At 43.6% G+C, this 144,179-nt stretch overlaps 1 protein-coding gene and 1 long non-coding RNA gene across 2 annotated transcripts; one reads left to right on the top strand and one right to left on the bottom strand.

The window, feature by feature from the left end:
- Nucleotides 1-39,980: 39,980 nt before the first annotated feature.
- On the top strand, nucleotides 39,981-113,799 carry LOC120395588. Its single transcript, XR_005592711.1, has 3 exons — nucleotides 39,981-40,442; nucleotides 105,290-105,353; nucleotides 113,401-113,799. It is a non-coding gene; the product is annotated as an uncharacterized LOC120395588 (long non-coding RNA).
- Nucleotides 81,923-113,022, bottom strand: OLFM4 (olfactomedin 4). The gene is made up of 6 exons (XM_039520099.1): nucleotides 112,870-113,022; nucleotides 110,706-110,783; nucleotides 107,732-107,884; nucleotides 95,820-96,032; nucleotides 94,830-94,983; nucleotides 81,923-83,730 (listed from the first exon to the last, which is right to left on the bottom strand). Exons 1-6 carry the CDS (start codon nucleotides 112,954-112,956, stop codon nucleotides 82,928-82,930), a joined length of 1,488 nt encoding a protein of 495 aa, XP_039376033.1. The 5' UTR covers nucleotides 112,957-113,022; the 3' UTR covers nucleotides 81,923-82,927.
- Nucleotides 113,800-144,179: the final 30,380 nt, after the last annotated feature.

Raw genomic sequence — 144,179 nt, 5'->3', positions numbered from 1 at the left:
GCCCATTACTTCTTGTGCTGTCCTCAGGGATAAGAACAATTTATCACTGTCCTCTTCATAACAAGCTTTTACGTACTTGAAGATTATCATGTCCCTCCTCAGTCTTCTCTTCTCCAGACTAAACAAACCCAATTTTTTTTCAATTTTTCCTCCTATGTCATGTTTTCTAAACCTTTAATCATTTTTCTTGCCCTCCTCTGGACTTTCTCCAATTTGCCCACTTCCTTCCCAAAGTGTGGTGCCCAGAACTGGCCACAATACATCCAGTTGAGGCCTTATCAATGCTGAGTAGAATGGAAGAATTATTTCTCATGTCTTGCTTACAACACTCCTGCTAATACCTCCCAGAATGGTGTTCATTTTTTTGCAATAGTATTACTACTGTTGATTCATATTTCGTTTGTGATCCACTGTAACCTCCAGATCCTTTTCTGCACTATTCCTACCTAGACAGTCATTTTCCATTTTATATTTGTGCAATTCATTGTTCCTTCCTAAGTGGAGGTTTTTGCATTGGTCCTTATTGGATTTCATTCTATTTATTTTAGATTATTTCTCCAGTTTGTCAAGATCATTTTGAATTTTAATCATAAAGCACTTGCAACCCCTCCCAGCTTGGTATCATTCACAAACTTAATAAATGTACTTTCTATGCCAGGGGTCAGCAACTTCTGGCACGTGGCTCGCCAGGGTAAGCACCCTGGCGGGCCGGGCCAGTTTGTTTACCTGCTGCATCCGCAGGTTCGGCCGATCGTGGCTCCCACTGGCCACAGTTCGCCGCTCCAGGCCAATGGGGGCGGCAGGAAGTGGCGCGGGCCGAGGGATGCCATTTATGGTGCAATTGTGATTATTTACTAGTATTTCTAGTTCTTCCTGTTTATTCGCCATACTTCTTGCATTAGTATATAGACATCTAAGATGTTCATTAGCTTTCCTCTCTCTATTCCCTCTTGTCTCTCCTTTCTCCCTGCTATGATTGTATATGTTCCCCTCAGCTTCTGACCCTTCACCCAGGTCTCCATGTTCTGGACTTACTTGTGGACTTTTGTCTGCTGACCCCATCAAACCTCATTTAAAGTCTGCCCCAGTAGGTTAACCAGTGCAAGTAATGAGTCATCCCTGAACTAGAGGCTAATTAAGCCATATGCACTGATGAGTCATTCATGTCCTAGGCTCCAACCAATCCAAAAGGAACTGGACTTGTGACTCTCAGGGCAGAGCCTCAAGAGGAACAGCAGCTCAATCTGTTCAATGGCATTACAGTGTTGGAACTCTCTCCTGCCTGATAGTGGCAACCAGTTCCCCAAGCCCTAGTTTGCCCTTGCCACTGCTCCAGCCCTGTTGCTAGTCCTGATCTAGGCTTGCTCTCACTCCAGCCTTGCTCCAACCTTGTTTTGCACTCCTGATTCCAGCTCTTATCGCCATGGCGCTGACCACTAGGCCTGGCCCTCCCCATCATAGTTTCTGACAGCCAGTCTGTAACCAAAGACACTCTTTCCCTTCTTTGATAGGTGGACCCCATCTCTGATGAGCAATCCATCTTCTTGGAACAGTAACCCATAGTCAAGGAAGTCAAAGCCCTCCTTGTGACCCCATCCACACAGCCACGTGTTCACCTCTAGGATGTCTGTCTCCCGGGGTGAAAGTAACTTAAAGGACTTACCGGTATGCCGGAGTCCTGAGCAGAGGCTCAACCAGAAGAGGCAGGGCCTTTGGAGCCCCAGGACCTTTAAATCGCCAGCCTGGGGAAGCTGCCCTCTGCTGGTATGGTCGGCGGAGTACCAGCTCTTGCTGGTACGCCGTACTGGACCGTACCGGCTTACTTTCACTTGTAGCCCTGAGGATTAATCTGTTGGTCTGTATAAAATGTCTTTTTGATAAAAATGTGTAGGCTGCATAGATTAACAGAATTATTTACAATAAGCTGTACTGCAAGATACCTAGAAGCTTCTAGGCCAGACATCCTGGCCAATTTCCTCTGTGACGCTGACAGCAACCTTTAAGACCCTTACTCAGAAAAGTAATAATAGGATACAAACCTACGCAAAATGTCTAGGGACCTTTTGAATATCTGCTAACCTTTCACCTAGATAGGGTGAAAAGTGGGGTTTTTCTGCCCACAAATTTCACACATATACCCGCAGATATGTACATATCTGTCATCCATACGCACATAAAAGGTCAACCTATGAAAACAGGTATCCTCACCTTTCCATGGGGGAAAGACAAATTTGGGCATAGGAGGAAGGATTTCTCCCTATAAAAAGGGTGACAATCCTCCATTAGGTGGGCGATATACCTCTCTGTTTCCTTATCATCTCAACCTACAGCGAGGCCTCTCTCTCCTATGAAAGCTGTCAATACTAAGTCGTAGTATTAATTCTTTTCAAAGTTGTAAGTATGAACCAATTCTTATTTCTGCTAAAGCATCTATGCTAAGAAGGGTTTAACTCATAACCAGTTTCTTTATAAACTTCCTCTATCATAGGTGTGAACAACACCCTATTTGCTTCAGAGTGCATTTAGACCTGTATATTATCATAGATTCATATCTCTTAAAGAACTGTGATATTTTGTAACTTTGTAATCTCAAACTGCTTTTAACATTTTATATTTACTTATTGCTTCATTGATTTTAAATAAAAGGTCTTGATTGACTAGTTCTGTCTCAGTGTAAGTTTCCTGTTATATACCCCAATCTCCTTGTATAAATTCTGTGAAGCCTGATTCAAGACGAACTTTATCTTCTGATCACACATATTGGCGAGCCATACCCATATTATTAATATCTATTAATTATTATTAATATTAATTAATTAGAAAATTAATTATTAAATAAAACTAAATTAAGTGGATAAATTCCACTGTCCCTACTAACCCTCCCCAAATCAGGCTACACACTTCTGTCTGTCTCTGCCCTGGACCTCAAGAATCGAAGAGAACACCACCTGCTCTCCCAACTCCCTCACCGTCATTCCCAGAGTCCTGCAGTCACTTCTGATCTGCTCAGTATCATACCCTGCAGGATCATTAGTGTCCCCATGGATGAGCAGTGTGGAGTAGTAGTCAGAGGTCCAGATGATTTTTGGCATTCCTTCCATAATGTCTCAGGTCTGGGCTTTTGGTGGGCAGCACCCCTCCTGGGATGCCATGCCATGTCAGGCAGATGGATGACTCCATCCTCTTAGAAGTGAGTCACTGACCACCACCACCCTTCATTTCCTCTAGGGAGTGGTGGCTGTGATCGTCCCAGCCTGGGAGTTGCATGGCTTCCCCTTCGTCTTTGGGGGAGTGTAGAGAAGAGGTGTGGCCACCCTCGGTGATTGACAGTGAGGGGCGGCCAGATGCCCCCTTATGGGTGGAACCTGGAAGGCCACGCTCTCCATGCCAGAAGCAGAGGGGTGAGACAGGAACAGGAAGTATAAAAGGCGGGCCCTGTGGCTCAGCTGGAGAGGATTTGCCAGATGTGTTCTCCCTGCTGTGGATGCAGGAGCCAGCAGAAGCCTTCTGCTGTCCCGTGGAGAGCCCCAAGCTACCCAGATAGCCAGACACACTGGATGCTGAAGAGTTGCTGGGACTGCCACCCGCAGTGTACCCTGGGGAGACAGAGGATGACCCTTGGATGATTCCACCCGTGGGGAAGTATAGGAAGCAGCCCAGGGGAACTAGACTACCATCTGGCTGCGGTGCCACTGGAGACACAGTCAGCGTTGGCGGGTGGATTCCCCGCTGACCCAATGGCAGACCACTCTGCCACTGTTAGGGCCCTGGGCTGGGACGTGGTGGAGTTGGGCAGGCCCATGTCCCCCCCTGCCAACCCTCCCCTCGGGTGACTGTACTCACCCCCCTCCTTAGGTCAAGAGACCTGTGCTTGGTGAGGCACTCACCCTGTGCCGGAGCCCCCTAGACAGTGTTGGGGTGCTCACCCTTTGCTGGAACCCCCTAGACTATGTTGGGCTCACCTCTGCCTGAAGGCTGGGCTCCTAGACCCTTACCTGTTCTACCTGGCTTAAGGGCTGGAGTTCTAGACTGCTTGGTGCCCCGCCCTGCCTAAGGGCCTGGGCCCCTGAACTGTTCACTGCTCAACCCTGCTTGAGGGTTTGAGTCCTAGACACAGCTAATTTCCTCCTGTACATACTGTCGTTCCAGGTGTGTGACAGTGAAGAGGCGTGGCCAACCTCAGAGATTGACAGTGAGGGCGGCCACGCAAGCCTACATGCCTACAGGGACTTTCCTCATCCCTTGTTACCAAGGCAGCACCAGTTTCTATCTCTATGGATGGTGGGTTGGAAGCAGGTGGTGCTGCTGCAGTCCTCTTCAGCTGGATGGCTTTCTCAACCTTGTAGATCTCTATATGCATATTGTCAATGAATTCCTATAGCAGGGGTCGGCAACCTCTGGCACGTGGCTCACCAGGGTAAGCACCCTGGCGGGCCGGGCCAGGCTGTTTACCTGCCACGTCGGCAGGTTTGGCCGACCACAGCTCCCACTGACCGCGGTTCGCCATCCCAAGCCAATGCGGGCTGCGAGAAGTGGTGCGGGCTGAGGTATGTGCTGGCCATGGCTTCCCGCCGCTCCCATTGGCCTGGGATGGTGAACCATGGCCAGTGGGAGCCGCGATTGGCCGAACCTGCCAACGCAGCAGGTAAACAAACTGGCCCGGCCTGCCAGGGTGCTTACCCTGGCGAGCTGCGTGCCAGAGGTTGCCAACCCCTGTCCTATAGTGATACGCACCATACAAAAGCCCATGGGGAAATTAAGAATCCTGTCTTCAGAGCAGGATGAGAAAAGTATGCAGTAAATGCAGCATTGTGCCACACATGGAACAATAAGAAGAAATTAAATATTCAATAAATGTTCATTAAGTGAGAACCATCCATCCTGTGCACTGAATGAGGCACAATGCATATGCACAAGGGGGCCAAATTAAGGCAACATGAATTCTCGCATTTCCTAATTTTTGAGTGCTTGACTTTGGAATCTTAATGTGCTTTTAACAAAGATGCGGGGCGGGGGAGGGTTGTGTTTGTAAGGTAAATACAGTGTATATATTCTATGTTCATACCCTATTTTGTGTGTGTGTGTATATGGTAATATATTTTATTGGTGGAAGAGACAAGCTTTTGAGCTACACAGAGTTCTTCATCAGGTCTGTAAAATGTAACCAGAGTGTCACAGCTAATTACAAGAGAGGACAGTCCACTATCCTCTCCCCGTTTTTCTTAGTGGCGGGGAGGGGGGATATTTTTGTGTCACTTGTGAATATTAGGGTGTTACCAATAGCAAAGCTACAAATGTGAGCTCCAGAAAGGATATTAAATATATCATTCCAGTTATGAATGAACCTGAACCCCTGGATCCAAATCCTCCTGAACTGGGACTTTGGGGAAGTTTGGGTACTGCTTGAGATTCAAATTGTGCTGCTGATATTCACCTCTCACCATATGTCAGCACAGAACTCTCATGCTTTGGATCAGATACTATCAAGCCAGTTTGTTTCTGTGAAGTAAGAATAAACCCAAACACATCCATTTGGACTGAGCCAGGACGTTTGCCACATTGACCCTAGCCAGTCATTGTCATTAGAAGCATCCTGCAGCTTATACAGCATTTGGTCTCCTCCTGCCTCTTTGCTTCTGAGCAAATGGAAGGGCGTTTGGGTGAGTGAAGCAAATGGCGAGGGGATTCGTGTCCGCTTTAGCACCTCCATGAAAACACCGTGCAGCCTTTCTGCACCCTCAGCTTAAAGCAGTGAAAATGTCACACCACCCACCCCCGATGATTTAATAGGTTGAAGCAGTGACATGGGACTAGAAATGGTTGTCTGCATGGCACTACAGCCATGCCCAGCTGCTCTCCCCTCAGCCTTATCAGCTCTTTCTGACTGGCATGCTCTGGCCATTGCTTGCAACTTCAGCATGTTTGTGTTTCAAAATTGACAGACTTAAACCACCAACAAATAGTTGGAAAGAGACTGCTGCTGCCCTTAGGAGAACACCTGTGAGCTGCTGCTGCATCTCTGGACCAGTCCCAGGCTGGCAGGTGAGAGCTGGAATCTAAGTACCATTGTCGTTAGGACAAGAAAAGTGGAAAAGATTTAAATAAATCCACAGGATCAAGAACTATCCTGCAGGCTGCCATGCAGCCGCTCATTTTAATGCGCCAAGCTTTCTATGGTACTATTTTCTTCTATTTATAGATTTCCAGATTGTGGTCTATAGCTGCTACCTTGTTCTTGGTGAGTTTGGCATGAAATGCCTAGAGTGACGCTACCAACCTTCCCTCTACACTATGTCTAAAGCAAGTGGCCATCCCAATTCAAGGCCTCCATCCCAATCCAGCAAAATAAAACAATCATATCCTACCATCCCTTCACTGCATAATGTTGGTGGGAGGTAAGGAGGAGAAAATCCAGATCAGTGGCCCTAAACCATCAAGGGGAGGGGAACAAAGCCAAAAAGATGTTGTCTACTTTCCCACCAGGAACACAGAAGTCTTTCCACAAGCTGGGACTCTGCAGAGGTTCAGGGGAGGAGGATAGACCTGTTTAGTCATAATAAGCAGGACCCGGTGGCAACCTGTGGGGTACAGTAGAAGCCAGTGGCAGCAGCTCTTGGGAGCGAGCCATGCTGTCCATGTGAAAGAGGATATGGACAGGGGGAGGTCATCCATGAACTGAGGGGTCATGGAGAGGGATGGTGAACTTTTAAGTGTGAAATTTAGCAAAAAGAACATTATCACCAGTTTACCTGGTGTGGCTTTTGGAGCTTAAAATATTATTTTCTGCAAAATTCCCAGGACCCCCAAGTTCCCCACTGTTTTCACAGATCTGATTGTAAAAATCCATGCTAACCTGAAATGTCATAATTTCACACGATTTCTCTTAGGAGAGCTGGATTCAATTCCCTCCTCTACCATACACTTCCTGTGTGATCCCTAGCATGTCATTTAACCCCCCGGTGTCTCAGGTCCCCACCTGTAAGATGGGATAAAGCACTACTTGACCTCACAGGGGTATGTTGAGGATACATACATCATGGTATGTGAGTTGCTCAGATAACTGGTAAAGCAGGGCATATAAGTATATTAGGCTCTGCCTATACCCCCCTGTCTGACATAAGTTTCACCGACAAAAGCGCTGGTGTGGTGGTCTCCTACTGACATAGCTACCACTGCTCGTATGCCAGCGGGAGAGCTCTTTCCCATCAGCACAGAGCAGCTACACAGAAGACATTACAGCGATGCAGCCGCAAAGGTACAGCTGTGCTGCTGTAAGGTCGGTACTGTAGATGTAGTCTTACATACTAATTACTAAATAGACTAAAGGAGAAGAGAGAGGGACCTGGCCAGGACAGGCTGAAAAGAAGAGACAACTCTTGAGTCCCATTGCTGGAATTCACTGAAAGCACAATTCTTGCCATCTTTTTTTTTCCCAAATGGGAGAGAGAAACCAGGTGAGTGGGGTCTAGGACCAGCTCAGGTTTCTCAATTTCCCATTGTACTACAGAAAGTTCTGAGCTGAAGGCGAGTGAGCTACTAAGTACTCTGGAAAGGGCTGCGAGGGCAGGTGTAACAAAGCGGCCTCTGGAGGGACACTGCTGAGCATATCAGTTCAGGACAAATTGCTTAGAGCAGGGTAGTTACAGCCCAAAGCTGGAGTTCCTGTACTATTAAGGCAAACCAAACCAGCCAAACAGAGAGCACTTCAGTCTCACCCCCCTGGCTAACCAGGACATACAAGCAATTCCCTCATACACTCCAGTTTCCCAGTATCACCACCAGGGCCACTCCTTATGGGGATGAATGGTTATGAAAACCAATACCCCAGTAAAAGAAAAACGTTCTCCCTATCCCAAAGGACCAAGCCCCAGACCCAGGTCAGATCTTACCCACGAATTATGCTGTTGACAATCCTTTAGAATCTAAAATCTAAAGATTTATTAATAAAAAGAAAGAAATATAGATAAGAGCTAAAATTGGTTAAATGGAATCAATTACATACAGTAATGGCAAAGTTCTTGGGTCAGACTTGTAGCAGTGATGGAATAAACTGCAGGTTCAAATGAAGTCTCTGGAACACATCCTCCGCTGGGATGGGTCATTCAGTCCTTTGTTCAGAGCTCCAGTTTGTAGCAAAGTTCCTCCAGAGGTAAGAAGCAGGATTGAAGACAAAATGGAGGGGTTTCCAGGGCCTTTTATATTCTCTGCTATGTGGAAGGACCCCTTTGTTCTTACTGAGGAAAATCTCAGCTGCAAGGTGGAGTCTGGAGTCACATGGGCAAGTCACATGTCTGTGCATGATTCAGTTCTTTACAGGTAGAGCAGCCATTGCTCACATGCTACCTTGAACATCCCCAGGGAGGCTCCTCATATGTGGATTGGAGTCTCCCAAGGTCCATTGTCAGCTAAGTGTTTCTTGATTGGGCACTTAATCTGAAGAGTCCCTTCTCAATAAGATGGCCAAGTGCTTCACTGGTGCTCCTTAGAATCAAACACATTGAGATACAAGTCCATAGCCAATATTCATAACTTCAAATACAAAAATGATACACACATACCGACAGCATAATCATAACCAGCAAATTAGAACCTTTTAATAGGTACCTTCTTGACCTCCTTTGTACAAGATTTGGTGAAACTATAGGACCTTGGTTGCAACAATGATGTATATGGTCACAGTTCATGTCAATTATGTCACAGCAGGTAAAGCCCCCATTCAGAAAACATGCAGAGTCTCTGGTCCCACTCGGGGGTTTAAAATGTTCCACTCCTTATAGAGCTACTGCAGAAATCAGGAAGAAGGAGCTTCCCTCCCAAAAACTCAAGTTTCACATGGTCCATGGCCAAGGTTGTAATGAGAGCTTTAGTGGTTACATTGATACATCTTATTATTGACATGGTGATGCAGAAGAGGATTGCCACATTGGTCAAGGAATCAGCCCCTCAGGAAAACCCTGGGCTAGAGAATGCTGAAAGATGGCAAAAGACAAGCAGATAAAAGAAAGGAAAAGGGGAAAAAAGGTCAAGTATAGAAACAAAGAAAAAGAAAGAAAATAGCCAGTCCAGAGTCAGCAAAGACAAATGGGAGAGTTACGGCTAAAGTTAAAGCAAAGAAGTAAATAAAGAAACCCAGTGTGTTAATAGAGATGGCTGGATAGGAAGTATAATGCTTCTAGCAAGCTCAGAGATTCAGGTATTATACGTGAGCTGGTTAAAGTTAACATATAACATTAACTCAGTGGGCATTTTGACAATTAGCCTTGTTTAGAATCAGATTTTGATTTATATCAGTGTTTCTCAGCCCTCTCAGGTTGGCAACCCTTATTCAACGTCAACATTTTTCATGACCCCCTACATTTAGTATACAAGTCAGAGTAAAAACATGTATCAATGATAAGAATGATCAGCCTGAATTTAATTCCTGTGTGTATTTCAAGAGGTTGACAAAGAATACATGATTTAATCAGGGATGGGCACAGGAATTTAAATGTGACCACTCTTGGAGGGACACGTTAAACACACACATATTATACACATCAAACAATATCAACACACATGCATACATCATATGCATAGAAATAAACAGCAGTACACTCATCATTTCAACGAAAATCCATACGCTGTGGAGCCATCTGAACAAGCGTATATACAATTACTTGGTTGCAGAGGGTTCACAGAGCTCCTTTAGCCTCGGTGCTGATGCGGGGAGAACGAGCACCTCCAGCCTCGGGGCTGACATGGGGAGAACAAGCACGTCCAGCCTCACAGCCGTGGTGGGGAGAGGCAGAGAGCTCCTCCAGCCCAACCAGAGAAGACCCAGGGCTGGAGGAGCTGTCAGCTCCAACTGTGGCCCTGGGGCTGGAGAAGCTCGCTCTCCCCTCTTCAGCCCAGGGGCCAGAGAAGTTTCTGCCACCGCAATTTATTGGGGGGGCCATGCCCCTGCTTGCCCCCTCCTTGTACACGCCCCTGCCTTGAAGAGTAAGGGTGTGTGTGAAGCAAGAGAGCAAGATTTTATTTTCTTTAGATTGTAATATATTTTTCAGTGCTGTGTGTCACACACGCGCACACACACCCACACATACCACTTGCCTTTCACAAGCCCCGCAGGTGGAGAAAAACTGTGAAAGAATGAAGTCATAAAGACACCAGAAAGGATGTTCCTATGCAAGATATGCTTGTAGGCATTTAGAGTTAACAAGGTAAGTCTCACTGCAGCAGAAGTACTCCTGATTCTTCTGTGTCATTTCATAATAAAGCTCTCCTCTGCTGTAATCTTACGTGCCTCTCTGGGCCCCTTAAACTTGTCCAAAACACAATATGACAAGGGAAATGTGTGTTGTGATGTCTGTGGCTAACAATGCCCAAATGCCAATGTTGGGGAGAGATCGATAAAAAAAACCACACTGCTGGCACTTTTGCACTCCACTTACTCAGATTTCACTCTACTATTTCCTGTGTAAAAGGTCTGAGCAAAATATATAATACAGGAACCTTAGAGGTACACACTAGTATTACATCTCCTAAAGAAGGACAGAATTCCCAATGGATCTTTGAGCTCCACATGGCTAGGAAGCCAGGCCTCTAACCCATTCTTTAGCCTGTCCCTTCACACACACGAGGATGATTGGTAACTGACACAAATGGCTGCAGGAAACTAGCTAGGAATCTCTGCAGTGAGATTTTCCAGTAAATTCTCTACTCCCACACATTTTCCTATGGGAATGTATGGTCATGCTCAGAGAAATTGTATATGGAAAATATCTAGCAGCTCATCTATCCCCTTGCCACTGCAGGATACAGTAGATCTGTTCCAACTCCCTCAACGGCATATTTTTACTGCAGTTTTTAAAGTATCTCACTGAAACATGAAGGATTTTGTTACAGATGTTTCACTGAGAGATTGAAAACCTCATACACATTTTCTCCTCAGTGTGACAGCCCTTCATACGTATGCCCAGTCTCCTGCAATCCAGTGCTCAAGAGGTTCTTTTGATAGCCATCCTATTTCCTAGGCATCCATCCTATATTTCATTACTGTGACTACTGAAAATACATCAAGTCAACAGGAAAAAGAAAGAGGCTTACGGCATATGCATGAGATTTAAACGTGAAGAAAAAGTTAAGTTAATGAAGGTAGTTTTCAGTTTTAAATGAATTATTTTTGCATGTTTTTGTTCTCAAGGTTTCCTCTTCAATATTCCAAATATAAATGGTGGTGGGATTATTTAGAAGCAGAGTACATTATAACTAAAGCCTATAGCAACCTCATTCAGCAGTGAAATTGTTGTCTCCCTCTGATCCTGAGATTATGGAGATGAGGGGATGAATGTACATCAGTAAGATTCCCTACTGAGATAGCTTTTCACTCTTTTCAGTAAGAAAAAGATCAAAGAGAAAATGGCTAATTAACATACCAAAGGAGACAAAACCCCTAGAGCTTTATCGTTGTTGCAATCCAATAATAAACAGCCAAGTACAAAAAAGATTATTTGATAATGACACACAGAACTGAAAGCCTTTGAAATGTCAGCATCTTAAAAAAATATTTTTGGAGGAAAAAATATCCATAATTATAAAGAATAATGCTTAAGCATTGGGGAATAGCTCTTCAATCCTGAGAGAGTTTCCTCATAAAACTACTTTGCCTAAGAACAGCAGTGTGGTTTTCCTTTATCTAAAAGAAAAAAAATCATAAAACAAAAAGCACACAAAAGGCCCCAAATTCCTTCTTGAGTAAACATTCGGTTCTTTTATATATGAAAAATTAAACACAGTTGTTCTTGTTTTTAAAAAGTCACCAGTCCCCTTTCCTAGACCAGCTTCCAGCTCATGCCTCTAACTCAAAATGGAGAGATATGGGCATCCGGAGACTCCATGTCCCTTCAAGTTGGATAACCACTGTGCAATATTAGAAACTGTGCCTATTTATAATGGCAGAGGCAAAAGAATATAATCTAGGGGTAGAAACAATGCAAAGCCCTGTTCCAGGAAAAGTGAATGGCTCAGGTGTTTATGGTGTAAGAGGGCTAAGTATTTGTCTCTAGGTTATCAGTTCAAATCCAGCGTATACTAAGAGGAATGGCAGGTAGACACCATTGCCGTTAGATGAATCCCCAATAACTAGGGGAAGTTATTTGATTATTTCAGCCTATTTCCTAGCAGATAGGGGCCCATGTGAATTGAAACCAGCAAAATTGGTCTAATTGGCATCCTTGTGCTCAGTTTTAACATACATGCCGGAGCTTGAATGGACATGGAAAGACACTAACCCTTCATCATGGACTAGAACTCATGAGACCTGGATTCTATTCTTGGTTCTGCTGTTGAGTGACCTTAAGCAAAACACTTCATAGATTCCAAAGCCAGAATGGACCAGTATAATTATCTAGTCTGACCTCTTGCATAATACAGATCATAGAACTTCCTCAAAACAATTCTTGTTTCAACTAAAGTAATTTTTTTTTTTAGAAAAAACATCCAGTCTTGATTTAAAAATTGCCAGTAACCCCCCACCACCCTGGTAAATTGTTCCAATGATTAATTATCCTCACTGTAAATGTACACCATATTTCTAGTCTGAATTTGTCTAGCTTCAACTTCCAGCCATTGGATCTTGTTACACCTTCCTATTCTACACGGAAAAGCCCATTATTAAATATTTGTTCCCAATGTAGGTTCTTATAAACTAAGATCAATTCGCTCCTTAATTTTCTCTTTTTTAAAGTAAATTAGATTGAGCTCCTTGAGTCCATCACTATAAAGGCATATTTTCCAATCTCTTAATTGTTCTCATCGCTCTTCTCACAACTCTACCAATTTATCAACATCCTTGTAGAACTGTGGGCATCAGAACTGGACACAGAATTCCAGCAGTGGTCGCACCATTGCCAAATTCAGAGGTGATATAACTTTCCTACTCTTACCTCCCTGTGCCTTAGTTTCCTCCATCTGAAAAATGGGAATAATGATACTGATCTCCTTTGTAAAGCACTTTGAGATCTAGTGATAAACACGTCATGTAAGAGCTAGGCATTATCTCAGAGGAGTTCTTCCTTGGTCAGGGCTGTGGGCATTGTGGGAAAAACCTGCACTTCTTTTGCTCATGCTCTATCTATCCTCTGAATAAAAAGATGATTTCCGTTTCCATTTTGGTCACTGCATTTAAAAATTATTTCCCTCTCCATTCCACAGGCCATAAACACACTTTCCATATTTGCAACTAGATGTTAAGGACATAGCTACAAAATGGAAACATGAAAGCATTACAAATCCCCTCTAAGCCTGGTAATGTATAGGAGTTGTAATGCACTCCCATGTTCCTGCTCATAAATATAGCGACAGAGACAGGGTGGCTGTGAATAGAGAAAGAGCTTCAGGCAATGAGTCCAATTCTTGGATCCTCTCTAGCTGTTTTATGCCACTCCAATGGCATAAAGGAGGTAGAAAGCCAATGCAGCCAGCTGCCTGATGATTCTGCTTGTATAAATAGAATCCCTAGGTGTCAGTGAAGAGGCTCTATGCCACGCCTCTCTAGGTCCCAACATATTGGGCATTTCTGGAGGAAAGGGTGCATGGCCAGGACATATCTACTCCCAGTTCGAATAGTTCTTTGGGGCCATGAGCAGCCAGGTCTAACTTAGATCATCCTCAGGGACCAGCCAGACTCAAGCTTGGGAAGAATGCAAAGTTGGCTAACAGTCACTTCTCCCGCCATTCCAACACACACCTCAGCTGTGCCAAGCATATCTTTAGCCCTTATATGCTAATGCCAATCACTTTATCTGTATGTGTAGTAATAGTTTTCCACTATAAATGCATAATTATAGTCCATAAATAGGGCCCTACCAAATTCACGACCATGAAAAACGTGTCACGTCTTTTGTATGCTTTTAGTCTATACTATACGGATTTCACAGGGTAGACCAGCGTTTCTCAAATTGAGGGGCCTGACCTAAAAGGGAGCTGCAGGGGGGTCACAAGGCTATTTTAGGGGAGGGGGTCACAGTATTGCCACCCTTACTTTTGCACTGCCTTAAGATCTGGGCAGCTGGAGAGCAGCAGCTGTTAGCTAAGCACCCAGCTCTGAAGGCAGCACCCTGCCAGCAGCAGTGCAGAAGTAAAGGTGGCAATACTATGCCATGCTGCCCTTAGTTCTGCACTGCTGCCTTCAGTGCTGGGTGGCCATCTAGTGGTGGCTGCTGACGTTGAAGCAGTGCAGAAGTAAGGGTGCCAATACTACACCATGCCATCCTTACTTCTGTGTTGCTGCTGGTGGCAGCTCTGCCTTCAGAGCTGGGCTCCCAGACAGCAGCTGCCGCTCTCCAGCTGTCCAGCTCTGAAAGCAGTGCCACTGCCAGCAGCAGTGCAGAAGTAAGGGTAGCAGTACCTCAACCTCCCCTACAATAACCTTGCAACCTCCCCACAATTTCTTCATGGGTCAGGACCCTTAAAATTACACCACCATAAAATTTCAGATTTTAATAGCTGAAATCATGACATTTACTATTTTAAAAATCTTATGACCATGAATTTGACCAAAATGCACCATGAATTTGGTAGCGTCCTACCCTAAAACTGAGCAATGCTGGGGAGGTAGCAGTAGATTCACTATCTGGAAACATTTACCCTTGAAAGGCATATAGCCTCCTGGGACTGGGGAGACATCCTAGCCAAAGGGACCCACTTCAACTCTGTAAAGATGTAGCCAGCACTATCCTCAGTGCAGCTATCCTGGTGCACAGGGAAGATGAAATAAGGCTCCACCCATTTCGTGCCCCTGCTGCATGCCCCACCACCACCTGCAGTCAGCTGCTTTGGTGGGCCTGGGAACAAAGGGCTTTTCCCTCCTATCACACTCCATGCAGATGATGTAATTTGGCCTTAAATTTCCACCCCAGTAAATATTTACTTTCCATATTTAAATGGGAAACATTTTCCCCTGTCCATGCTGTCATTTTTAACACACATTGATATAAATCTCTACACAGTTTCACCTGCATCATTTCTTTAAAACCCTAACTCACAAAACTCACAACTGCATTTCAGTATGGCTAAGTCACAGGCACAGGAGAAAGGCTGACTGGCCTTTCTCACAGTCAAATGTTTCCTTTCAAAACAGCCCAATGAAGAAGTGAGCATTTCTCCAAAAGGAAGGCCACGAAAAAATGTGGAGAATCCAAACCCATGGCTCAGGCTACTGAAATTAACTCGTGTCTGTGGATTTCTTCCATGCATGCTGTTGTGAACATGAATTTACCCCTTATGTTGTCAGGTCTTTGTTCTTTCAGAGAAAGCCTTTTTAGAGGTGAATCAGTGAAGAGAAAAAAAATCCCACTCTACCTACCATTGTTCTTATTTATGTTCAAGACTCAAAAAATGGTCACAGAATAGCAAAGGTTCTTGATGATATTAAACAGAGTGCTCTGATTCAATCAAAAGGTCACATTCAGAAGAACTTTTGCAAAAATGGGTAAAAAAAAGTATATTGAAAACCATAAGAATTATTATGCCATGCTGACTCCTTGGCAAACCACCAAAATGTAAAAGCCTTTCAACAAATCAGTATAAAAGGCATTTTATAAAGCATAACATTTGCTTTAGCTATCTGCAAGACAGTTTATATATCTCCTTTACCTCTTCAATGTAAAACCATGACAGAATTTAGTAGCATTGTGTGGGTGTTTTCTTGTCTGACTGTTCTCATATGTTTCACTAAATGGAATCCTTTCCTCACTCATTAATTATTGGTGCTGGGCAAATATTGCAAAGAAAACTAAGACACGATCTTGTGGATTGTTAAATTAGTTCACTTCCAGGGCCGCCCAGAGGGGGGGGCGCAAGTGGGACAATTTGCCCCAGGCCCTGGGCCCCTGGTGGCAGTCCGGGTCTTCGGCCAGCATTTCGGCGGCGGGGGGCCCTTCAGTGCTGCCAAAGATGCGGAGCGACTGAAGGGCCCCCCACCACCAAAATGCCCCACCAGCCCTGGCCCGGCGGCGGTCCGGGTCTTCGGTAGCATTTCGGCAGCAGGGGGCCCTTCAGTCACTTCGGGTCTTCGGCGGCATTTCAGCGGCGGGGGCCCTTCAGTGCTGCCAAAGACGCGGAGCAACTGAAGAGCCCCCCCACCGCCAAAATGCCGACAAAGACCCAGACCGCCGCCGGGTGAGTACAAGCACTGCAGCTCCCCTGCTTTGCTCCAGGCCCCCTGAATCCTCTGGGCAGCCCTGTTCACTTCAATTGTGTTTGCGTCCCTATTGTGTTTGTTTTCTCTGCTTATTTTAGTGAACATGTTTCATGGTGTCTTCCCCCTCCCCCTCAAAAAAATGCAGAAACAATGAATTTTATGTGATGTTGGTACTGGAAACCCAGTTCAAAGAGTTATGTAAATGCAGTCATGGAATAGATACATGCATGTTAATTATAAGGTCAATCAAAACAGTTCACATAGTTGAATAACAAATACTCACAAGAAACTGCTGATGAGCAAGTTACAGATGAAGAATTATTTGAATAAATTAATTGGGACCAGGTTTTACCATCCTTACTTACACAGGGCAATAGCTTACTCCATAGATAGTCGGACACACTTCAGTCTGGGTAAGCATGAAAGAATCCAACTCTTGCTGAATGATTTTGAATAATGAATGAATTTCTTGATGAATGATTTTGAATAATGAATACATTTTTAAAACACTGCGATCTTTTCATGGAAAATTCACCAGCAGAAAAGGAGGCAAAACTTGTCAAATGCATTATTTTCAATTGATTAATTATTCAGCCATCTATAATTATTATTGCATATTTGAAACCACTACCACTCCCCCCTGCAACCCATCCACTTCAGCCAGATGAGTTTTTGAATAATTCTCCTACATAAAATGTGTTATGTGATTCTACTCTAAGATTAGAACTCTGGAAGTTATGAAATGAGAAGTGTATGCAATGAAAATGAGCAGAAATATTTTGCATAAAGGGAACATGAAAACTAAGGGCTTGACTACATGCTGCGGGAAGCGGCATGGGCCGAGGGATGCCTTGGCCGCCACTTCCCGCAGCCCCCATTGGCCTGGAACGGCTAACTGCAGCCAGCAGGACCTGCGATCGGCCGAACCTGCGGACGCTGCAGGTAAACAAACCGTCCCGGCCTGCCAACGGATTTCCCTGATGGGACACGTGCCAAAGGCTGCCGATCCCTGAGCTAGAGAAACTATTCTCCCTTCACTCATAGACATTAAAATTTTTGTACCATGGTGGAAAGGCAGAGGAAGCATGTTTTTGAAGGTTTCTCCAGTGCCGATGTTCCCCCAAATTTGCTGTATATAAAAATTCCTCAAATAATCATGTTGCAGCATCAAACACTCACAAGTTAGGAAATAGCAGACTTAGAGTTGCCTGTGCAATGTTAATCAGCCCCCTTATGCATATGCATTATGCTGTAGTCTTTAATTACATGATCACATACTAATTTTCCAGCAGGACCCCTATGTTATTCAGCGCACAGAATGGACTTGCTCTGTGGGTGAATTGTTATCTGTATGTCCCCTGCCTCATTTGTTGCAGACGTTGGAAGGTGTATAGTGAATGAGGCATAGGGCTGCAAGGAGAAAAAGGAAGGTCTCATGAGTAAGGCAATTGACATGGAGAACTGGCTTCTAGGAGCTAGAAGAAGCTCAAGCATGCTCAGTGACAAAATCTTTGGAGATTTTAGCTGTTAAGATCATCAAGTCTTTATTCTGCAGTTGCAAACTGTGATTTTTCAAAGGCTTATAACTTGCCCAAACTTGGGTAGATTTTCACAGCAATATCAGAAAGCACATCCCTGGAACAAAGGCCACACTCCTGACAAATTTCAAAATCCTGCTACAAAGCAGGGGGTGCTAGATCTGCTCAAATAACAGGTTAACAGATTTTGTAATATTAGCAAAACAACCTAATTTTTCCTAGCTTTATATTTGGAAACAGCTGAACCATTTTGGCTGAAATTTTCCAAATCAATTCAGCCTGAGGCAGACAGATGAGTGCCTCAGAAACTTTAATGTATTTATCCTCACAACTCCCCCCAGGAGGTGGGCAAATACTATTATCCTCATGTTACACATAAGAAACTGAGCTACAGAGTGGCTAAGTGGCTTGCCCGAGGTCACACAGAAAGTCTGTGGCAGAGCAGGAAATTGAACCTATGCCTCCCAACTAGAGCCAGTCAGAAATGTTATGATAAAACATAGTTTCTTTGGAAAATGCCAGTTTGTCAAACCTGACATTTCCCACAAAAGTGAGTTAGGTTTGCTGAACTTTCACCAAATCTCAGGCAGGGTTCCAGCTGTCAGGCAGCCCTTCCATGGGTTCTGTCTCAGTGCTTTTAGGGAAACAAAACCAAATTTCAAAAAGCCAAAATTTCTCAAGAACCAGAAATCACAAGTTTCATCAAGCTCTACTCCCACGTCTTAGCCCAAACCTTTGGACCATTCTTCCTCTCCTGGCTGCCCAGGAACCTCTATATCATTGTCCACACACACCCTTGGCTGAAAATTTTTAGTCCAGGCACTACCTACCATTTCAAAATTTCAAGCAGTTGCCGCTTGCTTTGTACTTTAACTTCTTCATCCCCCAATCACCATCTATTGTCAGTCAATTCCTTGTCTAACCAGTTTTTGAGTTGGACTCAAAAGGAGATGCCAGTTTTCACAGTCAGGGGAGATTATCTGCACCTTTTCTAATTTCATAGAATCATAGAAAGGTAGGACTACAAGGGATCTCAATAGGTCATCTAGTCCAGTCCCCTTCACTCAAGGCAGGACTAAGTAATAACTAGATCATTTCTGACAGGTGTTTGTCTAACCTGCTCTTAAAAACCTCCAATGACGGAGATTCCACGACCTCCCTAGATAATTTGTTTCAGTGCTTATCTATCCTGACAGTTAGGAAGTTTTTCTAAATGTCCAACCTAAACCTCCCTTGCTGCAATTTAAGCCCATTGCTTCTTGTCCTAGCCTCAGAGGTTAAGTAGAAGAATTTTTCACCCTCCTCTTTCTAACAATCTTTTATGTATTTTATAAATGTTATCATGTCCCCCCTCAATCTTCTCTCCAAACTAATCCCAATTTTTTTTCAATCTTTCCTCAGAGGTCATGTTTTCTAGACCCTTCATCATTTTTTGTTTCTCTCCTCTGGACTTTCTCCAATTTGTCCACATCATTCCTGAAATGTGGCACCCAGAACTGGACACAATACTACAGCAGAGGCCTTATCAGTGCTGAGTAGAGTGGAAGAATTACTTTGGATATCTTGCTTACAACACTCCTGCTAATACATCCCAGAATGATGTTCTCTTTTTCTGCAACAGTGTTACTCCGTTCACCAATATTTAGCTTGTGATTCATTATGACCCCCAGATCTCTTTCTGCAGTACTCCTTCCTAAGCAGTCATTTCCCATTTTGTATGTGTGCAATGGATTGTTTCTTCCTAAGTGGAGTACTTTGCATTGGTCCTTATTGAATTTAATCCTATTTACTTCAGACCATTTCTCCAGTTTGTCCAGATCATTTTGAATTTTAATCCTATCCTCCAAAGTGCTTGCAACCCCTCCCAGCTTGGTACCATCTAGAAAATTTATAAGCGTATTCTCTATGCCATTATCTAAATAATTGATGAAGACATTGAACAGAACAGGACCCAGAACTGATCCCTTTTGGATCCCTACTCGATATGCCCTTCCAGCTTGATTTTGAACCAAGGACAACTACTCTCAGGAATAGTTTTCCAACAAGTTATGCACTCACCTTATAGTAGCTCCATCTACCCTATATTTTCCTATGTTTGTTTATGATAAGGTCATGCAAGACAGTATTACCCTACTAAAGTCAAGATATACCACATCTACCATTTCCCCCCTATTCACAAGACTTGTTACCCTGTCAAAGAAAGCTATTAGATTGGTTGACATGATTTGTTCTTGACAAATCCATGTTGACTGTTACTTATCACCTTATTAACTTCTAGGTGTTTGCAAGCTGATTGCTTGATTATTTGCTCCACTATGTTTCTGAGTACTGAAGTTAAGATGACTGGTCTATAATTCCCCAGGTTGTCCCTATTTCCTTGTAAATAGATTGGCACTATATTTGCCCTCTTCCAGTCCTCTGGAATCTCTCCTGTCTTCCATGACCTTTCAAAGATAATTGCTAATGGCTGAGATATCTCCTCAGTCAGCTCCGTGAGTATTCTCAGATGTATTTCATCAGGTCCTGCTGACTTGAAGACATCTAACTTGTCTAAGTAATTTTTAACATATTCTTTCCCTATTTCAGCCTCAGATCCCTCCTCATTTTCACTGATGTTCACTATGTTAGACTATATTATTTGTTTCTTATTCAAATAAAAATGAATTATTTATTTTTAGAGAGCTTCACGTCTTGCCTCTTCATTGAGGTATCTTGTTTGCTTTTTTAAATTAGGAATTCAAATAATTCATATAATATTCTTGTGCTGCTGAAGACTTATCACAATTGTCAAATGCTTTCAATTAGTCTCTCCTTGTTTTAAGTCCACATGTCTGTGATCCTTACAGAATGTGAAATTAGACACTGACTCTCTTATGGGTTTTTTGGTTTATTCCTCTCCCCAGAATATGTACAAACTGGCAGTAGCAACACAAGCTCCCCATCCATTCCATTGCTCTTGTCTCAGAGTCCAGAGCAAGGCCCTCTGGCAGTGCTGTTCAAGGCGTCAGCCCCCTTGCAGAGAAAATTAAGGTAGTTCAAACAAGTCAGTATATTTCCATAGCCCACCAAAAGCAGAGTCCTAGGGCTTCAGGAAACCAAAGAAAAAGTACCAGCCCTTTCTGGCTCCCAAGCCATTTCCTGGCCAGCAATCCCTGTTTCCAGGGGGGCAGGAAACTTGCAGTTCTGTTCCTTCAGAATACCACCCCATACCAAGCAGGGACGCAGAGATCCTCCTGTTCAAGGTCCTGCCCATCTCCAGGCTTGACAAGCCTCACAGGTGTGCCAGGTTGAGGCTGACTATGCCCAGAAGAGCTTTTTAACCCTTTCCTGACTGGGGAGGAGATATTCCCCACCACGCCACTTACTGGTGCAAAAGTTGTCTCTGCTCATGTAATATTTCACCTCTCATCTGGGATAGCTAATAAAGGTACCCATTAGAGAGGACTGCAAGAAACTGAGAATCCACCTATCACCTTGCCTATTACTGAGAACCCCACTCATTTCACCCCAACCTCCAGACAGCAATCATATAGTATTAAAGTTTAATCACTACTGACTAGAGTCAGATTTGTATTAGAGTCCTTACGATCTAAAGTTCTACAGCACAGCACTAATCCACCAACCACCCAACCAGTTTTGTTAAAATTTTAGTTGTCTCATTTAATTATCTCCTATAAAGTTTGGTTTTGATTTATTAGAACAGTTATTGTGTGTTAATGAAATACCAGTAGATTCATAATATTTATTGAGCATTACATTTCTTCAATACATCTATAGCGGCCTCGTTAAATATGTTCTTAATTATTTTCATTCTTAGGGCCAGATTCTCTGGGCAGTCCTTGCTGTGCTCAGTAAAGGATCAGAGTTGGGGGAGGACATAGCATTAATGTACCATCATGTCCCAAAGTCAACTAGAGACCTACAGGCTGCTCTGATTTATATTCAGCTGCCTGTGGCCCCAGTGGACCACTCCCCAGCATGTGATAGCTGGGGAGCAGCAAGACACATGCTGGCCCCACCCTCTTTTGTATGGCCATTATTTAATTTTAGCATCAGACTAATATTTGTTCATACATAGATTCACAGATTTTAAGTCCAGAGGGGGACCTGTATTGGTCAGTCAATCTTGTAGGGATACCATGCCCCCTCACTACGTTGTACCTATAAGTGCAATGCTCAACAGGGGAATTAACAATCTAAGGGCTCTGGCCCTCTGGGCAGAGTAGTAAGCATTCTAAGGGCTCAGGAGTAGGCCTGATGGGCTCAGGTGAATAGGCCATCAATCACCAAAGGGAGGGGGATCAAGGGGATGGGGGACCCGGACCTACTGCACTGGGTCCCAGCCCAGGACCCTGATAATGGCAGAGGATTCCAATACTGGGTCAGCAGGGATCCCACCAGAACATACTGACCCAGGGCCGGCTCCAGGCAACAGCCGAGCAAGCTCATGCTTGGGGCAGCAGATTCTACGGGGCAGCATTCCGCCCAACCCTAGGGCAGCACGGCCACTTTTTTTTTTTTTTGGTTTGCCAATCCCGCCGCCCTGTAGCGGGTGGTGGCACGGAGGAGGGGAGCGCCCTGCTGGGAGCAGGCTGCGCGCTTCATCTGCCCCAGCCGGTGCCACGTCTGCAGCAAGCCTGGCAGCCCACGTCCTTCCCTCCCCACTGACTGGAGCGGCGCGGAGCCCTCCCAGCAGGCGGCGCGGCAGTCGGGGCTGCATGGTGAGCGCCCCGCTGAAGCCCTGGCTGCCCCCTTTCTCCCTTCCCCCCTGCTAGCCGGGGCATGTCTGCAGCACAGGAAATCCCCCTGCACCCTGGCTCTGGCCACCCCACAGGTTTTTGAGGGGTTTTTTGCTTTGCCGTTTTGGCCGCCCTGATTTTTTTTTTTTTTTTGCTTGGGGTAGCAAAAAAGCCAGAGCCAGCCCTGCACTGACCTACACTCCGGCAGCACAACCAGACTAATGTCTGGTTTCCCTGAGCTACTTCCTACTACCGCTTCTGAGTGTACCTCTGTCTCGTGGGGTTCCTCCATCTCCTCAGGATATACAGCCAGCTGCAGTTCTGGTAGCTCCTCCGGGTACTGGTAAGTCGGCAGTCCTGGCATCCTCTGGGTCCTTAGTGCTATAGAGCTCAGTCTCTGGGTCAGAGATCGGCAGCGGTCGAGGGACGTCTGCTCCCTTCCATGGCTCCACACAACTGAGCTCCAGGGCCTGCCTTTAAACTTACTGTTTCATCTCTCTGCTTCTGGTATGGGGAGGTGGCTTGCTTGCTCCATCCACCAGATGGTGGAGAGTGGTTTATCCACATCAGTCTTGAAGCATGGCCATGCCACCTCTCTACATGCACAATCCCCCTTCAAGTCTAGATCCCAGTCCTCAGGGCTGGCTAGGTGTCCCTTCCCCAGCCATGACAGAAAGTCCATTTTCACATTCTCCTTACCTGCTCAATGCTGTACGGTGAACATGTAGGCTTGGAAGGCAAGATACCATCACATTAGTCTCGCATTGGTTTCTTTCAACATCTGAAGCCACTTCAGGGGACATGGTACATCATTATCATGAAGAGGGTGCCCAGGAGGTAGTAACGGTCGGCTTCCACTACCCACTTAACTACAAGGACCTCCTTCTCGATGATGGAATAATTGTGCTCCAGAGGAAATAATTTCTGGCTTATGTAGACAACAGGGTGCTCCTCCCCATTGACCTCCTGGGAGAGGACAGCACCAAGTCCTACTGCTGAAGCATCAGTCTGTATGATCAAACTGCAGGTGAAATCAGGGTTGTACAGCAAGAACATCATGGAGGATTGTGGTACCTCCCTGATGGTGAGCAGCAGGGGTGGGATTAATTGATCCTGCTGGTGCAGGTCCGTGGGTGGAAACTTGAGGAGCATGTCCTTCAGTGTTCTGTTGAAACACTCAACCAGCCTGTCGGTTTGGGGATGGTTGACCGAAGTCTGCAGCTTCTTGGTCCCCAGAAGACCACAGACTGGGCAGAGTGGCCATGATGTAAAATTTGTTCCCTCATCAGTAAGGATCTCTCGGGGAACCCCACCTGGGCGAATACCTTCAAAAGTTCCACCACGATGGTTTGAGCGGTGGTGTTCCTTAGTGGGATGGCCTCGTGGAAGTGGGGCATAATCCATAATCACCAGGATATAGTGGAACCTGGTGATGCTCTTGGCGAAGGGCCCCCATGAGGTCAGTGTCTTTTCCTGTCCCAGATGGCCGGACACAGGAACGTCATGAACCAGTTTCAGAATGGCCCACTGGTGACACTGGGGCATAACTAGTTGGATTGGGGCTTTTGGGTTTGGCAGTCTCGGTCAACCCAATAGAGGCAGTCCCTGGTCAGTTCAAACCATGGTCACTGCACTGCTCGCTGAAGTTCCATTGCTTCCCCCATTGACATAGGCCAGCTGTTAGTAGGCCCAGCTGAAGGTCGGGTCCTCCCACTGGTCTCTACTGAAATTGGCCACTATGTATAGAGGTGCTTCCTCCGCTGGCAAAGTGTGCAAAGCATCTTCCTCTGGGGTACCTGGGCCTAGAGGTTGGGCTGGTGGGTCACCTGGATTGGCCCTCCTGAGTCCTTCATCCTCAAAGGGGTCTCCCTCGAGGGCTGTCTGTGGCTGTTGGACTCAGACGCTTATGGCCTGCAGGATTCTGGTAAACCCTGGCCGGTCTTGCCCAAAACTTATGGGGTAAGGCAAATTCAGGGATAGCCCCTCTGTCATTAATCTGGTCATTCCATCCACAGTTATTGGGATTCATGTGTTGGAGTAGGACTTCATGTTACCGTGGATACATAGGAGTCAGATCTTGCCTGGCTCAGGGTCTGCTGCAAGGGCAAGCCCCCGGCATACCAAGGTCTGCCCACAACCCGAGTCTACCAGGGCAGGGACCTGCTTCCCACTTAGGCTCACCAGGTCTGTTACCTTTGCAGTGGGATGTTGGTAATAATAATTGGAGATATACCAATCTCCTAGAACTGGAAGGGACCTCGAAAGGTCATCAAGTCCAGCCCCCTGCCTTCACTAGCAGGACCAATTTTTGCCCCAGATCCCTAAGTGGCCCCCTCAAGGATTGAACTCACAACCCTGGGTTTAGCAGGCCAATGCTCAAACCACTGAGCTATCCCTCCCCCCTGAGCGGGCAACCCACAGGTTTGGGCACGGGACTTGTCCACACAAACCTGGCCAAGGTGCAATCCATTCCTGGTCACTCTCGCTGAAAGTGTCCAAAGCAGCTGCAGGTGAAACAGGGCCCAAACTCTCAGGGGCCAGGCTGGGTTTTTGGGTTCCATGGGTGATCTGGTGGGCTCAGATTTGCAGCCCTCCCTCCTCTGCCACATCCTTCGGGGGCTCCCCAAGACGGTGAGGCAGTCTGTGGAAGGTGGCTGCTGCTGTGGCCCTCATTCCAATCTGGGCAAGGTCGAGCATCAGCCTTAGGGCTGGAGTTCTTGTCCAGGCCTAGGGTGTTCCTGGCCAGCTTCATGGCCCAGGCCCCTGGCGTGACTGGGGATTCAGCAGCCATAAAATCTTCCATCAAGCCCACTGCCACACTCAGGTTGGTGGGCTGATACCAGAGAATCCAGGCCCTTCCTCGGGGCAGAAGTATGTGGATAAACTGCTCGACAATGAGCTTCTCTGTCATGTCAGTTGCAGAGTGCCGCTCAGGCTGAAGCCTACCCCAGCAGGTATCCTTAAGTTCCTGAGCCACAACCCAGGGTCAGGCCCATGATGTGAATCTCTTCCCCCAGAATCGCCATTGAAGAGTCTCATGGGTAATGTCCATGGCGTAGAATATGGTCAGTTTTACTCACCCATAATCTTGTGCCTCATCATTTGGCAGCCCACAATAGGTTTCTTGGGCTGTCCCCATCAGATATGGGGCCAAAAGAGTGGCCCACTGGGCAGGGGACCACCTGGCCATTGAGGCTATCCATTTTAAAGTCACCAAGAAGGCTTCCCAGTCGTCCTTGGGCCCCATCTTTTTGAGTCGCACAGGCATCACGGAGACAGACAGGGTCATCACTCCTTCAGAAATGGATCCAGCAGGGTTGGGCAGCAGGGCTGCAAGCTGCTGGAAGCCCTGCCACTGCTGTTCTTGCTGTTGAGCCCCAGACTCCCAGATCAGCTGCTGCTGCTGGGCTTCTAATTGCTGCACCAGCTGTTGCTGCTTCTGGCTCTCTGCCCACCACTTCATCAGCTTGTCGATCTCCATTCTGGCAGTTTGAGCCAGTGGCAGGTTGATAGCACAGCAAAATTCCTTTTCTAAGGAGTGGGGGCACTGCCCGCATTCTCCACCAAGTGTAGTGGTCCATGGCCACCCCTCCCCTTCAGTCTCTGAGGGAGGCCACGCCCCCTCACTATGTGTATCTACAAGTGCAATGCTCAATTCTGGCCCTCTATGCAGGGCAGAGCAGTAAGCCACCTAAGGGCTCAGGGAGTAGGCCTGCTGGTCTCAGGTGAGTAGGCCACCAGTCCCCAAAAGGTAGGGTGGTAGGGGGACATGGGGACCCCAGCCCACCCTACTCCATCAGGTCCCAGCCCAGGGCCCTGACAATGGTGGAGAGTTCCACCACTGGGTCAGTGGGGATCCCACTGAAATACGCTGACTCTGGCAACCAAACCAGACTATTTTCTAGTGTCCCTGGGGTACTTCTGACTACCTCCTCTGAGTGTACCTCAATCTCCTGAGGTTCTTCATGTCCCTGGGGTACATGGCCAGCAGAAGTCCCAGTAGTTCCTCCTGTTACTGGTAAGTTGGCAGTCCCAACACCACCTCTGGGTCCTTGGCCTGGAAGCTCAGGGCTTGTCTATATTATCCGGTGGATCGATGGGCAGCGATTGATCCAGCAGGGGTTGATTTATCACATCTAGTCTAGACGCAATAAATTGATCGCCGAGCACTCTCCTGTCGACTCCAGTACTCCACCAGGGTGAGAGGCGCAGGCAGAGTCGACGGAAGAGCATCAGCCGTCAACTTACCGCAGTGAAGACACCACAGTAAGTAGATCTAAGTACGTCAACTTTAGCTAAATTATTCATGTAGCTGAAGTTGTATAACTTAGATCGATATCCCTCCTCTCCCTCCCAGCGTAGACCAGGCCTCAGTCTCTGGCACAGAGCTCAGCAACAGGCAAGAGATGTCTGCTTCTTTCCCTGATGCTCACACAACTGGGCTGTGGTGTCCGTCTTTTAAAATTCCTATCCCTCCCCTCTTCTTCTGGTGTGGGGGTCTTGGCTTGCCTGGCTCTACCCACCTGTGATGTTATTGATATAAATTGGGACCATATAGAACTGTCTAAGACCAGGTTCTGGGTTGCTGGTTTATGCTCTGCTTCTGGGAAATCCCAGACAAGCCCATTAAGGACCTGACCCATGGAGAGACAGACTCCATTTTGCTGTAATTTTCCACAGTGAGGACAAAGAGATTCTTACACCTGGAAAAGTCTATATAAAGACTTAATTTGAACAGTTTACTTCTAAAGGATTGGCAACAGCGTGATTTGTGGGTAAGATCTGATGTGTATATTGACCTGGTGTTGGTTTTCATAACCATTCATCCCCAGGACCACTGGTGGTGATGCTGGGAGACTGGAGTGTCTAAGGAAATTGCTTGTGTGGTTGTGGTTAGCCAGTGGGGTGAGACCAAAGTCCTTTTTGTCTGGCTGGTTTGGCCAGCCTAGGGCTGTGACTGCCCAGTTTAAGCAATTGGTCCTGATTTGACACTCTCAGTTGGGTCCCGCCAGAATCGCTCCGTTACACCACCATGGGGTGGAAAGTGGTTCTTCTCCATCAATCTCAGAGGGAGGCCATGCCCCCTCGTTGCAGGACCATTATGATCATCTAGCTGACCTCCTGAATAACACAGGCAAAAGAAACTCACCAATAATTTCTGCATCAAGCCTTAACTTCTATTTGAGCTAGAGAATATATTTTAGAAAGTTTTCACTAAAGACGTCAAACAACAAAGAATCTACCAGTTCTCTAGGTAAGTTGTTCCAATGATTAATGACCCTCACTGTTAAACATTTGCTCCTTATTTCTACTTCAAATTTGTCTGCCTTCAGTTTCCAACCACTGAATCTTGTTATGCCTTTTTCTGCTAGAGTAAAGAGCCATCTACAATTAGAACTCTCTACCCTATATATGTACTTGTAGACTGTGATCAAGTCATCTTTTAGCCTGTTCTTGGATAAACTAAATTGATCAAACTTCTTTAGTCTCTAACTATAAGGCATGTTTTCCAGATCTTGAATTCTTGAAGTCTAAGAAGTCCTAAGTCCCATTGATTTCAATGGGAGTTAGGCACCTAAATACCTTTGAGGATCTGTGCCTGAGTTGGGATGACAAGTGACTGCTTTCATTGGAACTTGTGCTTTTAAGTCACTGAGGTGCTTTGAAAGTACATACCATGAAATGAAAGAAAGGTACATTCTATTAGCATGGGCACAGGTTTAGGTGTCAGGAACTTGGGAGTCCTAGTCCTGGGTCTCCCAATAACTTGCTCTGTGAATTTGAGTGAATATCACTTATCTTTCTCTTGCCCCATTTATGTAATAGGGATAATAATACTAGCCTATCTAGGCAGTAGTGGATGAGTTCCTTGCACCCAGTTCCTCCGTGCCCTACACTTCGTGTAAGTCCTTTGCACCAGTGAGCAGTGAGCGTGAAATTGTAGTGTTTTGGGCTGAGGGTTCAGGGCAAAGAGAAATCAGGTCCATTTCTGTTGGTCAAACACTCTGTATATGAAAGAATGTACTCAGTATTATTATTCTTGTATTTCTTTCAAATTCCATCACAACCAGGAACATCCTTTTCAAATTCCCTAGTACAATACTCTCCAGATGCCTCTGGTGAGGCATCCTGGCTTAAAATGAAACAACAGTTCCATCCATTTGACAGGAAGGTTTGTCAAAGTTCAATCACTATCTCTAGATGGTACAACTCTGGGATATTAATATATTGTTTCTGACCTAGGGCCATGCAGCATGGATTACTTCGGAGGCATCTTATCTTACTGCAACAATTATAGTAGTTAATAGGTTAAAGAATATACTATATGTAAGTCTTCTGGAAATGCTTTCACAAGTTTTTCATTCCTCATTTGAGATGAAGGGCACAACTGTTTAAGGATTAGCTCTCCCCTCTCTTAATGCATGCCTCTTTGATGATACCACACTGTGCTATCTTCCCATGTGGAATGGGAATGGAGATGAGATATGCTAGGGGACTTATTAGAAGTAGGCCCTTTTTTTACCTTTAAGGCAATTACAAGCCAAGACAAGGGTATCTAATGTGCAACATTTTCAGCATTTGTAACATAGGCATTTTTATCTTGGCAACCCATGAAAACATCCAGATATGTCCCAGTTTTAAAAACAATGTCAGGTATTATAAACCGCCAGTGAGATTGAGCTCAAGTTTATTTTTTACACTTTCAAAATGGAAAATGTTTTCTGAGAAATTAATGGATGTTTTGACTCAGGAGCTGTGAATTACCATCCTTGTCTTTTGTGGGGATAGAAATAAAGGCAGAATTTTGTGGTGACCAAATATAGTCTGATACAGTCCATTCATTTACATATTTTAATCTAACGCCCACATAGCTGTGATATCTGAAAACAAACAAAGTCATCATCCTGTTAGCAATAACCATTTTCAAAAAGTATAGGTAGATCTGCCAGGGCATTAGGTTTAATGAAACAATCTGCAAACAAATATCCCTTATTCCGTGCCCTAGAGCCCGAAAGCTGTGTCAGATCACCAGAGCCAGTAAGTTCCACAGAGAATACCCTTCCACTAGCTTCAGATAATGTAACTCCAGTATCCATCACCCAGCATGTCTTAACCACTGCAGTAGGACACATAAAAGAAGGCAGTCTCAGAGGTTGTATTCAATCCAGGCAGAGCTGGTTGAAAATGTACTATCACAGTGATGCGGGGGGGGGGGGGGCGTTTACAGTGGAAAAAGGCTTTTTAGCTGAATGGAAATTTTTGTGGGGGGGAAATCTGCCAAAAATTAGGAAGGGTTCATCAAAACTATGTAAACTAAAACTTTCAGTTTTAAATAAAAATAATCCAGTTTCAGCGGCTGTTTCAATTTCAACAGAATTTTTCATAGGAAAAATACCATTTCCCAACAAATTCTCCATCTCAGGCTTTAAAGGTCATAATTAATACCTTGAATTGCACCCTGAAGCAATTCAGAAGCCAGTGCAGAACACAGAGTAATGCTATAATGTACATCTAGTGGCCACCCCAAATATGAAGGGAACTGCTGTCCTCTGCATTAGCAGACATTTCCGCCACCCCAAATAGGAAGGGAATTGCTGTCCTCTGCATTAGCAGACATTTCCAAATCCCTTTAAAGCAGAACATGTTGTAGTAATCTTGTCTGGAACTGACAAAGACATGAATAACTGTGACAAGCTCCTCAACAAACAGAAGACGCTCCAGTCCTCTGTCCAAACAGATTTTAAAAGGTACTAGGAGCCACCACCACTGTCGGGAAATTGACATGCAGTGACAGATTGAGCATGGCCCTTTGACTGAAGACCATTTCAGCAGAGGGTGGGCAAATGCCCCCAAACAGTTGATACAAGCAGAGTCACTACTCATCTCTCTTGATCCTCCTCCTTACCAACCAGCATCAGTTCCAGCTTTTCTGGGTTAAGTGTCACTAGTAGTTCATTCTCATCCACAGCCATACGCAGCCAGGGACTGGGAAACTGCAGAAATTGAGTTTGACAACTGGCGAGGTAGAGCAAAGTAGCCTCTACATAATGGAGCTAGTGCAGCCCATAGTATTTCTTGGTCTCCTCTAGTGGCCTGCCATATGTATTGAAGAAGAGTGTGATACATTGGAACCCTGAAGGGCTCCACAAGTGTGAGGCCAGAGGGAGGGATTTTAGATTCTCTTCATAAAGAAGTGGGCCAGCTTAAGGCCATCCCACTCACTCCTGCCTGACTAGTTTGGTGTGCAGTGCAATAAGATCTGATGCCACTCCAGTCTACATCTCATACTGTATCTGTTGGATAGTGCAGTCATTCAGTCTTTCCAATGTCTGGGCAACAGCAATGTTTAGATGAGGACTACATAATGGAAGTTCAGTGCTTATTAAGACAGAGAAAATGTTGGTGGGCTGAGGGATGCAGTTGGAGATGATTATTCCCATCTATTGAAGGAGTCATATCTGCCTTCTGTTACTAGGGCTATGCCAAAACTATGAACCTCACAGTGGCACAGCTACAGCTACAACTGTGCCACTGTAAGGTCTCCTGTGTTGCTGCTCTCTCCTGCCGGCATAATTAAACCACTACCCACAAGCAGCATTTGCTATGTTGGCAGGACAGCCTCTCCTGACAAAATAGCACCGACCACACCAGCACTTTGGTCAGTGAACCTTATGTCGGTCAGGGTGGGTTTTTTTCACACCCCTGACCAACAAAAGTTTTGCATACAAAAGTGCTGAAGTAGACAAAGCCTAAGATTTTCAACCCTAGGAATCCTATTAGGTCTTAGATGCTTAATGCACTCTTCATGGAGCTACCAATGAAGATTATTTTTAACTTCAACTATTGTACAAAATGCAGCTGCCCATTTATTTAATGGTGATTGATAAAGCACATTTCCCTGGTGCTCCATATATACAACTGGCTTACTAATAATTTCCAGCTTCAATTTAATACATTGGTAGAGAAACTCTTTGCAGTTTGAATCTTGTACATCACAGACACTTTCTTTCTCCTCCTGCTCTTATCTGGCTGTTGAAAGAGCTGAGCTGCATGATCTAGAAGTCACTAAATTGGTTTCCAGTGGAAGACCCTCAACCCTGGAACTTAATTCCCATTGGTGTAAAAGGGTCTGAGTAAATTAGTACCATATCAGTAGATTACATGGGCAGGTTTCAGGGCTTGTTTAGTTTTTATAGAGTTTCAGGCCAGATGGAAGTATTAAAAACATCTAGTCTGACTTCCAGTAATTTTACCCAATATGTGTAATGATCCAGCCACTCCAAGTCTCTATTCAAACCCAAGTTAATGGTATCTAGTTTGCATATTAATTCAAGCTCAGCAGTTTCTCGTTGGAGTCTGTTTATGAAGCTTTTCTGTTGCAAAAAGTGCCACCTTTAAGTCTGTTATTGAGTGACCAGAGAGGTTGAAGTGTTCTCCTACTGGTTTTTGAATGTTATGATTCCTGATGTCAGATTTGTGTACATTTATTCTTTTCATAGAAACTGTCTGGTTTGGCCAATGTACATGGCAGAGGGGCGTTGCTGGCACATGATGGCATATATCACATTGGTAGATGTGCAGGTGGCTGGGTCATTACACATATTGAATCTATTTCCCCATGTTAAGTATCCTCACACCTTCTTGTCAATTGTCTAAAATGGGCCATCTTAATTATCACTACAAACGTTTTTTTTTCTCCTGCTGATAATAGCTCATCTTAATTAATTAACTTCTTACAGTTAATATGGCTACTTCCACTTTTTCATGTTCTCTGTAAGATATATATATCTTCTTACTATATGTTCCATTCTATGCATCTGATGAAGTGGGCTGCAGCCCACAAAAGCTTATGCTCAAATCAATTTGTTAGTCTCTAAGGTGCCACAAGTACTCCTCGTTCTTTTCATGTAAGCTAGTTAGTGGTACTGTATATGTTATTTTTAAAGCAAATATAATGCTCATGAAAGGTGCCAGGCTGATAGCTCCGGAGAAAGAGATCATCCTCTGGTTTATTCACAGAAGGACAGCATGGGCAGCAGCGAGCAATCTTCCTTTAACTCCGCATCCGGCATCCTTCAGGCCTAACCTGGAGGGATCACTTTCACGGGTGAAAGGGTGCAGGTACACCTACACTGAAAAACCAACCCCACTGCAATGAGTCTCAGAGCCCAGGACAACTGACTTGGGCTCACAGGGCTTGTGCTAAGCAGGGAAGATTAGGGTTTTGTGGGGTCCCTGGGCCAGATCAAGTGTGGGCAGAAGTGCTAGGCAGATGGAGCAGGGTGTGGTGGGGCAGACCCCATTTTTCCGGGGCCTCCCAACTGGCTGGGGCCCTGGACACGGGCCCCATTGGCCCAGTCGCTAATTCGCCACTGGTGCTACAGGGCTACAAATAGCAGTATAGATGTTCTGGCTCATGCTGGAGCCCAGGCTCCAAGACCCTCCCCCCTCACTGGATTTCAGAGTCCAAGTTCCAACCAGATGCCAAAGGTCTTTACTACTATTTTTGGCCCTGTAGCGCAAGCTCTGAGACTCACTGCTCCAGGTCTTATTTTGCAGTGTAGATGTACGCTCAGTCTCCAAATTCAGGCAGTCCCTAGCTCCTCTGGGCTTGTCTACACTAGGAAACCACATTGTGTGGTAATACATAACTAACACATGTTAAGAACTATGTTGTTAAACATGATTTGCATTTAAGATAAACAAAGATTGTCATGTTTAAAATCACGTTCCCTGGGTCTGGTTCAACTATGACCAGTTGGCATGATTTTAATCATGACAGTCCTTGTCTAAACTAAGTGTTCAACATTATGTAAGATAATGCAGAGCAAAAATTTTCAGAAGCACATAAATGTCTTAGGAGCCTGAGTCCCACTGAAAGTGCTTCTGAAAATGTTACCCATGGTGTCATTTCCCAGTATGGACAAGACTCACATTGCCAGTTTCTTTCTGTGGTCTAGAGATGTGCACACTAGAAAAGGGACTGAAACCACCCACTTATTTCACACAGGGCTCCGAACAGCCAGTAGATGGTAGCAACTGCCGGTCACTACCAACCTGAGCTGTATTCACACTAACAACCTAGATGCAAAAAGCTACACATCTCATTGTCAGTGTGCTGAGTCCCTCATACAAGTAGAAATGCTATCACTATTCTGCAATAGCTAATTACAATGAATAGCTGAAAAATTAATCAGAAACAACATTGGCCTATATATAGAGATATATTTAATACCTGTGCTGTCCATTCAAGGAAATGTTCAGCTGAAAAAGTGAGATTCTGGTAAAAATGGATCTGATAGGGTGACGTGTGTAATGATTGCCCCCTAAATAATGACAAAATGAGCAGAGAGACTATATTGTCTGTCTGTCTGACTTGGTCACTGGTAGGGCAGTTTATATGATAGAACACCACAAGGACTCTTACATGTGTGTAAAAGCTTTTTGGAATCAGAACCTAGAGTCCTGTACTTAAGAAATGCTGTTAAATGAGGTAAAAGTTATAAACAAGGCAGCCATTATAATGTGAGAAATGTCTGAAAGAAGAAAATGCCATACTGTGAGAAATAATAATGCAAACTACTCTTATTTGGGGAATAGTTTCCAGCCCATCATAACCACTACTGACAGAAAATTATTAGCATGAAATTACAGGATGTGCCTTATAAAAGGAATTTGTAAATGTAACCACATCATTTCTGCATAAATTAAAATATTTTAATAGAAAGCGCTTGCTACAGAGTTGAAAAAATGCTAATTGAGGAAAACGTGCTCTGAACATGAGCATTTACCACAGGGCAAAATACTTGCCTGCAATGGCAATTTGCATGAGGAAAGGCAAGGTGCTGAGACTTCCAGTGTGTTTCTACTCTGAAAGTGGCTTTAAAAAAAATAGCATGTGGGGTTCGACATTTATTGTCTTTTTGATTTCCATGCAAAATGTGCTGAGTTTATAAGATGTTTTTCCTACAGTAACTCCCAGTCCTGAAAACTCAGATTGGGATCTTTACGTTAAGCTGTGCTCCTTCTGGCTCTTTTATCATCACTAGTAATAAATATTTTGCAGCCCGTAAGTTGCGTTCAGTTACATCTGTGCATCCTTATTGTCCTCAGCAACACCTGTGCAAGCCTATTATTTTCTCTGGGATACACATGTAAATGAGGGCATAATCTGAAGACAATATGATTGCACAGGTGGCCCTGAAAATGGACTTTAGTCAATGATTCTGTTGATGATGCAAGTGGAGGAAGAGAATTCCAGTCAATCTTCCAGAGCTGAGTTGGTTCTGCAGAGCTGACTGGTACTTTTTTCAGAGAAGCAGCATATATGACCCTGAACATAGACATGGAACAGACCTACTGAGTAAGAAGCTACCATGTTTAAATAATACATTTTTAGAGTAGAAAACACAGCTGAATCAAATCATTCATTATTTTTATTTAACATTTATCATTTGTATAGCTCTGACAATGCTTTATGAGATACCCAAATAAGCCCTTGCCCTGAAGAGATTACAGACTATAATATGCCATATAGCAGCAGAATGCACTGGAGAATTAAAAAGTGAGGTGTGAAAGAATGAAGGGGTCTCCTTAAATCCCCTCAACTGGGAATTTTCCCAATGACTATTTAATCAGCTATGAAAATGTTGTAATCACTTATGACAAGATAATATCAGGCAGATCTCAGGTCACATATTTTAGAAATTGGCTCTGGTTTTTGCATGTGTAATTTAAAACAATGGCAGTTGCCTCCCTAACTACCTATTTGTACTCACAAACCAGTTATTTAAATGTTAACAATATTGTACCTACAATTAACTGTGGGCATAAAAATGTGCCTGCAGTTTTCTACAGAAGCAAAGTTGTGCCCACAAAAAAATGTCCATTTGAAACCCGATTGAAAATCAGTGTTTCTATTACCCTCTTTTCTCTAAAGCAATTTTAAACCCTATCTATGCTACCACTTTGAAAATTGGGTAGCATTCTTTGCATCCATAGAACACAATTTGTTATTGTGCCATAAGCAAATTCCATAAGAACACTGAAATACCTCTGGAGGTGTATTCTTGAACATAGTTCTGAGAAACAGAGCCACTCTAGGAACCACATTGATTTCATGGAAAAAGTTGTCAGCTCTCTGATAACAGCAAAATTGTTCTCTTACTGCAATATCACTAATTCAGTACTTCCAGAACCAGTAGCCTCACCTCTTTAATTATGCAAATAAAGAGATGTACTGCTGGTCTGGAATTAAGCTTCTGAGCATGTCCAATGGGAACTAGATAATTTCCAAGACCCTGAGTAGATTCCCACTGAGCTAAGAGTTCATACAGTTAATAAAAGCTCCGAGCCTTCCATCTAAACAAAGCTGGTAATTTGAGTTTTTAATAAGCATTACAATTAACTTTTGATAGCTGCTCAGAGGTCTATGTAAAATGAGCTGGTTGTCTGAGTACAGTTCTTAGTGGTTAGGTATCGCATCACAAAATTCCTATCACAATTGACACACTTCTTGGGAATCTCAGCAGAGAAGCTAACAACTGAATTGATTGAGAGACTGAACAGTTCCATAAAACTGGTTCCCTCCAGGCCATAATAGCAACAAAATAAGATAAAACGGTATGAAAGCAGAGGACAGGGTGATGTTAAAGATCTTGTACTGATGCTACCCAGGATGTATTTGTCTTGAAGATAAAGAGAATTCTTCTGTCCCCTTAGCTATCAGATTGATACTTTCCACCAGATCTAAATACTTAAAGCAAGTTTTTTCAATATCAGCTACAACAACCCTTCTCCCAATGTCTGCAGTCTCCCAATACAGAAAATAACCTCCCTTAAAATTTTTATTTATTTTTTTCTGATGAGGTAAAATTGTGGCATTGCTGAAAATAATGAAAATTTTCAAACCACCCCACAGCAACATTCTAGCTGATCCCTCCCTTTCATTGTAAGATTATATTGTTACTGAAATATTTTCTGTATTATCATATTTCCAGCAGGATGTATTCTGTTTTGTAAAGGACAGAGAATGTAACACAGGATCTATATCATATTGCCTCTATATCAGGGGTTCTCAAACTTCCTTGCACTGCAACCCTCTTGTGACAACAAAAATTGCTACATGAGCCCAGGAACGGGGACCGAAGCCTGAGCCTGCCTGAGCCCTGCTACTCCCTGTGGGGAGGCTAAAGCCAAAGCCTGAACCCTACTTCCTGGGGGGAGGGCGGAGCCAAAGCCTGAGGGCCTCAGCCCCAGATAGGGGGGCTGTAACCTGATCCCCACTGCTCAGGGTTGAAGCCTTCAGGCTTTAACCCCAGACGGTGGGGGCTGGGCTTCAGCCCCTGGCCCCAGCTAGTCTACACCAGCACTGGCGACCCCATTAAAACAAGGTCATGACCCACAGTTTGAGAACCGCTGCTCTATATAAATCCATGGTACACCCACATCTTGAATACTGCATGCAGATCTGATCGCCACATCGCAAAAAAGATATTTTGGAATTGGAAGGGGTGCAGAAAGGGGCAAGAAAAATGATTAGGGGTATGGAACACCTTTCATATGAGATGAGAGTCCAGACTGCGACTTTCCAGCTTGGAAAAGAGATGACTAAGGAGGGATATGATAGAGGTCTATAAAATTATGACTGGTGTGGAGAAAGTAAATAAGGAAGTATTATTTACTCCTTCTCATAACACAAGAACTAAGGGTCATCAAATGAAATTAATAGGCAGGAGGTTTAAAACAAACAAAAGGAAGCATTTCTTCACACAATGCACTGTCAACCTGTAGAACTCCTTGCCAGAGGATTTGTGGAGGCCAAGACTATAACAGGGTTTAAAAAAAAGAACTATATTCATGAAGTATAAATTCATCAATGGCTGTTAGCCGGGATGAGCAGGGATGGTGTCCCTAGCCTCTGTTTTCCAGAACCGGAGATGGCTCACTTGATGGTTACCTCTTCTGTTCATTCCCTCTGAAGCACCTGGCATTGGCCACTGTTGAAAGACACATACTGGGCTAGATGGACCTTTGGTCTGACCCAGTATGGCTGTTCTTATCTGGCTGTAGTTAAACATCTAAGCTGTCTTTTAAGGATACTTTATGCAAACAACAAAAATAAGTTGGAAAATATACATGCACTGGATCAACTATATTTAAAGCAGTTTTTTTTCTTTTCTTCTTTCCATTATTATATTATCCTGTATGTTGTGCTAGCCATAATCATGGACTTCTAGTCTCAAAAATCAATAGCTACTGAATTTTTTTTTTCTGTCTTTCAGCTGAGAAAATATCTTTTAGTTTATCTTAAATCTAATCATTATTTTCCTTTCCATTCAGCAGATTTACTGTTTTACACAAAGATTCACAATACAAAAGAATGTGTAGATAGTTGCAGAGCTTTTTTTTTTTTTTGGAAGACTTGCAGTGCATAGTTCGAGATTTAATGCCAGTAAAGATATAACTGACTAATTTGTGTTCTCTATCTGGCAGGTCAAACTCATTCCCACTATTTCACGAGCTTGATCGTCAAGGTATCAAACTGAACATGATCATGAAAGGGGGAATGGCTTCCTATATGAGTTTCATTAATTCCTTGTAGATTCTTCTCCACATACAAATGCATAGATGTACATAGGGACAGATTTTTAACTGATGCAAATGATGATAAAGTCATTGGTTTCAACTGACCTATGATGATTTACACCAGCTGTGTTCCTGGCCCACAGATTCAAATAATGCAAATTCAATATTCTGACATTCCAGTGATGCAGGGACCTCTAATAGAACATAATAACGCTGACATGCCTGCTCTGAATTATAATGTAATAACAGTCACAGGCTGAGCTCTGTTATAAAGTAATAACAGGCTTGTTTGCCAGCTCCTCAGCTGGCTGCAGTCTATGCTGATTTACACAAGATGAGAATCTGGCTTTTATGTTTGCATCCTAATCCTAGATGCTGGTTAGCAGTGCACTCAGCATCAGTGGTTGTTGTCGATGTGTATTAGCATATACAGGAAACCTGCTCAGTGGCTTTCTTAACAAGACAGGGTCCCGTTATTTTTAGTTTCTGCTGAACCAGTCTGGCAATGATGAGGTGCTCCAGTCCTCTTGCAAATTTCAGTCCCTGGGGAAAAATCTCCTCTGAGTGGTTGCCTTCCCCACTCCCTCCCAGCTCCTTCACTCGGGCACAAAGAGGAGATTGTATGTAGGGGAGAGGGAGCAGCTGACACTGTACATACTCACAGGAAGGGAGCAGCAGAGAGGAAGCAGAATGAGCCCAGCAGCCCAGGGCAGCTTTGCTCCCTCCTGTCCCCACCCCTCCAGTGAACAAAGGATCAGTCTACTCGTTATTTCTCCCCTCTCCATCCCTTCAACAGTAGCTCTGGGAAGGGGAAGAAGGAGATGAAGAACCTCTAGAGCTGCCCATCCCCCCAAGACCTGGCGAGACAGAGAACAGGACTCCACTGCAGCTGCCCTTCCCCCTCAGCTGAGAGAGGGATGAAGAACCATGAAAACTTCAGGAGAGGCAGGGGGGGACAGGCAGACACGGGGGCTGAGGAGGAAAGGCAGAGGTTGGGACAGAATTGATGGGGGGTGGGAGAGGTAGATGTGGAGGGCAGGCTTGGGTGCATAATTAATTGGTGTGAGGATGGGATGGGACACAGAACTAAGGGATTAGAATGTTGGGTTGGGGGGAGAGGCTCATCCGGGCCTTCAGGCAGCCAGTGGAAGCTCTTACACTGAGAACCAGAATCACCTTACACCATGTATTTGGGAATATTGGTGCACTAATTGCCACACATGGGTCATGGGGATGGGCAGGGGGAGGTCAAAGTTCCAAAGCTAGGCCAAAAAATACAGTAAAATCTTTTTTTTTAAATTTGATTTGGGGGGTTGTCTCATGATTTTTGATCTCTTGGGGTTAGCAATACTGGTATAGGGTTATAACAGGCTCAGACTTACACATCTTGACATATTTATTGTGTGCCAAGAAGCAACCCCTAGCTCCCACCGTGTGGTCAAAGTTAGCCCACAGATTGCAGCTCTATGACTCCTTTTTGCCTCAAAACCTACGGCTTGGAGGAGGCACCTCAAGTAGATCAAAACCTGCTAAAAAGATCAAGTACAATCAATCCTTAAAACACACTTCCCAATTATGCCTAAACTGTCTGTAGCCAACCAGTCATTTATTAGCTATAATTCCTTCACTCCCAAATGGATTCTGAACATTTTTAATCCTTTATTGTCATTCAACACAATGTCTAAAATCACAGAGCCTGGATTCCTTCAGCTGATTCAAGTTTCTCAACAGAAACTTTTTCAAAAGGCCTCTGTGATGGGAGCACAGACCCTCATCCTAACCACAGCCACTAAGGGGTTAACAGGTAGACAAGCTATCTCAGCTGTGGCTAATTGCTGGCTCATTGATAGCTGGGGTAAGAAGGCAGCAGATCAGATAGAGTGGATGGCTTCCAGAGAGAATTACCAAGAGGCGGTACTTCAAGGAGCAGACTGGTAGGAAGCCATACAAGGAATTGGACTTCCACGGGGGGATATGAGGGTTTTGTCCTAGCAAAGGTGCCTGTGGACAGACAGATGTAGGAAGCATTCTAATGAAGCATCAAGGAATCGTAAGGAGCAGTTTTTAACTGCTTAAACCACCAAGTCTCTGGGCTGGAACCCACAAAGAAGTGCAGATGTGGATTCCCCTACCAACCCCCGAGAAGGTGATAGGAAATTCTCCCTGAGGAAGAGGAGGCAAGGAGTAAAGAGCCTGGACTGAGGCATATGCTCTATATAGTCACTGGATTCTTGGCTGTGGGACTCTTTATTACCCCATAGGGGTGAGATTATAAATGACCTGGCTGAAGTTGTGAGAAGAGGCCAACCATGGCAGGGTCAAACAGCTGTCTGGTGAGGGGAAAATGAGAAGGAGTTCTGCAATGCTGCACCCAGCTGTGAGGGGATGTGCTTTCTGGTAAGTGACCTGTGAGCCTCCAAAATATGTGGGGGAAATATTTGCATATACACATCTATTTTAACCATGTATAAAACATATTTGTATAGACAAGTAAGAGAACCATGCAGCTGAGAACTAGAGCTATAATCATAACTAAAACGCCACATCCTGACACCCCAATCTTTGGGGAAGTGGTTTTTCTGGATCCAAATTTCACTGCACTTCCTTCGGAGGATAAAGCAAAACCATGGAATCAAGTATCCTCAAATATTGGAAATGTTTGGATCTGAAATTTGTAGCTCAGGCCTAGCTGTAATAATTCTTTGATTTGCATGTGCAAAAGTGGATCTTATACATGCAAATGGATAGGATAAATTTTGAGTATATAAGGTTTGGAAATTCTTTGAAACACTGACCCTTCATTGTATTACTTTGCTTGGTCACCTTTTTTCCTCTGTAGCTGAGAAGAAGTAAAAATGATATGTCAGTCAAGGCTGTTAGAACTCCTTCCCCTCTCTAACTTTATGTCCTCCCTAAAGGTTTAGGTGAAAGCATATGCAACATTGTCTTTTTGCTAAGTTCCCTGAATGCTTGAAACCATATTTTGCCATACACATTCTTGGAAACTTGCCTGATAGTTGATTTTTAGAATTGTTTTAAAACATTGAACTCACGGTAAAGAGTGTTTGAGAGGAGACTGGGGGAGAGACTAGTATTGTACTCAGTTCTTCCCAGAATCCACATTCTACCCACGTTCCAGAATGCTGGATGTTTCTGCTAAAATGATTAGCAGTGAAACATTAACAAACTTGATGCTTCAAGTGTCACCATTAGGCTTCAGAATTAACATAACATGGTGATAAACCGTGTAGTTCATATCCCCACTGAGATCTTTTGTTTCTGAGCCAGATCCCCAGCCCTGATAAAGTTCCCTGTGTGTCTCTACAGCAGTGCAAAGGGAACTTAAAACTGCCCTCATTTCACTTCACTTTACACCACCTACTCAGCTTCCCCTCTCTATGTAACAAGTTTGCCTCTCATCCCGTGATCTCTTTGCTTGTACATCACCTTCCCTTTTCCTGCCTTGTGTCAGTTGTCATCTTTTTAAAACTGTAATTTGTGAAGGATAGGAACAGTGTCTTCCTCTGTGCCGGCAAAGTGCCTATCACACTTTGGGTGCTACCAGAATCTAAATAATAAATAGGAGTTTGTTTAGAATGATTAATTATTTTCAGTCCAGACAATCCAGTTCATATTTAAGCATTTTGTCTAAGATATTTGCTTCATTTGCTATTCATCTCACCTATGAATGGCTTCCATCACTGTGTATAGACCCCATACTCTATGTACTAACTTATTCTTCAGTAAATCATAATATCAAGTTAATTTAACTGTAAGAAAGAAGTGCCTTTAGGGCATGAAACGACGAGTCTGCTTTTTAGATAGATTCTCAATTTCTGTTTTATGAGGTTGATAGTATTATTTCAACATTCCGGTACCCATGGGCTGTTCAATTTATTCTTGTACCTTTGATATTGTAACCAGATTTGCAGTCATGACACCAAGGACTTAAATGTCTATAGGGCCTTCTTCTGGGGGAAATTTATCAAGAAGAAAGGTCTTTTGTGGAAGATTCTGAGACTTTTCTAACTACAAAAGCATTGTAACATGTTTATCTTAAGGCGGTATTGGACTGACAATTTTTCCACTTTGATGAAATAATCTTGCTATCCTGCCATACTAAACATCCTAACCTTCCACTTGCTCCTATGTATCGACGCTTAGCTCACCAACACCAGTAAAGAAGCACCAGAAACAGCTGTTAATATTTATCAAGGTAGAGAGAATTTCCTCTCACAGTGATGAAGACAAATGAAAATCTTATACACTCCTGGTCTGAGTCATTGTTTTTTCTAACTGTGGCTTTTTAAGCATCTATATTGCCTTGATTACATCTCCACCCATATACCCCTTGCATTTAATATGGAATCTAGAATCTAACTTTTAAGCCTAGAAGGCAGGATTGACTCATAGCACCAGTCCAACAACAGACATTTGCTGAAGCAGACCTCTCACCAGCAGGCTAGTCCTTTGCCCAGGGATGTCAAGGGAAGGACTCCAGGTGATGTCAGTGAGTGCTGGAATGGGGCCAAAAGTCAAAACATCCGAATGCCATAGGCCTTGCATTCAGTTCATTCTGCAAATCTGCCGCAATTTCTCATTATTAGTCTATCTCCATTCTATCAAACAGACCCCAAAATGGCGGCTTCTTCCCTCAGTGGGTAGAAAAAGCTGGTCCAGATAACTTGCATCCAAGAGTTTTAGAAGAGCTGGCTGAGGAGCTCACTAGCTTATTAATGCTGATTATTTTATTTTTATTTTTCAACAAGTCTTGGACCACAGGGGAATTTTCATAAGACTGGAAGAACGTTAATGTATCAATTTTTTACAAAGGATAAATGGGATGACCTGTGTAATTATAGGCCTGAGAGCCTAACATCAATCCTGGGGAATATAATGGAGTGAATCATATGAGACTCAATTAATAGAGAATTAAAGGAGGGCAATATAATTAATGCAAATCAGCATGGGTTTATGGGAAATAGATCCTGTCAAACTAACTTTCTTTCATGAGATTGCAAGTTTGGTTGATAAAGGTAATAGTGTTGACCTAATATTCTTAGACTTCTCTAAGACATTTGACTTGGTGCCACACATTTTGATTAAAAAACTAGAACAATATAAAATTAACATAGCACACTTCAAATGGATTAAAAACTGGCTAAGTGAAAGGTCTCAAAATGTAATTGTAAACGGAATAGTCAGAAGTGGGTGTGTTTCCAGTGAGGTTCCATGTGGATCAATTCTTGGCCCTGCTCTATTTAACATTTTTATCAAAGTGGCCAAAAGAGCTAATGTGATCCTGGATGCATAAACAGAGGTATCTTGAGTAAGAGCAAAGAGGTTATTTTATCTCTGTATTGGTCATTGATGTGACCACTGCTGGAATGCCATGTCCCATCAGAAGGGACCATTATGATCGTCTAGTCTGACCTCCTGCACAACGCAAGCCACAGAATCTCACCCACCCACTCCCGCAACAAACCCCTAACTTATGTCTGAGCCATTGAAGTCCTCAAATCATGATTTAAAGACTTCAAGGTGCAGAGAATCCTCCAGCAAGTGACCTGTGCCCCACGCTACAGAGGAAGGCGAAAAAAACCCAAGGCCTCTGCCAATCTGCCCTGGAGGAAAATTCCTTCCTGACCCCAAATATGGCGATCAGCTAAACCCTGAGCATGTGGGCAAGACTCACCAGCCAGACACCCAGGAAAGAATTCTCTGTAGTAACTCAGATTCCACCTCATCTAACATCCCATCACAGGCGATTGGGCATATTTACCACTAATAGTCAAAGATCAATTAATTGCCAAAATTAGGCTATCCCATCATACCATCCCCTCCATAAACTTATCAAGCTTAGTCTTGAAGCCAGATATGTCTTTTGCCCCCACTACTCCCCTTGAAGGCTATTCCAGAACTTCACTCCTCTGCTGGTTAGAAACCTTCATCCAATTTCAAGTCTAAACTTCCTGATGGCCAGTTTATATCCATTTGTTCTTGTGTCCAGATTGGTACAGAGCTTAAATAATTCCTCTCCCTCCCTGGTATTTATCCCTCTGATATATTTATAGAGAGCAATCATATCTCCCCTCAGCCTTCTTTTGGTTAGGCTGAACAAGCCAAGCTCTTTGAGTCTCCTTTCATAAAACAGGTTTTCCATTCCTCAGATCATCCTAGTAGCCCTTCTCTGTACCTGTTCCAGTTTGAATTCAATACATTTCCTCCTGGGAGTGGTGGCTGCAATCCTCCCAGCCTTGGGGTTACATGGCTTCTTGTAGCAGGGTGGTCATCCCACTCCTGTTAAGAAGGGATTAAAAGCAGCCAGGGGAAGCTGGTTGGGTAAACAGGTGTGGCCACATCCAATTAGGATCCAGCTGACCCTGATAAAAGGGCAGGCTGAGGAAGTGAGAGAAGACTCTTGCTCCAGCTGAGAAAGAGAGGACCAGGCTGCCTGGGAGAGCAAGCAGCATACCTGGGGCAGAGCAGGGCTGGGGAAAGGCAGGCAGAGCTGAGGAGCTCTGGCCTGGTGAGTCCCCAGGTTGAGGCCTTGCTAAAGGCTGGGGGAGGTACTAGGGCTGCAGGGAGGCAGTTGGGACTTGAAAGGCAGCAGGTCCAAACCCCCTTGTTGATTATGAGTTGCCACTTCCAACTGCAGTTTGCCCCTGATGGCAGGGGCTAGATGAGGACTGGCAGTGGGTCACTGAGGTGAGGTGGGCTTAGGGGATTGGGGTTCCCTGAGGAAGGGAGACCCAGAGTGTGGGGGCACTGGTGTGTGGCAGCACCCCAAGGTAAGGGGCACTGGGGTCTGGGAGAGACGTGGGGCCTGAAGTGCTATAAGTGGTGGAGATCAGGAGGAAGCAGGCTCCAGTAGGAAGACACCGGCCAGCAGGAAGCGCTCCAAGGCTGGAACTAAGATAATTCCCAGACGACCAGCAGGAGGCGCCACAGCAGTGAGTGCCTGTTGTGCTACACTTCTCCTCTTCCACCTTTGGGGGTGATTCCTCATTGCCAGGAGAGCATATCGGTTTTCCATCACTATGGTGGGTGGGTTGGGAGTAGGGGTGGAACACTGCCTGCTGCCAGAAGTAACCAGCAGCCAGTGTCCTCCCTGTGACAGAACCATATCCTCCACCCCCGGGGCATGACAGCAGTCCTCCGTAGCTGGATAGCTTCCGCAGACTTGGACGTCTCTATATGAATACTCCCAAGGAATTTCTCATGGGCATGGATACTCCTCAGCCTAGCCACCTCCTCTTCTAGCTCTCCCACTTGCTTCCTGAGAGATTCCACCAGCAGGCACCTTTCACATTGGATGGTTCCCCGCTCCCTGGCTTTCTAAGAGTGGGAATTGCAGGCCACAGTTTCTGCAAATCCACACCAGGATCTGGCTAGAGGCATCCATAGTTAGGTTGTCTGTCTGGATACAGGCACAGGTGAGGAGACAGGAGCAGCGTTGGCACTGGTGATGCGTCCCTTCCTAGAACATAGCAATGAGCCAGACATGTCCTTTCCCTGGGGCAAACCACTTAACCAATTAACTTGTCTCTACGCCACTCAGGGAATCATCAGCTACCAACCAGGGCAGCTTTATGACAGCATAAAGGGGCCATATCAAGGGGTTCCTGGTAGTATTTCCTTTTCCTGTTTATCTTGGTAATGTCATTTAATATATTTCTGACTGTTACACATACACTAGCATGCAACAGTAATTAGAGGTTGTCTAAATGAAATCTGACAACCTCAGAAATAAAGGCTTCCGCCTTTCTCTTACAACTTGCAAAATGGTCTAACTTTGAAAATCTCACAAAATGTTGTTTTAGTTTGCATCATACATAGGATTATTTCTGAGCATATAAAGATGCAGCCTAACAGAAAATTGCTCAGGAAATTATGAGAATCTAAAAACAGAGGGTTAGAGCAGAAACCATTCTGCAGACTTAATTAAAGCTTTTGCTAGCAGCAAATGCTATAATGCAACATGACAGTTATTTGAATTATTTTTCTTTAAAATGAATATTGCTGTTCATTATCTAATTTGACATTAAGGTTGGTGCTATGTGTCTAGCCTGCAAAACAAAAATAAAAGTTCATAAAACACATGCTAGAAATAGAAAATAAGCTTAGAGGGAATGCTGTGGCTAGAAGGCCTTTCTCACAATGTGGGTAGAAACACACTACCATACTTGTGTCCTAAATTTTTCTACTGTGCTCTAGAAAAGGCCTTATGGCTAATATGTCACATCTAATGTTATTTACTATTTCTGTCTTGCGCTTTATTGAACCTTTACTCATTTTTTATTGTAGCAGAGTTGCTAAAAGTGCTGGAGATAAGGTTGTGTCTGCATTTTATTGTTAACCCCTATTTTTTCAGTGCTTTTCACCTCCAATTCTGTCTTTAAACTGGTGGATATGGTCAGCTTCAAACTGAATTCCTTTTTGGACACTAAAAAGAAATGGATTTGACCATTTTTAATATAGAAGATTAGATTGTGCCCTGGATACAAATGCATGGGCAGGGTAAGATAGGAGCCTTCTCCCCCACTAGGTCCTATGTACTGGCTCAATGTGCAACTGCAATTCCTTCTATATCCCCACGTGACACTAGACACCCAAGACATTACTGCTAGTAGCAGAGAAAACCCATGCATTCAGTTGCTAGTGCAAATCTAACACAGTGCTATCATTTTGAAAGGAGGTTGCTTGGACACACTGGGGCGTCTTCATTCTCCCTCTTCATGGTCTTTTGTGGCCAGCAGTCAGTGGTCCCAGCTTTAGGGATCCTGCTAAGGGTTAGGTTGGTGTGCCTAATGTTAATGTGCATTAATCTTTCTTTCATTTTAGTTTTTTTTAAATGAGCAGATTTTATTTTTTAAAAAAATCTTTTAAAAATTTCAGTGCTAGTTAGTTGGTTTGTGAAAAATTAACACTCCTCATTCATTTCCCCCTTCTTGTCATTTCACCTTTTTCCCATTCTCTCGCCACACTGTATCATGAGATCTGGCTCTTCTTTTATTGCTCACAATGAAGGGCCAACCCTGAGAGGTGCTGAGTGCTCTTAATGCACATTGAGCGCCGAACCTTTCTGGAGCAGTCCCTTAGACTGTAAAGGCTTCAGGCAGGGACCTGAGTCCACTACATCAGTAGATTTATACAATTGTAAAACCACTGAACTCAGAATGTAAATCCAAAGGTGACTTAGTGGAAAATTATTACAGTACATACATGGTCATTCCTGAAGTTTTGACACAGACCAAACTCCCATTGAAGTCAAGAGAGATTTTGCCTCCATAGGAATACAAAATCAAGCCTCATGGGGGGATTTGCTTTCAATAGTAGAGAGGCAAACATAGTAATTCTCCCTTGAAGTACTGAATATCTAAATTGGTTAAATGTAAAACCTCCCTGAGAACTATCTGCACAAAGAAAATTAAATAGGAAAGACTGTTTAATGATAAATAAAATCTTGTCTACACAGCATGCTCTTTGCTAGAGCAATGTGGATGTTGAACTGGAATATTGATTGATAGGTAATTACCAAAACACATCTAATTTATCTGATGATTAAACATCTAAGCATCTCTTTCAAGTGGATTAAAAGTAATTCAAATACAAGTATTTATTTGCATGTGAAATTGTATTACTTAAGTAATTCTGTATTAATTACTTGCAAATGAGGTATTTTTGTCTCGTATGTCTTAAACCTCAACAAATACTCTTAATGAATTAACTGATGAATGTATTTTTAAAACCCAGTCAGATACTAATTTGTGGTCCTTTAATAGTTTGTTACTGCTGATATTGTTGTTTCATACTGCTGGCATAAGCAGAAAGAAAATGTTTGCTTTCTTCCTGTGTGTGTCTGTCTGTCTCTTTCTTTCTCTCTCTCTCTCTCTCTCCTTTTGTAGCAGTACAAGAATGTGTTAACTTTTGCAAACCTATCCTGGTAAATAAAGTTTTCTCTGGTTCCAATAGGAAATGATAGAAAAATCTGTGATACCATTTGTCATAAACAGATAGTTAAGGGTTAAAGTCTCTTTTACCTGTAAAGGGTTAACAAGCTCAGTAACCTGATGAACACCTGACCAGAGGACCAATCAAGGGACAGGATAATTTCAAATCCCTGTGGAGGGAAGGCTTTGTCTGTGTTCTTTGCTTGAGTTGTGTGCTCTCTTTGGATCTAAGAGAGGCCAGACATGTCTCCAAGTTCTCCTGGAGTATTTCCTACTATCCAGTATAGTGAGTATTAGAAAGGCGAATTAGTCTTATAATTTGATTTCTACATTTGCAATTGTATGTTTGCTGGAGAAATATCTTTATTTCTGTTTGCTGTTACTTTGATTATTCTGAGAAAGGAGGGGGGGGAGAGCCTCTCCAGGTTTATAAGTTAGACCCTGTATTTTTGCATCCTGGTATTACAGAGATAGTGTACTTTCTTTCTTTCTTTTAATAAAATCTTTTCTTTTTTGGACTTGGTTAATTCCTTCTCTTGTGGGAATTCAGGGGAAGGGGAGGAGGGAAGAGTGAGTTCCTCCTGGGTTTGATTCAGGGAGTTGAATCGGTGTGTATCTCTCCGGAGTAGGCTAGAGAGAGGGAGGGGGGAATTGGGCTTTGTGTAGAGATTCAGGGAGATTGAATCTGTGTTCCCCAGGGAAAGTTTTGGGGGAACAGGCAGTGTGTTACCCACTTTAAACTTAACTGGTGGCAGCAGGACCAGATCTAGACTAGGATTAGTTTAGAGGAGCCCATGCAGGTCCCCATCTTGGAACCCAAAAGCTCCAAGTGGGGGAGAAAACCTATGACATGGTAGGCAGTGGTGGGATGTATTAAGAACCAGAAGCCATTGAGAGCTATTCTTTCCCTCTAGAGCAGGGAGGCAGCCTGAGAAGGGGAGGGGGGGTAGAGGTATTCAGTTTCTAACAAGGTATTGTTAGAAGGAGTTTCCAGCTGGGCTAAGTTGGAGGTAATAAAGTTTTCTAACAGGCTTTGTTAGAGAGAGATTTTTTTTTTCTGTTTCTTTCTGGTTGCTTGAAAAAGCGGCTTGGGAGAAAGAAGGTGTAAGGTTTTCTAACAGGCTTTGTTAGGAAGGATCCCCACTGAGAGGGCATTAGCAGATTGCTAGAGACAAGTTACCAAACCAGATTTTCTAGTTTCTTGTGAGCCAGCAAACAGTCAGTAAAACACCATTTGCAAATGAAAAGTTTTTTGTTTCTTTTTATTCAGTCGTGAATAGAAAGGGTAGGAATTTGTAAACCAAGCAACTGAACCAAGCAACACAGTTCACTGACTGCAGAGGTGTGTGGCCAGCACCAGAAAGCACAAACATGAGTACCAGTGAAACAGTTGACAAACTGCAACTGGCCAGGCTGCAAGCAGATGAAAAGGAGAAAGCACACCAAAGACAGATGGAGCTACTTAATGCAGAAATGGCCAGGGCAGAGGCTGACCACCGGAGAGAGATGGAGAAGCAAGAAGCTGCCCACAAGAGAGAGATGGAGAAACAAAAAGCCAAAGAGGCTGACCACAAGAGAGAGCTGGAGAAGCAAGAGGCTGACCACAGGAGAGAGATGGAAAAGAAAGAGGCTGACCACAGGAGGGCGTTGGAGCTCCAGAGGGAGGCCCACCAGCAGGCCCTGGAATTAGCAAGAGCTAACCCACATGTTCCAGCCAACCCTAACAATCCTTCTCCAGGCACTGTTCCCCATCCCAAGAAATTTCCCACCTACATGGCAGGTGAGGACACTGAGGCCTTCTTGAAAAAATTTAAAAGGACCTGCCATGGGTATAGCATCCCTGAAGACCAGTACAAGGACTGGTCAGGAAAGTGGACTTTTGCTGTCTATGACAATTATTCCATCCCCATGCTACTGCGGGAAGACTTGGCCAACCATGTGCAGCTGGCCAAGAGGGGGGCAGTGGTCACCTACAGTCAGGCCAAACAAGCTTCCACTCCCATCCCTGTTCCTGAGCCGTCCACCGGGGCCCCGTCTGTGTTACCAGAGACCCAGACAGAGGTGGTGGAACCGGATCCCCTGCCAACAACTACAACAGCCATAGTACATCCAGTCCCAGAACCGGAACTGGAAGAGCAACCAGCGGCAGAACCATTGCCAGCACTGACACCAGCGTTTGCAATCCCATCGCCAGAGGGCGCCAGCGGGCCTGAACTGGCAGAAGCAGCAGACAACCCTACCCAAGAGGCTCAGCCAGAGCCTGAAATATCACCTAGTGCACCAGCGGAGGGCGGTCCACAGTCAACGAAAACAACCTCATCACCTACATTGCTTCCAGAGGGACCAAGCCCAAGTCCACAGTCTAAGGAGGAACTGGTGTCTCCAGCCTCAAGGGAACAGTTCCAGACTGAGCAGGAAGCCGATGACAGCCTTAAGAAAGCTTGGGCGGCGGCACGCAGCAACCCACCGCCTCTCAGCTCTTCTAACCGATCCCGGTTTGTTGTAAAACAAGGACTTTTATATAAAAAGATTCTTTCTGGTAAACACCAGAAAGGCCAGCATCCTCAAAAACAGTTGGTAGTTCCAACTAAGTACCGGGACAAGCTCTTACGCTTGGCCCATGATCATCCCAGTGGTCATTCTGGGGTGAACAAAACCAAAAACTGTGAGGGGATGGGCAAAAACGTTGCCAAGTATGTCCGGTCAAATGGATAAAAAGTGTTCTTCAATGTCAAATATCTTGTTGTTTACATACTTAGTAGTATATGTAATAGTGCATGTGTGTTGTTAATCTGTTTATTTTAAAGTTCTAAAAGGAAATCACCGCCAGTGTGGTTCCCCCACTGTCTGCGATTTGGGGGGCGTGTCATAAGCAGATAGTTAAGGGTTAAAGTCTCTTTTACCTGTAAAGGGTTAACAAGCTCAGTAACCTGATGAACACCTGACCAGAGGACCAATCAAGGGACAGGATAATTTCAAATCCCTGTGGAGGGAAGGCTTTGTCTGTGTTCTTTGTTTGAGTTGTGTGCTCTCTTTGGATCTAAGAGAGGCCAGACATGTCTCCAAGTTCTCCTGGAGTATTTCCTACTATCCAGTATAGTGAGTATTAGAAAGGCGAATTAGTCTTATAATTTGATTTCTACATTTGCAATCGTGTGTTTGCTGGAGAAATATCTTTATTTCTGTTTGCTGTTACTTTGATTATTCTGAGAAAGGGGGGGGGGAGAGCCTCTCCAGGTTTATAAGTTAGACCCTGTATTTTTGCATCCTGGTATTACAGAGATAGTGTACTTTCTTTCTTTTAATAAAATCTTTTCTTTTTTAGAACTTGATTGATTTCTTCCCTTGTTTGGATTTTCAGGGGAAGGGGAGGGGGGAAAAGTGAATCCCTCTTTGTTTGATTCAAGGAATTTGAATCCAGGTATCTCTCCTAAGTACTAGGAGAGGGGAGGAGGGAAATTGATTATTTCCCTTTGTGTTGAGATTCAAGGTGTTTGAATCTGTGTTCCCCAGGGGAAGTTTTTGGGGGAACAGGGAGTGTGTCAGACACTTAAAACTTGACTGGTGGCAGCGAGAACCAGATCTAAACTAGGGTTTTAGTTTAGAGGAGTCCATGCAGGTCCCCATCTTGTGAACGCTAAAGTTCAAAGTGGGGAATAAACCTATGACACCATTGGTGGTAGCTGAGTCAGTGGTTACATTACTGCAGGGTTTCTTAAACAGGGGTCACCGCTTCTGTAGGGAAAGCCCATGGCGGGCCGGGGCAGTGTGTTTACTTGCCTCATCCGCAGGTCTGGCTGATCACGGCTCCCACTGGCCACAGATCACTGCTCCAGGCCAATGGGAGCTGCTCTCATTATGCTCTTCTCTATCGTCCTGCCTAGCTGCTCATTATCTTCTCCTTGCATTCTCAGGGCCAGATCCTCAGGTGGTATAAATTGTAAATGGAGCTTCATTAACTAGCTGGGGTGCCCTCAGTTTTTGTGCAATAGTTCATGCCTACATTTAGAACAATGTCACGCTAACCACATGCAAGCTTTTGTGATGCCATCGAAGAATGATCTTAACAACCAGGTCTCTACCCCCTTCTTATTCTTGAACTCATGTGGTAAGCTGTATTTAGAGAGTCAGTCATAAAATGGGTCGGTTGCTTGTTTTATTTGTTTGTTTGTGTTCCTGTGCAATATTGCAACTCCTTGAGGAAAAATCAAAAACTGAAATATTTTGGCAAAAAATGAACTATTTTGTTTCTGAAATGCTGCCCTGGTACCTCCATGGGAATTGTAGTTTAAATGCTTCATGCTTCCATTTCCTTTTGTGGGCTGGGCTCCCTGATCAAATTCTCTCTCTCATGGTGCACCAACGCCTCATAATTGTGTTCCCATCTTGTTACCAGGTTTAATATGTTACCCAGGTTTTGAATATATTTTTTATAGACTCTTTACCCTTTTGCAAAATGTAATGAGCAAATTCATTGCCCAGTAAAATCTTCTCATTTCGTATTTTATAATTATTTTCAGGAGGCCAGAGGTGAGTATAGAAACCCAGCAAAGAGCATGTCATTGTTCTTTCTTAGAGCTGAGTGAAAACTGCATGAATAATTGATTTGACAAATGTTGCCCCATTTTTTTCCCCTCTGTTTGCAAGCGTTGTGAGCAGATTGTGATTTTTCTCTTGTATTCATTATTCAGAGTTATTCACTGCATAACTTTGGAGAATAATGCTTCATCTCTATCCTGGTCACAAGCTGTTTGCTTCACGTATTCAGAATTCAAGTTGTTTTGTCTGCAGACTGGCTGGGCCTATCTTAGGCTCCTTTGCCAGAAATTTCTGACTCTACCGTAAATGCAACTCCACTGATAGGAGCAATAGTAGGAACACCAGTGCTCCAGGCAGCCAGCACCATGTTGTCCAACCCCCCTCGGACAGGTCTAGACAGCCCAGTGGTTAAAATGTCAGGAGCGACCAGGACCTTTATATACACAAGAGTTTGCACAGTTGCTACCATAAAGGAGCTGCAGTGACCTTCTATAGGGTCACACTGCATGTTTCTGTTCACTGATTGAGTGAATATAACTATTTAATCAGGCGTTCAGTGAAAATGCCTGTGATTACTAATTCAAAATTCATTGACTAAGGTGAGTGCAATAAGAGGGAAAGATAGAAACAAGGACAAAATACAGAAGGTGGGGAAGAAGGAAGGTGAAAGGGACAGAGGAGAAGAAAGGAGATGCTAATGCAGAGGAGAGGTGTTAGTATGAAAGAAAAGGAAGAGTAAAGGCAAACCATGATTGGTCCAAGTTTCTAATAGGTGTGCATGAAGGACATGCTAGATAGCTGATGGCTGACAGGTTATGTTTGGGCCATGAGATAGGGACTGAGGAAGCAGAAAATAAAACACAGTTAAGTAAGCAGTTATCCTACGCTCTCATTATTATGTAGCTCCTAGAGGTCTCCCTCAGGATCCTCATTGTGTTTCTTTTTTTTCCAAAATACAAAGATAGTTGTTCAGTGCAAAGGATTGTGGGGAAGGGATGAGGCAAAACTCATCACTGGGCTTATTAGAATTGTATGTAGATACATTTGTAACAAGCTAGAACAGTAACAAGGAGCAATGATTGTCATTGGCATGGAGGGGGCTTATCCTAACGGGCCTGTCTGACTTGGCTGACATTTCTGTCTCAGACTGCCAGCTCTGGGGCACTGCTGTCACTTGTCATGCCCAACCCATACTGCTTTGCCTGATGTCACTCCCCAGCAGAGGTGGCTCCAGGCCCCAGCACGCCAAGCGCGTGCTTGGGGCAGCATGCCACGGGGGGCGCTTTGCCAGTCGCCGGGAGGGCGGCAGGCGGCTCCGATGTACCTCCCGCAGGTGTGCCTGTGGAAGGTCCACAGGTCCCGCGGCTTCGGTGGATCATCTGCAGGCACGCCTGCGGGAGGTCCACCAGAGCCGCGGGACCAGCGGACCCTCCGCAGTCACGTCTGCGGGTCTGCGGGAGGTCCACCAGAGCCGCGGGACCAGCGAGCAGCAGAACGCCCCCTGCGGCCTGCTGCCATGCTGGGGCGGCGAAATGGCTAGAGCCGCCCCTGCTCCCCAGTGCCTTAGATGCTATTTATATCTGTGAAGGCATGAAAGCATGCATTTGGCTGACTGGCAACATGGCCTCCTCCAGGATTCCATTTTGCCTCCCCAGCCACTGAACCCAGGTGGGCTACAGAAGTCCTCAGAGTGCTGGAGACCATGTGAGAACCCAGAAAAGAATGCAAATGAAAGGCAGCATGGTCCAGTGCCTAGAGCATTGGACTGGGAGTCAATATAAAGAATTTGGTTCTATTCCAAGCTCTGCCCATGATCTGGGGCAAGTCACTTAACCTCTCTGTGCCTCGTTTCCTTTACCTGCCTTATCTATTTTGAAGGTAAGCTCTTCGGGACCAGGACTGTTTCTCACTATGCATTTGTACAGTACCTAGCACAATGGGACAATCCCAGTTCAGGGTCTGTGTTGCAGAGAAGTACATCAGGATTTGATCCCCTGAAAACCAGGCTAGATTAGAAGAATAGGGTGAGGAGTGGGGGAAAGGGAAGAGCAATCAGTTCCCCTTGTTTAATATAAATGACAGTTTTCCTTGCTCAGTGTTTACAAACTGAGCTCTGCCTGGTAGGGGAAGATTCTTTCAAGCTTTGGATAATCTCTTGGGCAAATTGTCAAGCTAAAAATTGGGGCTTTTAGATGGCCGATTTTTAACTGCATTATTGATTATAATGCAGATAGCAGCCCTTATGAGGTTGATCTTCACATGATTTAACTGATGTCTAGCGGTGTTTTAATTGAAATGTTAGACTTTTTTAAAGAGAACTGCCCTTTTTTTAGCAAGACAATTTCGGTTTTATGCTTTTAATCACCATCTGTTGTTCAATAAATGTCAAATTGCTCTTAATGGTCTCTCCTGGCATAGGGTTTTTTAATTTGCTTTTGCACTCTATGTTCATTATTGGCAATTGAGCACTTGTCGTAGAAGATTTTCATTTCTTATAGTGTCTTGGTTCCTTTAGAGGGAGATATTGGTTGGAAATGTAACAAAAAAATCCACACATACACATGCCTGCACACTTTTCATTCTTTAAGGCAGTAGTGGGAATTGGAAAGCTTATAAATGTTCTCTCAGCAGTACTGGTGACTGCAGTCCCCATATACAGCATAAAAGATAGTGAGATAATAGACCTCCAGAAAGCCTTTGAGAGTCATTGGGATTTTCAGACTATATTAGAATCTGAAATATGAAAAGAAATTAACTGTAAAAATCCACTGGATATAATAGCAAGGTTCCCGGTGCAGTGGGGAAAGCTCTGTCGGATGCTAAAAGGAGTAAACTATCTGCTGATTCTGAAGGTGCTTTGGATATGACAGCAGAGATTAAACAAATCCAAAGACACCAAATGAATCCAGAACTGAATGGTTCTACAGACTAGAGAAGGCAAGTTTTAAAGTGAGTCACAGTGGAGAAAGATGAGAAATTGAACTATTCCAGTAGAGGCTTATCTGAAAACATCAGCCAAGGAAACAAATTCCTGTTTTCTGCTACTGAATGAAAGATCATCTGCCTATGCAAGGTTAAATAATAGAAACACACTGTTGTCTTGTAGGATTTTACAAATTACTTCAGGATGACTTGTCTCCAGAATTTTCTTTTTGGTCACCAAGCACAGGATGTCACTTTCCAGCTGCTGATATACTGTTAAGAATCCAAGATGCAGGCAACAGGTTTGACTGCTTGAGTCAGATTTTGAAGTATTCTCCAAAGCCTTGGGAAAACAGATCTTAAAAGGTAACTAGAGTGGACTGAAGATACAGGGGCTAGAAATGTGATTCAGCATTGTAAGCCAGCATAAAAGGCATCTTAACTAGCTAGGCTGGTGCAACTTAGACCCTCAAGTGGTGTAACTGGATGGAAAATGTGAACAGAGAAGCCCCACAAACTTGTGGTAATGTAAAATAAGCTAAATAGCTTTAATAGCCACAAATTAGTGGCCAAAAGGATGGTAAATGAGGTATAAATGGGAGAATAAGGGCATCCAAATCAATGCTGTGATGTAGGGTAATATCACCACCTGCCATAAGATAAAGTCACTTCTCAGCCATCCAAAAAGACATCCAGCACAACAGAAAAAACACTCACTGAAACACTGCTGGCTGACTCCAAACACCTCTCCAATTAGTTCATGCCCAACTGTGGCCTCGGCTGAGGTTTGTCCCATAGCACTCAGTATCCAAGGCATGCCCATGGACAGCTCTGGAAGGTGTGCCAACTGCAGGGCCAAGAAAATAGCTCGTCTCTACAAAGAGGAGGCTGAATGTGGAGGTTTACTCTATAAGAAGGCCTATGGAGCCTGAGACTGAAGTTGGTTTTTAATGATTATCATTATTTGTATTGTGGTAGCATTTACTAACCGTAGCCCCATTGTGCGAGGCACCATATACATAACATATAGAGTCCCTGCCCTAAGGAGTTTGCAGTCTAACTATAAGATGAGAGACAACAGGTGGATATGACAGGTCGATTTGGGAAGCAAAGGGTAATAATGAGAAGGCTGATCAGCATGATAGGTGGGGATCACAGCACACCAGCTGCCTAACGGTTGTCAAGTCTCTTGTAGATATCACATGAGAGGAGAGTTTTAAGGATAGATTTGAAGGTAGACAATGGAACAGCTTGGCAGATGTGTGAGAGGTGCTTTCCATGCATGAGGCGTGGCATGGGTGAAGGTGGGAAAGCACAGGTTGCAGAAAAATGTGACAAATGGACAATGAAGGCTAGTATGACTGGCAGAGCAGAGGAGGGAGTTAACCTCTTCTAATTTGTTAGAGAAGAGTAGGGATAGTCCTTAAAAGAGTGAAGACAAATAGCTTGTTTGTGTTGTGATGGAGAAGGGAGAGCCAGTGAAGGGATGCAAAGGGGGAGGTGATGTTGTCAAAGAAACAAGCCAAGATAAAAATATTTGCAGCAGCGTTTTGAATGGATATAAGGGCAGCTAGATGGCATTTGTCAAGGCCAGAAAGGAGCAGGTTGCAGTGCTCAAGATATGCAATGATGAGGGCCTGGATGAGAGTTTTGTTTTTGGACTGAGAGGAGAGGCCCTATTGCAGGGATCAGCAACATTTGGCAGGCGGCTCGCCAGGGTAAGCACCCTGGTGGGCCGGGCCAGTTTGTTTACCTGCCACATCTGCAGGTTCGGCCGCTCACGGCTCCCACTAGCCACGGTTCGCCGTTCCAGGCCAATGGGGGCGGCAGGAAGCGGCACACACCAAGGGATGTGCTGGCTGCTGCTTCCGGCTGCCCCCATTGGCCTGGAGCAGTGAACCGCGGCCAATGGGAGCCACAATCGGCCGAACCTGCGGACACGGCAGGTAAACAAACCGGCCCAGCCCGCCAGGGTACCAAAGGTTCCTGATCCCTGCCCTATTGTGTCATTCATAGTTAATGAGAGAGAAGGCAAGGGCTAGGGGGAAATATTAAGAGCTCTGTTTTGTCTACATCGAGCTCATGCTGATGGCTTAAATAGTCTCAAATAATCAAATTATTCACTGACTATTTTAGCTGATGCATTTAGCCATTTTTTCTACTGACAAAGAATTCACAAACCAGGCCTGATTTCTGCAAATGTATCCACTTGAAGCATAGGAATAGATCTACACAGCACTTTAGCATTAAAACAACACCTCCACTAGTTCAGACACATCAGTAGGTCTAATGATCTTCCACTAGCAGGCAGTCTCTCGCACTGTGTGTGTCACACATGCCAGTACGTACTGTGCAGTCTTTTTAATGTGGCAGCTCCCTGAAAGTCTCTCAGCTCACTAGATCAATTGCCATGGAGATGTTGTGACAATCCCCTTGAGGCACATGAGTGGTCTACACAACAGCATTTTTGAGCCCGAGAGGTCCCTTTTCAAGCCTACATTGAATTAAGTAAGTCACACCATTACCGAGGCACTCTCAGGACTGGTGATGCAAAACTTTAGTAGCTATTTGCCAGCCTTAATTGCTTTTCAAATGTATTCAGAGCAGCCCTATGGAAGTCCCAAGACATGCTTTCCCAACACTTGTGCAGTAGAACTGAAGCCTCCATTGTTAGGAGTCTGTTTTCAATTTTCTTAGCAATCTCTTTTGTTGCACGGGCTGCTTTTTAGTGAGGGCTAGAACTCGTAGAGTGTCAAAAGGAACACATACTCCAAGTAAAACTCGACTATTGGAAATAATTAACTACTGTATTTTTGTAGCTACCATGATGCCATTTCTGCCCCCTGCCTTTTTCAACCGCATAGTGGGCACAAAGGGCTCACAAGCACGGCATTGTTTGTGTCTAAAGCCTTGAGGTAGGCTCTAAGGCTTCTTTTCTCCATTTATTTAATTCTTTCCCCTACTTCACCCCTCCACATTGTCTTTCTTTTTTCCATGGCTTCTTCCCTGTACCATTCGTTTGCTACAGGAAGCAGCACAAAACACAGGGCAGATCCAATCGTCATGACTCCACTGACTTCGAGAGCTATTACAGCTAACTGCAGTTGAGGGTTAACCCCTAAAAGTTTGTGTGTTTTAAGCAGAGATGGCTCAAGACACCAAATTCAGATGTGAATCCAAGTTTTCAGCACCGGAGGTTGAGAGGTATTCATCTCTGGGATTTTGTTTTGGCCTGTTACAAAGGCAGCTGCAAAATTACAGGTCCAGGTTCAATGCCATGCACGTTCCTCCCCCAGAGTTGAGGAGTCTCAAGATCTGGGGGTGTTGGCTCTGTATCCTCTCTACTTTTAAAGGGAATTTACCACTTATGAAAAGTGCCAGAGAGCAAGACCTGGAAACGTAAGTTCTCTGCTTAGCCACAGAAATTATACAGCCTGGGCAGGAACAGCAAAAGGGCCACCCCTTCCCATGATGTAACTCAACCCTGACCTGGAGGGATCACCCCTAGGGGTCATATTCAAAGTGACAGCATTTATGAAAGTTCTATATCCCAATCTCTAGAGCTATTCAGTTTGCACAAGAGTACAAAACAATTCCTTCTTATTCTCTTCTCCACATCTTGTTCTCCTTCAAAGAATGGCCACTAATATTACAAGCCACAATAATAAATAAGTATACACAATGCCCTTATTTAATACTAGGGATGCTAGAATCCAATAACTTATGTCTTTCATCCCTCTTCCTTAATGCTGCACATTTTTATTTTTGAAAACAAGCTTATTTTCCAGTCTATTGTATCAACTCTGAGCTCCAAAGAATGTGGTTTGTAGTGAATGGTGAAACTGTAATGAATGAATAATGATACAGTAATGATGATTTATTTGCACTTCTATTGTACCTGCCTTCCGTCTGCAGATCTCAACACACTTTGCAATTATCAGTGAATTTAGAATGTAAGAACAGCCATACTGGGTCATACCAATGGTCCATCTAGCCCAGTATCCTGGTTTCTGTCAGTGACCAATGCCACGTTCTTCAGAAGGAATGAACAACACAGACAATCAAGTGATCCATCCCCTATTGTCCACTCCCAGCTTCTGACAAACAGAGGCTAGGGACACTCAGAGCATGTTGTTGCATCCCTGCCCATCCTGGCTAATAGCCCTTGATGGACCTATCCTCCAGGAATTTATCTACTTCTTTTTTGAATCCTGTTATAGTCTTGGCCTTCACAACATCCTCTGGCAATGAGTTCCACAGGTTAACTGTGCGTTGTGTGAAGAAATACTTCCTCTTGTTTGTTTTAAACTTGCTGCCTATTAATTTCATTGGGTAACTCCTAGTGCTTGTGTTATGTGAAGGAGTAAATAACATTTCCTTATTCACTTTCTCCACATCAGTCAAGATTTTATAGACCTCCATCATGTCCCCCCTTAGTTGTAACTTTTAAAAGTCCCAGTCTTTTTAATCTCTCCTCATACAGAAGCTGTTCCATACCCCTAATCATTTTTTGTCTCTGTACCTTTTCCAATTCCAATATAACTTTTTTCATATGGGGTGACCTGATCGGCACACAATATTCAAGATGTGGATGTATCCACATCTCGACTTGCATCACCCCTGCACTATTGTCCCCACTCTACAGATGGGGAAACAGAGGCACAAATGATGACTTGTGCAAAGTCATACAGAAAATTGAATAAAATCTTGGTGCCTTCATCCCAAATCCTGTGCTTTAACCACAATTCACTTTCCTTCCAGAAGTTCTATGACAAAGATGGAGAAAATATTCTACATGTCAATAGCAACTTTTTACTTAAATTCAACTTGCCTCCTACATCTTGACAATGTCCCATGGTTGTACAACAGTTGGCCTGTACCCTGTAAACCTGGTGACAACCTCCAGATCAAGAATTCCTAAATGTGTGCCAGAGTATGATGTGGGGGGGAAATGTCATGGAAGAATCAATTACAGATATGAACATGCATTCTTATTTACATATTCATATTGATATCTTTCCATTCCTAGCACTGATCAATGGGGTAGCACCAATGTATGTTCAGACAGCTTTTAGCAATCTAAGTTACTACTTGTTTTCATTACATTCTTTATTAAAAACTAGAGGTGAACAAAGAGTGGGAAAAATGTTCCACCACTATGTATTTGCAATTGAAAATTCTATTCACCAATATTCACAGCCCTTCTTATGTTCGCTTTCAGGGGATACTTGGGTGATCAATCTTCTGTAGCATGCATACTTGTGGAAAGTGGGTTTTAAACTTGAAGGATGAAATATCCACTGAAAGTGAATTTACAATAATATATCTAATTATAATATTTGTCACTCGTAACGAACCAACATAGTGGAAAGTGTGACGTTTAAATATAAAATATTCACAGCAAACTAGTCCTAGGCAAAAAACGTATGAAGGAATACAAATAAATAAATGTAGTAGTTTCACAAATAGGAAAAAAGGGTGAAAATCTACAAATTATTCACAGCAAATTATTTGCTCAGCTAAAATAAAAATACTATTTTAATGGACTTCATGTCCTATATTATATTCGCCACTGCCCACCCACAGTGAAGTCAATGGAAATGGTTCAGGCCCTAAGTGAACGTAATGTTAGAAAAAGATGCTGATGGGCTGATCCTCCGACTGGGCTCTATTGGCCAACGTTGTGTTGGGGCAACTCAGGCAAGCATAATCTCACCGGGGCAGAGAGAGAACACATTGGCTGTACTAGTGAAATACACGCTTTTTACATGGGAAGGACCAACTCCACTTTGTCCTGCCCTTTCTTGACTCCTCTAGGGAGACTAGTGGCACTAGACTTGAGTACCATTTACCCTCAGGCTGATGAAGGACTATCATTAGCCCCCGCACAGGGATACAAAGAGAGAGACCCTTGTGCCCCACAAACCTGTGCAGGGACTGGAAACAATTATGCCCTTTGCTTTCATGTTCAGTTTAATTTAACGCTTGGAGGAGATGCCAGTTTGACAGCAGGGAAACCTGAACCCTTCTATTCATACACAGGACATGAAGGTTATAATCAATAGCAGTGTAAGTTTCCTCCATAATCCCCCAGCAATGCGTTTTTAACCCTGATCTGCAAGGAACACCTTTAGGGTTGAGCTTGTAGTTTGCTGAGGAGCAGGAGTATCTACCCGTTCACCTTGATCTGGGCCTGGCAGCGAATCCCTGGGAATCCAACATCAGATCTGACTGAGATTAGTTTTTGCTGGCAATGGGAAAGGCTAATGTTAATTTTTCATTTTGAAAATGGAAGAATATATTCGTGTTGTTGGATTTGGAGACTTACACCCACCATTGCATCCCCCTCGTCTGGGATGAACAATCCCTGATATGACTGTGGAGGTCCTTGAGGGGTACGCCATATTTGGGAAGGAATAATACAATCATAATGTAAATTACCCTGAAAAGCTGCCTCTGTTGTGCAGGCTACGCTTTGTGAGATCCCTCCGCTCAGGAAAAAATGTATTGTAATGCAGATTTCCTCAATTTCCTTCGGAATCCCTTAGATAATGCAGGACAACACTTTTCAATGGTTCTCACTATATGCACTGCGTGTCTAAGTAAATGGGAACATGGTACACTTCAGAAATCATTGTGAAGAATTACTGTTTATCTGGATAAGGAGAATAGTCTTGAGAGCTGATTGTGCCTACTGATCTCAATGCACTTAAAACTCTGTCCCCTTTTTCACATTCCTAGAGCAGCAAAACTTGACATCTGTGCAAAAACTGTCTTGCTGAATAAAAACTATGGCTGTGTATGCAACTAAGAGGACAGTTTGTATCCCTCTTTCAGAGGCATTTATGGCTATTGTATTTTTTAAGTTACCACAGGAAATTTTTATCTGCACTTTATGGGGCGTGTCAAAGATCAAAGCTGATTTGTGTGTTCAAGAAATGACTCAGAATGTAGAGCCATATGTAAGAATGGCTAATTTTTGTCAGAATCGTTGCAATTGTGCATAAAAACTAGGAAGCAAAGTAGACGACCGGGTAGTTAGAACCCACCCCTGTGAGGTTATAAGGTGCTGAGCACCCACAACTCCCATCCAGTGATGTTAATGACAGATGATGGCTCAGTATCTTGCAGGCTCTGGCTTTGAGGTACATCAGCAGCTGTTGGTATATGTAATCTTCTGATATGCACACACATTTACTATAATTGTTTACGAGAAGATGGGGGCATGGATGCACTTGCATATGGTCCTCTGCAGTGCTTAATTTGTAATGGAAAAAGGTGCGGGGGTCAAGCCAATTTTTTTACATTCTTAACTGATGCAGCAAGCCCAGAAGTGCTGGAGCTATGAACTACCAAGCATAAGGGTGCCGGGGCTCAGGCCTAGCAAACCCTGGCACAAATTAAGCACTGGTCCTCTGGCTTAGGGTTTAAATATTTGGCTCTGAGTCTCATTTGGTAGCTGATGGGTTGGGGGTGGGGTATTTTCATTTAACACCAGAACTGCCACAGCTACACTTTTACTATTGGTCTTGACTGTATCCTGGCAACTGGCTTTACAAAAGAGGCAGCAGCAGTGAATTTTCCTAAATGGTCTGTCTTTCCTGCATTACCTACACATATGCACACACACATAATTGTTATCTCACTGAGAGAGATTTGCCTGCTTCATGTTGATAAATTCTAAATCATTTGGTCATTTGAGTAATGAAATCTATTGTCCACTGTAGTATAAAGCAGCCTATGAACCACCCTGTAAACGTTAGGCATAAAGCACACTGCCATTATGAAGCATTCAGATCTATTTCCTATAGATTCCCCACTGCACAAAGCAGAGTAATATATTTTTAAGAATGAAAGGGTACATTTTCAAAGTGCTTAGCTCAGCACTTTATTCTCCTGACTCCTATTAAAGTTAATGGGAGTTGTGCTGCTGAAACCCCATGGAATGCACATGGATTGATAGCACAATATAGCTGCAAGTGAATGATGGATTGTGAAAGAGTCAGGTACAAAATGGCAATTTTTGCTCGATTTAGCCATAGTCTGCTTTCCAGTTCTCAGCACATTAACCTCTTTGTTGCTGATTTCATTTGCAGTTTCTGTGCTGAGACTGTGCTCTTTGAAGTGTCAGAATTTCACTGACAACACTGGAACCTTGGTGTCATACCTGATAGACCAAATCTCTGTTTGTCCCACATACCAGGTATGTTTCACAGCACTACCTGTGTTGATGCATTTGACTGTTAGCATTCACTCACTAAGGGTATGGCTACACTTGCAGCCGAACAGCGCTGCCGTGGGAGTGCTCCCGCAGCAGCGCTTTGAAGTGCGAGTGTAGTCGCTGCGCCAGCGCTGGGAGAGAGCTCTCCCAGCGCTGCAGGTACTCCACCTCCCCGTGGGGATGATCTTACAGCGCTGGGAGCCGCGCTCCCAGCGCTGGGGCACTGTTTACACTGGTGCTTTGCAACACTGTAACTTGCTGCGCTGAGGGGGGTGTTTTTTCACACCCCTGAGCGAGAAAGTTGCAGCGCTGTAAAGCGCCAGTGTAGCCAAGGCCTAAGGCCCAAGGCCTAAGGCCGTACAAGATTAAATCCTTGAAATGCTTTAGAGATTTAGCCCTCAAAGTCTATTCAATGCACTGTTTAGTTAAAACATATGTATTTTTGCTGTGTAGAATAAGAGTATGTGATTTTAGAAATGCAAAATTTTAGAAAATTACTCAAGATTTTTATAGCTGTAAACATGCATCATTTAATTAAGAAATGTGCTAAAATGTGGCATCTATAGATAGGCATGGAAGAATTTAGTTTTTATCAGTAAAAGTTGATAAACATCAATTTTACCATACTTTTTCATTGGTTTGTGTGTGTATTTCCATCCTCAATAATCAAAATTTACAGATAAGTAAGAAAAATGCTGCTTGCAAACTTACTGGAGTTTGATGTAAGGATATTTATTTTGCATATGTTGACATGTGGTGATGACAATTTGTTTTAACAGTTATAAAGCTAACTTTTTGATTCTCAACATCTACAACCTATCCTTAAAGATGATCCCTCACTCTCACAGATCTTGGGAGACAGGCCAGTCCTCGCTTATAGACAGCCTCCCAACCTGAAGCAAATACTCACCAGCAAACCAACACACATACAACATAAACACTAACCCACCTAACCTATCCTTGCAAAAGCCGCCGCCAGCTCCTGTGTCATCCATTCAATTCACACCATCACCACACAGGACTAAATCACACACCATCAGACATCAGGGGGGCTACACATCTACCTACGTGATGATATGATATCATCATGTGCCCAATGCCTCTGCCATGGCCATTGGCCCAAACCGGACAGTCTCGCAAAAAATAAAAATAAAAGAATAAATGGACACAAATCTGACATCAGGAAAACAAAAGGAGAAAACTTCAAACCTTTCACACCAGTCACTTGACAACTTGTGAGTGACAATTTTGCAACAAAAAAAAACTTCAAAAAAAACAGAGAAAGAGAGACTGCTGAACTTGAATTAATATGCAAACTAGATACAATTAACTTAAACAAAGGTTGGTCCTATGTTAAGTTCTCTCTCACACCTTCTATGGGCCATCTTAATTATCACTTCAAAAAGTTTTTTTCCTCCTAACGATAGCTCATCTCAATTTTTTACCTCTCTGCCTGTTGGTATGCACTTTCACCTTTTCATGTTCTCTGTGTATATATATATCTATGTCTGTGTGTGTGTGTTCTATTCCATGAGAAAGTGAGCTTTAGCTCACAAGCTCAGCTCAAAATAAAATTTGTTAGTCTCTAAGGTGCCACAAGTACTCCTGTTTTTTTTTCAACATCTACTGTCATTAAATAATCTGACCTCACTCCTCACCATTGTTTGACACCCCTATAATTTCCCATGACTGTGAAAATTTAAATTAATAAAAAATCTTTAAAAATGTTTTAAAATAAACATTGATATCCATCAAAATTATATTTTAAAAAATTGAACTCTCACAAGCCTATTTTCTCTTAACAATCTGCAAGTTGGGCAATTCTAAGTTAAATCTCCATAAACATCCTAAATTCTGCCCTATCCTCTTTATCTACCCACCAACGATCCCTTGAAATCTAACCACCAGACTTCTGTGCCATTGTACCTCTTCTACAGTAATGGGGGCCACAAACCACCTCCTCCATACTGTAAATATTGATGCCCCTTTTCAACCTGAGCGGCTAGTCATTTTGGTACCCTGTGGGGAGCAGAAATTTGTGGTAGTTAAGTATTTCTTTGATACAATTTTATTTACAGAGAATGTACAAAGTCCAGTGTCCCGCGAATGTAGAAGGAATCAGATAATAGGAAATTACTTTGGATCACAATGCCAAGAGCACTCTTTTCAGCCTGCACTCCAACCTAAAAGCTCTTCCCTGGTTTCTTCCAGGGTCAGACACCATACATATAGCTGCTCCTTCAGGCTGCCTTTCTCTCTCTCTCTCTCTAAATGTTCTTGTCTGACCTCAGTTTCTGTGAGATCTTTTTTTCCCATACACACCTACCAAAAAACAGTACTCGGCCAAACACTCCTGGGTAGGTTCACACACCTCCTTTGTCTTAGGTGGTGCTTATTCTTACATTTATGTTAATTGAAGGTGAGTTCGCACCCATCAATCTCTTGACTCACCCCATAACAGCATTTCACTCAGCTCATAACAATACCAATCTTCAATTGCCTCCCTTCAATCACATATGATCCACTGATCCAAACTCCCTTCCACTTCACCTGCCCACATGCTGACTGTGAGAAACATGGAAAACTCATCTCTTATCCTCCAGATGAATGTCTCAGAGATGCAAAGAAAATATTCATGAACTGCTTGTGAATCATAACATAGTTCCAGTGCTGATTGGGGACTGTATATACTTAAAAACCAAATTATGCTACTGATCTCTCCATATGGAAATGTAATGATTTAACACTGAATAAAATTAAAAATCAACACAAAGTGGCACTCTGTATTCCTAGGTATGTACACTGTGGCGATTATCATTGAATCTGAATGAACATTCGTTCAAAGAGATTAGAATTAAATGAAATGTTTGAAGTAATTCCTGGGATTGATTCCTGGGTCTTCCAGTGACTGACTGTCTCCTGTCTGCCCTTGGGCATGTCTCCAAATCCCTCTGTGTCACTTTGTCCTCTCCTATTAAAAAGGGAGAAGGAAGAAAATTCATATGGAGCATGGAAGAGAGAGACAGTAGTGGATTCACTGTTTCCCATCTCCTCTGGGTAGATCTACACAGGGATAAAAAAACCCAGGCTGGCCTGAGTCAACTGATTCTAACTTGTGGGGCTGAAAAATTGTTGTATAGAGATTTTGGACTTGGGCTGGAGCTTGAGCTCTGTGACCCTGCAATGGTGGAATATTCTACCTGCTCTGTAGAATATAGCCATAGAGGAGAATCGGAAACTGTTAAATCAGAGTGCAATTGTATCACTCAAGCCTTTTTATTGAGTTCCAAAAAGTCTGAGCCTTTAACTCTGCTATATCTTCCAGGGGGCGGGAGGCGTCAGAGTGAGAAGAATAAGCAAACAATGCTTCCATTCAAAATGTATAAAATTGCTTTACTATTGAATGTATTAAATGTCCAACATCCTGCATAGAAAGGATTTGCACCTCTACTTTTCTGCTGTAAACAGTATTTCCATATGTATACAACAAATAGAACAGTTTAAGGCTCTGGGTTCTGTTCAGAATGTGGATGGTAACAATCCGTGCTATTTAAATATGCATTTTTGACATTCATGGGGAGACTTGAGTCTTAAATCTCAGTCTTTAACACCGCTGTAGACTGAAATGCTCTTGCACAATGATTGGCTCAATTTTCCATGATTCTTATTTTGATCAGTCAGCCCATTCCAAATCAGAAGCAAGGCACAACTCTGATTAACTGGAAATTGGAATTCTCCTGAAGCCAGACCTATGGACTTAAAATGAGCTGAGAACCAAAGTACCAAAACTATGACTTAAGATTCCAAAATGCTCCTTATTGCAAGGGACTGCATACATTTCATTCCCAGAGTCACTTACATTCCACACAAATCTGGTGTCCTCTTACTTTTATTAGGTTATAAAAAGTTATTTGAATCCCTCATCTTTTTAATTTTTTTTTCTGCATGACCAATTTTTTGCTACCACTAAGTTTGGTGCTTTTAAAAAAAAATTAATAGGTTAGATCAGGGATTGGTTCTTACCCTGGCAAGCCGCGTGCCAGAGGTTGCTGACCCCTGGATTAGATAGATAATTATATGGGCTAACAGTAAGCTTCCACTTCCCTTTTCCCACCTATTTTGAAACTCAGTACAGTAAAGCAACTCAGTTCTGACACTTGTGCTTGCAAAGAGCAAATTAATAGTTCATTTTCCCCTTTAAATCTGGACCTTTATCAGATTTCCCTCTCAAACTCCTTCACTGTTTGCTTCATGAAAAGCATGAATAAGATTTGAGGCCTAAAGTCAATGGAAATTTTGCCAATCAGTTCTGTGGGACCAGGATTGATCCCTAAGAACCAAATGGTGGGCCCAGTTTTCCAGTGACTTCTGGCTGCTTTGCACCACTCTAGCTGCACAAAGAAGCTGTAATCCAACTCAAATCCTAGCACAGGAGATGGGGCAGGAGGAAAAGCGTGACGTCAGGATATTGCCTCATTCAGCTGATTCCCAGCTTCTGGAATGACTCCTGGGGGCCATTAGCAGCCAGCATAAGATACAAGAGACTTAAAGCTGCCCTGACTTTCACCAAGGCCAGTACCCTCCAGCCTCATTACTGGGATGATGGCTGCAAGTCACCTTTGACTCCTCCACATGCCGAACCTGAGCCAAGCACAACTCAGCTAGTCCAGAGAAACCAGGCCAATGGCTGTAGAGTTCCTAAGAATGGTTGCCCATTCAGCTTTGCTCATTCCATTTGCAGCCCTGTGCATGACAAACAGCTTGCTTACTGTCTGCACTCCAGAGGGGAGGAGAGGGACTTCTTGCTACACACACACTCTACAAATTGTAATGTGATTATTATTTTTTTTAAGTCTGATATCTCAAAACCTGGGTAGGCTAGGAACAAGCATGATAGCCCTTTGGAAAGAGGAGATTCCCAGCTCCTCAGTGAGATTAAATATTAATTCCCATCCCTGATGGTTTACAAGCTACTGGATACTACCCCCCACTGGTGCAAGACTGCATATTTCCCATCCTGAACCTTGCCTCAATGTCATTCGGAGGGGAAATTCCACATTTTTACAGAGTGTGGAGGAAGAGAGAACTTTTTTTTTCATTGATTTTTATTTTTTTAAATAGCTAGCTCTTTAAAGTTGTTCAGAAGTTTTGAACATCATTAGAATTAGGCCTATTTATACTTCATTTTTTTTAACCAGGATAACCATTTCAAATTTTTTTACTATAATAGTTATACCATTAGAAACCCTAATGTGGATGCAATTGCAGTAGTATAAAGATGACTTATACCAGGATATCAAAAAGACAAGGTGGGTGAAGTAATCCCTTTTACTTAACCAACTTCTGTGGGTGAGAGAGAGGTGCTTTTGAGCTACAGGGAGCTCTTCTTCAGGTCTGGGAAAGGTACTCTCTCACCATCAGAAGTTGGTCCAATAAAATATATTGCCCCACCCACCTTGTCTCTTTAATATCCTGGGACCTACATGGTTACACCTATGCTGCATGCTGATACCAGTATACTTCTTGTTCTTCCTGTACAAGAATAGCTGTAACAGTATAAGGGACCCTTATACGAGAGCAGATGGACTGGATCAAGAAGATTAACAACAGCCTCAGGAGAAACTTTGCTGTTTTCTGGATGGGATGATGGACAACACCATGAGGGTGTTGCCATACTTTTGAAAAGGAGTGGAGCAGTCCCTGGAATGGAAATCCATCAGTAGCAGACTTATGAGAGCCAGACTGAAAGGGAAACATAATAATATCACTCTGATTCAGTGCTATGCTCCAACAAATTACAGTGATGAAGAAGTAAAGGACAAATTCTACCTTACACTACAGGCAGAGTTAGAGAAAGTACCACGCCATGACCTAACTATCATCATGGGAGACCTGAATGCCAAGGTTGGTAAGGACAACACAAACAACAGAGCAGTGGGAAGACATGGGTGTGGAACCATGAATGAAAAACAGAGAAAGGCTTGTTGATTTCTGTAATATGAATGACCTAGTCATTGGCGGAACCCTATTTGAACATCGTGAAATTCACAAGCTCACATGGTGTTCGCCAAATGGCAGAGATAAGAACCAGATTGACCATATCTTGTTCAATGGCAAATGGTGATGCATGCTGACAGATGTGAAAGTGAGAAGTGGTGCAGATGTTGGCAGCAACCACCATCTTGTGACAGCCTCCATCAAGTTAAAACTGAGAAGTGTGGGTCCACCAAACAAGGGACACAGACTTTATAATATTGAAAAGCCAAAGTCTCTTGAAATACAGAAAGCCTTCGTTCTGCAGTTAAAGAACAGGTTCTAAGCACTTGCTGACCTTGATGAAGAGGAGGAGAATGCAGATGAGGAGATCAACAAAAAGTGGGACAAATTGACAAGTGTTATAGCTCTTGGTGAGAGGAGATTCCCAGCTCCTCAGTGAGATTAAATATTAATTCCTAGCTTTATAAACAGAGCAGTGAAGCCTGTCTAGGCTACAGGCAGAAGAGAAAGAAGGAGTGGATTACACCCAGCACATGGAACTCCATAGAAACTAGATGAGCCCTGAAGAAAAAAGTTTTAGACACAAAATCCAGAAGCAAAAGGACAAATACCATGAGCAGTATAGCAAGGCACACTGAGAGTTCAAACGCCTTGTGAGAGCGGACAAACAGCATTATATTGATAATCTGGAAATACAAGCAGAGGATCAGCTGCTCGTGGTGAACAAGGAAGCGTCTACAAAATGACATGGCTTATCATTGGTAAACGGCAGACACCAACAAACTCTCATCAGGAACAAACAAGGGCACCTACTAACAATCGAAAAAGAACAAGAAATGCCCTGGACAGAGCATTTCAAAGAATTGCTGAACAGGGAACTACTTAAAGAGGAATCAAACATCCAGGAGGCAGAAGATCATCTTGATATCAACACAGACACCACAACTAAGGAAGAGGATCATATTCCTTTCCATATAATCAACATCATCAAAAGCTTCTGTTTCAACTTTACATGCAGTGTTGATCACAGTGAGATCAGTTTTACAACAGTAGACATGCCAAGAGGCATTAAATGGACACTCTTCTCATCCCTTGAAGACCTGGACTTCGCAGATGATGTCACTCTCCTTTCACATACCCAAATATGAAGTTGCAAGCCCCAGTACTCATAGCCCCATAGAGCTCTGGGTCAGGCTCTGGTTTGTCCTTCTTGGGTGATTCCTCTCTGGCACAGTGCTCCTCCTGGCTCCAGTCCTGGGGTGGCCCCAATCAGCCGCTTTGTCCTTCCCAGGCTCCGGGCTCGTTCTCCGCGGCTTCATTACATGAGGGCCTGCTCGGTGTAGCCCTCTTGTCTGGACCTACAGACATACCTGCCCTGTCACTCTTCCGCTCCCCAGGCCCCTGAAACAACATGCACTTCTTCTGCCTCAGAACAAGGTTTTAAAGGGGCCATGCTCCCTGAACTCCAAGGGCGTTACACTGGCAAATAACTATAAGTAATTAACACTAGAACTATTTGTTAGAGTTTGAAAACAGACTAAGAACAAATGGGAACAGAATTCCTCAAGAATCTTCAGCAAAGACTGCAATTCATGATTTTTCAATCTATTCTGAAGAGACATGCTAAATGTTGTTTTTATTACTGAGTCCCACCAATACTGCAGTGTGCAAAAGACTACCCATTGGCTTTGTGCTCTGTGATTGCCTCTGACTAGAGTTGTTAGTCTCTAACTTTCAGGAGCACTAATATTCAATCACAAAAAAACAACGTAATATCTACAGGAAAAAGAGATCCCCATCTCTTACACCTTATAAATTTAGGGATGAATTCATGAAATTTAAATGTCATTATGTGCACACAACTGTTGAAACACTGTTTCCAACAGAATGTTTACACAGTTGTCTGGAAACATATTGTTTGCCTACTTTTCAAAGCCAATTTATATTCAATCCACATAGCTGCATGCATGAAATTTCAGACAAAAACACAGATGCACAAAAAATCCCAGGCATGCTATTATTTATTGTTTGTATCCCAGAAATACCTAGAGGCCACAATTGGCGCTCAACGCTGTTCTAATGCAAAGCAAAAAGGCAGTTCCTCCCTAGAAGAACATACAACAACATTTAAGATAAGACGCAACAAGTAATTGTAACAACTGAAAAGAATGAGGGATGAACAATGAGGGTAAAAGAAACAAAATCATGAGTTTGCAGAGTCCATCTATGTGCACGGATGGATGGTTTTGAGTTGGTTCATGTCTTTAATATAATTAAATACAATAAATATCAGAAGTTCCTACTGAAGACATCTGCTTAGCTGTAATCAGTTGGCAACTTACCACAGGCATCTGGAAGAAGTTGGTCTTAAGGAGCTTTTTGGAGGAGCACAGTGTAGTGGATTTATGGATTAGTTTAGAGGGGGTGCCCATGCATAAGAGTCAGAATGGAAGAAAATGGGAAAGTGCATGTGTGACAGATGAACTAATGGATGAGGGGGGGCTGACAACATTGGCAGAGCAGAAGAGGCAGGGTTGGATACAAGAGTAGACAAGTGGGGAAGGGTCAGGTTGTGAAAGGCCACAAAGGAGGAACAAAAAGCTTGTATATGACATGTTCTATGGGACTCGAGAAGGGGACTGACATTGTCACTGTGACAGGTCAAAAAGGTGACTTTGCACCATCGTTTTGACTAGACAGAAGAGTGGGGTGGGTGCCAGGAAGGTCAGAGGGGATGCAGATAAGCACCAGAGAGTTTTAGCCGTGTGGACTCCAATAGTGGAAATGCGAGTGGCAAGGCTTGGATACAGCTTGGATGTATGGCTCTACAGAGGGTGAAGAGTCAGAGATGACTCTCATGATGAGTCTGAGTGACAGGAAGGATGGTAGCACTGTCACTGGTGACTGAGAATGCAATGGAGAGCTTGAGAGGAATGAAAGGAGCTCAATTTTAACCAAGTTACAATTAAATAGATAGCAAAATATCCACAAGGAGATGACACAGAGACAGGCCAAGATGCAAGGCTGTGGAGAGGAATCAGGTCAGGAATGGATCTCCAAACAACCGAATTTGTGAATTTGTGTCCAGGTTTTGGTTCATTGTAGTCTCGCTCCCACTGAAGAAAAAGGAAGTTGTGTCATTTGCTTCAATGGAAGGCGCTTGCTTTCCCGTTGCATTGCCATTTAATCTGGCAAGCCTGTGCTGGGACTGGGGACACTGGGCTCCTCTTTGTAAATTGGAGAGGACCATATCAGAAACTCATTTACAGTATGAGGCCATTTGGGCCCTACTCCAAACTAGGCACTTCCATGACTGTGAAGAGGCACTCTCTCTTTGGACAGTACAGAAAGTTATGGAACTGTCCAGCTGATGTGACACTCGAAAATTGCAAGTGAGAAATGCACAAAATCCGCACAGCCTATTTGGTAAATAGGAACCTCCTACAAAAGAAAGTCTACTAGTTTGGCCGTGCCTACTACTAGCAAGTTTGTTGCTAATCACAAGATTTCTCACAGTGACAATAATAAGATGCTGTAACAGCTTAGAACTAAGTAGTGGTCCAAGTTTAAACAGTCATTGGTGCAGGGCTAGAACTTGATCTGTAATCCAGAGGTCAGCAACCTCTGGCATGCAGTTCACCAGGGTAAGCACCCTGGCAGGCCGGGCCAGTTTGTTTAGCTGCCGCATCGGCAGGTTCAGCCAATTGCGGCTCCCACTGGCCGTGGTTCGCCGTCCCAGGCCAATCAGGGCGGCGGGAAGCCGCGGCCAGCACATCCCTCACCCGCACTGCTTCCCGCCACCCCCATTGGCCCGGGACAGCGAACCGCAGCTAGTGAGAGCTGCGATCGGCCAAACCTGCCAATGCAGCAGGTAAACAAACTGGCCGGCCCACCAGGTGCTTACCCTGGCGGGCCGCGTGCGAGAAGTTGCCGACCCCTGCTGTAATCCCTCTACTATAAAGTCATTCTGACTACTCTTTGGCTCACTGACTATTTAAGTAATTCATACAAAGTGAAGCAGCTTCAACAGGTGAGATTGAGAAAGCCCTTCCTCCCACCCTCCCTGTAGTCCAGTGCTTAGCATACTCACTTGGGCTGTGAAAGACCTTGATTCAAGTGCTTGCTTTGACACAAGAAGAGTGGGGATTTGAACCCACATCCAAGCTGAATGTTCTAAATACTATGTATAAAAGGGCATCACAACCTCCAAGTTGTCTTTCTTTTCCCCATTCAGACAGGGCTGACCTGCATTAAACACCTAATTCCAGGAGGGGATTCACAGCTGTGAATCCCAAGTGGCATTAAATGGACTCGAGCCCAACCCTCTACTCAGCATTTGCTACTTGCTAGCTTAAGCAGCATCCCACTCAGCTTCTGGGAATCCCATTCTTAGGTGCCTAAAACTCTGCATACATTTATGGCAGTGATTCCCAAACTGGGGTTCGTGAACCCCTTGGAGTTCACAAAATGTTACAGGGGGTTCTCAGGAGAAAAAAATTCCCTAATGGCAGACAGAGCTGAAGAACAAGCTTTTGTGAAGAACAAGTTTAAGCTTTGTTTGTTTGCCTGGACTGCTCAAGACCTGAATGCTTGTGTAGGAGGAACTCTTTGAGTTGGCTTCTTAAATATTTTCATGCTGTTTCACATCTGATACTCCTTGCTGAAACATAGGAGACAGAGGCACCAGTACGGGCCACCCTCGTGTCGTGCCCCTCCTTTTTTTCCAGCAGACCCTGTGCCCCCCCCCACATACTTTTCTGGCAGTGCCCCCCCCAGACCCTGGGATGTGGCGGGGGGCTTTGCTCCTACACCCATTTTTTCTATTGGTACCTCTGATAGGAGCCTTGTCTTATAACAGGCTTAATCAAAAGTGATACAAGCTACAAAAGTGAGATCTCGGAAGGGTGTTCCCATTTTCATAATGTAATAAAAATACTGTAATGATAAATAATTAATAGTGTGTAATAAGCATGTCATAAAAACAAATTTTAAATTTCCAAGATCACTGCTTTTATAATTTATGCTGAGGTAAGGCAGAAAATCCCTGGCAATATTCATTTTTAGGAGTGGGGTTCTCTGCTTAGGGGTCCTATAAAGGTAGCCAGCTGGTCAGGCAGCAGCGTAGACAGCTGCAGTGGCACAGCAGCCAGCAAACAGAGCTGTAAACAGGGGAGTTTCAGTGGGAGTTTACAAGGGCGGGTTGCGGGGGAGATTTAGAGACCTAGGCAGAGGAACTGACAGGCTAGTGAAGGGAGTGGGTGGTGGTCTGCCAGTGTTCTGGTGCCTGTTGGGGGTTTGTTTTGGTTTGTGTTTCTTGGTTTTAGGTGGGAAGGCTATGACCGATACAGAGGCAGCAGTGAAAGACACAATGAGGATGACTGGATGTGGAAGCTGCGGCATGTAATGATCCTGGAGGGGGTATCTGAAAAGAGTTTCGTCTGCATGAAGTGCTGCCTGATAGAGCTGATGGAAGAAAAGATCCGAGGACTAGAGATGCAGGTGGAAACTCTGGTTGAGTTTAGAAGGGGGTTTGAGCAGATGATGGAGCACAGACATGAGGAGGCTGAAGGGATAATCTCAGACTTGCAGATGGAAGCAGGACCAAAGAATTCTGAGGGAAGAATGCTGGGTGAGGAAAGTGGACGGTGGAAGCATGTGATTAAGAGAACCAGGCAGAGGAAAAAAGTGAAGGAGAAATAGAGCTCAGGAACAGGTTTGCAGAGATGGAAAATGAAGAAGGGGCACAGCAGGTGGTCGCTGAAGGTAAGAGGGCAAGGAAAAAGAAGAGCAGCTAGTCCTACAGGAAGCAGGGAAGAGTCAATGGAGACAACACCAAATATGAGCCCCAGGAGGATACAGGATGGGTTGCGGAGGATTGCAAGGGTGAATAGGAATCGAGAGGACTTGCAGCCAGTGGGAGCAGGGGATAGACCAAAGAATCACACTGTCACCAGGAAAAGGCAGGTCTACATGATTGGGGACTCCTTACTGAGAAGAATAGACAGGCCTGTAACTAGAGCTGATCCGGAGAACAGAAGGGTGTGCTGTCTGCCGGGTGCTAAGATACGGGATCTGGACCTGAGGCTGAAAAGGATCCTAACGGGAGCGGGAAAGAATCCATTGATTGTCCTTCATGTGGGAATGAATGATACAGCTAGATTCTCACTGGAATGTATCAAGGGAGACTATGCCAGGCTGGGGAAGACGCTTAAGGAATTCGGTGCTCAGGTGATCTTCAGTGGGATTCTGCCTGTTCCTAGAGAAGGGCAACAAAGGTGTGACAAGATTATGGCGATCAACAGATGGCTCAGGCAGTGGTGCTATAAGGAGGGCTTTGGGATGTACGGCCACTGGGAAGCATTCATGGACAGAGGACTGTTCTCTCGGGATGGACTTCACCTGAGTAAGGAGGAAAATAGACTTCTAGGATGGAGGCTGGCACAACTGATTAAGAGGGCTTTAAACTAGGAATTTGGGGGAAATGGTTGGGAGATGTCCAGGTAATCTCCACGCCGGAATTTAACATTGAGAGGGAAGAAAACAAAGTAAGAGAGGATACAGCCATCGGTAGGAGAATGGACATAAGGAGGAAGGGTACTGTAGATACCAGTCTAATGGGTGATACTGCTGGTAGAATGTCTGTGCCTAACCAGGTAAAGAATGTCAGTGAAGCCAAACGGCAAAAATTAAGATGTCTGTACACTAATGCGAGGAGCCTAGGTAACAAAATGGAGGAACTAGAGCTACTGGTGCAGGAAGTGAAACCGGATATTATAAGGATAACAGAAACATGGTGGAATAATAGTCATGACTGGAGTACAGGTATTGAAGGCTATGTGCTGTTTAGGAAAGACAGAAATAAAGGCAAAGGTGGTGGAGTAGCATTGTATATCAATGATGAGGTTAACTGTAAAGAAATAAGAAGCGATGGAATGGATAAGACAGAGTCTGTCTGGACAAAAATCACACTGGGAAAGAAAGCTACTAGAGCCTCCCCTGAGATAGTGCTTGGGGTGTGCTACAGACCACCAGGATCTAATTTGGATATGGATAGAGACCTCTTTAAAGTTTTTTAAAGAAGTAAACACTAATGGGAATTGTCTGATCATGGGAGACTTTAACTTCCCAGATATAGACTGGAGGACAAGTGCTAGTAACAATAATAGGGCTCAGATCTTTCTGGATGTGATAGCTGATGGATTTCTTCACCAAGTAGTTGAAGAACCAACAAGAGGGGATGCCATTTTAGATTTGGTTTTGGTGAGTAGTGAGGACCTCATAGAAGAAATGGTTGTAGGGGACAACCTTGGTTCGAGTGATCATGAGCTAATTCAGTTCAAACTAGATGGAAGGATAAACAAAAATAGATCTGGGACTAGGGTTTTTTATTTCAAAAGGGCTAACTTTAAAGAATTAAGGAAATTAGTTAGGGAAGTGGATTGGACTGAAAACTTGTGGATCTAAAGGCAGAGGAGGCCTGGAATTACTTCAAGTCAAAGTTGCAGAAACTATCAGAAGCCTGCATCCCAAGAAAGGGGGGAAAAAATCATAGGCAGGAGTTGTAGACCAAGCTGGATGAGCAAGCATCTCAGAGAGGTGATTAAGAAAAAGCAGAACGCCTACAAGGAGTGGAAGATGGGCGGGATTAGCAAAGAAAGCTACCTTAGTGAGGTCAGAACATGTAGGGATGAAGTGAGAAAGGCTAAAAGGCATGTAGAGTTGGACCTTGCAAAGGGAATTAAAACCAATAGTAAAAGGTTCTATAGCCATATAAATAAGAAGAAAACAAAGAAAGAAACACTGAGAATGGAATGGAGGTTAAAGATAATCTAGGCATGGCCCAATATCTAAATCAATACTTTGCCTCAGTCTTTAATAAGGCTAATGAGGAACTTAGGGATAATGGAAGGATGACAAATGGGAATGAGGATATGAAGGTAGATATTACCACATCCAAGGCAGAAGCCAAACTCGAACAGCTTCCTGGGAGAAAATCAGAGGGCCCAGATAATCTTCATCCAAGAATATTAAAGGAACTGGCACATGAAATTGCAAGCCCATTAGCAAGAATTTTTAATGAATCAGTAAACTCAGGGGTTGTACCGTATGACTGGAGAATTGCTAACATAGTTCCTATTTTTAAGAAAGTGAAAAAATGTGATCCAAGTAACTATAGGCCTTGTAACAGGTGGGTCCGGGGCTCAACCCTCTGAGGGGAGTAGGGGAGCCACACCGGCCCGCTGGTCTCACGGGGGGCCTGTCCTGTCCCTTTAAGGCTAGGCAACAAAGACAGAGTCAGTTGGGGCTCAGGCCTTTTGCTGCAAGGCTGAGCTGCAAATAGTACCAACAGTCTAGGAAAGGCCCAGGCCCTCGGGTGCAGGGGCTGGGCTGCAAACAGTCTGGAAAAGGCCCAGGCCCTCGGGTGCAGCGGCTGGGCTGCAAACAGTCTGGAAAAGGCCCAGGCCCTCGGGTGCAGGGGCCGGGCTGCAAAACAGTCTAGGTAAGGCCCAGGCCCTCTGGTGCAGGGGCTGGGCTGCAAGCAATACAAGGAGAGCTCAGGCCTCTTGTAGCAGGCTGAGCAGCAAACAGTATAGGGGCTCAGGCCTCTTGTAGCAGGCTGAGCAGTCTGGTGAGGGGGATAACTGCCACCCGTGAGTGGGGTGGCAGGGGGGACACAGGCCCACCCACTCCACTGTGTCCCGGCCCGGGGCCCTAGGCAGCGGTCGTTACCGCTGACGGTCAGTGGGGATCCTGACCGCAACACACTGACATGGGTATTGTCTGATCAGTAGCCTGACTGAGGTCGGCTGCCCCCGGGCCACTTCCAATATCCCCCTCTTGTCCTACCTGGTCCGCGGCGTCTGGTCCCGGGAAGTCCCACTGCATGGGCTCCTCACAACCCGGGCTGGGGGGTAGATCGGGTAGTTCCCCGGGGAAGTCCGGCCAATCCTGCTCCGGGGGTTCCTCGGGGTAACAGCACGCCCCTTCCTGTGTCCGGGGCTCCACCCTCTCCGGGGAGGAGGGGAGCCACACTGGCCCGCTACAGGCCTATTAGTTTGACATCTGTAGTATGTAAAGTCTTGGAAAAAATTTTGAAGGAGAAAGTAGTTAAGGACATTGAGGTCAATGGTAACTGGGACAAAATACAACATGGTTTTACAAAAGGTAGATTGTGCCAAACCAACCTGATCTCCTTCTTTGAGAAGGTATCAGATTTTTTAGACAAAAGAATTGCAGTGGATCTAATTTACCTCGATTTCAGTAAGGCATTTGACACGGTTCCACATGCGGAATTATTAGTTAAATTGGAAAAGATGGGGATCAATATGAAAATTGAAAGGTGGATAAGGAACTGGTTAAAGAGGAGACTACAACAGGTAATACTGAAAGGTGAACTATCAGGCTGGAAGGAGGTTACTAGTGGAGTTCTTCAGGGATCAGTTTTGGGACCAATCTTATTTAACCTTTTTATTACTGACCTTGGCACAAAAAGCGGGAATGTGCTAATAAAGTTTGTGGATGACATAAAGCTGGGAGGTATTGCTAACACAGAGAAGGACCGGGATATCATACAGGAAGATCTGGATGACCTTGTAAACTGGAGTAATAGTAATACAATGAAATTTAATAGTGAAAAGTGCAAGGTTATGCATTTAGGGATTAATAACAAGAATTGTAGTTATAAATTGGGGACGCATCAGTTGGAAGTAACAGAGGAGGAGAAGGACCTCGGAATATTGGTTGATCACAGGCTGACTATAAGCTGCCAATGTGATATGGCCGTTAAAAAAGCTAATGCAGTTATAGGATGCATCAGGCGACGTATTTCCAGCAAAGATAAGAAGGTGTTAGTACCGTTATATAAGGCATTGCTGAGACCTCATCTGGAATACTGTGTGCAGTTCTGGTCTCCCATGTTTAAGAAGGATGAATTCAAACTGGAACAGGTTCAGAGACGGGCTACTAGGATGATCCGAGGAATGGAAAACTGTCTTATGAAAGGAGACTCAAAGAGCTTGGCTTGTTTAGCCTAACCAAAAGAAGGTTGAGGAGGGGATATGATTGATCTTTATAAATATACCAGAGGGATTAATATTAGGGAGGGAGAGGAATTATTTAAGCTTAGTACCAATATGGACACAAGAACAAATGGATATAAACTGGACACTAGGAAGTTTAGACTTGAAATTAGACGAAGGTTTCTAACCATTAGAGGAGTGAAGTTCTGGAACAGCCTTCCAAGGGGAGTAGTGGGGGAAAAAGACATATCTGGCTTTAAGACTAAGCTTGATAAATTTATGGAGGGGATGGTATGATGGGGTAGTCTAATTTTGGCAATTAATTTGGCAATTGATCTTTCATTATCAGCAGGTAAGTATGCCCAGTGGTCTGTGATGGGATGTTAGATGGGTTGGGATCTGAGTTACTACAGAGAATTCTTTCCTGGGTGCTGGCTGGTGAGTCTTGCCCACATGCTCAGGGTTTAACTGATCGTTATATTTGGGGTCGGGAAGGAATTTTCCTCCAGGGCAGATTGGCAGAGGCCCTGGAGGTTTTTCGCCTTCCTCTACAGCATGGGGCACGGGTCACTTGCTGGAGGATTCTCTGCAGCTTGAGGTCTTCAAACCACAATTTGAGGACTTCAATAACTCAGACATAGGTTAGAGGTTTGTTACAGGAGTGGATGGATGAGATTCTGTGGCCTGCATTGTGCAGGAGGTCAGACTAGATGATCATAATGGTCCCTTCTGACCTTATAGTCTGAGTCTATGAGACTTGACATTCTAGTGAAAGGGATTCGCAGATTGTTAAAGTTTGGGAACCACTGATTTATGGGGAGCCTGTGTACCTGAGTCAGAGCAGAAGATTCCAGTAAGTGGCAGGGGACCTAAAGTTAGGTGTTGCAACACTGAACCTAAGTCCTCTTTGTGGATCTAGCCCCATATTTCTCCTTAAAATGTGATGCCATATAGAGCTGCCTGTTATGCCTGTGATTAGGGCAATCCTTGAGAATTATTGGTTCACCAAAAAATGTAAAGCAAGAAATATTGTGCTGTCTATTAGCTTTTTTATTTTTAAACATCCTTTGGTAGGGCTATTGTGAATTCCTTATAGGCCCATGCTCATGGATCAGATTACTATGCCAGTGATGGCTGGCTTTAAAATTTATTTCACACATTTTCAGGAAACAGATGCAGATACCTGATAAACAGCAGCACCTGACTTAAAGATGGGTCATCAACCTCAGACCTCTCAAGTAACATCTCAACTTGGTGGAGAATGTTAATCTAACTGATGAACATATTTCAATGGTTGGAAATAAAGTCCCTCATCTAGTTACTAACACAGGGGTTGGCAACCTCTGGCATACTGCTCGCCAGGGTAAGCAACCTGGCGGGCCGGGCCGGTTTGTTTACCTGCCCCATTGGCAGGTTCAACTGATCGCGGTTCTCACTGGCTGCAGTTCACCATCCCAGGCCAATGGGGGCGGCGGGAAGCAGCGCAGGCAAGGGATGTGCTGGCCGTGGCTTACCACCACCCCCATTTGCCTGGGATGGCAAACCGCAACCAGTGGGAGCCGCAATTGGCCAAACCTGCCGACGCCAGGGGCGGCTCCAGGCACCAGCACGCCAAGCGCATGCCTGGTGCGGCAAGCCACAGGGGGCGCTCTGTCAGTCGCCGTGAGGGCGGCAGGCACGTTGCCTTAGGCGGCATGCCTGCAGAGGGTCCGCTGGTCCTGCAGCTTCAGCGGACCTCCCACAGGCATGCCGCCAAATCCACAGAACCGGGGATCTCCCACCGAAGGCAGCCTGCCTGCCATGCTTGGGGCGGCAAAATACCCAGAGCTGCCCCTGGCTGATGCGGCAGGCAAACAAACTGGCCCGGCCCACCAGGGTGGTTACCCTGGCAAGCTGCGTGCCAGAGGTTGCCAACCCCTATACTGACATTGATTCACATCTTTGTGTTGTCCCAGGAGCTATTTAAACACTCTAAACCCAAAGGAGTATGATGATCTCTGTTTCCAATATTGTTTGGTCAAGCTGTCTTTTTGCTGCATCCCAAAAGTTTCCCAGTTGTCACATAATGACTTAAATAACTGTAGGGTTTGGATTTTTTAGAACACTTTATTAAACAAAAATTAATCATTCACATCTACTGATTATAAGAAAACAAAGATAGGAGTAATAAAATAAAACCAGCAAACATTCACTGCATTTTCATAATTGTACATGTCAGTATTTCTGACATGATTACAGTACAGATATTGATGTGGCATTTTAAAAATAAAGAGCATATGACTGATTTTGTCCCAACTTCAGCATTCTGTAAATGACAGAGCATGTGCCAGATTCACCCTCCAATGTAAAATAATTGAAACCAATGGAGTTATACTGGAAATGAATTTTGGCTCCTTGTTTTTGGAGTGTTTTTGAAAGATGCTAATGGAGGTCACAGTAAATTTCAGAATGCCAAATGGAAGCATGTAGGGTGGCATAGCTTCTGCTCCACTGCAGCATATGGCATACACCAAGGGACTGCCAGAGACTATTAAAGTCAATGGAACTCTTTCCAATGCTTTCACTGGGCTATAGCTCAAGCTCCCAGGACACAGTGCTAAGAAAATGCAACCATCCAAAAATGGGTAGGGTTTTTCCCCCTGGAGTGCAACTTTAGGAAAGTAGTACATTGGAGCCCGGCCATCTAAAATACATTGATGGGTTGCAAGGAAGGCACCATGGCAACTATTTCCATAGCTTCATCTTAACCGATGGTCTGCTCTTTAAAGATCAAGTCTTAATTCTCCTCTAATTTTAATCTTTTAGTAATTATTTAAGGCCAGTGTTTAATATATTTATAGCCTTCCATACTTTGAGCAATGATGACAAAACAGCAGTTCAGTTTCCGTATTTTATCCAAATACATACATTACTCCAAATGCACATCAGTGTGTGAGCCTATTGCTATGCATGTTCTGTCCATCAATAAGTAAGCTATTCATCTTTACAGCAGAGGCATTTCTAGTACACCTGTCACCATTGTATCTAAACACCAGTTAAAAAGCTAAGAACCCAATCTTGCAACTAGTTATTACCAGGCATAGAGGTTATTAATGTAAGTAATCCCTTCAATGGGACAGCTCATGGTAATAAACCCTATGCCCAGTAGCTACTCTTGGTAGGATTATGACATTAACATTGTCCACAGGGATATAAAATTGGACTTTCTATGATCTGTTATGTATATTCATATCAGTGTAACACAGGTCGAAAAACTGGATTGTATCTAACAAGGTAGCCATCATTGTAAACATACAGGATTTGGTCTGAGGGGTTATAGTTGATACTCTGAACTGTTTCTAACATTTTGTCCATAATTATGTTAATTCTACCTTCCTGTTCAGTGTTGGTGTCATATGTGTAAAATATTTCCTCTTTTCTAGTGCTGACAGGTCTTGTGGCATATAGAACACCACATATGATGAAAGCATTGGAAACAGATGGCTTGTACTGCCTTGTTTTCCAAGTATGGAGCACATCAAGTGTGGTCTCATTGAGTTTGCTAATCACAATGTTACCCGTGCTTTCCTCAGTTGAATAAATTACCCATAATCCACTTTCATCCACAGCAAAATCCATATCTTGCCACCCAACACCAGCATAAGAGAAACGGTTACCATAAGCAGCATTGGGCAGAGTTTTCCTCAAAGCTAATGTGTTTGTATTTAAATCAAGCTTGCCCATATCTCTTGTATTATATATATTATAATACATAAAATTATTGTAAACTGCAGTGCCACTGCCTTCCCCATATAAAATTCTATTCTCTCTAGCATTTTTGAATAGCAGCAAATCATCATAGGAATTATGAAGTCTGTAATATTCCAAGATTCTTCCATCTGTGTTCAAAGGTGCAACCCAATATAGGTCCTTCTGTGGCGTTCGAAGAGAGTAATCCCTACCCCAGGCACCATATTTGAAGGAAAATCCTCTCCAGTTCAGCTGTACAACATAGGGCTGGCTGATATTCACAATTCCACCATGACCACAACTACCTGTAAGCAAAAAGAAAATGTGGGCATTTCAAATGGCATGATTAGGGGAGAGGATTTACAGTGTGTGTTTTATAAGAATCAGCTTTGTTGCAAGTGCAGAAATACATACATATCTTTGTCAATGATTTGCTTTGCTCCATGTAAACAGCACATGGATTTCATTACTATAGCTGGTCCAGTCTGACTGAGATACAGCGGTCAAAGGCCCACACCACTAGAACGGGGGTCATACTGAAAAAAACAGCCAACAATCCAACCACAAAATATAGGGACCTCTGTTTTCAGTCAGTACTCACTTGCAGTAAACAAGTGATCAGCTTCTGTTTCAGATAAATGATCAGTTGATGATCAAATGGGTTGGGAAATCACATAGAAAATACAATTTCAGAAGCATTTTAGGTCATTTGCTCCTGCAGTGGAGCATAGTTCTGAGAATATAGGAAACAAGAAAAAGGAACATCTTGTCTCATTGTACAACAGTGAGTTTTAGAAGTTGGAGGGAGAATTAGCTGCACTAGTTCTAGAGGCTCATTTCAGATTAGCATGCTGCTGTTAAAATCACCACTTTAAAACAATACTTCACAGTGCCTTCCATCTGAAGCTTCTGAAGCTCCCAAAGCAATTCAGACATTAATGAGCATAGCCTTACAACAGCTCTGTGAGCTGAAGTTAAATATCCCCAGTTTACAGGTTAGGCCGATCGCAGCTCCCATTGGCTGTGGTTTGCCGAGAGATGTGCTGGCCGCGGCTTCCCGCCACCCCCATTGGCCTGGAGCAGCACACCGCGGCCAGTGGGAGCTGCGATCGGCCGAACCTGCCAACACGGCAGGTAAACAAACTGGCCCAGCCCACCAGGGTGCTTACCCTGGCGAGCTGCGTGCCAGAGGTTGCTGACCCCTGTCCTAGTTTAAACAGGACAGTCCTGAATATATGGAGATATACCTATCTCATAAAACTGAAAGGGACCCCAAAGGGTCATCGAGTCCTGCCCCCTGCCTTCACTAGCAGGACCAAGTGTTTCTTATGATGTCCCAGGAGCTTCAGGATAACTGAAATATTCTGTTTTGGTTTTTTTCATTTCATCAGCCAAAATGATTGGGTTTTTTATGGCTACACAGTGCTTGTTCAAGATGTATTGCCATGCTGAGTAGAATTTACACTGTTTACCGAGAACAAACAGCACAGTGGAATGAGCATTCAGTGGAATGAACAATGTTTGGAATGAAGAGAAAGTGAATGAACACTATCAAAGCTATTCCTTTGCTCAAAGCGACTGCTGGTAACATCACAATGAACGCAGAACACCACATCACTGGAACATAAGAATGGCCATACTGGGTCAGACCAAAGGTCCATCTAGCCCAGTATACTGTCCTCTGACAGTGGCCAATGCCAGGTGCCCCAAAAGGAATGAACAGAATAGGTAATCATCAGGTGATCCATTCCCTATCGCCCAGTCCCAGTTTCTGGCAAACAGAGGCTAAGGACACCATCCCTGCCCTACTAATAGCCATTGATGAACCTATCCTTCATAAATTTATCTCGTTCTTTTTTGAAGCCTTTTATAGTCTTGGCCTTCACAACATCCTCTGGCAAAGAGTTCCACAGATTGACTGTGCATTGTGTGAAAAAATACTGCCTTTTGTTTGTTTTAAACCTGCTGCCTATTAATGTCATTTGGTGACCCCTAGTTCTTGTGTTATGAGGAGTAAATAACACTTCCATATTTACTTTCTCCACACCAGTCATGCTTTTATAGACATCTTATCATATCCTCCCTTAGTCCTCTTTTTTTCAAGCTGAAAAGTCCCAGTCTCTTATTAATCTCTCCTCAGATGGCAGACGCTCTACATCCCTAATAATTGTTGTTGCCTTTTTCTGAATCTTTTCCAATTCCAATATATCTTTTTTGAGATGGGGCGATCACATCTGCACGCAGTATTCAAGATGTGGACATATCATGGATTTATATAGAGGTAATATGATATTTTCTGTCTTATTATCTATCCCTTTCTTAATGTTTCCCAGCATTCTGTTTGCCTTTTTGACTGCCGCTATACATTGAGTAGATGTTTTCAGAGAACTATCCACAATGACTTCAAGATCTCTTTCTTGAGTGGTAACAGCTAATTTAGACCCCATCATTTTATATGTGTAGTTGGAATTACGTTTTCTAATGTCTTCTTACTTTGCATTTATCAACATTGAATTTCATCTGCCATTTTGTTGCCCAGTCACCCAGTTTTGAGAGACCTTCTGTAGCTCTTTGCAGTCTGCCTGGGACTTAACTATCATGACTAGTTTTGTATCATCTGCAAATTTTGCCATCTCACTGTTTACCCCTTTTTCCAGATCATTTATGAATATGTTGAATAGGTCTGGTTCCAGTACAAACCACTGGGGGACACCACTATTTAACCCTCTCCATTCTGAAAACTGACTATTTATTCCTACCCTTTGTTTGCTATCTTTTAATCAGTTACCAATCCATGAGAGGACCTTCCCTCCTATCTCATGACAGCTTACTTTGCTTCAGAGGCTTCGATGAGGGACCTTGTTGAAGGCTTTCTGAAAATCTAAATATACTATATCCACTGGATCCCCCTTGTCCACATACTTATTGACCCCCTCAAAGAATTCTAGTAGATTGTTGAGGCATGATTTCCCTTTACAAAAAACATGTTGACTTTTCCCCTACAAATGATGTTACTCTATGTGTCTGATCATTTTGGTCTTTACTATATTTTCAACCAGTTTGCCCGGTTACCGAAGTCAGGTTTACCAGCCTGTAATTGCCGGGGTCACCTCTGGAGCCCTTTTTAAAAATTGGCATCACATTAGCTATCCTCCAGTCATTTGGTACAGAAGCTGATTTAAAAATTGAAAAATTCCTCCACTCCAAAATACACATGTCCCTCTCTGAGTCAGAAGCTGGCCATGGTGACACCAGCACACTTTAAAATAAAAGTGTCCTTTTGTCTGACTTTTTCAAGCCCTAAAAGATGTCACCATGTACATGTGCCAGGTTTCTTTTTCCTCTAAAAATATGGTCATCTGAGACACAGATGCTAAGTGACCTGCACAAGGTCACACAGCAAGTGAGTGGCAGTACCAAGACTAGAACAAACATTTCCTAAATGTCGGGTGCATTCACCACTAGACAATGCTCCCTCCCTCTTAGAGGTGAAGGAAATTTTACCTGCCAAGACCTGAGTTTCATGTTTCTATTAATTGATCAATTCATGGCAACAGCTGGTGACATAATAAACACCGAGATCAGTGCAGAGGTTGCACATGCTCTAGTGAGGGAGGGGTGTGTCTTTGACACAAGTCACTTACATTTTATCTTTTTAGTGAATATCATTTGATGGCTGTTTGCAAGCCTATATGAAAAGAGTTGCTGGCCTTAATCTATTCCTAATAGAGAAGTAGCCACAGCACAAATAACACCATCACCCCCTTATTAGCACCGAGAACAGAGATAACACAAAGACAGAACTATGCTCGCATACCTAAAGCTGGTCCCCCTTAAGGAGGGTTGAAGAGCACCCATGGAGCAGAATAGGGAAACGCATACTGCCACTGACAGGCCTAGACGAGCAGGTTCCTTTGGCCAGAAACATCTTCTGAACAGCCCACAAAATACAAAGCAATATGCAGAGTGGGGGAAACCCCTTACAGCCGGTCTGAACATGCGCTCTCTCTGGGAAATGATTGGAACACACCTGCCACTTGAAGAAAACTGGTGCTTGCAAATGCAAAACATTTCTTCTTCAGAAATAGAGGGATCAAAGTCCTCCCTGGCAGGGATGATTTATCGGCATCTAGAGAGAGGGATGCACTGCCCTAGAGGCAGGACAGTGTCTTTCTGGCCTTTCAGTCTAACTATTGGTAACGTCTGCAGAATCCAATATTACTGTGCATTTAACTGTAATTGTAACATTTGTGGCAGTCTATGAAATATGGTTTTGCAGTGAAACTCACCACGTCTCCCTTGCTTTTGTCTTTCCACCTTTCCTAAGCGCCACTGTCTCCTTTCTTCTGTTGTATAGCTTTTCCCAGCCTGACCCCTGGTGCCAAAGCAGGTGGGGATCAGGAATTCACTCACTGCCCTCACTGTAGGGGGTGATTTCATTTCTTCCTGGGGCTTCTGTGGAGCCCTGCTGATGGAAGCTGCAGAGCAGCTGTGCTGAATTGCTGCCTCCCCTGGCCACCTGGGTCATGCCCCTTCTTGGTCAGCACCAGCCATCTGTGAGGCTTGGTTGGCCAGAGCAGAGGTTACAGCCATTCTGTGCCACTGTAACTTCCCCCTGATCAATTTTCTGCTCTGAGGACACAGTGCTAGAAGATGGTGTAGCCCTGGGTTTTGCTCCCTTGTTGAAAAAACTACCAAATAATGCTCCAATTACAGCAAATCAGCATTCTAGGCTCAGATTCAGCAAAGCATTTAAACATGTGCTTAAGTACTTTACTGACTGGGAATGGACGGCTGAGACCTGAGACCTTATTTCCAGATATAGCACACAATGCAAGCACTGTATGGCCAGGCAGGCTGTAGCTCTGCAAATGGCAATTAGCATGGCTAATAACATTGCCTCAGTACTTGGCACACATACTGATGTTTGGAGGTGCTCATACCTCAGCTAATGCAGTGCAAGAAAGATAATGCAGATGACGATGCACAGTGGCTTGCAGCCTGCCAACTGCATAAATCAATTTGAGCCATTTGCCTTATATCTCTATTGTGTATCGCTACCTCCGGCATTATGGTTTGTTTTTAACAGTTGACATATTGAATCTATTACTGAACTTAACTCACAGCAATCTTATTTCAAAATTAAATGGTTATTAAGTGCTTCTATAAATCTGTGATTTGTTCCAAATAATATTGCTGGTACTGAGGTACGACTAAACTCATATATATGCAACCTCAAATAATTTTTCATGCCATTAAACTGAACCCAATCCAGCTTTATTTTAATAATTCATGCACTGTTTCATAAATAAAAAACAAACGTGTGTTCCGCAGAGAGACCTTTTCTTACAAAAGAAATAATAAATTATTATTTCTTCCCTTAAAGAGATCTCTCTGCTGAACACACGTTTGTTTCTTATTTATGAAACTGTGCATGAATTATTAAAATAAAGTTAGGAGCATGTTTAGTTTAATGACATGAGAAATTGTGTGAAGTTCCATACAGTGGATGTTTGATTTTGATTTTTGAAAACTTTCCCAGAACGAGTTTAAAAGAAAAACCTCTGTGGTAGTCAGGGTGGGTTATCTGTCTTCTGCACAGGTTCAGAGGAACTCATTGTTGTTTATTTAATCCTAACTTGCCTTCCTGTCTGGATCTTGTAGAAAAAGATACACAAAAGAAACAAAGTGTCATGTCATTTTGTAAATATTGGGTGGCACTTGAAATAAATCCATATGAATTATTCAGACTTTAGCATTTTTAACTCCTTTTTTACTGTGTTAGACCTCTGATCATTGAAGTCCCAGGGCTAAAGCCATGTCTTGTCTCTTTCAGAGGTGGGCTGCATGTTCAAGTGGGAGAATAAGGTCAAGGGAGCTAAGAAAACACATATGCTTTATTCCCTCACACAGGCTACCCAGACTTTAGGTCAGGATGCGCAGGGGGAAGTGGCGCTGCACGTCTGCTTGCTAACCCACTTCTGAGGGGCAGAGGAGTGAGCATGGAGAGGCAGGAAGCCATGGCTCCGTAGCCCCAGTGTGCCAGTCACCACAGCTAAGCTGGCAGGTTGGGGGTTGTGACAGCAGTGAATTGATATCCTTGTGCCCATAGTTCCCTCTAAGCTGCGCGGCCAGGTGGCTGCCCAGCACTCTATCAAGTGTTGTGCATTTCAGGTGCCCCCTCCCGCCACTGCCATGCTGCTCCTGCCCTCTGCCTGGGAGCCCCTGGCCAGCTGCTCCCGGGAGCCTCCTGATTGCTGTGCAGATCGGGAGAAGAGGAGGTTGAGTGATGTCAGCGTGCCCCCCTCCCCTGTCCCACCACCCCTGTATCCCATCTCTGCAGAGCAGGGGAGGGACACGACAGAGCTCAGAACTGGGATGGAGCTTGCTGGCGCCTCTTGCTGTGTCTGAACAAGCAGGGTTCAGACTGGTGAGTGCCAATCTACTTAAAGGGTGTGTGTGTGTGTGTGTGTGTGTGTGTGTGTGTGTGTGTGTGTGTGTGTCACATGCATGGTCTCACACACACACACACACACTCTGTCTTTCACACTCACCTCCCAACACATACTTGTGGTGGTGTTGTTGTTACTTCTTAATACTTCCTGCAATGCACATATAGTCTCTATAATTTTATTCTTTCAACATGCTGCTGTTTGAGTTTTTTGACTCGTCTGTGCATTTCATAATTTTTATTTCTCTTATGCTTAAATTTAATTCTTTGAGTAGTGAGTTCTGAAATGCCTAACCTGTCCTGGCTGGAGTAATTATCCCTATGGTAACTTTTTAAAAATATATATTATATCTAAGTATTTTGTTTCTACTAGTAGCACACATCCACACATTACCTCGATAATTTGGTGCACATAACAAAATTCATTCCACACATGGATGGAAAAAATTAGAGGAAACATTGCCTGTGCCCTGAAGAACAAGACAGAAAGGGAAAATGTGGCTCCTTGAACCACAATTTTTCCTGTGTTGCTCCTGGGGCAGCCCGGCAATGCACCACCTCTTCCAAAGGTGGAACACCATCCAACCCAGAAATAGTAAGCTCCCTGGGGAAAGGAGCATATTACATTTTGGTCCTACTCCTGTGATCTGGCCCATGTAGGCAGACCCTTATACTGACATTGATTGCCATTGATTTCAGGGGCACAGGGATCCACCCACGAAGATCAGATTGCTGAAGTGGGCCTGTGTTTGTACAAACACCAAGGAAATGTCCAACTCTAAATTAACATATCCGTAACTAAGGCATTAACATTTCAAGTGATAACTGGTACCACTACATTACCCCAAAAGACAACCAGACTATAGGCATTTATTTTCCTACATCTCAGCTTTACTTAGATGGTGGGGGGTTGCATGAAATCAGTGTGACCCTCATACCAAGATGCCTGAGCTTCCATGGAGGCTAATTCCATGTTCCCACCCTGGTAAGAGCTGTTTGCCAATAACTTGAAGTCTGATCTATTAGTCCATGAACACACAATGGGGAAAAAACCAGCTTTGCCTTTCCATTTGCCTGTTAGTGCCTCATTTGGCTCATGACTCTCTGCTGACTACCAGATAATTTTAGTCCAGTGTAACAAAGAGCCTGCTGCTGAGCCCTCGCTGAACTCGTCTCTTTACTCCTGCCCTGATGCAATCAGTTGAAATCAACACAAAAAAGAGACAGACATTCAGTTTGTCAAAGGGACGGGAAGAGGTTGGATAAGTTTCTGCTGATTTGAGGCAGTAAATAGTAACAGAGGTGCTGGAAACTGCTGCAGGCATGGGAAAAGTAATGAGTTTTTATTATCAACACATTTACTGAATCTCATCTCGGACTGGGCCATGCACTAGAAAACTGCAGGCAGGGAGCAGGCCAGATGGAGAACAGTACTTTCTTTCTGATAGGTTGCTTGAGAATAGGCCTGCTTTCGCTACACAGCGTGTCAGTGAGCAGCACCTTGGGATGCAGCTTATGAGAGGCTGTATTCCAAAGTACTACAAGAGCAAGTAACTTTAATTAAACCCTCCTTAGACAAGTTAGGGATTTTTCAGGCTCTCCCAAGTCCACTTTACCCAACCAAAATGCGAAGTAGGGGAGGGGGGGAACAGATCTGAAAACAGGACAAAGGGTCAGTGTAATATAAATATTATAAATATAGTATGAGCCAAAAGCAGAGGAAGTGGTTTGACAGGAATCAAGGTTGTGGAGGAAATGTATGGAAATCTGCGTGTAACTGCTTAAAGGCGTGCTAGGGAGTTTTGACAGTCTAGTGTGTGCAACTATTCACATCCTCCAAAGGGACCCATCCAGGAAATCCAACAAGCTCACTTATTCTCCCCCTGTTCCCAAACAGCAACTTCTCCCTCCCACTTTCTCTCTGTTAAGGAAATGGACTATACTGTGTGCAATCAGTGTAGAAAGTTTTGAACAATATGACATGAAATGAAAGATTGCCCCCACTGCAAAGAGAGTGCAATTCATCTGTTCCCCTTCCTTCCTTCCCTCCACCCCATGCACACAAAGTCAGGCTAAGCAGGCTTTGTGTGGTCAATTATACAGCAGGTTAGGGATCTGAATCTTTGTCTCTATCTAGGTATTTACACAGTAGTAGCTAAGCAGCTCCACTTCCTAACAGACAGGAAAATCCCCAGGCTCTCCACAGTTGCTATTCCAGTCTTGGGCTGGAGTAGGAACCATGGCACTGATATACTCCCTGTCAGCATGGTTTGTCATTGGATCTCCCCCTAATGGCACACCCAGAAATCACAATACCACCCTGCTCCCAAACTCCCACCAAACCTTGTTTTGACCTATTTGAAAATGGTGGCAACTTACCTCTACCATGCACAAGACATACAGAGTCCCTCTCTATGGCCTCTCCACAGCTTCACACACCCCTCAGATAAAAGAACCACTGAGGTTTCATTGCAGTAGGGGCCTTCTGAAGGCTCTGTGCCAATGGGGGAATTGCACCCAGAAACCCTCCAAAAAGTAATCGGCTAGGTCCTCAACTGGTATAAACTGTCATAGTCCAACCAAAATCAATGGAGCTATGGCAACTTATGCCAGTGAGGATCTGGCCTTCCATGTCATTCCTGGTGCTGAGAAAGATGCTGTGCCCTGCAGGCATGCCACATTCAAGTCAACCAGAAAGAGGTCCACTAACCCTGAAATGAGCCCCTCCTCCTCTTACATATACCTGCTGAACACAGCACTATGGTTAAAGGTTTTAGCACTTTTTAACTGTAAGCAAGACTTGTTCTCAGGCTTGAGAAGAAAGAGGCAGCCTCTCTCTACACGCCATCACTCTCAATAAATCAATGAAATGCCCTTCAAATGCTTTTTAAACCCTACACTTTCCACTGAACAATTGGTAAGCCTTTCCTAAGGATTAGCAAAGGACTTTAGAGTGTATTTCCCTCCCCCACCCCCGCATCATCTGACCCAACAGAGAAAGTGCTGTTCATTTTTCCTATCAGAGACAAACTGCACTGGCTGCCTGCAGTGCTGGCAAGCCCTGAAGAGGCCACAGAGGGAAAACTTTTACTTCTACCAGTTCCTCTCTCTTGCTAATGGGAAGCTTGAAATAACTGACCTGAAGGTGGTAGGAGGCAAGTGCCGGTAGGTAATATATGTGCACTATCTGTACAGTGGAAAGTGCTCTGCTTTGTTCAAAGGTTTCTTCAAACTCTTTGTTATTAGTCTGGTTCACCTCTGATTTGCTAGCCAAATTGTTAGGTATAGGTGAAAAAGCAGTCTTCTTCCCCAACTGTATTATGGACATTTTAATACCTTCTGCTTTAGAATAATTTAGCAAAAAGAAGTCATAAAAATGCATACAAGGGAGTAACACTGCTTGAAAAATCCTCTTGCTTACTCATTAGTGACTGGGAAGCTTTCCCTTAAGGAAAGCTATCAATTGCTACAGAATTTAAACTTTCTTTAAAAAAATAAATAAATAAAAGAGTGAAATCCTGGCTCCATTGAAGACAATGGCAAAACTCCCACTGAGTTCAATGGGACTAGGATTTCACCCTAAGATTCTAGCCTTTATGGCTTAGAATGAATTTCTGCATATTAATGAAAAATATAAACTATGCAATTTTGTCTTCTTGAATCTGCATACAAACAGCTCCAGTGCATCAACTGCTTCTCAAATTTCCCAAGCAGCAGTAGAGTGACATTGACAAGACACAAATCACTTTAACAGAAGTTAATCATGATCAGAGTTAGTCAGAAAAAACATCTCTCTCAAAACTGGGTGACTGAGCAACAAAATGGCAGATGAAATTCAATGTTGATAAATACAAAGTAATGCACATTGGAAAACATAAATCCAACTATATGTATAAAATGATAGGGTCTAAATTAGCTGTTACCAATCAAGAAAGAGATCTTAGAGTCATTATGGATAGTTCTCTGAAAATATCCACTCAATGTGCAGTGGCAATCAAAAAAGTGAACAGAATGCTGGGAATCATTAAGAAAGCGATAGATAATAAGACAGAAAATATCATATTGTCTCTATATAAATCCATGGTACGTCCACATCTTGAATACTGCATACAGATGTGATTGCCCCATCTCAAAGGAGATAGATTGGAATTGGAAAAGGTTCAGAAAAGGGCAACAAAAATTATTAGGGGTGTGGAGCGTCTGCCATATGGGAGAAATTAATAAGAGACTCGGACTTTTCAGCTTTGAAAAAAGACGACTAAATGGGGATATGATAGAGGTCTATAAAAGCATTACTGGTGTGGAGAAAGTAAATAAGGAAGTGTTTTTTACTCCTCATAACACAAGAACTAGGGATCACCAAATGGAATTAATAAGCAGCAGGTTAAAAACAAACAAAAGGAAGTCTTTCTTCACACAACACACAGTCAACCTGTGGAACTCTTTGCCAGAGGATGTTGTAAAGGCCAAGACTATAACAGGGTTCAAAAAAGAACTAGATAAATTCATGAAGGATAAGTCCATCAATGGCTATTAGCCAAGATGGGCAGGGATGGAGAGATCACTTGATGATTACCTGTTCTGTTCATTCCCTCTGGGCCACCTGGCACTGGCCACTGTTGGAAGACAGGATACTGGGCTAGATGAACCTTTGGTCTGACTCAATATGACCGTTCTTATATTATACCACAAAAAGAGAGTTTGGAAGAAGCACAAAACATTACTTTTCATACTTTTGTATTGTTTTCCAACTTTTTCCACTTGAAAAACAGTATAAGAGTACGTGAAAGTGTTTGTTTCCTGCTCTCATCTTTCATACCAGCCTGTTGCTGAAAGGTTAATACATGTCTGGCAAATTTTCCAGGACCTGTGCTTTATTGTCATTTCATTTAACTCAGTCGTCTTCCTACTTCTACCATCCCTTCTCATGTGATTTATACACGGAATGCTTACCTGGTGGGAAATAGGAGGGTGGAGTGGTTTGATTTCTATCCTTTTCACATTCCTTCAATCGATTCTGCAGTGTCACAATTTCTCGACGGATTGCAAGGATATTGTTTTTGTCCAATGATTCCAGATTATTTACCATGAGAGTCAGATTCCTAATCTGGAGAAATAAAAATTCAGCATGACTTTAAATTACAGTCAACTTTATTTCACAAACATTTTAGGCTGGATTTATCATTTCACAAAAGGTGCTGCAGAACAAGTTTTAGGAAATGTTCCCAAGAATATATTTTAGCATAACCATCAGGTCTCATGCGGTTGTGTGTAACTACAATAAAATGTTTGTGATTTTAGCATTCATATACCGTAATGCTAAAGATCACCCTAAAATGTCCAATAAGGCTTACTCGGTTATTTACTGTTACCTATAAATGATTTCAGCCTTGCAGACGTGTCTTGAAATTTTACCTGCCCAGATAAATAATCTACGCACACACTCGTTTAATGTTGAAGAAGACAGTGAAGAAACTAATGATATTTTATTTCCCATCGAAAGCAATTATTCACTCCAGGTGAATGAATGATCATTTTGAAAATCTGATTTATTGAATATTGGGAAGGTCTGAGTCTTTTCCAGTTCTTGATTTTATATTAATCGAGTCACTGCCCTAATAAGTTAAGGTTTTAATTATATTTGTTAGAACACAGAAGCTTTCAAGCATAGGTGCCCATGAATTAATATTTATTATAATAATTTAGACAGTATATTTATTTAATATAGCAACATTCAAGAACTTTAGCTTTCAGTCACACAAATGATAAAAATTGTCATTTTTTGCCAGATATGAAGAAACATGTTAAGGCCAAGATTTGTTTTAATTTACACTGATTTAAATCCAGAGTAACTCCACTGACAATAGTAGGGACATTCCAAATTTCACTGGTGTAATAGAGAACTGAATGTTTCTGAATGGCAGAATAACCCTCATACTCTACCTCCACGTATAGTTGTTCAACAATCACATTGCTTCCAACAAGTGTGGATTTCAGCTGAGTGACCAGTCTCTCCATTTCATTGATTTCCAGTTTCAGTAACTGAAAGTCCAACTCAGTGTAAGAAACACTGGTCGACTCCATATGTTCCACCTTGATGGTTAGGTTTCGGATTTTCTGTTCATACATTTCAATTGCTTTGGTATATTGGCTAACCTAAAAAAAAAAAAGCACATTTTCAAGTTCAGTTTAGCATATATCACAGGCATGTTTGACATCTTTATTACATGCATTTATATATAAATTTGACAAATTCTGCCTTCATTTACACCTATGCATTACTAAGGGCAGAATTTCATTCATAATCTTCATTTTTTTATTCCTCACTATAACAAGGGCAACCACGTTGTGAGCAACCCCTTATGGCCAGAGGTCACCCTTCAGCACCTGCCTGTTTCCCCCTCAACGGCCCCTTATGCAGACTCCACACTCTTTTTCTGGGGTCAAAATACCCCTTGTTGGGACCTAGGTTTATTCACAAAAGAAACTCAAAATAAAACTCAGAGTCCCAAATTTAAGTCCAACAAGCAACCATTTCTCTTCCTGCTCCCAAGCCATCCTGCTTGGAGAACTTTGGCTGTCTTTCCCCTGCTCTCTCAGGGTCTCCCGTGCCTTAGCAGGCTACTGCCAGCACTTCCTAGCTGGAATCTTGGGCTACAGCTATACTGCCCTGCAGTATAGTGCTGCTCTGTAACTCCCCCGGGTGGATGCCAGGAGTGTGAATGAAAAGGTTCCTTCTTCCCATTAATGTAGTCCTGTTTGAAGAGGATTACATGAAGGCAAACTAGGTACCTTGTGGGTTGCACCCGCAGCATCCACATGAGTGACTTACAGTGCAGCATTGGTGCACATTCCTATTCATACCCCTGTTGTCCAAACTGCTGGACAGTGTAGATTGGGGTGCCCAACCTGTGGGCTGTACACAGCCCACCAGAGTATTTCATAAGGCCTGCGGCCAGCTTCAACACAATATACCAGGGATCAGCAACATTTGGCCGTTTTGTTTACCTGCCGCGTCCTCAGATTTGGACGATTGCAGCTCCCAGTGGGCATGGTTTGCTGCTCCAGGCCAATGGGGGTGGTGGGAAGCGGCAGCCAGTACATCCCTCAGCCCGCGTCGCTTCCCGCCGGCCCCATTGGCCTGGAGCGGCGAACCGCGGCCAGTGCTAGCTGCAATCAGCCAAACCTGCAGATGCAGCAGGTAAACAAACTTTTTACCTATATAAATATACCTAGAATAAAATATGTAGAATCTGTTTGGCCCACATAAGGTTTATGTGGTACTCCTGTGTAATAAGGTTGGGCACCACTGGTGTAGATAAACCATAGTCACAAATCCCAGGACTCTGCTGGAGCCTCCTCACTCCCAGCAGTCTTTGCTCTCCCTGAGTTCAGCTTCCAGCTACTTTTTATAGGGGAATCACCTGATCCCTGTTAGGTGTGCCTCTTTCAGTAATCAGGGTTGGCTGCCCCAGCAATACCAGGTTTACAATGGTGCCAAGGTGCTGGGCCCACACTCAGAAGGGGCCCCGGCCCGGCCTGCTCCATTTGCACTGAGCCCTGAGGCCCCTCCAGCACGCTGGCTCCTCTCTGCCGCCTGCCCCCCCTCCCCACCTTCTCTCCACCCCCTGGCCAGACCCCTGTGCAGCTCTGGCTTTGGCCACTCTCGGCCAGTGTAGGGGGGAAGGGGCAATGTGGGGGGCTTGGCTGGGCCCCTCCTGGCAAGAGGGTCCTGAAAGGCTGCCCAGGGCAGGGGCAGGCCCTCGCCGGGGTGTTCACACTGCTCCCAAGGAGCCAGAGCAATTTCCCGTCCCGGGAACTGGACCAGCCCCGGCCACACTGCCGGCTCAGCCCAGCCGACACAGTCACCTCCCAGCAGCAATGAGTTCAGCCAGGGGGTGGGGTGTGAGGGGAGTGTGTATCTGGGGGGCCAGTGGGGGGTGCTGGGCTGTGAGGGGCAGGGGTGCTGGGCAGTGGGGGAGGTTTATGTGTTTTGGGGTGCTAGGGAGTGGTGGTTCTGTGTGGGTGCTGGACAGTTGTAGTCGGGCTGTAGGGCGGTGCTCGGCAGTTATGATGGGGCTAGGGTGACCAGATGTCCCATTTTTAAAGGGACAGTCACATGGTTTGGGACTTTTTCTTATATAGCCGCCTATTATCCCCCACCCCCCATCCCGTTTTTTCATAGTTGCTATCTGGTAACCCTAGGTGGGGCTGTGGGTGCGGGTGCACTGGGCAGAGTGATGATGCGCAGGGCACTGTGCATTTGTGGTGGGGGATACATGGAGGGGCACCACAAATGGGCATAGCAGGTCCAGGGGATGCTGGGCATAGGGAGCAGGGGGGTGTTTGGGCAGGGAACCATGGGGCCTGGCCCAGGCCCGCCCCCAAGAGGAAGCAGGGCCACCCGGGGGGGGGGGGGCGCAAGTGGGGAAATTTTCTCCGGGCCCCACAGGGGCCCCGCGAGCCCTGGCCTGGCAGTGGTCTGGGTCTTCGGCCGGCATTTCAGCGGCGGAGGGCCCTTCAGTGCTGCCAAAGACGCGGAGTGACTGAAGGCCCCCCGCCACCAAAATGCTGCTGAAGACCTGGACCACCGCCGGGTGAGTACAAGCGCCGCAGCTCACCCACTTTGCCCCAGGCCCCCTGAATCCTCTGGGCGGCCCTGAGAGGAAGAGGCATGCCGGCAGCACAGGGCCGGGTGGGCCATGGTATATCTGGCAACTGCCAGTTTGTAAACAGTGCCGTCACTCTGGGCTGGGCGGAGTGGGGCCACCCCCGCCATGCCCCATTGCCCCTAGCCAGCCCCTCGCTGTGGAGACTGACTTCCCCACGCCATGCTCCACTATCCCCAGGGGGTCCCACAAATATGTTTGGCACCAGGCCCACACAAGGTTAATCCGGTCCTGAGCCCCAGGCCCTCCAGCCTGCACAGGGCAAGCCACCCGCTTACACGCACTAATGTTCCCTCTAGGAGTTAACTTTATCCAGGATTATATAGAATTTCTGGGGCCAGATTCTACCAGGGAATCTGCAGTGATTATTTCAGATAAGCGATGTACATGACGAATTTGGGGGTATGTCTACACAGCCCACGGCTGCGAGTCTCTGAGCCCGTTGACAAATGCGGGCTTTCACTATCGTGCTAAAAATAGCAGTGCTAAAAATAGCCCCCTCCCTAGACCTCAGAGCCTATACTCCAGCCTGAGCTGCAACACCTACACGGCTATTTTTAGCACGGAGTGCAAGCCCGAGTCTGTTGACCTGGGCTCAGAGACTCACTGCTGCGGCCTGTCACTTGCTGTATAGAGTTACTCTCTGGGGCTGAAAAAGATAACGAAAGAGCCCCCAATTTCTCCAAGATGACTTTCTGTTGACTTCAGTGAGCACTGGTCAGGCCACCACTCTGCAAATAGTATCTAATCTTTTCTGCATTAGAACTAACTGAGTCCCCTGAAGAAGGGGATATTTTAGCACAGTGCACTATTACAAATCCGATCCATCCATCCTGAAACTGATTTAAATGAAGGCCAGTTGAGGTGAAATAGTTATTTGAGCCTTTAGGTAGAATAAGTGTTGCGCAGCAGCCTCTTCAGATGTGGAACCACTAAACAGATGGCTGGATAAATATACTTTTGCACATGTATCTACTAATGTAAAGGTCATGGTGCAAACACTGTGAAGAAGAATGTCAAGAACATTATATGAATTTGGAGCATTCTCTGAAAAATTTAAGTTCCATACAAATGGAACATCTTGGGAAAGATATAATCTTCTTCCCACATAACTTAAAACTGTACCCATTTTTCCTTAATGGCATTCCAAAAGGTAAGAAGTATCTCTCATCAGGAATAAATAGAATTATATTATTGTGTCAAATTAGCAACTCTGAAGTTATGGACTAGATGGAATTTCCATTATAACTCCCAATTTTCAGGAGCTTATCACTTCCCTAAATATTACCTTCTGGACTGAAATTGCTCATGCATATTCTCAGACTTAAAATGAATTTGTTGGATTAAAAATCAATTTGGCAACTTTTGCATTATCTTAACATGAATTAAGAGTGTTTTGCACCAGTCACAATTTTTTTCAGATCTATTTTAATCAAGAGGACAGCTCTGAAATTGACTTTTAAAAATTTGATATGGGTACAGTTTTTCATTAAAACTAGAGCTTTGCTGTTCTACTGTCCTGGTGATATTGCCTACAGATTCCTGACCAGGGATTTGTAACAACCAGAAAAGAGACTTCCCCCTAATAATTCTTTCCAAGATATACACTGAACCTCAGTACATGCTGGGGCAGGTCTTTGGGAGTTTAGTAAATGGTACATCAATACTCGTGCAGGGCAAATACGATCAATTAAACAAATAATAATGTGTCTGACTACTGAATCTCAATTATTTAGCTTAAGGAGGCAAACCAAAGATGAGAGGATCCTCTTTTCAGAGTTACAATTTTTCATGCAACTGTGACTAAACTACTTTTTGAGTCTGAGGCAAGCCATTTAACATAAACTCATAGAAATGTAGGATTGGAAGGGACCTCAGAACCCTGCACTGAGGCGGGACTAAGTATTATCTACACCAGGGGTCGGCAACCTCTGGCACGTAGCTCTCCAGGGTAAGCACCCTGGCGGGCCGGGCCAGTTTGTTTATCTGCCGCATCAGCAGGTTCGGCCGACCGCAGCTCCCACTGGCCGCGGTTTGCTGTCCCAGGCCAATGGGGGCGGCGGGAAGCCACGGCCAGTACGTCCATCAGCCCGCGGCGCTTCCCGCCACCCTCATTGGCCTGGGATGGTGAACCGCGGCAAGTGGGAGCCCCAGTCGACTGAACCTGCTGACGCAGCAGATAAACAAACTGGCCCAACCCACCAAGGTGCTTACCCTGGCGAGCCGCATGCCAGAGGTTGCCGACCCCTGATCTAGACCATCCCTGGAAGGTGTTTGTCTAATCTGTTCTTAAAAACCTACAGTGACGGAGATTCCACAACCTCCCTAGGCAATTTATTCCAGTGCTTAACTACCTTTATAGTTAGGAAGTTTTTCCTAAAGTGTAACCTAAATCTCCCTTGCTGTGACTTAATCCCATTACTTCTTGCCCTGTCCTCAGTGGTTAAGGAGAACAATTTTTCACCCTCTTCTTTATAACAACCTTTTAGGTTCCTGAAAACTGTTTTCACCTCCCCCCTCAGTCTACTCCTCTCCTGACTAAACAAACCCAATCTTTTCAATCTTTCCTCGTAGGTCATGTTTTCTAGACCTTTAATCATTTTTGTTACTCTCCTCTGGACTTCCTCCAATTTGTCCACATCTTTTCAGAGTGTGGTGCCCAGAACTGGACACCATACTTCAGCTGAGGCTTTATCAGTGCTGAGTGGAATGGAAGAATTACTTCTCGTGTCTTGCTTACAACACTCCTGCTAATACATCCCAGCATGATGTTCAGGTTTTTTGCAACAATATTACATGGTTCACTCATATTTCATTTGTGATGCCACATAACCCCTAGATCCTTTTCTGCAGTATGTTCCTACACAATCATGTCCGTTTTGTATTTGTGCAATTGATTATTCCTTCCTAAAGATAGTACTTTGCATATGTCTTTACTGAATTTCATCCTGTTTATTTCAGACCATTTCTCCAGTTTGTCAAGACCATTTTGAATTCTAATCCTGTCCTCCAAAGCACTTGCAATCCCTTCCAGCTTGGTATTGTCAACAAATTTTATAAGTGTACTCTCTATGCCATTATCCAAACAATTTATGAAGATATTGAATAAAACCAGACCCAGGACAGATTCCTGCAGGACCCCATTCAATATGCCCTTCCAGCTCAAATGTGAACTATTGAAAAATACTCTCTGTATACGCTTTTCCAACCAGTTGTGCACCCACCTTATAGCAGGACCACCCAGAGGGGGGAGCAAGTGGGGCAATTTGCCCCAGGCCCTGCAGGGGCCCCCACGAGAATATAGTATTCTATAGTAATGCAACTTTTTTTATGGAAGGGGCCCCCAAAATTGCTCTGCTCCAGGCCCCCTGAATCCTCTGGACAGCCTTGCCTTATAGTAGGTTCATCTAGGCTATATATCTCTAGTTTTCTTATGAGAAGGTCATGTGAGACAGTATCAAAAGCCTTACTAAAATCAAGATATATCACATCTGCTGTGTCCACACTATCCACAAGGGTTGTTACCTTGTCAAAGAAGGATATTAGGTTGATGTAATTTTTTCTTCACAAATTCAGATTGACTGCTACTTATCACCTTATTTTTTCTAGGTGCTTGCAAATTGTTAAATTATTTGCTCCTTTATCTTTCCAGGTACCAAAGTTAAGCTGACTGGTCTACAATTCCCTGGGTTGTCCTTATTCCCCTTTTTATAGATAGGTACTATATTTGCCCTTTTCCAGGCCACTGGGATCTCTCCCATCTTCCCTGAGTTCTCAGAGATAATTGCTAATGGCTCAGCAATATCTTCAGCCAGTTCCTTAAGTATTCTATGATGTATTTCATCAGGCCCTGCCATCTTGAAGACATTTAACTTGTTCTTTCCTTATTTTAGCCTCAGATCCTACCCCATTTACGCAGATGTTCACTATGTTATCCAATCACTGCTAATTTTTTTGGTGAAAATATAAACAAAAAAAGGCAGTTAACACTTCAGACATTACTGTGTTTTCTGTTATTGTCTTTCCCTCGTCATTGAGTAATGGGCCTCGCCTGTCCTTGGTCATCTTCTTGCTTCTCATATATTTGTAAAATATTTTCTTGTTACTCTTTATGTCTCTAGCTAGATTAATCTTGGTGGGGGGAGGTGGGCATTGGCCTTTCTAATTTTGTCCCTTCATGCTTCTGTTGGGTTTTTTTAATATTCATCCTCTGTAATTTCACCAAGTTTCCACTTTTGTATGACTCTTTTTTGAGTTTCAGGTCTTAGAATATCTCCTGGTTACACCAACTGAGTCACTGATTTACACCAACTGAGGATCTGGCTCTCATAGTTTTAGTCCTGTATAAATTCAGGCTAAGGAATAATAAAATGTATTGTACTTGGCAATCAAAACAAATAGTGTCTGTTTAAATTTATCTCCATCTATGAAGCTAACTGACTGGACATTCACCATAGGTATGTTTAAATTTCCCTACCTCCACCCTAACATGGACCAGTCCATAGAGGAAGATCCATGTTGTTTGAAGAGAGGATTTAGATGGATTCTGACTACCTTGCTACTCACAAAAATCCAATGAGAGCTGGGAGATTTCACCAGTAACCTCTGGGGGGAAGATGTTTAAAAGTTGGTGTCTAAACTGTGCCTATAAAATTTGCACATGAACCTGCCGCATGCACAAAAATACATTTGCATTTGCAAACTGGTGAGCACAAAGTAGGCAACCATGTGGAGAAAACGCGTACTGATATGTACAATTACCTATACCACAGGCACAAACGTTCAGAAATGTGAGTATCTATCCTGATGCTCATAATATTAAAATACTTTAAGAAAACAAATGCTTTAAAAGAAAAGCTAGTTGCCAAAAATATGTCAAATCTGCAATCCGTTGAAGTCAGTGGACTACCTGCATAAGTAAGGGCTACTCTCATAAGTAAGAGCTTCAGGCCTGAGCCCAGGAGTTTTGGTTTTCTCAGATGTATTGATCTGTTTTCTTCAATTTGGCCAAAATGCAGAGGGCCAGCACAAGGCAGAGCACTACATAAGCCCTATTTGGAGTGTGTTACACAGCTCAGTCTTCCTTCTACCTCAGACTGTTTTTTCCCAGTTGGCCAGCCAGGCCATCTAGGAGAATGCCTCCCATGATGGCTGCTCTAATGCTTGGCAGTTAGACCCATTTTGCCTTAATAGCTTGTGACTGTATCTACCTGTGGAGGATTGTGTTGAAACCATCTGCTCCCCTCTAACAGGCCAACACACCATCTCAGAAATCTAGTACATAAACCACATTTTTGGGTACAGATCAGTATTCACCATGCATCTCACATTCATCACAGAATTTTGCAGTGGGGTTTGAGCAGTGCATATGCCTTGTGGTGGACCTCTGCAGGAGGTGAATTTCACCCTTAAAGAAATATAAAATTCATCTATTTTAGGCGTGCATAAGAATAATTCCTATCTAGTTTTTCCTGCTTTGCAAGCATTGTCACACTAAGGGCCTGAAAAGGGCAGGGAGAAAATCTGTAATGTTCATTTATTGTGTCAGTTACCCGAAACTGGTATTTATCAACACAGGTTTCTCAGCATGCAAGCAGACACTCCTCCAGCACACAGGTGGAGGAATGAGGAAGCAGAAGGAAGGCATAAAATTAAAAAGGATGGAGAGGGAGGGAAAGGGGCATAGAAATGACATGAGCAAGCAATTCACGTGCAAGTGCATTGGCCACAGGCAAGTCTGACCTCCATGATCACATGGTGAGCATGCCACCCGCATGGCATATAACCCAGCCTGAGATCAAGAGGAATATTTCCAACAGAATAATCTGTCTTGAACATAGTTTTCGTCTCCGTTAGGCAGGTGTGTTTGCACTTCCTGTTTTTATTGCCCAAGCATGTTCTGGGCATTGTGGTCAAAGCACTGAAAGGTACATTCTCCCAGGGGGTTAAAATTGCTATTCTTCCCTTTTAATGAGGTGCACAAAGAGAGCCATACTCCTCTTCACTGTTGCGAACAAAGCTGATTCCTGCATTAGTCTAACAGGTTAATTTTTTCATCATGATAATTATTACAGATGAAAAAATTAGTCCAACATTTTCAGGCTACAGTTTTTTACTGATTTGGGATATCAGTATCTCTTTGTGAAATTCACTGCCTGCTGATTTTATAAAAGGGCCTCTCTTGGTTGTTGAATTACCAGCCTACAATCAGACGAAAGCTTAGAGATTCAATCAAGTTGTATATCTAGGACTTCTAATACATGTATAGCACCTCTTAAGGGGCTGGATCCTGCAAGTCTTACTCAGGAAAATCTCCCATTAGCTTCAAATGGAGTTTTGACTAAGCAAGTAAGGAAAGATTGAACCCAACCACAATGGGATGGTGAAATGTAGTTATGGCATTTGGGTCACATCCTCAGCTGGTGTAAATTAGCAAGTTGTAAACTAACTTCCATGGTGCTACATCTATTTAAATTAGTTGAGGATCTGTTTGTTACTCTTTGTAAAGTGGTTCTCAGATTCAAAATTAAAATTGAAGTGTTTATGATTTGCCTAGTTTCAAATTTCACAGTAATTCAATAGATGCTCCCACTCCATAATGTGTAAAGACGAGTCTGGGCTGCAAAATTGGATGTGGATCTGAACATCCCCATAATTTGGGGGTGCTTGGAACCCAGAATTTTGGTTCAGATCCCTCTATCGCTAGGATGATCTTTTGGTTTTATTGTTTCATTTTGTCCATAGGTATTTTCAGGAAACAAGCAGTACATTGGATTCCACACTGAGGGGTATCTTTACAACTAGAAAGGTAAGAAACTCATTTCAAAGAGAGCCTGAGAAATATGTTTACATGAGACAAGTACAGATATGCACATAGATTCAAGCATCTTCTGCCCCTCTCCAGACATTTCAATTTTACTTGAACTCAGAGAGGAACAGGTCAATGCCTGGTATCTTTTTAGTTCTATAGTCAAACAACATAACTAACTATGAAATTGTAACACCCCCGTAGTTAAACAAAAATACAGTTTGTTTGTTTTCATTTCTGACCTGATGTCTCTTTGCCTGGGATCACATTGTAGGATTTGTCACACCATATCTAAGTGGATGCATTGTAACATTTTTTGGCTGGTCAGACTCAACATGATAAAGTGCAGTGAAACTTGGATTAGGTCAAGATTTTTTTTGGTATCTACCACTGGGGTTGAAAAGTGAGGGCCAACTCCTGAATGGGTATACACTGCCAGAGCTCCATTGACTTCAAGAAAATGACATCAGCTGAGGATCTGGTCACTAGAGTCCAGCCATTTTTTTCATAGAGCAGGGGATCGGCAACCTCTGGCATGCGGCTCGCCAGGGCCAATTTGTTTACCTGCCGCATCGGCAGGTTCGACCGACTGCGGCTCCCACTAGCCACAGTTCGCCGTCCCAGGCCAATGGGGGTGGCGGGAAGCAGCACGGGCAAGGGATGTGCTGGCTGCAGCTTCCCGCCACCCTCATTGGCCTGGGATGGCGAACCGCGGCCAGTGAGAGCCGTGATCGGCCAAACCTGCCGACGCGGCAGGTAAACAAACTGTCCCGGCCCACCAGGGTGCTTACCCTGGCGAGCCACGTGCCAGAAGTTGCCGACCCCAGTAACAGAGAATGGCTACAGGGTTTCAAAAAAATCAGTCAATTCTTGCCATCCGTACTTGGTCCTTACTCAGGCAAAACTCCCAATGCAGAGTTTCACTTCAATAGGAGATTGGCTTCAGGTGGGTCTTATTTCAGTCCTCTCTGATTTGGGAGGGTCTTGCAGAATTAGTCCAAGTTTCAGGATGGGAATTATAGACCTGATCCTGTCCTATTGCAAGCAATTGAAATTTTGCCACTGACCACACTTTGGAGCACTTTGGAGCCCTTAAATACCTAGTGTTTTCATGGATCATTAATGTCAAGTTCCATATTCCTCCTAAAGTGATCAGGTAGCTCTTGTGCCGAGAGGCACTGAGATCTGTCAAATTGCCCTTCATACCTTCACTGACAACTGAATGTATGTCATCGTTAGCGCTAGTTATTTCAAAGCAAATTATTTTAACTGAGAAGACCTTCTATAGGATTATGCCCCCCCATTGTTGTGTTTTTATGCATAACTTCTTATCTATTCTTGATTATACTAGAAGAGATTTATGAATATTTATGGTTAGAATTTATAATTCACTGCTGTGCCTTTTCTACTGATTAATTCAAGGACACTTCATTTCTTAAGATGTCTGGCTCCTGGAGAAGTCAAACGCTTTCTCACGGACACCTAATTTAAACCCTGAATATTCATCTACCAACAAAAATCAAATGTAGATTCTCCTTCTCTCAGGAAACCATGGTAGTCCCCTAGTTTTGTCTGCTTTTTGCAAGAAAAATGATCTCTGAATCCTTGTAACAAACAAGCAAAGTAGTGTAAGGGTAAGGAGTTTGTCTTTAACTAGAATGCATAATTCAGCAGTCATTGCTAGAGCATCAGATGTTGACAGAGAAAATAACTGATTTTTTTTCAACTATTATGGGAATGAAGGAGGTCGGGGGTGGATTTTTGCCGATGCTTCAACCTGGGCTGAACTGACATTTGCTCTCTTTTCCCTCATTCCCTCCCATAAGCTGGTTACATACAAGTAATAACACAGGAGGGAGCAGGAATCATGGCTTCCTCTGTGACTGTATATAGCAATTAGAAGCCAACAAGACTGTTCCATGGTTCATAAAAAGTAGCATAGCTCTCTATCCATCCCTCCAAGTACACCATGTGCCTATAGGCAGAGCCATCCCTTGGGTAGGGTGAATTGGGGCGACCGCTCCGGGCCCCATGCTTTGGGAAGCCCTGCGGGCTGGTGCAATTGGCCGGCACAGTTGGTCCCAGAAGAGACGGATCCATCACTTCCACCCCAAGCCCCGAACCTCCCTAGGGACTGCCTATAGGCCCAGGAATGAGGCCTGAGGATACTTGAAACTCATGTTATTATAAGGCCCTGCGTGCATGCTACAATATTGAACATTTTATGTTTAATCACCCTTTTCCTTGCAATTTTTACATGCCCCTCACTGCAGTTGCTTGGAAGGCAGGCCCTGCAAAGTTCTGACTGCTGGACTGTTTCACATTCACTAAAAATAGGACTGGTAGATTTTTTAAAAAGAAAAACCAAAAATCCTTACTTTAGTAAGTTCTATTTCAAATTTCTCAGAAAGCACTCGGGCTGTGATTTCCAGCATCTCGACCTTCTGCACAGGAAACGCGGTGTCTGGCAGGTACACTGAGCATTGGCATACTCCATTTTCATTCAAAGAGCCGGTTACATTGGCAAATGGCTGTAAGAACAAGTTTGTTTCAGAAAGCAAATAAAAAATTGTCAATATGCTACTAGGAAACAACAGTAAAGGACTGACAACAGTCCCCAAGCAGGAAAAAGTTGAGCGTAATAATTAATACTAATACTGACCCTGAAAGCATTTATTAAGTATTATTATTATTACAACTTTCTTCCAATAAACTCAAAGTATTTTCCTATATTGATTCATTAAGCTTCACCACACCTCTATAGAGGTAGTTAAATTCTATTATAACCATTTTAACACTGGCAAAACTGAGGTACAGGAAAGTTATGTGATTTTTCTAAGATAAGACAGTGAGTCAATGGCAGAGCAGGAAATAATCATAGTAATCTTATAGGGAGTCTTTCCATTGCTTTTAATGGTCTTTGTATCAGGTCCAGTTAGTGCTTTTAGTCCATTAATTTCAGAGCACTTTACAAAGTTTTGTTTGGATTTTATTGATGGAAGAATCCACAGAAATTGATTTATTTTCATGGAAAATTTTGATTTTGACTAAACCCTATTTTCCCCACTGGGAATATGTTTCATTTGATATTTTTCAGCTAGCCCGGGTAAACAGGTTGCATACTCAACCACATGCACATGAGAGCTGGTATGCCTGCTACTGCAAGGTATTGAGTGGAGTAATGGACACTTATCACTGCTCCATCAGTGCACAGAGGCATAAACAAGTTTTTTAATTGCGGTAGTTACAGTTAAAAAATAATAAAATATTGGCTGTTGAATATCACTTTTATGAGTAGTTTTGTATGATGACTAAATATGTCCACTTCCAATAAAGTGAGATAAACAGGCTTATGTTCCACATTCAGTGTTTCCTTTATTGATTAACACAATCCCTAAATTTGGGCTCCTAAATCCCTTTTTAAAATGAAATTGAGACACCTAAATTGGTTAGGCATTGCAACAGTGAGTGCAGCAATGCTTAAATACTTTTTAAAAATCTGGGCCTAGGTCACTATTAAAAATGGGCCTTGGGCTCCTAAGTCCCTTAGGTGCTTTTGGAATTGCCACCCTCAGACTCCTCACATTACTGGATTTGCATTCTGCTCAGCAGGAATGGTGAAAAAAGGAGCAGAGAGAAAACATCCAATGAACAGACAAATATGGTTATTGTACTTACCTTTCATAAGGTCCCCATCTGTGCTAGCCTATGGGGAGGGGGCATTATTTTATCCCTGATACAGATTGCAAACTGTCCTTTATCTACGTTTATTTAATAAATTCAATAACTCTTTTAAATGTGGATTTAAACTATCAAAAACCCACCAAACTTCAATGGATGGATTCATCTACTTATTAAAAAAATATTATTTATATTATAGGAATGTCTAGTTACCCCCTCTGAGGTTCGGCCTCATTATGCTACAAGATGTACATATACATAGTAAGAGACAGCCCCTGCCTTAAAGAAGTTAAAGTCTAAATATACAAGATAGATAACGGGAGGAAGAAATATTGTTATCCCTGTTTTACCAATGAGGAGCTCCATTGAAGGCAATGGGAATTTTGCCATTGACTTCAACCGGAGTCAGCATTTGACCCAGAAAGTTTAAGTAACTTGGCCAAGATCACACATGAAATTTGTGGCAGGGGCAAGAATTCTATCTTTTATGGCACCCATTGCCCTACTATCTAAGCACCTCAGAATCTTTAATGTATTTGTCTTACAACACCTCTGTTAATAGGGAAGTGCTATTATCCCCATTGTATAGATTGGGAACTGAGGCACAGAGAAGTTAATGACTTGCCCAAGATCACAGAAGAAGTCTGTGGCAGAGCAGCAATCTGAATCCAGCTATCCAAAGCCCCAGGCCAATGCCCCAACCACTGGACCATCCCAAATTCCCTGAGTCCTGGACTAGTGCCTTAACCATAAGACTATCCTTCCTCCAAAAAAATAAATGGTATCAATAGGTTGAGTCATTCAACTCCTGTAAGAACTAAGAATTAAAGGCTGATGATGTTTAGCAGGAATTTAGAGGGGCAGGTTTCAGTAGAACTATTCAGCATGAACAATGGTTGCAGATTAAGACCTTTTCACATTAACATCACATCAAGTTCATAGCTTCCTCAAACTTAATATAATGTTGACAGAATTGTTTCATTTCTTCCATTGGCATTATTGTATGCTGGGTTCATGATATTGATGAAACCATAAGCAGTATTAATTGTTTATTAATTATTGTTAATGATAACAATTAATAATGATCTTCCTGGATCCCTGACCCCTTTGATCACAGTGCAATGTCAATAGAATTATTAACTTTGGTCATAACATCTTTCCAAGTCCTATATAAAATTATGCTGAAGCTCAGCTCTTTTTGGTTGGTTGGTCTGTCTATTTTTAAAAGCTAAATAGGTTTCATTTAGTATTTAACAGAGAGCAAACTGTCCTAGCCTGCAGCCAGGACTTGACTGCAAAAGTTCTGTTTGTAAAATTAAATCATGTATTACATAAATGTATCTGAGTCTAAAAGAAATATTATTCAGCCTGATCCAAATATTTGTAGCTTAATAAAGTAAATGAGAGCTGCTGGGTGCTGAGCATTTCTGAAAACCAGGCCATTTATTTGGGCAACTTTATATGGATTTAGGAGCCTAAATTTATTAAATTAATTTTGAAAATCCTGGACTCAGCAATTTGGCATAGAACACAGAGACCTGTGACAACCAGGATTAGACCTCTAAACCACCTGATTGCCAGTCCTGCACATAATATACTAGACCACGCATCTCTTTCATCTTAATGATGATGTTTACTATAACTTTCCAAGAACAGTGAACAATGGTATACCTCTGGCATGAACTGAGGTTTGCTGAGTGTGGCCTGAGGTTCTGTCAGATATTCCACCAGGGTAGGAAGAGGCGTAGTCTGGAAAGGAAACAGAAACACCTGTTACAATGCAATACATGTCCCATCCCTATTTAAATCATGACCCCCTCTCCCGACAGACAATCAGCATTCCAGATTCCTCAGTATTCTGAAACAGTTTGATTTTGTTAAGGGAGCCACCTCCAGCAGCTCTAAGGTTGATTGGGATTTCTGACTGACTGCTGAGACAGTTAATGTTTCTTCTGGTACAACTCTGTTTCATGGAGTCCTTCCTTTGAAAAAAGCTTCCTGTGATCAATGAAAGGCCACAAATGCTCAAATGCTCTGTCCAAAACAATGTGCATTATTTATGCTAAAGTAATATATACCCTCTCACTGCCATCTTATGGAATAAGGTTTCAGGTCCTACCCCTCCATAACACTGGCAAGATTAGATGTCACTCTTCAATCTTAACATGCATCCCTGGAAGTCTACAGTAATCAAGGCCCTGTGTACTGCACAAAACACTATACCGCAGGGACGCAGCCCACCAATGTACGCAGCTGAGCTCCACCGAATGGGAACCGTGGCAGTCTCCAATGCTTGCAAAACCATTTGATAAACTGTGCATCAAATGATGTGATTAAACGAGGGGAGTGTGGGGCAGGAAGGAGGCACAAGGAGGCAGCTGCTAGGCAGCCATACAAGAGCAATGTGCCATTCATGCAGGAGCTCTGCGTGGCAGGTGTCATCCCTGGCTGCACAACTTCAAAGCCACGCTGAAGCAAAACTCCATTCTGACAGAGCTCTGGAGCCCCAGTTTTAGCCAGCTTCCCCTGAAGGCCTCCCATTACTTCATCCTCGAACCTGTTCAGCTCCTCATGCTGCTGCATTCCCGTCACCTGCTCCCTCACTCCCCCAGCCAGTCAGACAGTCCCACTCCTAAGGAGCCCCTAAAACAGCCATCTGGACAGCTGAGGAACTGGAAGATGGCAGGAAAAGGGCCACTTGTTTAAATTGATTCAGAGAAAACAGGGTTTTTTTGTGTCAGCTTGTCAAAAAGATAACGTACGCAGCCATTTGTCTGGCCCCCTGATAGAATTGTACAGGGGGGGCTGATAGTGATTAACAGCAGAGTTACAAGGAGCATCATAAATTTTACAAATGTCTGCACAAATTATGGTTTACCCAAGAGTGAGCATAACGAGGAGAAATTTCCGACATACTAAATTCCCCCGTCCTCAGCTTATCATTATATATTTACACTTCAGCCTTGATTCTTACTGCCAGGAATTGCCACTGTTTAATCATGCTGCAGTGAAAAACATTCCCTCCCCTTAGATGCTGAGTTCACTACCTGAGTCCACAACACTTTCAAGGCCTACTAGACCAAGAGACTTCATTAATAGCAGGGGCGGCTCTAGAAAGTAGGCTGCCCCAAGCAGCGCGGAGCGCTGCGCCGCCCTTCCCCGGTCCCGCGGCGGGTCCTCTCTTCCCGCGGCTCCGGTTGAGCTCCTGCCGGCATGCCTGCGGCAGATCCACCGGAGCCCGGGACGAGCGGACCTGCCGCAGTCATGCCTGCGGGAGCTCAACCGGAGCCAAATGCCGCCCCCCCGGGAAACGGCCGCCCCACGCGCCTGCTTGGCGCGCTGGGGTCTAGAGCCGCCCCTGATTAATAGTATCACCTAGAACTCATATAGTGCATTATATTTTCAAATTGCTGGGTAAATGAACCTAAGACACTGAGATCTAGATCCAGATCTTCAATACTCCAAAAGGCTGTGGGGTGTTTGCATCTGTGGTTTTGGATTGAGCTCGTCTCAGGTACAAACCATAGTTACTTAATTACAACCTGCATTTTGCATTTAAACTCTATTCCAATTCTCAATGGGAGTTGCATTCACCTAACTGAAGGCAGAATTTTAGCTTTTTAAAACAGTGTAATTTGTTTTCAGATTTATAATTAAATCCCAGCACATTCGTTAAAGGTGATATCTTACACTTGCTACCTGCAGAGAGCCCACAGAACGAGTGGAGATCTGAAAACTTGTCTCAAATAATTTTAAAAGATTTTCCTAGCAACATGAATAGTGAGAGGAAAAAAGAATACATTAGAGCCTGTGAAAATCATAATACACATCTTACCACATCCTGGAGCGTGGTAGTGGCTGCATTCAGTGTAATGGCATTTTGTAGAAAGGCCAGCAGCACAGCCAAGTTTGCACACTTCATCTTCTCAGCAAACAGGTATGATGGAGAAAGGACAACGGGAGCCCTTTTATAGTGTGCTCTGGGAATTCCCCCAGTAGGAGTTTGGTGCTTTGAAAGAGGAACATGTGTAATATTTATTGACACGTCTCATAAAGGTGAGTGAATCACAGCCCAGAAAGTGACTGAACAGCTATTATACAAACATAACAACTTTTTTATTGCCTGCTGTCAAAAATTAACTACCGTGCCCTTTTGTAACACAAAGCCCTTCCTCATTCCCAATATATAATCTTGTTCTCTGAGAGCCACAAAGAAATAAGTACATAATGGACAGATCAATTAATTTGATAGGACTGCAATAATTAAAATGCATTCTTGGTTGGGGGTTTTTTTTGGTGGTGGGGGGAGAATAGCTGCTTCCTTTTACTGGACTTTTATCCATATTTTTATTGTAAATCCTTTCAGGAGCACGTAGACAACCTGGGCCACATCATCTTCCTAACCTTGCTTCTAAACTCAGATGGGGTGAAAGCAGCTCAAGGTAGGTCATTTCACATACAATGTCAAAGGAGCATCCCTCCCTTCCTCTAAGCCTCTGGATGCCTTTTAACATGATCATAATGCACATAGGGCTCCACAAATTTGGGCTAAAGACCAACCATTGCATGGGAGAGGGGGCCGAGCTGAAGAACAGCCACAACAGACCTGCAAGATAATGCTAAGACAGTCAACGTTAATGCCCATCCTACAGCTTTGGTACCATGGCTCCTGATGCAGGGGAGATCAGGGAACAACACACTGTGGAACAGCCCTTTGCATGGGAGCACGAAGATCTGCATGGTTTGCCAGCAGATTTAAAGATATTCAGGCAATTGATGAGCTGGTCTCATAGCATTTAGGCACTTCCACTTCCAGTGCTCACTGGAGCCAAGTATAGAGGCAAGCAAGAATGAAAATGGCTATCCAGGCATTTCTAAACTGGCATGAAGGCAAGGTGTGAGTTTGGGTGGAAGTTCAGGTCAGTTCCCCTACCTTTAATTAGTGTCTGCAGTTGTATTTTTAAATAATACATACTTATTGTGGAGAATGCAGCTTGGGTTCTGTTTTCTGAGTACTGCTCCTTTAAGTGTAAGAAAATGAGGGAGGGGGAGGATTCTGAGACTTTATGCAGAGGGTACGCAACAACTGAGTGCTGCAGAGCTGTGTTCGCAGGCTGAAGGAAGCACCATGACAGCTGTAGGCTCTTTGGGGATTTCCCTTACACAGGATAAATCCCATCTGGCCAGTTCTGTCAAGTTTCTCACCTGTTTGTGCTGGTGTAGCAGTGCAAAGGGGCCCCATATCGGAACATAATATTCTACCCCACCTATTTCCTGCCTTACAAAACAAGTTAGAAACTTTGTCCTTCCAGATATGAGGTTATTCCAATTCCTCTAAGTAATGACAGCACTTCACATGTACCACATCTTCCTTCTAAAAAATGTAAAGAGCTTTTCAGCAGTGGATTAATATTATTATCATCTCCATTTTACAGAGGGGACAACTAACTCTTAGACCAGGTCTACACTAGAACCTTTTGCAGGTATAACAATGTTGATTAAGGGTGTGATTTTTTACAGCATTTCTATACTAGTAAAAGTCCTAGTGTAGGTGCAGTTATACCAGCATAAAAGTCCTTATTTTGTTTGGGGAACTGGTATAAGCTATACCAGCAAAAGCACATTTTTGCTGGTAGATACTGAATGTACACTAGAAGGGTTTAGTATAACTAGACCTGTATAGCTATATCAACAAACCTTTTTCTGCTGTAGGATAGTCCCTCGGAGAGGAAGCCAGTGTGATAAAGTCAAGAATAGAATCCAAGTCTCCAAAGTTCCAGCCCCTCTGCTTTATAGGTATGATCCTAGGCCCACTGAAGTTAATGGAAAGACTCCCACTGATATAAATGAGCTTTGGATCTGGCCATATTACCCCTTGACTGCACTTTCCACTAGGGCAGAGGTGTTGTGTAGCTAGCCACAAGACATGCTATATTCTGTGAATGGAACAAATTGTTTCTCATCAATTCTTGAGACATACAGTTCTCAACATCTGTCAGATTTCTATATTTACCTTCTATTGTTGACTTTGAACAAGCACAGATTTATTTCGTATCAATTCACTCTATTGCAAATTTAGAGCTACACTGTTGGTTTAACTTAGTGCGCAAAACATTATGCAGTCTAAACATCTGATAAGTGACAGCAGTTGGAACACAAACAAACTGGCAGCATGGGAACTGGGAGGACAAGGTAACTGAAATATTTGCTTGGCTGGTTCATTTCTAATCACAAACAGGCCACCCAAGGTGTTTCAAATGTTCTGCTTAATATGCGGGATTCTGTTTTAATTGAGAAAATTATGAGCCCTATTGTCCCATCTATCTTTGTGGGTGGAAGGAATGAAAACTTGGTGGATCTCTTGCTGAGAAGAGCAGAACAGTGTAGCCTCTGTGGCCTTGTAGCTTCTCTTCTCCCAGCCTCCGTGGTAGTCCCTCCACAGGTACATAGATCCATGCTGTTGTCAGAGGTAGGCATAAGGGAGCAGGGCTTGGGGGAGGGTGGGAAAATCATAGTGTCTATGCACCATCCCCCACACCAGCACTAAGGAGAATCCTCACCAAAGTGAATATTGACCTATGGCCTGATGCAAACCCTCATCCAAACACTCTCATCGACTTCAGCAGGACTTGAATCAGGCTCCTAGTGAGTATGAACTTTTGCGTGCACCCTCTTTAGTCTGTGGAATGTCCCCAAGGGAATCTGACATCTAGTTCCCTGCAAATGGGAGGGGACAAAGGGATAGGAGAGGGAGTGAGGAGCGGTGCTGAGACTCATCGGGGGAAGGGAGAGGCAGGCAGCTCCAGGCTGGGAAGGAGGGTTTCAGGGGTTCCCACCTGCACCTGGGCTCATTCCAGCTCCTCTGGGTCCCTGCTCCCTGGCTCCATGGCGGCCACTCCAGCCACTCTACATCCTGCTCTCACCTCCCTCCCTCTGTCTCTTTCTTCCCCCACAGACATGTAAGTTTACCTGGGGACAGAGCCCCCCACAATATTTCCATTGCAGGGATGCCAGCCCGCCCCCTTCCACCCCCACCACCGGTTCCACCACTCCTGCTGCCACCAGCAGGTGGAGGAAAACCAGCAGGTGGAGGAAAGCATATATTTATTTGAAGGTGCAAGATGTTTTAAAATGACTCCTAAGCACAGGTGCAAAAGCATTTTTAATCTAGTCACAAGCCAGCGTGCAGGTTAGCCTGACACTAAGGTTAATTGTTTAATATTTACACAGCAGCTCATATATATAACCCTACTTAAATGAAATAAATTACAATAAGCAGCTTTGTTGCCAGCTTTCCTTGGACCAGAAGGCTGTAATACAGACTATAGTTACCGAAAAGAAGACCAAGGCCCCTATCAGACAGCCACAAATACAAGTACACAAACTACCAAGCAGCCTCAAGTGTAAAAGTGACAGCCCAGCAGAAGAAGTCTCAAAGTATGAGCTCCAGGAAACAAAATAATTAACAGCAGAGTGACTTAAATGGGACTGAAGCACATGCTTAAAATTAGTACAAGCTTAAGTGCTTTCCTGTAGCTGGCCTGGAGAGATCTGACAAAGTGAAGATGAGAAAGGAGCAGGAAGAGGGTGGAAAACACATTGAGAAGGATCAACTGAAGGAAAGGTGACCTGTGCCAGTTTTGATTCATTATACTTCATTATTATGAATACGTAAAGATCTTAAACTTTCTGTGTAAGGATAAGTAATGTCCCCGAAGCATCACCTGGCATCTATAATTTGATCTAACACTGGCTGTAACCAGCTGTGTTGGCATCTAGGTTTCTGGGCAGATAAGCCTTCTGTGGATGTCCTAGTCCAATGTTCTGGCCACCCTATTGGTCTTGTTATGTGCCTGATGAGTAGAACTAGCTGAAAATTGGAGGAAAAAAATCATGAAAAGGTGTCCCTTTTTTCATCAAAAAAATATGTATTTTGAAATGTTTTGACCAGTTCCACTGATGAGTCACAAAGGCAGTGACAGATCCAACCCATTCACTGCATGTAACATCCTTCTGCCAGACCCTCTTAAGAGCCGTGGGAAGGCATTCATTAAAGTCGCAGTTCCAGACCCATTCCCTATCTAGCCACTTCTGCAAATGGAGTGTTAATGGCGGATCTCTCGAATTTCCTGGCTTAAGGTAAAAGTCGTTGAAACTGATTTTGTCAGTCTCAGGATTCAGAGTCTCATTTTATTTAGCAGGTCTCTTGGACCTTTGTACCCCCTTTGCAGGATGTGGCTTGCATTCTGCATGAGGGTAATGACTTTATCCAGGGGAATTCTCTCAGAGTTATCATGCTCTGTTTTAACCATTAAAGAGACAGTTCCTCAAGGTCTAGTATGGTCATCATTACCACTGCTTTCTACGGTGGTAAGACATGTTCTATAGTTCAGTATTCTTACTCCGCTCAAAGTCTACCTAAAAATTAAGGCCTATAAGATCATTTATATCCATGTTGTGTATGATTAATTCCTGTTATGTTTATTAATCTCTTCAGCTCTGTTTGAGAGTGACATTTTTTACCCAGGGTCAGTGTTATAAGTTCCTGGACCAGTGCCCTCTTTTCAGAGTATTCATACTGCTTCAATTTGTTAGCATCAAGAGACAATTCCCTTCAACTAGAGACCATAGAGTCATAGAATCATAGACTATCAGGGTTGGAAGAGACCTCAGGAGGTCATCTACTCCAATCCCCTGCTCAAAGCAGGAACAACACTAACTAAATCATCCCAGCCAGGGCTTTGTTAAGCGGGCCTTAAAAACCTCTAAGGATAGAGATTCCACCACCTGCCTAGGTAACCCATTTCAGTGCTTCACCACCCTCCTAGTGAAACAGTGTTTGCTAATATCCAACCTAGACCTCCCACACTGCAACTTGAGACCATTGCTTCTTGTTCTGTCATCTACCACCACTGAAAACAGCCTACCTCCATCCTCTTTGGAACCCCCCTTCAGGTAGTTGAAGGCTGCTCTCAAATCCCGCTTCACTCTTCTCTTCTGCAGACTAAATAACCCCAGTTCCTTCAGCCTCTCCTCATAAGTCATGTGCCCCAGCCCCCTAATCATTTTCATTGCTCTCCGCTGAACTATCTCCAATTTTTTCACATCCCTTCTGTAGTGGGGGAACCAAAATTGGACACAATACTCCAGGTGTGGCCTCACCAGTGTCGAATACAGAAGAATAATCGATTCCCTCGATCTGCTGGCAATGCTCCTACTAATACAGCCCAATATGCTGTTGGCCTTTTTGGCAATGAGGGCACACTGCTAACTCATATCCAGCTTCTCGTCCACTGTAAGCCCCAGGTCCTTTTCTGCAGAACTGCTGTTTAGCCAATCAGTCCTCAGCCTATAGCAGTGCATGGGATTCTTCCTTCCTAAGTGCAGGACTCTGCACTTGTCCTTGTTGAACCTCATCAGATTTCTTTTGGCCCAATCCTCCAATTTGTCTAGGTCACTCTGGACCTTATCTCTACCCTCCGGTATATCTAACTCTCCCCCTAGCTTAGTGTCATCTGCAAACTTGTTGAGGGTGCAATTCATTCCCATCATCCCGATCATTAATAAAGATGTTGAACAAAACCAGCCCCAAGACTGACCCTGGGGCATTCTGCTTGATACCAGCTGCCAATTAGACATCGAGCCATTGATCACTACCTGTTGAGCCCAACAATCTAGCCAGCTTTCTATCCACCTTATAGTCCACCTCCTGGACTTCTTTTGAGTTTATATATTACTCAGCCTCTGGAGATTCTGACATTTCAATTAATTTCATAGGACTTGGTTTTCAGATTCTAGATTCTCGGTAGCATTTCCCAGATTTTTCATTATAATTTATGGTCTGTGAATAAGTCAATGGCCATGCTAACTATTTTCTCAGAGCCAATTTCTTTCTCAGTTTTTTCTGGCAAAACCAGAGACCTTTCTGTACCTTACCAGTATTGTGGCTCTACCTCTAAAATCTGTCTTTAGAAGATCTTTCAGGTGCCAAATCAGAGAGGACAATAAAGTTATAAAACACACATTAGTTAAGTAGTTTTAATTAAGCAGTTACCTATGCCACCTTTCTCACGGTCCTTGTGCCTCTGTTCCTTAGGTAAAGTACAGACTGGAGGAGGATTGTAAATGTATAAGTTTCATTAGCAAAAATAATTGGAGAGAATTACAGAAAACAAAATAAAGAAGGTTATTTGGTAGGGTCCTTTTACAAAATTAAAAAGAATGAATTTGACAAGAAAAGTTAAAATTTGTCCAATAGGCAATAGACCAAATCAGTTACTCCAAGTCTGATAGTCTTGTTACGTAAAGAAACTATCCTATCCTATATAAATCTGGGGTGGCAATTTTTGTCCCAACCCAAGAATTAGGGATTCCCTTAGATTCCCAGCCCTTATTGATTTACCAATTAAGTTTATATGCCAATTATATTATGGGAACATCCATAACAGTTCAACCAGTGTAATGCTAAAGTTAAAGCTTAGGAATTTAATCAGTTACTTAATTACTAAAAATGTCAATTCTGTTAAAAAATCATCCTTCCAAAGGTAATACTCATAGCTAAGACCTTCACTCTCTCACGCACACTATTACTGTGCATTAAACCCCCAAATATAGTATACAAGCAATGATTTAAACAATGGTAAGAGGTGGAATTTTTGAAAATACTGACGAGAGTTAGATGCCAAACTCCCAGTGACTTAGGTACTTTTGAAAATCCAACCAAAGTGTCTAGCTTAAAGATCAGTTCAAGCTCCACCGTCTCTAAGATGAATGCTGCCACTTTTTTGTGACCACAAAATATGTCACTCTTAGGCTGTTTGCTTTAAACTAGGGCTGTTGATTAATCGCAGTTAATTCACATGATTAACTCAAAAAAATTAATCATTTTTAATTGCACTGTTAAACAATAGTATCAGAGGGGTAGCTGTGTTAGTCTGGATCTGTAAAAGCAGTAAAGAGTCCTGTGGCACCTTATAGACTAACAGACATTTTGAAGCATGAGCTTTCGTGGGTGAATACCCACTTCGTCGGATGCATGTAGTGGAAATTTCCAGGGGCAGGTATATATATATGCAAGCAAGAAGCAGGCTAGAGATAACGAGGTTAGTTCAGTCAGGGAGGATGAGGCCCTCTTCTAGCAGCTGAGGTGTGAAAACCAAGGGAGGAGAAACTGGTTTTGTAGTTGGCAAGCAACAGGACTCTTTGCTGTTAAACAATAGAATACCAATTGAAATTTATTAAATATTTTGGATGTTTTTCTACATTTTCAAATATATTGATTTCAATTATAACATAGAATACAAATATCAGAGGGGTAGCCATGTTAGTCTGGATCTGTAAAAGCAGCAAAGAGTCCTGTGGCACCTTATAGACTAACAGATGAATCAGAGTATGAGCTTTCATGGGTGAATACCCACTGCATCTGACGAAGTGGGTATTCACTCACGAAAGCTCATACTCTGATACGTCTGTTAGTCTATAAGGTGCCATAGAATACAAAGTGTACAGTGCTCGCTTTATATTATTATTTTTATTACAAATATTTGCACTGTAAAAATTATAAAGAAATAGTATTTTTCAAATCACCTCATACAAGTACTTTACTACAACCTCTTTATCATGCAAGTGCAATTTACAAATGTAGATTTTTTTTGTTACATAACTGCACTCAAAAAACAAAACAATGTAAAACTTTAGAACCTACAAGTCCACACAGTCCTACTTCTTGTTCAGCCAATCATCAAGACAAACAAGTTTGTTTACATTTACGGGACATAATGCTACCTACTTCTTATTTACAATGTCATCTGAAAGTCAGAACAGGTATTTGCATGGCACTTAGAATCATAGAATATCAGGGTTGGAAGGGACCTCAGGAGGTCATCTAGTACAACCCCCTGCTCAAAACAGGACCAATCCCCAACTAAATCATCCCAGCCAGGGCTTTGTCAAGCCTGACCTTAAAAACCTCTAAGGAAGGAGATTCCACCACCTCCCTACGTAACCCATTCCAGTGCTTCACCACCCTCCTAGTGAAAAAGGTTTTCCTAATATCCAACCTAAACCTCCCCCACTGCAACTTGAGACCCATTACTCCTTGTTCTGTCATCTGCTACCACTGAGAACAGTCTAGATCTATCTTCTTTGTAACCCCCTTTCAGGTAGTTGAAATAAGCTATCAAATCCCCCCTCATTCTTCTCTTCCACAGACTAAATAATCCCAGTTCCCTGACCCGCTCCTCATAAGTCATGTGTCCCAGCCTCCTAATCATTTTTGTTGCCCTCTGCTGGACTCTTTCCAATTTTTCCACATCCTTCTTGTAGTGAGGGGCCCAAAACTGGACACAGTACTGCAGATGAGGCCTCACCAATTCCAAATAGAAGGGAATGATCATGTCCCTCGATCTGCTGGCAATGCTCCTACTTATATAGCCCAAAATGCTGTTAGCCTTCTTGGCAACAAGGACACACTGTGGACTCATATCCAGCTTCTCGTCCATTGTATTCCCTAGGTCTTTTTCTGCAGACCTGCTGCCTAGCCATTCGGTCCCTAGTCTGTAGCAGTGCATGGGATTCTTCCATCCTAAGTGCAGGACTCTGCACTTGTTGAACTTCATCAGATTTCTTTTGGCCCAATCCTCCAATTTGTCTAAGTCCCTCTGTATCCTATCCCTACCCTCCAGCATATCTACCACTCCTCCCAGTTTAGTGTCATCTGCAAACTTGGAAGGTGCAGTCTACGCCATCCTCCAGATCATTAATAAAGATATTGAACAAAACCGGCCCCAGGACCGACCCTTGGGGCACTCCGCTTGATATCAGCTGCCAACTAGACATGGAGCCATTGATCACTATCCGTTGAGTCCGATGATCTAGCCAGCTTTCTATCCACCTTATAGTCCATTCATCCAGCCCATACTTCTTTAACCCTGCTTTAGCACCAATCTTCCACTTCTTGTAAGCTCCTTTTTTTGTGTTTAAGCTCACCAAAGATGTTTCTGTTAAACCAAGCTGGTCTCCTGCCATATTTTGCATATCATCTTCAATGATCTAAAACTCAAAAAAGAGTCCTGCAAAAAGTGGAAACTTGGTCAAATTACAAAGGATGAATATAAACAAATAACACAAGTATGTAGGGACAAAATTAGAAAATCCAAGGCACAAAATGAGATCAAACTAGCTAGGGACATAAAAGGTAACAAGAAAACATTTTAAAAATACATTAGAAGCAATAGGAAGACCAAGGACAGAATAGGGCCATTACTCAGTAAGGGGGGAAAGACAATAACAGAAAATGTGGAAATGTGGAGGGGAAGACGGGAGACATTCCAGAAGACTGGAAAAGGGCAAATATAGTGCCCGTCTATAAAAAGCAAAATAAAGACAATCTGGGGAATTACAGACCAGTCAGCTTAACTTCTGTACCTGGAAAGATAATGGAGCAAATAATTAAGAAATCAATTTGCAAAAACCTAGAAGATATTGAGGTGATAAGTAACAGTCAGCATGGATTGTCAAGAACAAATCATGTCAAACCAACCTGATAGCTTTCTTTCACAGGGTGACAAGTCTTGTGAAGAGCGGGGAAATGGTAGATGTGGTATATTTTGACTTTAGTAAGGCTTTTGATACTGTCTCACATGACCTTCTCATAAACAAACAAGGGAAATACAACCTAAATGGAAGTACTATAAGGTGGGTGCATAACTGGTTGGAAAATTGTTCCCAGAGAGTAGTTATCAGTGGTTCACAGTCATGCTGGAAGGACATAATGAGTGGGGTCCCATGGGGATCAGTTCTGGGTCCAGTTCTGTTCAATATCTTCATCAATGATTATAATGGCATACAGAATACACGTATAAAGTTTGTGGACAATACCAAGCTGGGAGGGGTTGCAAGTGCTTTGGAGGATAGAATTAAAATTCAAAATGATCTGGACAAACTGGAGAAATGGTCTGATGTAAATAGGATGAAATTCAATATGGACAAATGCAAAGTACTCCATTTAGGAAGGAACAATCAGGTGCACACATACAAAATGGGAAATGACTGCCTAGGAACGAGTACTGCGTAAAGGGATTGGGGGGGGGTCATAGTGTATCACAAGCTAAATAGGAGTCAACAGTGTAACGCTGTTGCAAAAAAAAGCAACATCATTCTGAGATGTATTAGCAGGAGTATTGTAAGCAAGACACGAGAAGAAATTCTTCCACTCTACTCCATGCTGATTAGGCCTCAACTGGAGTATTGTGTCCAATTCTGAGCACTACATTTCACGAAAGATGTGGACAAATTGGAGAAAGTCTAGAGAAGAGCAACAAAAATGATTAAAGATCTAGAAAACATGACCTAAGAGGAAAGATTGAAAACAAATGGGTTTGTTTAATGTGGAGAAGAGAAGACTGAGAGGGGACATGATAAAGTTTTCAAGTATATAAGAGGTTGTTACACAGAGGAGAGAGAAAACATTTTTTTCTTAACCTCTGAGGATAGGACAAGAAGCAATGGGCTTAAATTGCAGCAAGGACGGCTTAGGTTGGACATTAGGAAAAACGTCCTAACTGTCAGAGTGGTTAAGCACTGGAACAAGTTGCCTAGGGAACATAAGAACATAAGAATGGCCCTACTGGGTCAGACCAAAGGTCCATCTAGCCCAGTATCCTGTCTTCCGACAGTGACCAATGCCAGGTGCCCCAGAGGGAATGAACAGAACAGGTAATCATCAAGTGATTCATCCCCTGTTGCTCATTCCCAGTTTCTGGCAAACAGAGGCTAGGGACACCATTCCTGCCCATCCTGCCTAATAGCCATTCATGGACCTATCCTCCAGGAATTTAGCTAGTTCTTTTTTTAACCCTGTTATGGTCTTGGCCTTCCCAACATCCTCTGGCATGGAGTTCTACAGGTTGACTGCGTTGTGTGAAGAAATACTTCCTTTTATTTGTTTTAAACCTGCTGCCTATTAATTTCATTTGGTGACCCCTAGTTCTTGTGTTATGAGAAGTAGTAAACAATACTTCCTTATCTACTTTCTCTACACTAGTCATGATTTTATAGACTTCAATCATATCTCTCCTTAGCCATCTCTTTTCCAAGCTGAAAAGTCCCAGTCTTATTAATCTCTCCTCATACAGAAGCCATTCCATACCTCTAATCATTTTTGTTGCCCTTTTCTGAACCTTTTCCAATTCCAATATATCTTTTTTGAGATGAGGAGGTTGTGGAATCTCCATCATGGGGCTTTTTAAGAGCATGTTGGACAAACACCTGTCAGGGATGGTTGAGATAATACTTAGTCCTGCCTTGAGTGCAGGGGACTGGACTAGATGACCTCTCGAGTTCCCTTCCAGTCCTATGATCCTATGACATCCATGGATATTGCAAAGATTCTGTCTGTCTGTTGCCCTGGGAAACTCCTTGTGGGGTCTCCAATTCGCTATGCGGGCTTTTCCCACATGCCTGGGGTTCTCATGGCTTTCATGGTTTTCATGTCTTCCAGGCTTCCTGCAGCAGAGCTGAGAACCTAGCCCCAGCTAGATCTGGGGCTCCCAGGGCTTTCAGGAAGCCCTGTAATGGTTGATGTAACCAGGATTCTCATGGTTTCTAGGCTTCCTACTCTGCAGCAGGGAGCCTGATAGGGCTGGGAGCCTAGAAGCCTTAGGGCCCCAGCTCCAGTGCTGACTTGGTCCCTGCTGCAGCAGGGCAAGGACCCTAGCCAGCCTTGAGAGTCTCAGCTCCAGCCAGGAGTGGCAATCCTAAGAGCACCTAGAGACTTGGCTCCAGCCAAGGCTCCACTGGCTGCCGTACTGGCTGCTGTTGGGTTGCCCACCCTGGAACATCGGGTCCAAGTTTAGTCAGAAAACTTCCCAAGCTCTAGCCCAAGGATATATAGCAGGCTAATGGCAGAATGAAGAGCAGACAGATCTTAAATTCAGCTAGAGCCCTCCAGAGAAAAGCTCCTGTAAATATTTTCAAACCCCCGGGGCAGAAGCCCTGAACCCCAGCAAGTCCCACGAGGCAGAAGCCCCCGAACCTTGGTGCACCCTGCAAGGCAGAAGTCCCAACACCTGAGGCTCCAGGAAATAGTGTGTGAGAATTTAAGCCCTGAGAATGTAGGTCCCATAATTTCTAAGCCTCAGCTCTACCTGCTAGACAATGTCAAATGACGTATGTAATCTATTTGATCTGAGATTTCCAAATTGTTTGTGAAGTGTTCACAGTCCAGCTGCAGCTCAGGTTTATGACTTGACTTTTTTTTAAATAAATATCCCAAACCAGGATGTAATATTTAATTGTGCTAACCTGACAGAATAGTTCAGTGTGAGAGTACATTGCATTGTACTTAACATTTTGCAAGCCTAATGTAAAAGAGGCTCTGCTGTTTTGCCTGCAGAAGAGATAAGCCCCAGAAACATAAATTCAACCGTCCAATGTGTTTTGTCCAGTACACTGTATATTGTGGATTTAACAAAGCTTGTCTAAAACTTGTGAAATACGTCCCCCAAAAATATGTATTTTTGACCCAAAGCCAAAAAAACAGCGAGAAAACATTATTCCTAAGTCATATTGACTAAAAACCATATAAGGGTTTTGGCAAAGACATTTCCCTTTCCAATATGATTGCAAAATGTTTTCTTTTGAAGCTAATCAGGCCAGCTTCTTTTATTATAGAATCTGCGTATAACAAGGATCCATGTATTGCAAAATAAGAAATTTCCAGGAGGCAGGATATCCTCAGTAAGACATTAGTCAAGAATTCACACCAGAGTTACTACACTATTTCATAACATGTATTACAGAAGGCACATTGTTCTGCTAGGTTATCTGCTTACTTCGTTATTTATTTACTCTCTGAGTACTCTAGTCCACAGAGAGAGAGCCTAGAGGGCTGGGCCTGGTGCAAGGCCTGAGGCCTGAACCAAAGTCAGCAAAAGCCATGCTATGAGCAAAAGTCAGGCCCTGTCATAAACCAAAAGCTTGCTTACAAGGTACATGAACTTGGCAAAAGCATGGCTGGAATCGCTAAAACACAGCACTTCTGAGAAGTACTAGCTACTAGGTATTCATATAAACCAGGGGTCGGCAACCTCTGGCACACAGCTTGCCAGGGTAAGCACCCAGGCGGGCCGGGCCAGTTTGTTTACCTTCCGCATCAGCAGGTTCGGCCACGATCGGCTGCACCTGCCAATGCAGCAGGTAAACAAACTGGCTCGGCCCTCCAGGGTGCTTACCCTGGAGAGCCGCGTGCCAGAGGTTGCCAACCACTGATGTAAACAAATGCCAGAAGCACACTTGCCAGTGTGCTGGGAGTACTCGACTCCCAGCTCTACCCCAGGCCCCACCCCCACTCCACCCCTTCCCCCAAGGCCACACATACCCCGCCCCTTTCCGACCCCTCCCCCAAGTGTACTACATCCTTGCTCCTCCCCCAGAGCCTCCTGCAGACTGTGAAACAGCTGATCATGGCAGGCAGGAGGGGTGGGGAGGGAGGGGGAGGTGCTGATTGGTGGGGCCCACCGGTGGGTGGGAGATGCTGGGGGGAGGGGAAGAGCTGATAGGGGGCTGCCGGTGGGTGTGCAGTACCCACCATTTTTTCCCACTGGGTACTCCAGCCCCAGAGCATCCACAGAGTTGCACCTATGGCCAGAAGACCAGTACAGTTACACCCCAACATAGAGTTCTGGCATAAACACAATCCTGGGAGATGGTACAGTAACACACCGACCCCAAGTAAGACAAGGATAAGAGGACAGGATGATGGATGGAGATATTTGTTCAAACCATCAGGTAGAAGGTGTAGGGATAGTAACTAAACATGTCAGGAGTGTTATACATAACTTGTTTGTATCAATGGATAAAAGAGAAATCATAGGAGGGTCACCTTTGTCCAGCTTAGGGGGCAGCAGAAAGTCCCTCTGCTGACTGAGCTGAGTCCATTGTCACAGGCATGCATATAAGTGTACCTGTAACCACAGAGCCAGGGAAGTAGGACCATGCTTCGTCAGCAATAAACCTAGACAAGTGCCTTCGCCACTGAGTCTGTGGTCTTTCTGGGTAGTACTCGAGGTCTGCTGAACCAGCTTTGTGCTCAGAGCGGGGACGGAAAGAAAACACACACACATACACGCCAACTGATGCCAAATACCTTTTCCTTTGTGTAAGCTCAAAGGTTATCTCTTTCACCAAGAGAAGTTGGTCCAATAAAACATATTACCCCACCCACCTTGTCTCGACTTAGTTACTTCTCTTTTTCCCCCACCAAGTGATTTAAATGCTTGTGAAATACACTGCAGTGTCAATTACCATGAAGCCAGTCTTTTGAAAAAGAAAAATTCAGAGGAAAACTAAAGTTAAGCAAATGCTTTCGCTCAGTCCCTTTGTCGCCATAACGTTGCCAGGCCCAGGATGAGAGAAAGCAGAAATGTTAATGGCTGTAGAGGGGCAGTTACCCCGCTCCTAGAGGGAAAAGTTAAAGGCAGCTGGGGTGGGCTGCTTGGGGAGGCAACCACAGTTGTGGCCACACTCAGTCAGGACACAGCTGGCCCTGATATAAGGGCTAAGAGAGGAGCTGGGTCAGTCTCACTCCAGCTTATGAGTGGGAAGGACCTGGCTGCCTGGGAGCACAGGGTACCTTGGGTGGAGCAGTGCTGGGGAAGGCCAAGAGGAGCTGGGGAGCTCCAGCCTGGCGACTCCCCAGGCTGAGGCCTTGTATAAGGCCTAAGGAGGTACTGGGGCAGAAGAGGTGTAGCCTGGGGATAGGCAGAGGCAGCTGGTCCAACCCCTTTGCCAGTGATGAGTGGATTACAGACTGCAGTCTGCCCCAGAGAAAGGGGGCTAGATGATGACTGGCAGTAGCCACTGAGGCAAGGCAGGCATAGAGGGTTGGGGGTTCCCCTGGGCGGGGGAGACCCTGAGAGTGGGGACTGCCGTGGGGCAGGATGTTGTAATTGCAGGAGTCCTGATCCAAATGAGGGTTGTGGCGGTGGGGAGGTTGCAAGGTTATTGTAGGAGGGTCATGGTATTTCCACCCCTACTTCTATACTGCTGCTGGTGGTGGTGCTGCCTTCAGAGCTGGGCAGCTGGAGAGCAGTGGATGTGGGCCAGAGCCCATGTCTGAAGGCAGCACCACCGCCAGTAGCAGTGCAGAAGTAAGGATGGTATGGTATGTGTGATGTTGCACTCTGTATCATTTTATGAAAGTATGCTGATGAGTGTGAACATAATGTAACTAAAATATGCTTCATGCCAAAGGTCTCTTGTAAGGTATCATTACAAAGTGTGACAGACCCAGGCCAGTGGGGTACAGGAGTCTGGTCAAGGGCAAATATACTGGTCACTGGATGAGTCGTTTTCTGTTCCCTGAGTGACCAGAGCAGGGGCTGCACTAGAGTAATCAGGAACCTGCTAGAACCAATTAAGGCAGCCAGGCTGATTAGAACACATGCAGCCAATCAAGGCAGGCTAATCAGGGCACCTGGGTTTAAAAAGGAGCTCACTTCAGTTTGTGGTGTGTGTGTGAGGAGCTGGGAGCAAGAGGCACAAGGAGCTGAGTGGGAGTGCCGCTGAAGGACTAAGGAGTACAAGCGTTATCAGACACCAGGAGGACGGTCCTGTGGTGAGGATAAAGAAGGTGTTTGGAGGAGGCCATGGGGAAGTAGCCCAGGGAGTTGTAGCTGTCATGCAGCTGTTACAGGAGGCACTACAGACAGCTGCAATCCACAGGGCCCTGGGCTGTACCCGGAGTAGAGGGCGGGCCCTGGTTCCCCCCAAACGTCCCAACTCCTGATCAGACACAGGAGGAGTTGATCCAGACTACGAGTTCCACCAGAGGGGAAGATCACTAAGGTGTGCAAATCTGCCAATAAGCGCAGGACCCACCAAGGTAGAGGAGGAACTTTGTCACAAAAGCTCATAATCTATTGAGTGTGGTCATCCTATTTGTATAAATGTATCACTCTTGTATCTGAAACTAGAAATATGAAATATAACTCTGAGGTCCTATTGTAGTTATGAAAAGTGGGGGCCATTAATGGTGGTTTGGAATCTTGATGGCTCCCATTAACCAGGACAATTGACTGTAGATGGCTCTGTTTACTTGTACGTCTTCCTGTATACATGTGTGCTGGCAAGTGGGTAATGAAGTCTTACAGTGACATGTGATCATGTCACCTGAATTGGAATCCGTCTTTAACCTGGTGCTTTTCCATTGAGAAGGAGGGGTGGGATCCCAGAGAGGGACAAAGGATTCCCACCTTATGCAAAATATATATAAGTGGGTGGAACAGAACAAAAGAAGCAGCTATCATGAGAAATCCCCTAGCTACCACCTGAGCTGGAACAAGGGCTGTACCAAGGGAAAGGACTGTGCCCAGACTAGGAAGGTGTCCAGTCTGTGAAAGAAACTTATTGAAACATCTCTGAGGGTGAGAGTTTCTGTATTCAGTTTTATTACTGTATTAGGCTTAGATTTGCATGTTTTATTTTAATTTATTTGGTAATTCAGTTTGTTCTGTCTGTTACTACTTGGAACCACTTAAATCCTATTTTCTGTAGTTAATAAAATCACTTTTTACTTGTTAATTAACCCAGAGTATGTATTAATACCTGGGGGGGGCAAACAGCTGTGCATATCTCTCTATCAGTTTTATAGAGGGTGAACAATTTATGAGTTTACCCTGCATAAGTTTTATCCAGGATAAAACACGTTTATTTGGGGTTTGGACCCCATTGAGAGTTGGGCATCTGAGTGTTTAAAGACAGGAACACTTCTTAAGTTGCTTTCAGTTAAGTCTGCAGCTTTGGGGCACGTGATTCAGACCCTGGGTCTGTGTTGGAACAGACGGGTGTGTCTGGCTCAGCAAGACAGGGTGCTGGAGTCCCAAGCTGACAGGGAAAGCAGGGGCAGAAGTAACCTTGGCACATCAGTTGACAGTTTCCAGGGAAGGTTCTGTGATCCAACCTGTCACAGTATGGTATTACCATCCTTACTTCTGAGCTGTTGCCTTCAGAGCTGGGTCATTGTCCAGCAGCCACCACTCTCTGGCCCCCCTGCTCTGAAGGCTGGAAGTAAGGGTGGCATGGTATTGTATTGCCACCGTTACTTCTATGCTGCTGCTGGTGGGGTGCTGCCTTTAGAGCTGGATGCCCAGCCAGCAGCTACCACTTTCTGGAGACCCATCTCTGAAGGCTGCACAGAAGTAAGAGTGGCAATACTGTGAAACCCCTCCCCACAATAACCTTCAGACCCCTTTTGGGGTTGGGACCCCCAGTTTGAGAAACACTGGTCTCCCTTGTGAAATCTGTGTAGCATAGGGTAAAGGTAGAAAAAGACCATATTTCGTGGGGGAGACCTGATTTCATGGTCCGTGATGCATTCGTCATGGCTCTGAATTGGTAGGGCTCTAATTATCGGGAAAGAAGCAGCTGAAAAAGATGGATGCATAGAAAATATAGGAGGAAAGAGAGGGGTTGATACACATGCATCAGGCAGAGCAAAGATAAGTGATTCAAGCGGCTAGGAAAATAACTCTATCTGTTAAAATTAAGCAAACTGGAGAGCACTTGATCCATCCATTGGTACCAGCCTTGGTCTGTTAACTGTGCCAAAGCCAAAAGAAAACAGATAACCCACAGAGAGATGAAGACAGTAGGCAGGAGGGCTATATGAAGATCAGGAAAGACAGCATGGAAGATAACTGGTACACTTTGTTAGGAGGCATTAAAATGCATGAAGAGCATTAATAGAGGAACTGTAAGTGCATGCATGGAACAATGACAATATTGTCACAGGCTATAATGAAACATGCTAGGAGTGTGCAAATTAATTCCAACTGAGAGGACACTTAAGAAAAAGAAATAACTAGCTAGTTAAAAGAAGCAGGAGTGAAAGCAGGGAGCGAAATACCTTTGTACAGGATGACAACGAAAGGCAGAAGACAAATCTGAACATGAGAATAAAAAGTACTCTCCATTGCTAGAAAACAAATAAATGTGTAATAGGAATATGCTACATGTGCGACTAGGCAAGTGGATAAGGAGGTGAGAAGCAAAAATGAAAATGCCTTTAAAGAAGGAAGAATAAACTGCTCATCAATAACTTGGGACATAGCAAAGGCAGATGGCATACTAAGGTACATAGTAAGGTACATAATGGATATGGTGTGCAAACCATCTTGGGAAAAGAACCAGGATGGAGTTAACAAAGCATTAGAGGTACTGCGTTATAGAGATAAGTCTACTCACAAGGATAATAGTCAGGGAACAATTAGGAAACAGTGAGCATAAGCTAATAGCATAAGCATAAGCTAATAGCAATCATCTACATATATTAGCCATAGTTTGTTTAGCAGTGTGGAATAGTGGTGAGTTCAGGCTGTCAGGATTCCTAGTTTCATTTTCTGTCCCTTTCACTGACTCACTATGTGGCTTTGGATAACATGGTTAGCCTCTCTGTGCCTCCTTTTCCACATTTGTAAAATGGGGACATGACTTATCTCACCAGGGAGTTGCAATACAAACAATTTAAAGTGTAAGATAATAATAATGGTGGTGATGATAATAATGATGCCTGAGAAAGACCTGTCACCCCTACAGGTGTGCCTATGGCTTGTGAATATAAATACCCACCTTTATCACACTGAAGGCTCCAGGCTGCTTATATCATTTCATATACTCCAGGCAAACTGCTGCCTTTATCATCTTACTGTCCCTTGTGGAGTGGTACGAGTTTCACCCTAATGGTGCCATACAACCTCAGTTCCATGGTTCTCAGTATTTCCACTTGTTTTGAGAACCATCCGCAAGGCTATCTTGATGATCCAGAAGCAGAACCCAGAGAAGCAGCTGTAGCAGCAGCAGCGTAACTTCTGACCTTCTGACTAGAAAAGGGCTATTCTCCAGCGTGCATTGGGTAGGCAAGCTAAAGTACAATGAGTTCATTGGCATAAGAAGCATTAGTGACCTCTTGCCAGTGGTATTCTCTTCCCAAGCTATGCATTCCCTCTTCTTGAAGTTAGCATGAAGGGAAATAGGTCATCTTACAGATAGTCTTCAACAAGCTACCATAAGAAAGAGGAAAGTGAAACAGCTAAGCTGGGCAAGGGATGTGACATGCATAGAACTAAACCCACCACTCTATACTTCAGAAATGAATATACCAAACAGGATATTTCACAACATCCCTACATGCCACAAAGATGAAAGGATCAGATTGTGAATCCCTTTCTCCCATTTTTCTACAGCAAGGTTAAAACTCATCTGTGCAAGAAACAGAGCGTTCTTAGAGGCAGTCGAAGAATGTAAAACAAACTCTCACAGGAACCATCCTTCTACCTTTTACTCCAAATGCAAAGTGCATTCCTTCAGCCTTTCCAATATAAACACATAGTACAGTGTACATATAACATACTAAATCAGTTCGTTAAAGGATGACATTTTAAACCCCTCCCCACAATTTCCCTCTGGAAAGTGGAGGGAAAAAGAATGAACCACATGTGACAGACATTAATCACATCACTAAATGCACTGCCAGAAAGCATTCTGATGATACAGTGAGGAGGGCTAAGAACCAGAATAGACTAGAATAAGTGAACAGCTACTCACATGAGTAGTCTCACTGACTTCATCCTCAGTTTCAGTCATTGCTGAAGAGGTCATAGAGATTGATGAAAAGAAAGCTCCCTGCCCCCTTTCCTCCACCACCACCACTCCCCGCCCCCCCACACACACACACTGTTTAAGCTAAATGAAGAGATCCCCCACCCTTTTAATATATGTATTCAGCTACAAAGTACATTATTGTTGTTTGTGCAGGATTTTGGTTTACCTGTAGACCATGGAATATACGTGCTTCCAGTCAAATAATGAGCATGATGATCCATTCTGACTAGTAATATGTTTTGCATAATGGCACCTGCAGGTGACACTGAACTAGCTATTCTACTGGAATTATGCATACAACAGGAAGACATATAATCAAGGTGGAATGGGGGCATGGTCAGTGGGACTGAATTTTTTTTTGATTTATCTGAGTTGTTACTGGAGCACCAGTCAGGTTCCTGAGAATCTTGGTATGGGATAGGCTGAATGTCACCCTGTGGTATGCAGAATTCCAGTAGAACAGGCTGGATCAATGTCCCCCACAGCTGTCATTAAGCAAATCATGTTACTGTTCAGAATGAATTACCAGGCCAGTTTTCGAACCTTGTGACAACTGAAGCAATAGGGTCAAAAGAAAACAGCAGCCCCAGGAGGCTTTGGAAAAAAGAAACTTCTCTTAGAATAGTACCCACATTACAACCTGAATTTTCACTAACTCGCTAAGGAAATGTTATGGTTACAGCTGTAGACATTATGAGCCCAACACTATAGTCTCCAGATCTTATGAACCCAATTCAACCTCAATTTCAGTGAAGTTACACCAAAGAGGAATGTAACCCTATGATATAGGAGGCACCTAGCATTTCCCATTACAGAGGCCTTGTTTTCAATTGCTTATAATTTTGCCAAACTATAACCATCTGGGATGAAATTTTTCTTGCTCAGTCACTGCCTCAGGTTCATTTCATTTTTTAAAGATTCAGCAAAAACAGAACCATTTTTGAGAATAAGATTGGGGGGGAAATAGGTAGTTTTTCTATTAATTTTTTCTGGCAGATTTTAGACAAGCTCAGTAGGTTGGAGCAGTAACTTGAAATGTGGTAGAGGCAGAGTCCTGGGGTCAGACAGGTATCTTATGCTGTCTCCAAGATGACCGAGTCCGATTTAGCCAAGATGTAAGCTTAAATTTTATAGAAGAATATCTGAAGTATTACATAATATCAGACTTGCAGAGCTGAGAAACAGAAGCCAGGTTTCTAATATGCAGGTTATTGATAAATTGTCAATTTATAGGCAATGTGTAGCCAATTACTTGGTTACACTTCGGTTATTTGGCCTCTTGAGTATATTTCAAAACAAACCCACGTCCATGCAGTTTCTTATTATAATGCAATAATAATAATATCATACAGAAAAAAAGGTTATATATGATACTAATCTCTGGGAAGCCATATTATGCAGCATTGTTACCGTCACCTTCCACAGAAGGTGTACGCCTAAAGCTATCATTTTATACCCTACCTGTTTACAGTAAAAGATACCAAGTGCGTCATCTGAAACTAGATTTAACCAACTAGCTTTCTACCTTGTTTTTCTGGTACCTCGGGGTACATGTTATCTCCTTGATCTGAACATATGCATTTTAGGTGCCAAAGAGCATGAAGGCACCTCCTAGGTTTGTACTAGGGTAGAACAATTATATATCTTGTTCTTTTCCTTTGGGACATTCTTATACAGGCCTGTGAGAGTAACTCCCTTTCTGTTTCTATGGTAAAGCATACATCTGTCCTGACCTTTACAGCTTCCCTTTTTGCTCAGGCCAAAGCTTCTTTCAGTGAATGCAAGGGATTATTGGCTACTTAGCATACCTGAGCTGGGTTATATAGAAGTCATAGGCCAATGTAGTCTATATATTGTGCTATAATATTTGTGCTTAATGCATGCTAATATACATATGGTGTGGATAATACATATTAATATAATATGTATATATGATAACCAACATATATTAGTCAACAGGCTCCCACCTTGTCACCTTGATAATTATTATAGCTAAAGAGACACCTTTGCCAGACTAATATATGGAGCAGTGGTGAGGGCCTGTCACAGGGTAGCTGGCCTTTGTGGATAGACTGAGCCCAGCTCCCCTGGACTGAAGCAGGTGAGATGAACCTAATCCAGCCAGTTAAAGGTGGCTGGGTTACACTTGGGCCTATAAAGTACAGCTAGTAGGCAGCTGAAGAGGAAGAACTGAGATAGGCTGAACCCTGGGCAGCAAAGGCCACACTGGAGTGGAGCTAATTCATGTGGTGGGTCCCAGGAGCACAGGGGCCAGGGGCTCAAAGAAACAACCCTATGACTACAGCTCCAAGAGCGGAGCAGAGCTGGCAGAGGCAAGGAAGCTGCCAGGACCTGGTGTGCCAGAGACTCCTGGGAAGAGTGGCCCTGAAGTCTGGGGGCCAGGTATTGACTAAAGACTGCATTCTGTTTCTTTAACATTTGTTATAAAAGAATAAATCTCCTTGACTGAGACTGGGTGTGGCAGCAAATGCTTGGAGCTGGGGAGCAGCGGTGGCCCCGGTGACAGGACCTTTATATGTAATTTAAAGTGTTTTACCAAACTGCATGAGCAGCACTACATAATTAACACAGCTAAAATTAATGCACCTTGTAACACAAGCAAAGCTTCAAATGCAACTTCTATCCAAGTGTGGGAAATCTGTATTTTAATTTGCCATCGTGGCATTTAAAGCTAGTTTTGCCTTCTGCGAGTCATTGCTAATTTGACTAACATGTGTCTTTCCAATCCAGTAATGTTGTTAAATTTAAAGTAAGTGGATTAATACGTACATTAAAACCTGGTAAGTAAGCTTCAACTTCACCCTGACATTGGGACTCCCTTTGGATAATAGATTCATGTAGAAAAACTGGGGTAGGCACTAATTATAGTGTATCCCACAGTGCTACCGTACATCAGGAGGAAAACAGAAAATTGGAGTAGTGACATTACAAGAAATTTACATATGGAGATCTCACTTGTAATTGATTACTACACAGTAATGTCCACTCATATTATAGGTTACCCTTACTGCTGTCTGTCACCATGCGGTAAACTTCACCAGGCAGGAGACAGGAGCAGCTAGCTTCTCCATCTCATTGTACTGGAACAAATCATTGTGGCCACTGATGTTATAATGTTAGAAGTGTTTCTAGCATAACAAGCCACTTGCAGTGCTCTTTAGGTTTGCATTGCTACATGATACACCAGTAGCTGAGGTAGATCCAGCTGTTCCTTGTAGATGATGTCTTCCAGATAATCTACTGAATGGATATTAGCTAACTTGTTAAATATTGTTGTGTCAGGATCAAATATTGGTATATATGGAACCAAACACTGAGCAAGATTGTTTTGAATAATTTGCCTCGATTAGGATGAGATGCCACTGACCCCAGATTATGAATGGTACCAAAAGGGGTTCTAGCTACACAATTTAACACTTTTCCAGTTTGTTTTTGTTATACACTAAGGACAATACAACTTAGCTAAATATTCATTGCTAATAAAGTTAGGCTATTTTCCTTTTTTAATATCCCCTAATGAATTGGTTATAGTACTTTACACAACTCTCTTAAAATAGTAGAAATTTCTCTACCAACACAATTTTCCTCTTGCCTTCATATTATGTACTTCAGTTAATTTATTACATTTTGCTTGTATTTGGTTAAACAGCTTAGCAATGTTAAGTATATTATATACTACATTTTGTTGTTGATGGGGTTATTTTTGGTAGCTAGGTCCTCAATGCCAGGGATTATGGATTTAGAAATGGTTTCCACTGCCTGATGCTCAGATGTTAGATTCATAGCTTTTAAGGCCAGAATGGAACATTAAGATCTCATGTAGAGCACAGGCCATAGAATTTCACCCAGTACTCCTTGTGTCAAGTCTAATAGCTTCTGGTTGAACTACAGCATATCTTTTAGAAAGACATCTAATCTTCATTTTTTAAATACTTTGAATCCACCCCATCCCCAAGAAGTTATTCCATGAGTTATTTAACCTCACTGATAAAAATATGCACCTTATTTGCAGTTTGAATTTGTCTAGCTTCCTGCTGTTTGACCTTGCTGTGCCTTTGTCTGCTAGATTAAAAAGCCCTCTACTGTCAGAAATCTTCTCCTTGTATATGTACTTATAGACTTCTTAGCCTTCATTTTTATAAATAAAAGAGATTGAGCTTCTTAAATCTCTTACATTTAGCAATGATTACTGTTATTTTAAATAGGATAAAAAGTAAAAATCACCCCAACTAGGATATAAATGTACTCTGACTTATTGTTTAAGGATGAACTATACTATAAATAAAACCCATTTCGCCAGTATGGCAGAACAAAGTCTTAGCCTCTTAGCCACATTACTTCTCAGCAAAACCCTGACAAATCTGTAAGATAATATATAATCTATATGCTAATCTATATGTCCAATACAACAATAGCATGGAAGGTACTTAAAAATATATGGTCATTTACTGAGAAATCTCTAGAAAACCAGACTGAATACAGGTAAGAAGTTGCCAACAAAGTGTTAAGAGAATCAAAGTATTGGAATCCCATGTAAGAAACTGGGTAAACAGAAACTGTGGGTAGCAGCTATCTCTAGATAACAGTATGGAAAAACAAGTGAGTCAGGGTGACAGATCAAATGAATAAGGCCACAAAGACGGATAAAATAGAGAAACTGGAAAACACCTAGGCCAAAGAAGAAAGACATGGAGATAAAAAAAAGCTACTAGGGAGGAAGCTGTTCTAGACTTGATTTTAACAAATAGGGAAGAACTAATTGAGAATTTGAAAGAAAAAGGCAGCTTGGGTGAAAGTGATCACGAAATCATAGAGTTTGCAATTCTAAGGAAGGGTAGAAGGGAGTACAGCAAAATAGAGACAATGGATTTCAGGAAGGCGGATTTTGGTGAGCTCAGAGAGCTGATAGGTAAGGTACCATGGGAATCAAGACTGAGGGGAAAAACTACGGAGGAGAGTTGGCAGTTTTTCAAAGGGACACTACTAAGGGCCCAAAAGCAAGCTATTCCACTGGGTAGGAAAGATAGAAAATGTGGCAAAAGGCCACCTTGGCTTAACCACGAGATCTTGCATGATCTAAAAAATAAAAAGGAGTCATTAAAAAATGGAAACTAGGACAGATTACAAAGGATAAATATAGGCAAACAACACAGGAATGCAGGGGCAAGATTAGAAAGGCAAAGGCTCAAAATGAGCTCAAACTAGCTACGGGAATAAAGGGAAACAAGAAGACTTATCAATACATTAGAAGCAAGAGGAAGACCAAGGACAGGGTAGGCCCACTGCTCAGTGAGGAGGGAGAAACAGTAACAGGAAACTTGGAAATGGCAGAGATGCTTAATGACGTCTTTGTTTCGGTCTTCACCGAGAAGTCTGAAGGAATGCCTAACATAGTGAATGCTAATGGGAAGGGGGTAGGTTTAGAAGATAAAATAAAAAAAGAACAAGTTACAAATCACTTAGAAAAGTTAGATGCCTGCAAGTCACCAGGGCCTGATGAAATGCATCCTAGAATATTCAAGGAGCTAATAGAGGAGGTATCTGAGCCTCTAGCTATTATCTTTGGAAAATCATCGGAGACGGGAGAGATTCCAGAAGACTGGAAAAGGGCAAATATAGTGCCCATCTATAAAAAGGGAAATAAAAACAACCCAGGAAACTACAGACCAGTTAGTTTAACTTCTATGCCAGGGAAAATAATGGACCAAGTAATTAAGGAAATCATCTGCAAACACTTGGAAGGTGGTAAGGTGATAGGGAATAGCCAGCATGGATTTGTAAAGAACAAATCATGTCAAACCAATCTGATAGCTTTCTTTAATAGGATAATGAGTCTTGTGGATAAGGGAGAAGCGGTGGATATGGTATACCTAGATTTTAGTAAGGCATTTGATACGGTCTCGCATGATATTCTTATCGATAAACAAGGCAAATACAATTTAGATGGGGCTACTATAAGGTGGGTGCATAACTGGCTGAATAACCGTACTTAGAGAGTAGTTATTAATGGTTCCCAATCCTGCTGGAAAGGTATAACAAGTGGGGTTCCGCAGGGGTCTGTTTTGGGACCGGCTCTGTTCAATATCTTCATCAACGACTTAGATATTGGCATAGAAAGTACGCTTTTTAAATTTGCAGATGATACCAAACTGGGAGGGATTGCAACTGCTTTGGAGGACAGGCTCATAATTCAAAATGATCTGGACAAATTGGAGAAATGGTCTGAGGTAAACAGGATGAAGTTTAATAAAGACAAATGCAAAGTGCTCCACTTAGGAAGGAAAAATCAGTTTCACACATACAAAATGGCAAGAGACTGTCTAGGAAGGAGTACGGCAGAAAGGGATCTAGGGATTATAGTGGACCACAAGCTAAATATGAGTCAGTAGTATGATGCTGTTGCAAAAAAAAACAAACGTGATTCTGGGATGCATTAACAGGTGTGTTGTGAGCAAGACACGAGAAGTCATTCTTCCACTCTACTCTGCTCTGCTCAGGCCTCAGCTGGAGTATTGTGTCCAGTTCTGGGCATTTCAAGAAAGATGTGGAGAAATTGGAGAGGGTCCAGAGAAGAGCAACAAGAATGATTAAAGGTCTTGAGAACATGACCTATGAAGGAAGGCTGAAAAGAATTGGGTTTGTTTAGTTTGGAAAAGAGAAGACTGAGAGGGGACATGATAGCAGTTTTCAGGTATCAAAAAGGGAATCATAAGGAGGAGGGAGAAAACTTGTTCAACTTAGCCTCTAAGGATAGAACAAGAAGCAATGGGCTTAAACTGCAGCAAGGGAGGTTTAGGTTGGACATTAGGAAAAAGTTCCTAACTGTCAGGGTGGTTAAACACTGGAATAAATTGCCTAGGGAGGTTGTGGAATCTCCATCTCTGGAGATGTTTAAGAGTAGGTTAGATAAATGTCTATCAGGGATGGTCTAGACTGTATTTGGTCCTGCCATGAGGGCAGGGGACTGGACTTGATGACATCTCGAGGTCCCTTCCAGTCCTAGAATCTATGAATCTATCAATCTATAACACTATGAATGGGGGGAAGTATGAAAATACATGCTAAGAAAGTCTGACCCTGTCACGGGGCCTCAACGTGTTGAGCAGAGTCACCCTTGTTTGCCCAGTGCAGGGTTGATAAACCCTGTAGCATGTTTGTCCAGATTCCCTGTTGAGTAAAGCAATCACAATCAGGGGACCCAGAACTCCAAAGGGCAGGGCAACCAAGTGGTCTGTAGCCCCTGGGGCAGGGCAGAGCAAGGCAAACACTCCGTCTATAGCCACTGAGCCTTCTGGCTGGGCAGACAATAGCAGTTGGGAGAGCTCTGACCCTCAGAGCAAACAAACAGTCTGCAGCCCCTGGGGCGGGGCAGAGTAAATGAATTTATTACAGTCTATAGTTGGAGCTTCTAGTAACAAGGTGGGGAGGGATAGCTCAGTGGTTTGAGTATTGGCCTGCTAAACCCAGGGTTGTGAGTTCAATCCTTGAGGGGGCCACCTAGGGATCTAGGGCAAAAATTAGTACTTGGTCCTGCTAGTAAAGGCAGGGGGCTAGACTAGATGACCTCTCAAGGTCCCTTCCAGTTCTAGGAGATTGGTATATCTCCAATTATTACTTTTTTATTATTATTAGCAATGCCTAATGGCAAGTGTGGAGGGGGTGGGGGATTAGGGGAACCTAGGCCCGTCATACTCCACTTAGTTCCAACCCAGGGCCCTATGAAGCCAGTAAATTCCCAATTAAGGATTCAGACATCGACTCCAAACACATCCCCTGGGTCACTTCCTACCAAAAAGCCCATCTCTGGCATCTCCTCAGCTGACAGCAGCTTGGCATCCCAGTCAGTCTCTACAGTTGGCTGGTCATCCACAGTGTAGTCCAGGTCCACTGTCCCTACAGCCTGGAGAGTCTACAGTTCCTCTGCAGGAGCCTGCAGCACACATCCTTCCTCCTGCTCTGCCAGCTCTGACTGACTGGGCTGCCTCCTTTTATCTGTTTCTACCACCTGGAGCAGCAAGGGCAAGAGGGGGAAAGTGGTGTCCTGGGCCCAGAGTGAATGGTCAGCAGTGTCGGGTTGATACACCTCGTCACACACCTGTTATATCAACCAAGCAAGATATTAACAACTTCAACAGGACTTTATTTTTACACTGGAAACCTCTGTACCAAGCTGCCGCTGCACCCTCTGTAACTCTCACTCAGCCTTCTTGACTCCTCCCCACTCCTTCCTGTTTCCTGTCCTTTCAGACTCCCAACAGCCAGTGATCCCAGTTCTAATAATTACAAGCAACATATAAACACCACATCCTGGTGGTACCAGGCAGCCCAGATGGTTGTAGGAGCACCACCATCTGCTGAACCAGACGCTCCTGTTGGACTTGGTGCTGTGCTGCTAACTCCCTGATCAATTGCTGCTGTTCTTGGTATTGGGCCATCTGATGATGTTGTGCAGCCATTTGCTGCTGCGGTTGGGCTTGTTGTTCCATTTGTTGGGTCACCTGCTGTGCTGGTTTTCCAGCATCCACTTCAGTACCTTTTCATTATCCATACTGGCCATGGAGTTTAATCATGTAGTTCTCCCCTTGTTGAGTCTCTTAATAGGACCCAACCATTTCCTGCATTCTCCACCACATATCATGGGGGCCATCCCCCATTTGTCGAGATTCTCTGTTGAGTCAAACAACCATGATCACAGGATACAGGAGCCTTGATGGGGCAGATCCACCAAGTGGTCTGCAGCCCCTGGGGCAGGGCAGAGAAAACACTCAGTATATAGCCCCTCATCCTCCTGGCTGGAGCAGGCAATAGCAGTTAAGAGGCTCTCACCCTCTGGGCAGGGCAGAGCAAACAATCAGTCTGTAGCCCCTGGGATGGGTTAGAGCAAGCACTCAGTCTATAGCTGGAGCCCCTGGTAGCCACACCTAGAGGCAAGTGAGGCAGTGGGGAGGTAGGGGAGCCTGGACCCACCTAACTTCACCAGGTTCCGACCCAGGGCCCTATGGAACTGGTAAACTCCCTAGCAAGGGTCCAGGCATCATCTCCTAACACATCCCCTTGATCACTTCATACCAAAAACTCCATCTCGGGCATCTGCTCGGCTGGCAGCGGCTCAGAATCCCAGTCAGGCTCCATGGTTGGCTGGTCGTCCACAACACAGTTCGGATCCATGGTCCCTACAGCCTGGAGAGTCGATAGTTTCTTTGCAGGAGACTGCAGCACGCATCCTTCCTCCTCCTTTGCCAGCCCCAACTGAGCAGGGCTGCCTCCTTTTATCTGTCTCCTCCACCTGGAGCACGTGCAGCAGGGGTGAGGGAGCGTGGTCGCCTGGGCCCACAGTGATTGGTCAGCCCCCATTGGCCCAGTGTGGGGTTGATACACCCTGTCACACACCCATTCAAGAAAAGAGCATTGTGTGAAAAATATAGGCTGTATATAGCATGGAATATACTAAATATGGATAAGAATGATGAGTGATCAGTTAGGTAACACAGGCAAGAGCAGGATGCAAGATGTACGGGTTATATAAGTGTATAAAAGGAGGGCTAGCTACAAACCCTAGGGAGAGCAACACAGGAACTACACAGCCAAATCAGTATGGATCTGATAATTACAGGCACAGCCTACCTGTGCCCATAGGTGCTGGAAGTAAGGGTGCGGAGGGTGCTGCAGCACCCCCTGACTTGAAGTGGTTTCCATTATAAGCAGGGTTTACAGTTTGGTTCAATGGCTCTCAGCACCCCCACTACAAAAATTGTTCTAGAACCCCTGCCTGTGCCCAAAGACCTGGGAACTGATCAGTAGCCTGTCCTGATCTATTTGCTTTATTTATGCTTTATGCTTGATTAAGATGGGGATATCTTGTCCTAAAAAATGTCTCAAGAAATCTTTAAAATTGATTAAGATAAATAATTGGGTATGGACTGTGCTTTTCCCCCATACAGCAAATAGCCCAAAAAAGGTATGCAGGAAGAAAACGTGAACATAGAAGCGCTTGAATTGCCATTTGTGCCTTTTGCTACTGGGCTTCCTTACCTGTTTTTGTGCAAAATCTCAACTAACAGCTCTATAAATGCATGTTTTGCCATGGATCCTACCTGCGGAACCTGTTTTTTTTCTTGTCTGTTACATCACAACCTCATTCTTATATAAACATAGTTCTATATATTTAATATTGAAGAGTGCCAATTATGAACTTGGCACAGGAGCCTATTTGCATTTCCACATCATTAAGAAATAATCCTCTTTGGTTAAAACATCTCAGACACTGTTTTAATGGAACATGAATTCATTTCCCATAACCAGTGGATGTTAATTCTTGCTATCAAATTTCCTGTCAGTCTGGTTTCAGCCTGATCAGACTTCTGAAAATGACACCAATTGCACTTGATGTGATTATTAAGAAGTCACTTTAAGCCTGAATTAATGAGAAGTGGTATTTACATTAAAACAAAACTTGTTCCCAAACAAACTCACTAGATAGGGACAATCAACTTCATCCAGAGATTGATTCAACACATTCATTTATAATAATCATGCATTGTTCTACTGGTTTTATTAAGCTTTTATTAAGCTTTACTGGTACTTTTAACATTGGTGCATTGCCATTCTAGTCAAATATGATCTCTCCCTTCCCACCTCATCTAATATTTCTGTTTAATTCTCTCTTCAAATAATAAAGTCACCTCTCTAACACATTATGTTATATAAATCACAATGAAAGCTCAGGGCTTGTTCCTGTTCCCATTAAAAGACAATACAAGTTTTGAGTCATGAGTTCTGACTTTAATGTGAGAAAGATTGGGCCCTGGGTCAGCTAACAAAGGGGATGAACCATTTGCTTGACACCTTTCATTTAGTACCTTGCCAGACCAGACTCTCCTCTCACTTATACCAGTCTATATCAGAGTAATTCCAAGTAGATCAATGGAATTAAACTCATGTAAATTTGATGTGAGTGAGAATCAGGCCCACTATCTACAACATGAAACACAATAAGTCATTGTTAGAAATACAAACAGTGCAGTCCTAAAGCAGCAATGTTCTACTCAGTGTCTATTTATATGTCCCTCTATTCATCCTAGTAACTAACAAATGCAGTTGTACCCAGATTGTAATCTTTTAAGAGGTTTATACGTTTAGCAGGTATTTGCTCTAGTGCAAACTCTGCACGGTGTGTTGCTTATTCTGTAACCAAACTGTGCAATTTAAGGACCAGATGCTGGAAGACTAGTACTCTTAAACTAAACATGTCAGTGGATTTCTGCACACTATTGCTCAGACCATGCCTATACTTACAAGCTTACAGCAGCACAGCTGGACCAGTAAGAGCACTCATGTAGCTGCATTATGCTGATGGGAGAGAGTCTCCCATCAACATAATTAAACCAGCTCAACAAGCGGCGGTAGCTACGTCGGTGGGAGAGTGTCTCCCACCCACATAGTGCTGTGCCAACAAAACTTATGTCA

The sequence above is a fragment of the Mauremys reevesii genome, linkage group 1 (genome assembly GCF_016161935.1).
Source record: "Mauremys reevesii isolate NIE-2019 linkage group 1, ASM1616193v1, whole genome shotgun sequence".
Lineage (NCBI taxonomy): Eukaryota > Metazoa > Chordata > Testudines > Geoemydidae > Mauremys > Mauremys reevesii.
The sequence above is the reverse complement of the archived record's forward strand: the minus strand, read 5'-3'. Positions and strand labels throughout refer to the sequence as shown.

Excerpts from the sequence above, each read along its gene's own strand:
- OLFM4 (XM_039520099.1), bottom strand. The coding sequence starts at position 112,956 with ATGAAGTGTGCAAACTTGGCTGTGCTGCTGGCCTTTCTACAAAATGCC. Across the intron at positions 110,784-112,869 it reads CTACCACGCTCCAGGATGTG|ACTACGCCTCTTCCTACCCT; the intron begins GTAAGATGTGTA and ends TTTCCTTTCCAG. Across the intron at positions 83,731-94,829 it reads ACCCTCCTATTTCCCACCAG|GTAGTTGTGGTCATGGTGGA; the intron begins GTAAGCATTCCG and ends TTTTGCTTACAG.